Source organism: Lethenteron reissneri, chromosome 45 (genome assembly GCF_015708825.2).
Source record: "Lethenteron reissneri isolate LAM-NWPU_2019-01 chromosome 45, ASM1570882v1, whole genome shotgun sequence".
Taxonomy (NCBI): domain Eukaryota; kingdom Metazoa; phylum Chordata; class Hyperoartia; order Petromyzontiformes; family Petromyzontidae; genus Lethenteron; species Lethenteron reissneri.
In genome coordinates this window covers 2,982,000-3,116,215 of record NC_083823.1, presented here as the reverse complement: position 1 = coordinate 3,116,215, position 134,216 = coordinate 2,982,000, and the positions used below count along the sequence as shown (strand labels likewise).

Genomic DNA, 134,216 nt, shown 5'->3' with positions numbered 1-134,216 from the left:
AAAGTGCCCAGAAATGTGTGTTTGTGTTTTTTTTTGTTTCATTTTTTTTTTTAAACTTCATGCCACCGTGCTTTTTTCTGGTATCGTCCAAAGAAAGTGTAACACAAAAAGGGAAGAGATGTTTTGGCTTTCCCTGGAAGAACATTTACAACAACGGCCGCAGAATTGGCCACCACGGCGCTTGTGCCAGGCTAGGTGCACCTTGAGGCCACGTGAAGTGTCAAAGGCTTCCCGGCTGGCAGGAGGTTACGGGACAGACCCAGGTGCCGTGGGGTTTGACTGACTGAGATGCCTGGCACAGATGCACCACGCGCACACACACGCGTGCACGCGCAGGCATCTATATATGATTGCAAATGTATCGCAATTCAGATGTACATGAATCACAATCATACAAAGATCCCCCGTATAGCCTTGACAGACTGTTGGGGCAAGTACTGTTAGCAAGCGCCTTGAAGGCTGGCAAGGCACACGAGGGGGTGCGTGACCAGCACAATTCCCGGCCGCCTTTGTCTCCCTAGTGGCGGTATCTACGCATCGCACCAGGTACTCATTTGAGGCTGAGTCGACCGAGGGGAGGCCCGGGACCGGTTCAGATAATCGTCACTGGTGTTGGCCGTGAGCGGGAATCGAACTCGGGTCGCCAGGTTCATAGCGCAGCGTAGCGCTAACCACTACATCACCACACACACATGTACACACATACATAAAAAACACACACACATAGCCTCCACTATACTGTGCACACAGACACATTGACTGCGTTACTCTAACGGTATTACCAAGACGAGCACCTTCAATCCATATGTAATCCCGTTGTGAGAGGAGGGGGAAGAGAGTTAACTCAGCCCATCATCTCTCTGGGGTCGATACAATTAGCACCGTTTTGTGTGGTCGAAGGGAAAGTCAACTGGATCGACTTACCCCCTCTCCCGCCAGAGTAACGTGGAATTGCCACCGCTGGCTCATAGGCTGTGAGCAGGGAGATGATAAACCACGACGTGGTGCTCATTCGATTCGGAAATGACTCTCACACTTTTTAGAACGGGTGATTACTTTTTATCAATAATAATTCGGCAGAGGATTACAAAACGAAACTTGGCAAATGAAGGATTGGGCAGCTTTGGGTGACTGTGAGGCTGACTGCAGCAACGACAGGGGGCAATACACAGCGACCGTGATACGCATGCCACGGACAGATCACAGTGCTGTTAGAGCATCATCATTATTATCAACACATTCCTGCGGAGGGAGCTGGTAGGAACGTTGGGTTGCTCGGTCAATGGCCAGGGTCAACGGCGGCGTGGTGTATTCCGCAAATATGCCCGACTGTGAGGGCGGGCACAAGCCGGCGTGAGTAGGTTAAACGTTGAGTTTTATAAGGGCACCACGGGGTGACCAGCCCCTCCCCACCCAGCCCCACCCCTCCCACCCCCCACCCAGCCCCACCCTCCCCACCCAGCCCCTCCCCACCCAGCCCCTCCCCTCCCCACCCAGCCCTACCCTCCCCACCCAGCCCGTCCCCACCCTCCCCTCCCCACCCAGCCCCTCCCTGCACGACGGACGGACGGACACAATAATCCCCATGTGGGCTGGTGGTTCCTACCAGTATTAATTGTTATTCATTGTTACAATAGTTTTACCCAGGAAAAGCCTCAAGCGAGTGTCACGACTCTTTGGTTATGTAGGGAGGTTCCTGCCAATATGTGTTGATCCAAATTTAGCAGAAATTTAGACGTAATACTTATTTTGAACATTGGCCAATACCAGTTATATTTTGTATTTATTTTAGCTTTGGTAGGATATGCAAAAACCCCGTAAGGGGAACCCACGCAGAGCAAGGGTGGAGAACGTTCAAATCTCCCCACAAACAGGCGCCCAAGTCTGGGTGTCGAACCCAGACCCTCATTGCTGAGATGTACAAGTGCCACCCACCCTGCCACCCTATATTTTAATGAGACCCACCCCGACAAATCAAATCTATCAACTGATCTCTGCAGCGACCGGCACGGGGATTGGTTTGAAGAGCGGGAAGCTGTTTTTGGTTTGCGATAACAATTTTTTTAAATATTTTCGCCACTCGGAATCATTTTAATAAATATTGAATGCGTCATCGAGCCACAGATGTGACACGAGGCTAGATACAACAGGTCACCAAGATTACCATCGTCATCACCATCGCCATCAGCAGTGGCCATGGTCAATTCACTGCTGGACTAAAGGCCACCCGAAGCCTTCGACATTTCGGCGCGGTCTCGCGATTGACCGATCCGCCTGGCTCCTGCAGCGCGAGCCGCTTTCATTGCTCCGTCTCCGCGTCGGACGTGCCACCCACCGGAGCGCTCCATGACCCTCCCTCGGGTGGCATTCCGTCGTTGAGCGGCTCCCAGCAGCACAGGCCAAATCGTTCTCTTTCTAGCGACGGACCGCGTCTTCTCGACCACGTGACCTGCACAAGCGGGCTTCATCATTCTAGATTTGAAGCTTTCGTGACTGCAAGGATTCATACTCTTAGGTTTTTTCGGTAAAGTCACGTAGGTAAAACAATAAATAATAATAGAAATAATAGAAATAATCATTGAAATAAAACGTAATAATTTTTATTATTTTTATTATTTATTTTTACCTACGTGACTTTACCGAAAAAACCTAACAGTATGGGCTTCATCATCCTTTATCCACGCAATGTGCAAGAGATGAAACAACGCGTCGTGTCGCCCCAACAGACTGTTGGGGCAAGCGCTGTTAGCCGGTAGCACCTGTGAAACGCCGGCACGGCACGTGAAGGGGGTGGGGGGATAGCACCACGCCCGGTCGCCTTTGTCTCCCTAGCGGCGTCCTTAACCTGAGTTGTGTTCTCCAAGTCACGTGTTTCACTTCCTATCTCGCATCCTTTCGTGACCGGGTCGCTTCTGAAAAAGAGCCAACGAACTCACCAAGTAAAACAAATAAATAAACATTCCCTGCGCAGGTGGATAAACCCATCATCGCTTTGCGGCAAATTCAACAGCGGCTGCCCTATGGATAGACTCGCCCCCGCCATAGCAACGTGGAATTTGTGCACAGTGCGGTGAACAGCCTTGCGTCGATTCCGATTTGAGCAGAGAATTCACAGTTGACCTTTGACCTGTTGCCCAAGTGGTCACCGACGGAAGAAAAAAAACATTTACACTTCCGCTGGCAGCTCACAGGAGCACGTCAAACAAGACGAGACAACTCACGGTTTTGGAAATGACGGAGAAACGTGGAGGTCAGAAAGAGAGGAGACATCCATACGAAGACTTATCACGAAGCGGGCTGGGTGCTGTTTGTATCGCACTGCGAGGGTGATGATTCACTTGGGGCTGCTAGAATTGATGTGATGGTTTTGGTGGTGATGTAATGACATTGGTGGTGGTAATGGTGGTTGTGGCGTCAGTGGTGATCGTGATTATGGTGGTGGTTGTGGTGTTGGTGATGTTGGTAGTGGTGGTGGCGGTGTGAATGTGATTATTGTGGAGGTGGTTGTGGTGGTGGTTGTGTTGGTGGCGGTGTGATAGTGATTATTGTGGAGGTGGTTGTGGTGGTGGCAGTTTGTGATTATGGTGGAGGTGGTTGTAGTAGTTGTGGCGGCGGTGTGATTGTGATTGTGGTGGTGGTGGTTGTGGTGTTGGTGGTGGCGATGTGATAGTGATTGTGGTGGTGGTGGTTGTGGACTATGATCTGGTCATCGCGGGTGGTATCAGCGATGCCAGTGCTATCGCGTCGTGATGAAGGCACTCAAAGCGATTCTGATGCTCATGCTGCTGCTGATGCTGATGATGATGCTGATGATGATGCTGATGATGATTCCGGATTAGACACTCAAACACTCGTTGTTGTTGTAGACTTGGCAGAAAGGAAGAGTAGACCAAGTACCAGCCGCTGTGCAAGCCCCTGGAGTCGGTGGCTCCCGGATCTCTGGATGCGCTTAAGACGACGGTGGTGGTGGTGGTGGTTTTATGTGATACGCGCGCGTGTCTGTGTGTGTGTATGTGCGTGTGTCTGTGTGTGTGCGCGTGTCTGTGTGTGTGCGCGTGTCTGTGTGTGTGTATCTGTGTGTGTCTGTGTGTATGCGCGTGTATGTGTGTGTGTGTATCTGTGTGTGTATGTGTCTTTGTGTGTGCGTGTGTGTGTGTATCTGTGTATGTGTATGCGCGTGTATCGGTGTGTATGTGTGTGTGTCTGTGTGTGTGCGCGTGTCTGTGTGTGTGTATGTGTGTCTGTGCGTGTGTGTGTGTCTGTGTGTGTGTTTGTGTCTGGAGCGGTGGTGTCGCGGTTAGCGTGCCACGCTACGAACCCGGCGACCCGAGTTCGATTCCCGATCACACCCAACACCAGTGACGATTATCTGAACCTCCCCTAGGTCGGCTCAGCCTCAAACGAGTATCTGGTGCGGTGTGAAAACATCGCCACTAGGGAGACAAAGGCGGCCGGGCGTGGTGTTGGCCACCCACCCACCTCCTCGTGTGCCGTGTCGACCTTCATAGGTGCTCGCTAACAGCACTTGCCCCAACAGCCTGTGAAGGCTATACGGGGGATCTTTATCTTTGTATGTGTGTATGTGTGGCATGCTCGCACTTGCCCGGGTGTCACCGTCACGCTGCTCGCTCGTCCCGTGGGACGGCAGCGACGTCGTCGTTCCTCCTTCGAGGAAATTACGCAGCGCGAGGGCTGAAAAAAACACTAGGGGAGCATCCCCCCCCACACCCCCACCCCCTACACCACCACACTACACACCCCCCACACACCACCCACCCCCTTCACCACCACACTACACACCCCCCACACACCACCCACCCCCTACACCACCACACCACACACCCCCCACACACCAGAGGTCGCAAACGGGTTTTGATTCCTTACCCGTACCCGTACCCGGCCGCACCAGGGTCGCAAACGGCTACCCGTACCCGGCCGGGTACGGGTAGCCGGGTATCGGGTAGGGTACGGGTATCGGGTACCCGGTTGCGACCTCTGCCACACACGCCACCCCCTACACCGCCCACACCACACCGCACACACCCCCCACACAACCCCCCACACCACTACCTTCCCACACCACCCCCCCACACCCCCCCCACACACACACAACCCCCCCCCACACCACCCCCCAACCCCCACACCCCCCCCATCTACTACACCACCCCCCCACACCCCCCACACCAACACCCCCCCACCACTTCCCTCCCACCTCTGTGTTGGGGATGCCACCGAGAGCACGACAAAGGCACGTGGGGTCCACACGCACGGGCTCCATCGAGGTTAGAGGGGGGTGGGTGGGGGGCAGTGCTGCCGAGCAAGCGACGAGGGGGTCTCTGGTGGCTCTGTGTCGACTTTGTGTGCGAATAGTGAGAGGAGTGAGCGGTGGCTCTGTGGTTCGCGCACTCTGCTGCCACGTGAGCTGCTGTTGATGTCGTTGTTGTATATCACGTACCGCACTGGGCTGACTCACTACCTGCTGATGCAGTGTGCGGACATCGACGCTGGGGAGACAAAGGCGGCCGGGCGTGCTGCTGGCCACCCACCCACCTCCTCGTGTGCCGTGCCGGCTTTCGTAGGTGCTGCTCGCTAACAGCACTTGACTCAGCAGCCTGTTGAGGCTATACGGGGGTTCTTGATCTTGTTGCATGTGTGTGTGTGGTGTGTGTGTGTGTGGTGTGTGTGGTGTGGTGCGTGTGTGTGTGGTGCGTGTGTGTGCGGTGCGTGCGTGTGTGTGGTGCTTGTGAGTGTATGGAGTGTGTGGTCCTTGTGAGTGTATGGTGTGTGTGGTGCGTGTGTGGTGCGTGTGTGTGTGTGTGGTGTGTGTGGTGCGTGTATGTGTGTGGTGCGTGTGTGGTGCGTGTGTGTGGGGCGTGTGTGGTGCGTGTGTGTGGTGTGTGTGTGCGGTGTGTGTGGTGCGTGTGTGTGTGTGTGTTGCGTGTGTGTGTGGTGCGTGTGTGTGTGGTGTGTGTGTGTGGTGCGTGTGTGGTGTGTGTGTGTGCGTGTGTGTGTGGTGCGTGTGTGTGCGGTGCATGTGTGTGGTGCGTGTGTGTGGTGCATGTGTGTGTGGTGCGTGTGTGTGTGTGGTGCGTGTGTGTGTGTGGTGCGTATGTGTGTGTGGTACGTGTGTGTGTGTGGTGCGTGTGTGTGTGGTGTGTGTGTGGTGCGTGTGTGTGTGTGTGGTGCGTGTGTGTGTGGTGTGTGTGTGGTACGTGTGTGTGTGTGTGGTACGTGTGTGTGTGGTGTGTGTGTGTGTGGTACGTGTGTGTGGTGCGTGTGTGTGGTGCGTGTGTGGTGTGTGTGTGTGTGGTGCGTGTGTGTGTGGTGCATGTGTGTGTGTGCGTGTGTGTGTGTGGTTCGTGTGTGAGTGATTAAAAAGCAGAAATTCTCTTCCCAGAAATGAGAGAGGCTCTCCTCCCACACGCAGCCTCCGAGCGGGCGAGCCGTCGTTTGTTTTCACGACTTTCCTGGGAAAAAACATCTCCCACGCCTGTCGACTACAACCCAGACACCACACGCACACACACACGCGGCGGCATATCGAGCATCCCACGTGCAAACTTCCACGGAATCGAACGAGCAAAAAAACACGATTAATTACAAAATTGCATTTGCCAAACAAAACGAGACTTTGCCGCGCCGCGCACTTTCAGAAGTTTTCACGCGGAACGCCGTTTCGCAATTTGGGGGTGTGGGGATTTCGTGAGCGACTCCCAAATATCTAGAGCTGGACATTCCACGTTATCGTGGACTTGCCGGTCCATCCACGTGCATCTTGTCGCGTCTGCGTGCAGCATGTGCGCGCGTGCGTTCGGGGAGTGGTGGCGCTGGGGTTAGCGCACTGCGCTGCGAACACCCGCGGACACCGCGATCATTTGCCCAGCCGCGTTTGACATGATCGTCTCGGATGGCCAGGTGTATTCACTGCTGGATGACCTTCGTCCATCAGTGGATAGGCTGCTGCTGCTGCTGATGATGACGATGGGTGATCATGACGTCGGCGGTGATGATGATGATGAATACACACGCAGCTTGTTTGAACGACGTATCAGTTGGTTTCGCAAGGCACGATAACTCGAGTGAGTCATATTGATATCAACTTCACGTTGGTATCAACTTCACATTGATATAAACTTCACATTGATATCAACTTCACATTCATATCAGATTCTTCACATTCATATCAAATTCTTCACATTGATATCAACTTCACATTGATATCAAATTTTTCACATTCATATCAAATTCTTCACATTGATATCAATTTCTTCACATTGATATAAACGTTTTCACATTGATATCAACTTTACATTGATATCAACTTTACATTGATATCAACTTCACGTTGATATCAACTTTACATTGATATCAACTTCACATTGATATCAACTTCACGTTGATATAAAACTTCACAATTTTCTTTTTCTGCGCGGCATAAAAATTGACAACTCACAGAAACAGAAAAACCCCCATCACACGCAAAAAAAAATATATGTTTGAAATTCCGAGTATAAATCTCACAAACGACATCAACACAGCGTAAAGAAAATAATAACCGATTACGACTTTCATTTTAGTTTTCTGGGAAAAGTTACATATTCCTTAAAATACGCTCGCAAGCATTCCGTCAAAAGCGCATGTTGGAGTTGCAGGTCAAGGTGTGTGCCCGTTCGTAGAAAATGTAAACATTCCTGCGGAGGGAGCTGGTAGTAACGTTGGGTTGCTCGGTCAATGGCCAAGGTCAACGGCGGCGTGGTGTATTCCGCAAATATGTCCGACTGTGAGGGCGGGCACAAGCCGGCGTGAGTAGGTTAAACGTTGAGTTTTATAAGGGCACCACGGGGTGACCAGCCCCTCCCCACCCTCCCCTTCCCTCCCAGCCTCACCCTCCCCACCCAGCCCCTCCCCACCCTCCCCACCCAGCCCCTCCCTGCACGACGGACGGACGGACACAATAATCCCCTGTGGGCTGGTGTAACCAGGAGGTTACTACCAGTAAGAATAAAATGCGTCTTCAGGTTGCGCTAGGAACGTAAGCAAGACAAGGCATTGGATATGTTTACAATCCATTCTCTCTGTAGCGTTCTCCATTGGCTCGATTCGCCCCCCCCGGGGAAAATTTCCTTTTCCAGAATCTATTCATTGTCGTCAAATATTAAAGTGCAATTCATCGTCTTTATTTGGCCCGATTAAAATAAAAAAATATTAAATCATTAAGTCTAGTGTCGTTTAATTTCGCTTGTTTTTAAATATGCTCGCGTATCTACAAGGGTTTTTTTTAATACGTAACCCATTCTACCCTCGCAAAGTGGCAATGGCGTTTGGTGAGCCCCGATGGGATTTATTCCCGTCTCTTGGTTGAATAAAGGATCGTCCCTGACCTGAACAAACAAAACACACCACCCTCACAGGAGCACATCATCCGTAACATTTCCAATAATGACCGTCATCATAGCAGAGATAAAGGAGCCACTCAAGGTTGATTAATTAATGGTTGGAGGCTGAAATTGATACCATGCGGCCTTGGTAGGACGTAAATGTTATCGATGTTTTACATAGACAGCCACGGTGGCGAGATGTTAACTCCCTCGCCTGGTATGCAGGTGGTCGTGGGTTCACCCCGACCCTGACGCCTGCTGTATATTTGGAGTTTGCGTGTCTCTCTCTCTTATCATCTTCACGGTGTCTTGGAGATGTTTACGACCTCGCCTGGTACACAGGAGGTCGTGGGTACGACCCCGACCCTGACGCCTGTTGTATATTTGGAGTTTGCGTGTCTCTCTCTCTCTCTCCCTGTAGTCGCGTGATTTTGTTTGTGTCCGGGTCCTCTGGTTCTTCCTCTCCACATTTAGAATCAACGTCACGCGTTGAGACTATTTGGCTGCTATACATTTGCACGTGATAAGCCACTTCGTTGAGCTATCATTTGTGACCAGGTCTCTTCTAAAAAAGAGCTCCCATCGCTCAGTGGGCCTTGCCTGGTAAAAGAAAAAAAATGGTTTCGTTTAGTATAGTTCAGTTTATGAATAGTTGCCCCTGAGAAAGTATGAAGCAAGAGTCAGAAATGTACGTACAAACTCACTCGGATTAACAAAATACTGAATTACAGTTTACAGGGTGGCACAAAAGTTAGGACACATAGGGTTATTGTATTATCTTAACAAATAGCATAGGGGTTATTTATTCATAATCACCGTTTTTGGGTTAGATCGCGTTATTTATAAATGTGTCGTAACCCTCCACCACCCGACACGGCCAATCAGCAAAAAAGTGTCACGTTGACAAAAGACAAAATAGTTCACTGCTTTAGCCCACCGGTGTGTTGAAGCGTGAAACCACAACATTTACAATTTTTGAGTACGACGTTTCGCTGGTAATTGCATCCAGCATCATCGGGCAATTCAATTTGTCGGGTGGTGGAGGGTTACGACACATTTATAAATAACGCGATCTAAACCCAAAAACGTTGATTATGAATAATATTGGTCGCGAAAGCCTACGTGTTAAGCATAGGGGTTATTTAATTAATTTAAACAAATGCTCAAACTGATTTCCGGTATTAACATTCATGCACGACTTCTCTTTTGAAATGAATGAAAAACTTTTTTTTTAATTACAGCTGCCTTATTTAGCGCACATAATAAACGAATTGCAGTCGTTCGTCTTTCGTCAATTTTCTCACAATTTTTAAGTGCCATCTGGAAAGAAGGAATATTTTTTTTATATTAATAACAATAGATGCAGTATTAACTTAAGAAATCAACAATTTCAATGTTTCAATGCCATGTTACAATAACCATGCGTGTCCTCACTTTGGGGCCACCCTGCATGTCAAAAGTTTGCCGACACTTTGCATTCTGGGTACCCGTGATGCTGCGGGGTATCTGACTAAATCTTGATTTGAAGTTTTCGTGACTGCAGGAATCCACGCTCTTTGCTTCTTTCGGTAAAGTCACGTAGGTAGAAAATAAAATAAATCACGACGTTTCGGGCGCAACACAAGCGTCCGTCACCAGGTGAGAAAGCGTATGCTTGTGTTGCGCCCGAAACGTCGTGATTTATTTTATTTGATACCGATGGTGGAATCTCGACGTTTGGATCGGTGCCTGCCTGTCGGCGAAAACAACGACTTGCCACAAAGTGGTACTCGATTTACGTGCCATGGAGGAGGGATGATGGGCAGAGTTGGCCTCGGTCAGTCTTGGGCTCTGCCCATTGCACTAGTGGGGCCGGAGACTGCATTACACAACGCATATCTGAAACCTAGTTGCTGTACTGCAAAGTCACGTAGACACTTAACGAATCATATTCTTGGCTCTATCGGTAAAGTCACGTAGAAGGGAAATAATAAAATAATAAAACATAATAAAATAAAATTCTCACGACCTTTCGGCCACAACACTAGTAGCCGTGAGAAGTTATGTTTATTATTTTATTATTTCCCTTCTACGCGACTTTACCGAAACAACCAAGAATATGAATATCTGCAGTCACGAAAGCTTTAAATCGAAACTTAACGAATCGCATATCAACCTACGTTCTATATTTTGTACGCATTGTTATTTTTGCATGGTTTATATATGAAGTGCATATGCAGTGTATGTTGTGTGTATGTAGACGCATATTGTATTAACAAATTACGGTGTAAATGTTAAGTTCTTGCAGTGGTACAGAACTGTTTAGGGTGTCTCGCTGCTGCTGCATGAAGGCCTCTCCGTGCCGGTCTTGGGGGTTGTGTGTCCATACTTGACTGCTACCAGCGGTGTCAAGATCGGCCTCAGTGGAGGAGGCTCGTGAAGGACGCTACTGGGCAGTTGGAGGCAGTTGCCCTCCAACAACAACCGAGGGCGGAGGAGCGACGCTCACAACAACGAGCGGAGCGCCGGGTGGATAAAGCACAGCAAGTTGGTACGGTAGAGGGCACACGTGGTGCATCAGCCAGTCATCTCGGACATCTCAGTCAGTCGACCCGTGGCACCTGCTGGGTCTGCCCCGTGACCTCCTGCCAGCGGGCGTTCGACACTTCACGTGGCCTCAAGGTGCACATGGCCTGGCACAAGCGTCGTGGGGACGTCACCGCCACTTAGTGGCGAATGGCGGTTGTTGTTGTTGTGTCCATACTTCTCCTCGCTGGTCACCGCGGGTTGGCGGAGGAGCACAGCACAGGACTGGTTCAGATATGGACTTCTTTCGCACCGTACGTAACCAACCGTGCTAACCCGAGATGCGAGATATAACTCGTCACTGATGTTAGCCGTGGGCGGGAATCCAACCAGGTTTTGCTGGGTCGATAAGGCGGTACACAAAACCACTGCGCCACCACTCCACCAAAATACATGTGTATAAATAAAATGTAAAAAAAAAAATTGCGAAAACATTGTCAGCAAGTTTGAGATGATTAATATTTTCTCCTTTTGTGTTTACGCCTTTCATTTCTCCAGTGCAACGTTGGAGACATTTTTTATAAAAGTTTTTTTTATTTAGAAACGGCTGCGTTTGTCTCCCCATGGGCGATGTTTACACACTACACCAGGTACTCATTTGAGGCTGGATCGACCTAGGGGAGGCCCAGAACCGGTTCAATTATTTTCCGCAGTGTGAAAAAAACAACACACACACGTAACCGACAATACAATATAAAACATAATCCCCTTCAAAATGTTCTTGCTCTTACAAACACACCGCTTACCCAGACAGACAAAGATAAAGATCCCCCGTATAGCCTTAACAGACTGTAGGGGCAAGTGCTGTTAGCGAGCACCTATGAAGGCCGGAACGGTACACGAGGGGGTGGGTGGTCAGCACCACGCCCGGCCGTCTTTGTCTCCCCAGTGGCGATGTTTACACACCGCACCAGGTACTAATTTAAGGCTGAGTCGACCTAGGGGAGGCCCAGGACCGGTTCAGATAATCGTCACTGGTGTTGGCCGTGAGCGGGAATCGAACCCGGGTCGCCAGGTTCATAGCGCAGCGCAGCGCTAACCGCTACACTTGGCGTTTTACACGATGCGTGTACGAATCGAGACGGTCCACAACCTTCAGGGGAGTGGGCAGACGGTTAAAGTCCACATCCAACAACAGCGCGCTGAATGCAGTGTCGCAAATCATGTGGATGGGTTCAATAAGCGCGCAACTTGGAGGAGTGTCACCCGGCACGCACGAGCCACTGTCACGGATGAAGTCTGGAAGAGCTGCACGGAGTTCAAAATAAGAACTCGCATCGACGCAACGCCTTGTGAAAGAGCCAACGCAGAAGATCCCTGTGGGTTTGATCAGCGCCGAATTATCCCGGTAGCACAAGTAGCTACACGTGTAGTAGCTACACATGTAGTAGCTACACAGGTAGTAGCTACACAGGTAGTAGCTACACAGGTAGTAGCTACACGTGTAGTAGCTACACAGGTAGTAGCTACACATGTAGTAGCTACACAGGTAGTATCTACACAGGTAGTAGCTACACAGGTAGTAGCTACACAGGTAGTAGCTACACAGGTAGTAGTTACATGTGTAGTAGCTACACATGTAGTAGCTACACAGGTAGTAGCTACACAGGTAGTAGCTACAACATGTAGTAGCTACAACATGTAGTAGCTGTGTAGTAGCTACACAGGTAGTAGCTACACAAGTAGTAGCTACACATGTAGTAGCTACACATGTAGTAGCTACATATGCTACGGGCCCCGCACTTTCAAGGGCCCCGCGCTAAATGCTTTCAAGCTATCAATTCCGGTTCAGTGATTCTGCACTTGCTCTATTACTATAGTACTATACCGCCTTCAACTTTTACGAACGACTGGGTGTTTAAGGTTAGCGATCTGTCATATAAGCTGGCTGTATAGCAAATGAAAAAATACAATTATCTTACTATGCAAGTTAAACATTTATGCGTTTTAATATTTACGTGTTTTTATTTATTTATTTAGGGCTCCTTCATAACATCATACTACAGGCCCCGCACTAGCTTAGCCCGGCTCTGGGTTTGACCTTCCACGATGCTCAAAGGGTCCACCCTAAATCGCATCCGCTTGCACAAAGCATGGGCAGCTGATGCGGACACATACGCATGGAACAACAACAACAAACAAACAACAACAACAAATACCCAGTCTGCCACTGCGGTCGTCCGGAACAGAACGGACAACGTAAGAAAACCAAGCCATGTGTTTTTATATTGACAATATATGAGTACCAACACACGACGAACGCTGTTCCACGTATAACCTTTATAATTGCATGAGCGCGCTTGTTATTTTAAACCCCGGGAAGTTCCCGTTGACATGATGTAATTTATATGTGTGTGTGTGTAAAACTAAAAAAGCAGCCTTCCGTCAAGCCGGGCATGTTAGAGCTTGTTTCTGAGTCGCCGTGGATCTGAAGCTGCCAGATACGCACGCGTTCAAAGACGTTGCACCCCCCCCCCTTACCGCAACAGAATCGAGCGAAGCGATTCATTTATTGTAACAGCTTGGACTGGGTGGGGGGGGAGACGATGGGAGAGAATTCCACATTCGAACTAAAAACAATGAAAAAAAACGAAACCGTTTAAAAATTTGTACCAGGTAAGGCCCCACTGAACTATGTAGTTATTTTTCAGAAGCGACCTGGCCACAAATGATAGCTCAACAAAGTGGCTCGTCGTCGTGCAGACATCGCAGTCAATATTTGAAATGCGTGATGGTGATTCTAAATGTGGAGGGAAAAACCGGAGGACACGGAGAAAAAATCCACGCGACCACAGAGAGAGAGAGAGACACGCAAACTCCAAATATACAGCAGGTGCCAGGGTCGGGATCGAACCCAGGAATTCCTGCACACCAGGCGAGGTAGTGAACATCTCACCACGGGGAGAGAGAGAGAGACACGCAAACTCCAACTATACAATAGGTTTAAGGGTCGGGATCGAACCCAGGATCTCTTGCACACCAGGCGAGGTAGTGAACATCTCACCACGGGGAGAGAGAGAAGCGAGGTAGTGAACATCTCACCACGGGGAGAGAGAGAAGCGAGGTAGTGAACATCTCACCACGGGGAGAGAGAGAAGCGAGGTAGTGAACATCTCACCACGGCAGCGTCACATTCAGTGGAGCAATGCGAGCGAAGATGCAGACAGAGAAGTGAAGTGACTCGTTGCACGGTGAGTGTGGTGAGTGAGTGGGTGAGTGTGGTGAGTGAGTGAGCGGGTGAGTGTGGTGAGTGAGCAGGTGAATGTGGTGAGTGAGTGGGTGAGTGTGGTGAGTGAGTGTGGTGAGTGGGTGAGTGGGTGAGTGTGTGGTGAGTGAGTGGGTGAGTGTGGTGAGTGAGTGGGTGAGTGTGGTGAGTGTGGGTGAGTATGGTGAGTGAGTGGGTGAGTGTGGTGAGTGTGGTGAGTGAGTGTGGTGAGTGGGTGAGTGGGTGAGTGGTGGTGGTGAGTGGTGGTGATGTCACACATGTTGTGTTCTCTGTAGACACAGAGGGTGGTGGTGAGTGGTGGTCAGTGGTGAGTGGTGGTGGTGAGTGGTGGTGGTGTCACACGTGTTGTGTTCTCTGTAGACACAGAGGGTGGTGGTGGTGAGTGGTGGTGGTGAGGAGGTAGGGTGGTGGTGAGTGGTGGTGGTGAGGTAGGCGTTGGGGTGAACGTGGCGATGCGTAGGCGGGAGTGACCTTTTGTTGCAACCGACAACGACGGCCACTCTCTCACCAGACAGGGAAAGCCCCCTGCTCTATAAATACCGCGCCCCACACACACATACACACTCTCACTTAAACATACACACATACACACACTCTCACACATACACACACTCTCACACACATTCTCACTCACACATACACACACTCTCACTTAAACATACACACACTCTCACTTACACATACACACACTCTCACACATACACTCTCACTCACACATACACACACTCTCACACTTACACACATACACACACTCTCACTTACACACATACACACACTCTCACTTACACACATACACACACACTCACACACACTCTCACACACACATACACACATACACACACAAAGATCCCCCGTATAGCCTTAACAGACTGTAGGGGCAAGTGCTGTTAGCGAGCACCTATGAAGGCCAGAACGGTACACGAGGGGGTTGGGTGGCCAGCACCACGCCCGACCGCCTTTGTCTCCCCAGTGGCGATGTTTACACACCGCACCAGGTACTCATTTAAGGCTGAGTCGACCTAGGGGAGGCCCAAGACCGGTTCAGATAATCGTTACTGGTGTTAGCCGTGAGCGGGAATCGAACTCGGGTCGCCAGGTTCATAGCGCAGCGCGCTAACCACTACACCACCGCTCCCCACAACACACACACTCACTTACACACATACACACACTCTCACTTACACACATACACACACTCTCACTTACACACATACACACACACTCTCACTTACACACACTCTCACTCACACACACATACACACACTCTCACTTACACACACTCTCACACACACATACACACACTCTCACACATACACACACACTCACTTACACACTCTCACTGAAACATACAAAGATCCCCCGTATAGCCTGAACAGACTGTAGGGGCAAGTGCTGTTAGCGAGCACCTATGAAGGCCGGAACGGTACACGAGGGGGTGGGTGGCCAGCACCACGCCCGACCGCCTTTGTCTCCCTAGTGGCGATGTTTACACACCGCACCAGGTACTCATTTAAGGCTGAGTCGACCTAGGGGAGGCCCAGGACCGGTTCAGATAATCGTCACTGGTGTTAGCCGTGAGCGGGAATCGAACCCGGGTCGCCAGGTTCATAGCGCAGCGCGCTAACCGCTACACTACCGCTCCCCACCACTGAAACATACACAACAACAACAACCGCCATTCGCCACTAAGTGGCGGTGACGTCACCACGACGCTTGTGCCAGGCCAAGTGCACCTTGAGGCCACGTGAAGTGTCGAACGCCCGCTGACAGGAGGTCACGGGGCAGACCCAGGTGCCACGGGTCGACTGACTGAGATGTCCGAGATGACTGGCTGATGCACCACCTGTGCCCTCTACTGTACCAACTCGCTGTGCTTTAGCCACCCGGCGCTCCGCTCGTTGTTGTGAGCGTCGCTCCTCCGCCCTCCGTTGTTGTTGGAGGGCAACTGCCTCCAACTGCCCAGTAGCGTCCTTCACGAGCCTCCTCCACAGAGGCCGATCTTGACACCGCTGGTACCAGTCATCGGCAAGTCCACTCAGCTCCACGTCCTCCTGTACCACATCACTCCATCTCTTCTCCAGCCCGTGCCGCGCCCGTTTAGCCCCCTCGATCCGGCCGAACAAAAGCTGTTTAGGCATGCGGTGGCTGGGCATGCGGGCTACATGACCCAGCCAACGCAACCTTGCCTGCCGGAGAAGCTCACCGATTGGACTGTGACCAGATCTTTCGGAATCTGAGCTTCTCACACAATCCAGCCAGATTAACCCCGGGATGTAACGTAGGTAGGCCCTCCTGAATGTCTGTAACCGGCGCTGATGTTCCATTAGAGGGGTCCACGTTTCGCAAGCATAGATAAGTGAAGGGCATATATGACTGTGGCCGAGAAGACCCGGAGCTTTGTTTGGAGCGACAGGCCAGCTAGCTTCAACATAGCAGCGTTTCGTAGCCGGTAAAACAAAAATGCCGCTCGACTGATTCGGAGCGAGACATCCGCTGCCAAACCGGAGATGATGTCAGGGGAACTCCTTTCACTCCACAACTGCCCCATCACTCCTCGAAAGTTGAGCGAGTGTGGAATGTTTTGATGACACAAAGTACCCAGGTAGGTGCTTTGTTTCGGTGGAACTGATGATTTGACCCGACCCCTACGTGGCAAACTCCATGGAAGTCTCCATCTAGCAGTGGCTGATGAATGTTGGGGGGGGTCCCAGAATCAACCGCTACGGTTTTGGATGGACACACATTTAAAAAATATATAATTTAATTCGTCATTTGACATTCTAAACATGTCAACAAATATACGCTCTATCTTCAATACAAATGTATATTATCCGTGCGTTAGGTGAACTATTACAATCGCAGGATCGTGAGAGATGGTGGCAGCTCTGACGTGCCCTTGGTCCAGCAGTGTATTGAGCAAGGCTAACTTGCAACTGGTGATACACGCATCAGACAATCTGCTTTTACACATTCGGCAGTGGCACACGCCCGGAGGAGAATTTTCAATAACACGCTTAATTAACGCCAAGGCTACACAAGAGCACGCACACATATATAACACTGGTCAACGAAAAAAAACCATTTTTTTCTGGCCTGGACTTTTGCAGCTGTTTTAGACTAATTTCAGGGTGCTGATTCCAAATCTGATCACAGATTTTCTCTATCACATCTCATTTTTATGCTATCGGCATACTCCATTTTCATTGAATTAACCCGAAATTAACTCTGTCACTTATGATTGCAAGTTGTTGCGAGTCAGTGACTGCTTTAGCGTTAAAATATAGTGCTGTATTTTTAGGATAGTGTGTTTATAATATCATTTATGTAGATATCCACATTTATTTATTTTCTTCTACAGTTTTCATTGAAAATGCAATATTTTATATCTCAAAAACCTGACGTAATAGACAAAAACTGATGCCAGATTTGGAATCAGCACCCCAAAATTACCTTAAAACCGTTGGAATACCTTATGCCAGAAAAAGTGTGTTGACCAGTGTAATGTACACATTTTTAAATCCTTTATATTAAGTTCACTTGCTTGCTTGCTTACGACCGTGCAAATCTTTCGGTCGTTTTTTAACCCACTCCCGTGATCCAATCGAGCTGACATTTTGCGTGACAATGTATTTTCGTGAAAAATTGTTTCCAAAATTTTACACTTTTTAAGAAAAAATAAATAATATTTAATTACCAATTGCTTAATGGTGGCAGCCATTCATCTGACCCATAGGTGGCAGCCATCTCAAGCCAGATGACGAGAGGACTCTAGCCGCCACGCATATAAAGGATTTATAGTGAAAAACTTTGTTTTTACGGGTTAATTTTTATATATGTGATGAATGTGATGTGAAGAGGTGGGAATCCCCGACTGTGCTCGCCATGATGATGGTGGTCGTGGGGCGGTGCGTGGGTGGGTGGGCTGAGCGATTTGGTTCGCGCTGAGACTGCGTGGCTGTGACCACGGCCACTAATCTCGGACTGCTGCGACGAGGGCAACTTGCTGGTACTGATCAGAAGCAGCAGCAGCAACAGCAGCAGCCGCTGATTGTGTCACATTGAGGGTATTTTGCCCCTGACATTTAGGAATCGCCCTTTTCGTTTCTGGCTAACCCCAAACCTCCAACGCCAACCCTACGCTTACCGCACCAAAACAAAGATCCCCCCCCCACACACACCCACACACACACACCCGTTCTAGCCCTAATAACACTGTTTGGGGCAAATGCTGTTATCGAGCATCGCCTATATGAAGGCATGGCTGGTGCAGGTGGTTAGCGCACGGGACTTGCAACCCAGAAGGCCGTTGGTTCGATCTCCCACCGCGGCAGTTGAAACAATGGTACAGATTTCTGAAATAAAACTGTTTGGGGGCATAGCCTGTGAAGGCCGGCACGGCACACGAGGGGATTGGGTGGCCAGCACCGCGCCCGGCCGCCTTTGTCTCCCCAGTGGCGATGTTTGTTACGAATCGAACCGGGTACTCGTGCGAGACCGAGCGGACGTAGGGGAGGCCCAAATAATCGTCACCTGGTCTCGTTCGGAATATTTTAGGAGAGAAAAAAAACCACAACACTTTTAAAGGGCTTGCACATCCCGTGTTGTTGGTTTGCCTGTATGGTTTATCTGTCAGGGTCACACTGGTTCCGGACAGAGTTGGGACTGGACGGGCGCGGAGAAGTATGGCTCAAACGAACACCACGACGACATGGCAGGGGGGCCTTCATCCAGCAGTGGATTGGCAAAGAGTGGCCGTACTGTACGTAAACACAATTTTCGTAAATATTCTTACATTGAATATGCCGAATTCAATGAAAGACCAAATAATAATAATTTGATGCGTTAACAAAAACCGCGTAGACATTGTTGATGTAATTGAATGGGCCTCTATGTAAGCCCATGGATGGGTGGCTGTGTGAGTTTATGGGTTTTTGCGTAAATCTGCGAGTTTATATGTAAATATGTAAGTGCTTTGAAGAAGGGACATTGCCCGAAACGTCACCTGTGAAATAATTTTCCTTCCAAGGCCAGTGTCATTGACAATTGCGTTGCGTTATATGTAAATCTACATTGATTGGACTGAATCCATCAACTCACTACACTTGATAACCTGGTTTGATCACAGCTTAGTCTGTTATTCTAATTGATCTCTGTGGAAGTCTATGGGTCTCTGTGTAAGTCTGAGGGTCTTTTGTGTGCCAGTGGGTCTCTGTGTAAGTCTGTGGGTCTCTTCGTGAGTCAGTGGGTCTTTGTGAGTCTGTGGGTCTCTGTGTAAGTCTGTAGGTCTCCGTGTGAGTCAGTGGGTCTCCGTGTGAGTCAGTGGGTCTCCGTGTGAGTCAGTGGGTCTCCGCCTAAGTCTATGGGTCTCTGCGTAAGTCTGTGGGTCTCTGTAAGACTGTGGGTCTCTGTGTAAGTCTGTGGGTCTCTGTGTGAGTCTATGGGTTTCTGTGTAAGTCTGTGGGTCTCTGTGTAAGTCTGTGGGTCTCTGTGTAAGTCTATGGGTATCTGCATAAGTCTGTGGGTCTCTGCGTGAGTCTGTGGGTCTTTGCGTGAGTCTGTGGGTCTCTGCATGAGTCAGTGGGTCTTTGCGTGAGTCTGTGGGTCTCTGTGTGAGTCAGTGGGTCTCCGTGTGAGTCAGTGGGTCTCCGTGTGAGTCTTTGGGTTTCTAAGTCTGTGGGTCTCTGCGTAAGTCTTTGGGTCTCTGCGTAAGTCTGTGGGTCTCTGTGTCTCTGCGTAAGTCTGTGGGTCTCTGCGTCTCTGTGTCTCTGCGTAAGTCTCTGCGTCTCTGTGTCTTTGCGTAAGTCCATGTTAACTGGGCAGAGACCCTCAATTAGCCACAATCGAGAACCCGGTTTCTCCACGGTCGGGTCGCCCACCCACCACACCATCGCCCCGCATGTGACAACCGCACCACGGCAGGAGACATCACCGCACCACGGCAGGAGACATCACCGCACCACGGCAGGAGACATCACCGCACCACGGCAGGAGACATCACCGCACCACGGCAGGAGACATCACCGCACCACGGCAGGAGACATCACCGCACCACGGCAGGAGACATCACCGCACCACGGCAGGAGACATCACCGCACCACGGCAGGAGACATCACCGCACCACGGCAGGAGACATCACCGCACCACGGAAGGAGACATCACCGCACCACGGCAAAAGACATCACCGCACCACGGCAGGAGACATCACCGCACCACGGCAGGAGACATCACCGCAGCCCAAAGACCACAGATTGGCGTCGTCAACCTGTGCCACCAGAGCCGCAGGATGACGACCCCCTGGTCAATGCCAACGGGGTCGACGCAATTTTCAGAATCATAATCAGAATCTTCATTTTTTTCTGCAGAAATCTCCGTTGGGCTATGAAGCTCTTTCTTTCAGATTTGTCCAGTCAGGGGGCGGATCGGAAAGTTACAACTTCTGAGGTTTTTTTTTGGGTTAGGTCGCTTAAATATAAAAGTGTCGTTAAACACGCCAGCACCCGACACGGCCAATTAGTAAGGTTTGTCACGTAAACAGAACGTGCCAATTTGTTACGGGTACAGCACACCGCTTGTGTGTTGGAGAGTAAACCCACAACGTTTACAATTCGAGTACAGTGTTTCTCCAGTAATTACAACTAGCATCATCAGGCGACTGCCAGATTTGTTGAAACATCCTCCTGCTTCGTTCTCAAATAGAGGGATAGATGTGATGTCGTCACTTGTGAGCCGATCAGGTATGAAGGCTGGTGGCGGTTTAACGGCACTTTTCTAAATATGCGATATAACCCAAAAAAAAACCTCTATTATGGATATTATTGGTCGCGAAAGCCTACGTGTTAACAAAATTACAACAGTTTACACACGTAGCAGCAGGCTTTTGCGACCAATATTATGCATAATAAAGGTTTTCGGGTTGGATCGCGTAAGTATAAAGTGTCGTAAACCTCCACCACCCGACACAGCCAGTAAGGGTTGTCACGTAAACAGCGCGCCATTTAGTTACTAAATCAGCTCACCGGTGTGTTGGAGAGAATTTGGACTTACTTAACTGGCTTTGCCGGGTAGTGGAGGGTTTGACACATTTATACTAACCCAAAAAGCTTTATTAGAAAAGTTACAACTGCTTTATTTTTGTAAGATGCAGTGCTGCGCCTATGCGCGGTTTAAAAATTCCAACCACTTCCACTCTTTTAGATTTAAAGCTTTCGTGACTGCAGGGATTCATCTTCTTGGTTCTATAAAATTATAAAAATAAAACATTATTTTATTACTTCCCTTCTACGTGACTTTACCGAAAGAACCAAGAAGATCACTCCCACTCTCTCCAAAACCTCCACCTTTTGCTGAGCCTAGCTCCAAAAACCAACACCAACCAACCAACACCACCACCACCATCGTCCCGTAATCCCCTGCTCACAGAAAGAGCGTGCGATACCAGCCGAAGGCAAACCCCGGCAGCCGCAAGTGTGGGTGTCTTTATCTCTCGGCCGAATTTTTACCCCCCCCTGCCCGCCCTCTCCCCCTCTCAGCACTGAAATATCCACCGCAAAACCAGAGACCAACATCGCCACCCCCACCCCCCTCTGAGCCCCCCCCCCCCACCTCCTCCTGGGCTTTTTTGTTGTTGCTGCTACTGCTGCTGTTGTTGCCCTTTCAGTTGAATGTTGAAAATAGAAAAAAAAAGTTTTTTTTTTGGCTCGATTGCGCTTTGAGTCAGCGACTGTTGTTGTTGTTGTTGTTGCTGCTGCTGTTGCTGTTGTTGCTGTTGCTGTTGTTGTTGTTGCTGCTGCTATGCGCGTTGAACTTCGTACGCACCGTACGTACGTGGCCAACTGTGCCAATCGGAGGGTGTCTTTCTTAATCGAGATTCGTAAACGTTGCGGTTAGTTTTAACGGCAGGGTCGGTAAACACAACGTCTGGGTGAAAGGTGGGCCTAGGTTTTGGCCAATCTTGCCCATCGAACTCAACAAAGTTAAGTTAACATTTTTGAAATCGATTAGTCGTACAGCACCACGCGCTTCGTTAACAAATTGATAATTTCCTGCAATTTGTTCATGGACCCTCACCCCACACAGTGTTTACGAAGAGCTCTATAGCCACTACCACTGGGCACACGGTGGGAGGGGGTGGAGGGGTGGGCGTTCGGTGAGCAATGAACGTGAAGGTGAGCAGATGCTGGCTCAGAGGATTCATGATGGACGTGTGAGCGAGGCAATACTCTGGTGGCCACGGAGATCCAGTGAAGATTCTCCAGAATCCGGCGAAATTTTGAAATTGTGATCTGGGGTATGGAGACCTAACGGATTTATTTATTTTCATTTATTTTCTCTGCGATTATTTTTTCTTACGTGCAATTTTTTTCTCGTTATTATTCATTTTAAATTTTGCTTAGCAGCGGGTTTTTAATATGGAACCTTTATTGGCAGTATTAAAATATAACAATAGGTTTTACCCTTGCTGGCAATAACACAGGTGCCAAGATGTTAAAACACCATGCTCTGAAAATATATGACAATGCATATATTATCAGAGCATGTTGTTCGTTTGCATGTTCACCACAAGCACATGTGGTTAATGCAGACAGGATTCACTGAATAAGGATTCTGTCTGGTGTTTAAACATTTTGATACAACTGTTTTATTGCCAGAAAGGGTACAACCTATTGTTATGTTATAACGGAATTTTTTATTTTTTAATATGGAACCGGATAATTGATGTGCAGCGCTGTGGGATGCAATTGCATGAATGACTTTCGATTTAAAGCTTTCGTGACTGCAGGGATTCATCTTCTTGGTTCTTTCGGTAAAGTCACGTAGAAGGGAAATAATAAAATAATACAATTTTACCCGTAAAAACAAAGTTTTTCACTCTAAATCCTTTATATGCGTGGCGGCTAGAGTCCTCTCGTCCTCTGGCTTGAGATGGCTGCCACCTATGGGTCAGATGATTGTCTGCCAGCATTAAGCAATTGGTAATTAAATATTTTATAAAAATTCCCTAAACAGTGTAAAATTTTGGAGAACATTTTTCACGAAAATTAATTGTCTCGCACAACGAGTCTGTGTGGAAAATGTCAGCCCGATTGGATCACGGGAAGTGGGTTAAAAAACGACCGAAAGATTTGCACGGTCGTAAGCAAGCAAACAAGCGAACTTAATATAAAGGATTTAAAAAGAATACATAATAAAATACAATTATTATGTGTTAATGTTTAAATTTTATTATTTCCCTTCTACGTGACATTACCGAAAGAACCAAGAAGATGCGTGAATGCCACTATATAAAATTCAATTATTATTTTAATTCGGTATTTCAGTGACCACAATGGGTTTAAGTGACCCCTTTACTGGTGGCCACTCATTTCATCGGAATAAAAAAAACAATCGACTCAAGGGTGGCCGATTGGCTGAGAGGTCAGAGTTGCTAAGCCGGTCTCTGAGATGATGGTCCCAGCTTAGGCCACCAATGACTTCACAACAACAACAACCACCCCACTGAAATGTATTTTGCACTTTATTTGCATCAATTCCAGTACCGAGAATGAAAACTGTTGGTTTCTGCTCACGTGACATTTCCCTGTGCAGCAGGGCATGTGGGTAAGTGCTGCCCCCTAGTGTGTATACAAGTGGCCATGTGTGATCTCAGAAGCAGTTCTGTGAGATCTCCTTCCACGGACCGTTCTGCGAGCGGTTCGAATAATGGGCTCTCCGTCTTGTGACACGACGCGGATGAGTAGAAGCCGGTGAAAACCAGAAGTGGAAGAACAATATTCGACTCTTGAATTGAATCGCGACAATTCATCGAGTGTGGTTAGGCGTCATCATCCCCATTCCGGAATCGGCCTTTTACATCCACCATCGGGAACGTAAAACCAAACTGGTCTCTCATATTGCTAGAACACACAGAGGAGCAAATCCCATCGTCTGCTGCTGCTGGCGGATGGATTCCGTCGACACACTCACTGCACCCTCCGCTTGTGTACGTACGGTGCGAAAGAAGTTCAACATAAATAGACTCATAGTCACTCACCCACTCACAGTCACTCACCCACACACTCACCCACTCACTCACCTCACCGAACCCTCCGATGAGCACGCTTGGGTACGTACGGTGCGAAATAGGTTCAACATAAATAGACTCATAGTCACTCACCCACTCACAGTCACTCACCCACACACTCACCGCACCTTCCGGTTAGCACGGTTGACTACGTACGGTGCGAAAGAAGTTAAACATACATAGACTCATAGTCACTCACCCACTCAGTCACTCACCCACACACTCACCGCACCTTCCGATAGCACGGTTGGCTACGTACGATGCGAATGAAGTTCAATATACCTACGCACAAAGCACACGCAGCTGCTGCTGATCCACACAGCCCGCAAATAGTTCACACTTCTCCGTAGCGGTACTCTTGTTCATTCCAGTTTTATTTAAACGTTTTTATTTATTTAAAAAAAACCCGAAGACATTATTCGGTTTTGTCGGCTTTGCCGATCTCCCCCCTTAACCTCCCGATCAGCTTGCCTTCCCCCCCCACCGCCCCCCTCCCGTCCCCCTCGTTAATTGCCGTCGCAATTCTATTTACAATCGGCGAAGAACTCGTTAGCAAATGCTTAAGACGCCAACTAAGAACAACGGCAGATGCGATAAAGACAGCAGCAGCAGCAATAGTAATCACGACAACAATAATAATATATACAGTGACAAGAATGTCGACGGAATTGTCGGCACGAATTATTAACCATTGAAGTAAACGCGTTTTTTTTTTTATCATCAAACCCCGCCAAATGCTGCCTGGGGTTACGTTCTGGGGAGGCAAGTCGGGGCCTACAAGTGTCGGTGCCAACGGCGGAATGGTGCGACGTGATTTTAATCACCTTCCCAGCCGCGGCAAACGTCGACGTGGAGAGAGGGGTCATTCGAGCCGGTGTGTGGTTAATGCCACAGCGACCCAGCCATCTCTACAAAATGATTTAATTTGTACATGCATTCACCAAACACCTAGTTGCTTGCGGGAGAGTCAACTCAAGCCAACTCGAGCCCACTGGATTTGCCAGATTTCTAAAATTCAAGTTGAAAGGCAACCCGGGGTGATTTAAAACGCACGCAAAAAAGGTGTCGCCTCCATGATTTTTCCGGTGACTTGAATTATCGTGCGAGTTGGGCAGAGGTGGTTCCCAGAAATGCTTACGGGTAGTGACCGCATTGCTCACGATGTTAAATGTTAAAAATCAAACGTTCCCACCACCCACAACAATGTTTGATTGTCACAAGTTTGGCGACGAATTTCCCCTGCGCACGGATATTCTGACGGAGGGAATTGGGGCGCGGCTGCACGGCGAGACCGGCACGGAAAGTTCGAGCTCTTGGCCCAGCTCACGGCCCAACTCTTGACCCAATTCACAGCCAAACTCTCGGCCCAACTTAGGGCCCAACTCAACTCTCGAATGATCCATTGCCGAGCTCCCATCCGGGGTTAGGCCTCGTGGCTCTTTCTCACATTTCGCTTGCGTCGCAGCGTTTTCCGCGCCAATCGTCCAACCCGGAATTTCGCGCGTGGACGAATGTGACATTGCAATTTACGTTTCGTCGGAATTCAAAACATTGGAAATGCACTGCAAAAGAGTAACATTATAACAAGGGTACCATTTCACACGCAAGGAAAAACACAGTGAGCATTTGTACATACTCGCGCGCGCACGCACGCAGACACACACACAAATAAAATGCATCGTTACCTTTGACAAGATGTTCTCACCCGTCAAGGTTTATGGGCGACGTTAGGTGGGGGCAACTGTTAACAGTTGTTTGCAACAATTATTACGCTCATGTTGACATTGGCCGAGTGGCACAGGGCTCAGAGAGCTCGCGGTCGGGAAGTCGGACGTTCGAATCCTGGTTGAGGTCCGGCTCGACCCACCATCCCGCCGTGGTTGGTAAAACGAGTGGTACCAAATTTCGATTTAAAGCTTTCGTGACTGCAGGGATTCATCTTCTTGGTTCTTTCGGTAAAGTCACAGACCTGTTCTTCACCTGAGGACGGCTGCTTGCGTTGTGGCCGAAACGTCGTGAGAATTATTTTATTATGTTTTATTTTTATTATTTTATGATTTCCCTTCTACGTGACTTTACCGAAAGAACCAAGAAGACGAGTGGTACCACTTTGTGATTGTGCTAGGATAGACTAGCCTCCGGCATACCACTGTGGAATTTCCAACATTGGTTCAGGGCTACAAATGGACACGAGCGCTGATGCAACACTCGTTTGTTCGAGAAATGTTGAGCGATGTTTTAGGGAATGAGCTCTTCTGTGACCTGTGCTTTTGGTATGGAAAACTACGTGGGGAAATCAAACGAGACCCATACGACTGCTCTTCAAGACAAGTGTTAAATTAATGTTGGGTTATCGTACAAGCGTTTAAATACGGGTATTACTCTTACGTTTTTCTGCAACATAATCGCGTTCTACCTTTATCGAAAGACCGAGTATTCGATGCATACGGCAGCCTGCGACGTCTCGCGTAGACCTTAGCTCAAGGGCGCGGTTGGGCCACGGGCCGAGAGGCAAGGACTCAGCAGCGGTGGCCCACGGTAGCCAAACGTGGCCTTCCTGAACGGTTCAAAGATCGTGCTAAAAGAGGCGGCTCCCGGTGGCAAGTTCGGAGCGTTCAGCTGGCACTGCCGATATTCTGGGTTCATCCCAAGTTCTCAGGCGTAGCGAGTTGACGGACTGAGCCCCAGTCACCAATGGCTGCACATGATTAAAAAAAACCGTAACAATGAATTTGGTTTTGCACTTAGTTTGGCTAACTTCCAGCTGTGAGAATTAAACAAAGTATTGGTTCGACTGTCACCCGATGGACAATACTCTCAGAGGCCGCTTGAAAGGGACCTCAGTGGTAGCTCCGTGTTATCCGTTTCCACGGGCCGTTCTCCCACACGAGGGTGACCACTGGCTCCGCGAGAGACCTCAACGTATTCTACGTCTCGCGACGCGACACCGGATAGCACACCGTCGGGATAACACCGCGGGGGAAAAAGACGCAACAAAAACAATACGAATAAAAAAAACAACTCGCTGCACTCGAACAAAAACGGCCGACGGACGCGCGGCGAATTTTGCAGCAGACGCGCGAGCACAGCGTCATCTACAGGAGCGCTCGGTACAAAGCGGACGTTCGTAAAACCATTACGGTGGCCCGCGACCCACCTTCGCTCGAGGCGCGACGTAGCTCAGCGTTCTTCACTCATTATCAGAAGGGGGGGGGGAGGGAGGCGGCTCACTTTCGCCGATAAGACATCATCGGTGTGAGGGCCGCGACACGTTTAAAACCATTTGGGGCTTGACAGCACGATGATGATGGGGGAGGGGGTGGGGGTGTTTTCACACCGACAGAACCCAACGTGACCTAACGGCCCACTGAAGCCTCGCTTGAGTGACGACCTCGCGGGAGGAGTTGAATTTGATGCCGTGGTCATTAGCGCGCGGCGCTACGAACCCGCCGCCGCGGGCTGAGTTACATTCCCAGCCAGGGCCGACAAAGGTAGCGAGCGGTATATACGAACCGGTCCTCGGGTGCCCCCCTTCACCAACCGGCAGTAACCAGTATGGTGAAGTATGGTCAAGCAACCCCACCCCCCCGCCCCGCCTGATGCGGCGTGGGAAGCCCCTTCACCTGTCAACGGATTGACAAATGGGCTGCAAGTAATTTGAAAAAAATTACTTATGTTGGGCGAGGTGGGACTTTAGAATTTGCGTGAGTAAATGTTACGTGAAACCAGCAGTCAATCGGGCTTCGGGTACGGCAAAAGGGGGCAGAGCCAACGGCTCCCAAATGTGTTTTGTTCCTTTCCCCCCGTAGCAAATTACCCGTGCGACCGATTGCGTCGTACTCGATTTAACTCGTCGACCGACATCGCCGATTCATCACTGGGTCCCGTTGGGTCAAGCCGTGCGGGCGTAAAACGTCAATTGCAGCCGTCGCCCTCCAGCCAGACAAGTTGCCAAGTGGGCAAGATGTGCCAGTTGGGTTACCTGGCCCCGCCAGGCTGGTGGAGGGATACAGAGCTCATGTCGAGACCGCGCTAAGTCCTTTTTTAACGCAGCAAACGCGCCCCCCTGTAAAAAGTGCCACTTTAAGTGGAAAAAAACGTGACGCAAAACCCCCCACAAACAGTTCAATGATCGATAAAGTTTTGGCGACGCACGAGGCACTGCAACGCACAACACGGTGAGATGGCGGGACAAGTAACGGAGGGTACGCCGCTGCGTTACTGCTGCATCATCCCGCGTGCTGTGTCATTGCACCGCTCAGCTCAAGAAAGTAGTTCGTCACCGACCGCCGTAATAACGTCTCGAGGGCAGGCTCTCTAGAGATCTCTCTGGAGATGTTTTCTTCTGCCAGCAGTGTCGTGAGCACGCATTTGCAGGGCTTCACCTTTACCTTCTCTTAACCGAGAAACGAGGGCAAACTTTGCCGCACGGCGACTACTTAGGCCTGCCGCAGGTGCCTTACGATGTCTGCCGCTCAACGTCTTTGGGTGGTCCTTGGCCTCAGGTCGCCACCGTTCCGATGAAGAATCGTCACCAGAAACATCTCACCTTGCTCAACGGGTTATTCCCCGAGAAGGCGGTGGTAATTAAGGACAGTTCCGTGATTTCGGACGTACGTTTCGGACACTTTAAAGATGCGGGGCAATCATTAGTGTAATCACGTAGTGGCTTTTTTACACGGCCAAAGTGTGCGTCACCCAATCAGGCCTGAGACTAATTGCCTGTCCCCCCCTTTTCCTGATGGGAGTCGTAAAAATTGCGTGGTGCAGGCGGCCGGGTCCGGACCAACAAACCCTCTCACCCACGCCGAGACGCCGGTGCATTCCGCTTCGTGTCTGCGCGTCAAATCAGTGACATTCAATAAATAAGCCGTACTTTCTAATATCGGTCGACAATAAACCGTCAAAATTACCCCCGCGCGTGTTTTCCTCGGACGGTTTTGCCCGAGGATGCTGGGGGTGGCGAGTATTCTCGGTAAGCGTTTGCTCGCTTGCTGGGCAATGCCTTCCTCAAGCTGCGCATGGGGAGGACTGCAAGTCAAGCATGCGCAAGATTAAATAAAGATCGATGGCAACCCTACAAAAAAATTATCAAATGGTTCCAACTTTGTCGATAGACAGCCAGGCCTATTTTATCGTCTAGGCCAACAAGTCGTTCTCAATATTTCTGCAAATAATTTGCGCGGACCAACGTGCACCAATGACATATTGTTCATGTCTGCAACAGTTCAGCAGAGTGCATCCCACGGCCTTGCAGACCACCAGGGGTCCACGCACTATAGCTTGTATACCAACGTTGTTGGTCTGAGGCTTTGCTACGGAAATAATTTTAAGCCCATGGTCACATACCTTGAGTGAGTGCCACTGTAGCGTCCTCCATTGACATGGCTGGGTGATGCTTGCCATACTTTTTAAGGCAATTTAATGATGCGCGGTGCATTGTGACAGCCACGACTACAGCTACATCATGGTGCATTGTGGGAGATGGCACTACAGCGACATCATGGAGCACTGTGGCAGCTGCCGCTACAGCTACATCAGGATGCATTGTGGGAGATGGCACTGCAGCTGTATCATGGTGCGTTGTGCATTTGTGGGAACCAGCCACATCATGCCGATGGTGGTTGGTGCACGGTCGGGAAAATAACCTGTGGTGACGACACGCGATCAGGGAGATGGTTGGGCCGGAATTTAGAAAGTCAGTGGACGGATTCTTTCTATTTTTATTTACAGGCTTACAAACCGTCGCACTGCCCTGGATCGAAATCCCTTTCGCTAACAAAAAGTAATTACGCCATTGGAACCTCATTTGCCAGTAAAAAATATAATTGGTTTTTTATCCTTCTATCTGGCAACAAAACTGACACCTTTTTTACAAGGAGTCATGTTTACATAGACCACAATACCTGCAGTCATAATGCGCCTTTTGGCGTCATCTGGTCCAACCCATGTGAGACTAGGCTCTAAGGAAAGCTGTCTCGGGTGTGGACCAACCAACTTCAAGGACAGTGCACATTATCAGAGTTATGTTTTTTGTTTGCATTATGACTGCAGGTAGTGGTCTATGTAAACATGACTCCTTGTAAAAAAGGTGTCAGTTTTGTTGCCAGATAGAAGGGTAAAAAAACAAATATCAAAAAGTAATTAGTCGCCAACCCTCGTCGTTATTTTCGTTTGGGTCGCCTCCTACAACCCGACGCTCACCTCACTCCCCGCGGTCGCGCTCGACCGCGACAGGGCGCGCGTGCGGGGAGCCTTCCGAACTCCGCAGGGTTCGGCAACGTTTCATCGCGACACCGGCGTGAAGGCGGAGCCGGCCATTGAGAGAGTGGTGTGGGCGGGGCTGGGCGAGCGGCCGGGGTCGGTGTCCGGGGAGAGGGCGGCCAATGAGAGGGGAGCGTGAGCGGGACTGGGGGCGGGGCTGGGGGTGTCCACGTGTGGGGACGTGGCCGGGGACGGGCGGCAATCGCTGCTGCTGCAGGGCGACAGGCTGGAGGAAGAACAGAGGCAAAGCGATGAGCGCGAGCGACGCGCGATCACCCTCCCTCACCTCGCGACACGGTTCAGGACACACGGCGGTTCATAATGCACGGTGATTTGACGGTACAGCGTTTCATGCGAGACGCACGTTACGAAAATCGCGCGATGAACACGAATTCACGACCGCACGTGATTCATGGCGCACGAAACACGACGCGATAACCGATACACGTCATAGGTGGTACTAAGAGAACCTGCCCCTGCAGTTAACAAAGGCTACAAGAAGGACCCGTGTGTGTGTGTGTGAGCGTGCAAGTGAACTCTGACCTCTGGTTGAGCATGCTCGATGTGAAGTTGAACTCCAAGTCGCCGGTACCAAGAAAAAGGCGCTTGGAGGTGTGGTCCACTTCAAAGTCGGCTGTGGAACAACACACAGGTGCACGGAACAGCTCACAGGTGCGCGGAACAATGCACATGTGCGTGGAACAGCTCACAGGTGCGAGGAACAATGTGCGTGGAACAGCTCACAGGTGCGTGGAACAGCTCACAGGGTGCACGGAGCAACTCACAGAGTGCACGGAACAACTCACAGGGTGCACGGAACAACTCACAGGGTGCACGGAACAACTCACAGGGTGCACGGTACAACTCACAGGGTGCACAGAACAACTCACAGGGTGCATGGTACAACTCACAGGGTGCACGGAACAACTCACAGAGTGCACGGAACAACTCACAGGTTGCACGGAACAACTCACAGGTGCACGGAGCAACGCACAGAGTGCACGGAACAACTCACAGGGTGCACGGAACAACTCACAGGGTGCACGGAACAACTCACAGGGTGCACGGAACAACTCACAAGGTGCACGGAACAACTCACAGGTGCGCGGAACAACTCACAGGGTGCACGGAACAACTCACAAGTGCGCGGAACAACTCACAGGGTGCACGGAACAACGCACAGGGTGCACGGAACAACTCACAGAGTGCACGGAACAACTCACAGAGTGCACGGAACAACTCACAGGGTGCACGGTACAACCCAGCATCCTCCACCATCCACACTATGAGAGAAGAGCCCTTAGGCTACAGAGAGCCGATTAAGACTTTCCAGTTGCCGCTCGAAGCCGAACATTTTTTCCCCAACAGACAGCCGGGCGGCGGTGGTTTGTTGTGGTGCACGTGGCCGCCTGCGATCCAGCGCAGATGTTGTTGTGAAACTCCCTGTGGGCATCGAGGGGGCGTGTCGCCAGAAGGCAGTACAGCATGTGGCCTAATCGCCATCCGCTCCCATTTGTAAGGGGATAGAGTGGCTTGCACCCTGGCGCGAGTCGTGGGGTTTTTTTCCGGGTGCTCCGATTTTCTCACACACTTGTACAATAAACACGACTCGTCGTTAATCGGCTGAAAACATCTTGAAATAAAAAAAAACCCCAACGCAGGATCCGCGTGAACACGAGTCATACGACTCAAGTGTGGCTTTCCTGAATATCTAAGCAAGTAATTTGAAAAAGTAAATTAATAGAAGCCAAGCAGTTAAATAAGAAGCATGCTGCATACTGTCACCGTCTCTCCGTATCTCACCGCACTTCTGCATTTCTCCGTTTGTGCGCACTCCTGGCACCTCTCCGACTCCTCGTTTCTTGTTTTCTGTGCCCGAATGCTTTTGTCGACATCTTTCCTCTCTCTCTCTCTCCGTGTCTCTGGGCCTCTATTCTCTGTATTTGAATGCTCAATGCCCTCCCGTGTCGCTCCGTGTCCACCTCACTGTTTAAACGTCTCTCGCGGCGTCTCTTGTGTCTAATCGCTCCACGTCTCTCTACGTGCGCTGCCTCCTTAACTCTGTGTCATCCTTGTATTTCTCTCCGCGTTTTTCTGTCGACAGGAGGCACTGCGTCATGCGCTTTTCAGATGCACTTCTGCGGCCATCTGGAACGCTCTTCCTTCCGAAATGAAGGAAACCGCTTGAGCTATGCACTTTTAAATCTAGATTGAAAACTCATTTCTTCAGAACTGCTTTTTGTGTTTAGTTTGTTGTCCTCCGATTAGCACGGTTGGCTACGTACGGTGCGAAAGAAGTTCAACATGCCTACATACATACATAGATGACAACAGCATGCCATGTGTGGAAGTACTCAACGGGGCTCACCTTTCCTCTTGAGCGATCCGAGGGTGCTGGGGCGAATGTGGCTGATGGGACTTGCACTTCGTTTTCTGTTAAGAAACGAATAAGGCGCACACACACGCACGAGCGCAAGACCGCACGCACGCACTAGTAAGGCGTTTTATCGATTGCAGCGATAGAATGAGCTGAACCCCTCAAAACCAAGATGAAAACTCGCAACACAAACCCCTGAGTCATGGTAAACAAAGGCGTAGGTAGCAGAGGAATAAACTCGTCCTTTTGCATCGTGGGCTCAGGGTGGAGCAGTGGTGCAGCGGCCAGTGCGCTGAGCTATGAACCCGGCACACATCAGTTCGATTCCCGGCCATGGCTAACACCAGTGGCGAGTTATACCCAAACCCGTCCATGGCGCCTCCGTCCATTTTGACTAATCCGTACTGACCAGCGTGGTGCAGTATGGTCTAATAGAGCAAGACGATTAATTAACTGAGAAAAATTTGAACTGGACACTTTTTGTTATGGCACTATTACTCTGGTCCATTTAAATATGACGGCCACCCTGACTTCCTGCATCCCGAAAGCGAAAAACTCCCTAAGAACCAAGCACAAAGTGACGAGGCCGATGATCAGATGACCTCACCAAGCCCCGTCCATCACCTCCCGTACAGCGTCACACGTGGGAGCAGAGGCGAGACCTTTTTTGCCCCCACTCTCTTTTCATGTGACGCGATTAGTCGAGCAATCAAACACACTAATTTGGCAGTCATCGATTATCTAAACATTCAGGTATCCCAGGTCTGCAAACAACTGGCCCTCGACCTACAAGCGCGGAAAGGCAGATTGATGGGGGAAAAAAAAAGGGGTGGCTAATGAATGACGTACGTATGTATGTACGTTGAACTTCTGTCGCACCGTACGTAGCCAACCGTGCTAATCGGAGGTGCGATGAAATGAATCGTGGCCATGAAGGAGGGTGAGGCGAGGAGGAGTGGCGTTGGCTGCTTACGTGGTGAAGCGGCGAGGACTCGGAGCCCTGCTGGGGCTGACGGGCGCTTGCAGTGACGGCGAGTACAGTTGCTGGGAACACAGGCAGCGGGCGCTTTGCTCAGACGACACCCGCGACCATCACAAATGTTTCAAACACCCCAGTCAAAGTTCTCCGACACCCGCGCTCAACGTTGACGTTTAACGCTTTCACACTCAGCCATAACGAGTTGTCTATGCCGTTCGCCTGTAACGGGGCTTGTCTATAGCCGTACGTCTGTAAAGAAGATTCAATTCATTCTTCACCTCGGGACGGCTGCTTGCGTTGTGGCCGAAACGTCGTGAGAATTATTTTATTATGTTTTCTTTTTATTATTTTATTACTTCCCTTCTACGTGACTTTACCGAAAGAACCAAGAAGATGAATCCCTGCAGTCACGAAAGCTTTAAATCGAAATTCAACGTGTAACGTGAACCTGCGTTGCTATTAGGGGACTTAACCTGTTTAAAAATTGGCCGAATTGGTCAAAGAGTTGCCGAAATCGCAGAGATCAAAATTCAGAGCAAAAAGGATTTATTTTATTTTATATTTGCCAAACATTTTGGCCGGAGAGATAACCCCGTTGGCTTCCATACTGCGAATGAAATACTTCCACGACAAAACGCAGGTTGAAAAGTGTAACATCACCCTTGCATGTATGCACGGTTTTTTACAAATTGTTTTGGTGTAGACTTAATTATAAAATCGATTCATCGCTCAGCACTAACGTGATTTGGAATGCTTCGTTATAGTTTTCTGCAATTCATTTATGTTCTTTGAGCAATTTGTAAATCTATATATTATTTATATTAATTTATAACTTGCTTAACTTTTCTCTATCTTGCTCTGATACCGTTTTTTGTTGTATTTTTGTTGTTGATGTAACTTGCTGACCCATCCCTACTGGACACCTGTGATTAGCACGGTTGGCTACGTACGGTGCGAAAGAAGTTCAACATACACACATATGTACGTCGGTGAAAACGAGCATTGTAAAGCTCATCAGAGTCCTCCAGTCTAAATAAAGATTCTGATTTGCAGGCCCCACAGTGTTTAGGTACGACTCTAGCCGCAAACACTCGGTTTACCCAGTAGGCGTTCGGTTAGCAATGAACGTGAACGTGGTCGAACGGCTCAGAGGAGCCATACTGGCTGTGTGAGATATGATAATCTGGTACCACGAAAGATCATGGGTTTGAATCCGGGTTTTGGTGGCTCGTGATTAAACCAGGCTGTCAGGAGTTTTGAGTCTACAGTCTCAGCCCAGTCACCAATGACCGCACAATAAACCGTGACCACTTGATGTGAGACCTACGCTTCATTTGCCAAAGCAAGATTTTCTCCCAATAGGTGTAGATTTTAATTCATCACCCACGGCCTCACCTTGCCAATGCCACGGGTGGGTGACGGAGATGGCGATAGCGGGAAAAAGTCCGACCTGCGCTGGGTGATGGTTTTTTCCAGCTCGGGCAACGCTTCACTCTGAGCGGCAAAACACACGGGGCAATACGCTCAGCCACTCCCGAGCGATTTACCAAGTGACGCTGTGATCTCCCCACTATTGAGACGCTCCAGAAAGTTAAGACGCACATCCAAAACATATGCACCGTGTCAATAAAGTAACACAAGTCTGGTGACACACAGACACACACCGCACCCCCACCTCAAGTTTTGTTTTGAATATGGCGTGAAAAAAGTTTGCCTTCTAAAACAAAGAATATAACCTCTGCACAGTGGTTACATTATGGTGGCATTGAACAGGACAACCACCGTTTACTGCTAAGCCGGCCGCAAGTAATATCTCCTCATACGCGTGCCGGGTTTTCTCCGGACAATCCCGTTTCCTCCCACATGCCAAACAACCGTTAATGAAATTAGCCAAACTTCCCAACGAAAGACTTTCCTCAAAATAAGTCTTGAGACTTGGCGAGGGCTTGCACTGGCATCTTCTGGTGACCTCGCGGTCACCGACCTGCTTAGCTTTCCCGAGATCTCGCGCGAGTTTGTAGCAATCAGGGTGAGAATTGTTCACGGGAAATTCGTATTTTGTGTTTCCGTTTGCTTTTGTTCCGCACCAGGGAGAGATCTTCGCACGACTGGCTGATGTGCAGGGCGGCCCTGGTCTCCCTCTCATGTGCTGTTTCACGATTTATCAAGTCTGCTCCCTCCTCCTGTTCATGCGCACACGCACGCAAAAAAATCACCGTTAGAGTGGCTCACTCGCCGCTCGAGTATCAGCGGTGCCACTCATCTCTGCATTGCCGGCTCCCAGCTGGCGGTAGAAATATCCTCACCTGTTTAATCTGGTTGACACGACTGCTCATTACTCTGCCAGGTGACGGTGGCGTTGCCTGCAAATGCAAACGACAAACAAAGTGTAAGTCAACAACAACGGTGGAAAAACAAAACAGACTAAGGGGTTGGTTTCGGATTTAGTTTTCTCGTAGACCAGGGGTGGGGAACCTTGTTTCTGCCAAGGGCCATTTGGATATTTATAACATCATTCGCGGGCCATACAAAATTATCAACTTAAAAATTAGCCCGTTATATTTGGTCAAACATTTAATTAACTCACCCCTAATGCGATGGCTGGAACTGCTTCTCTTTGGCGAGGCGTGTGATGTTAGCTGGTATTGATGATGTTGCTACCGCAACTGCTTTTCCAGGTTTGCTCCTAGATTTATTAAATTTTGAGTCCCGCCTGCGGTTGCCTTGGTATGGCCAGACCAAATGATTTCGCGGGCCTTATACGGCCCGCCGGCCTGACATTCCCCACCCATGTCGTAGACTATGAACCCAGCAATTGTAGTTTGATTTCCTGGCATAACGAGTGTACGTGGCAAATGATATCTGTACGATCAAACAACTCTCATGAACGACAAGGTATTTTTTTCTTTAGGCCCAACATTGGATTTTATTTCATATTTTTTTATTTAAATGTCAGAAATGTTTACGACGTTAATTTTTTATGCACCGGTGTGAAGGAGGGGGGCTCTGCCTGTGACGATGGAGACAGTCTAAACACAAGTCTTCACTCGGGGTCTCACCGTTCCCTGTCGGCTCAGGAAGCCGCCGCTGTTTCTCCGGCTCTTTCCGTCGCTCGCCAGAGACAGTGGGCTCCCTTCTCTGCTGCGGAGAGGAGACGCGGGCATGAGCAAATAACAAAAACTGCCGTTCATCACTAAGTGGCGGGGGCGTCGCTTGGTGCACTTTGAGGCCACGGTGGACACGGAGGCCACGTGAAGTGTCGAAGGCCCGCTGGCAAGGAGGTCACGGAACAAACCCCGGTGCCTTGGGTTGACCGAGATGACTGGCAGATGAGCACACACACAAGCACGCCCGTGCTCACACACTGAAGCAAGCAAAATCATCACCATCGCTTGCATTTTTTTTCATTATCAAAACTATAATTGAACAGCCATCAAGTTCATCTTGTTGGACGAGGGCCTCCCAATGTCACGGTGGGTCATGGGGTTGAAGAAGTGGAAGTGGGGGGGGTGCCCTGGCCAATCCATTGCCGTGGCAATGGATTGGGGGGTGGGGGGGTGGAACTAACGTGATCAGATGCATGGCGATGCGGCTGCCCCCAACCACTGCATCACCGCTCCCACGAATTAGACACGTGTTTTTGTTGCTGCTGCTGCTGTTGTTGTTGTTGTATGCGTTACTTGTACCCGCACGTGCCTCGCTTACTCGAGCGAGGCAGCAAAAAAAAAGTAATTCCGTCTTCACTTTCGTGATTTTAACCGGCCTCGTCAATTCCACATTCCTTGCGACTGGGGTCACGTCCACCCACGTCGCCAAACTTTAACATCCCGTGTCTTGCTGGTTCTCGTCCTGGGCACGCTCTTGCAAACTCCACGTTAGCGTACCGGGACCAAGTACGTCTACAAAACGTGTCACGACACAGCGATTAGGTATCGATAACGTTATGGTCTCATCACCGCGCTGTTGGTAAACTCCACGTTAGCATGTCGGGAGCAAGTACATCTCAAATCAAAGAGGTTTTTGTTTTTTTTACCCGATGTTGTTGATCATTGGCGCGCTGTTGTATCGCCTCAATGCAGCCCCGTCCCCGAGGTCGGGATCCCCGGCGTCGCCTGGAGACTCCACCGCCTCCACCTCCATCTCCCCCGGCCGGGACATTCAAGCCGAGCCCGGCCACACTCCCCTACACTAGGCCCCAACACGGGCCTCAAGCCACATTTGCAAATTGAGTGTGAAAAATAAATCTTCTTAAAAAAATGTTTTTATTATTATTATTTTAATAATCTGCGAATTGTTGCAAACGATGTTAAATTCTCGCCGCGGCTGTGCGCAGTCAATCGCTGGGGTGGGCACGATAACCGGAGGATTCCATTTGAATGGGGTTCCACCAAGGCGCCGTTGGGCCGATGCGTGAATTAAAAAACGCGGGGTCGGTTCCGCGACGTTTGTCCAAACGCCAACCCGTAATTCGCGCGGTTCAATTTTTTTATTTGTCCAACAATTGGTGGCAGTAGGTGGGGGGGTAAGTTAAAATCTTACATTTGTTTACCAATACATACGTGACTATAAACTAAACATAGACGCAATGTGTTAATTCACCTTCACAATGAATACATACACGATGAAACCGATCGTATTTGCTTATGATTAATTAAAAATCGAGTGTACATCATTTATCTCCAATAAATACCCCCCCTGGATTGGTGGATGTTCACTTGGACGAGTCCAACTTTCCCGCGCAAATCCGGATCCGCCCACGTGTTCATTCGACTCGGCGCGCCGTGGGTGGATGCCCCGAGACTCCGAATCGACTCCACTTCGAGGCGTTTTGAACGTTGTACAAACGTTGTAAAAACGTTGCGCACGGACGTTGCTTCCCCGGGCCTTCTGGGGCGAGCAAGTTCCCCGCGTTCGGCGTTCGCCGCGCTATGTCGAGAATGGGCATCGCGCCGGAGAGGCAGTGGGTCATGGTTCTACCCGGTACCCGTTTAGTTTTGTTTGTTTTGGTTTTACGCAAAGTGCATTCGTTGCACTTCATTCGCCGTCTCGTTGTGCTGTGATGAAAGGCCATTGCCCGAAACATCGCCCTATTATATTTGCTAGTTAATGCCACACACACGTGTTCAATAGGCGAAACAAGTTTGTCTATTGAATACAAGTCGCATATTACAAATGTTCCCTTTAATGCCACACACTGGTCGGTGTTCGTTATGAATTTGTTGAGGTGCTTTATAATCTCATTGATATCTTTGTGCGCAGATGGCCCTTAAAGTCCAACTGTCAGTGGGAAAGTCATTGCGAGTGCATTGAATTACGTCCACGGCCGCTTTAATTCACCCATTGATTCGGCTCATGAAGAATTGAACTGCGTATCGTCATTTTCAGCTCGCCGGTGTGCTAAAATAGTAACTTAATTGGCACGTTTTGTTTACTTATTGCCTGTGTCGGGTGGTGGTTGGTTAACGACATTTAGATGTACGCGATCTAACCCGACGAAACACAACTTTCATATTCTTTGTTTTTTTCGGTAAAGTCACGTATAAAAATAAAATAATAAATTAAATAATAGCATACGACGTTTCGATTGCAACACAAGCAATCATCATCAGGTATAATGAAATATAATGAAATAGCGACATAGAATATAACCAGAAAACTATAGACAGACATATAAGCAGACATATCACAAAGATACATGTTGCTTATATGTCTGTCTATAGTTTTCTGGTTATATTCTATGTCGCTATTTCATTATATTTCATTATACCTGATATCTGTCTGCTTATATGTCTGTCTATAGTTTTCTGGTTATATTCTATGTCGCTATTTCATTATATTTCATTATACCTGATGATGATTGCTTGTGTTGCAATCGAAACGTCGTATGCTATTATTTAAATTTATTATTTTATTTTTATACGTGACTTTACCGAAAAAAACAGAATAATTCCTGCAGTCACGAAAGCTCCAAAATTAAGATTACAACTTTCATAATGAACCACATTCAGATAAGCCCCTCCCCCCTTAACTTGTATTTAAGGGCTTGTCTCTTGGAATTTTGCCTCACTTGATGCAGTAAATTTAGCTGTGACGGCCCCACCTGATGATGGAGACTTGTGTTGCCATCCGAAACGTCGTGATTTATTATTTTATTTCTATTATTACTTCTTTTAATTTAAAATTTATTTTTACCTACGTGACTTTACCGAAAAAACCTAAGAGTATGAATCCTTGCAGTCACGAAAGCTTCAAATACAGAATTTCATAAGGAATAAAAAGTTGGCCTAGAAAGCCTACGCGTTAAAGTGTACCGGTGACCGATTCGTGCATTCAAAAGGAGACTTCATTTTGTGACTTTGTAGGCGACAATTATCTTACCTACGCCTTGTTTGATCTCCCTGCCTATTGCACCCCATTCCCACGTCCCCCCCAATCCCGCTCAATGCAAGCCACGCGTTCTCTCGCTCTGCTGTATTTCATTCATAGCCCCCCTTTGAACCTGCGCGATTTTAAAAGGCAAAGAGATTCAACACGTAGGCCTTCGCAACCAATTTGGGTTCATCCAAAAAAAAAACTCTAATCCAAAAACCTGTATTATATACTTTGTGTTTAGTTAATTATCGATAGGTCCCGTATCTTGGAAGGTCGCATTTCAAGAATCGCATGGAAACGATGTTCAAGGCGCAGGCCCTGCAATTTCCCGCTCGCGCCACTGTTGGCGGAAGCCTCCTCCCACTAGAGGGAGCTCCCACAGTTACATTTCCCACCACTTCCACGGCTGACCGGCCGTCTTGGAAGAGGTGGGAGATCCCACACTTTTCCCCCACCGCATCCGATCTGCTTGAAACATTGCCCACAATTATTTTATTTTGAAATGGAGTGTAACTTGCTGGCCTGCTCCTGCTTCGTTTATCTGCTAACACGAGCTTCGATTGTCCCATGGGATTCCTCCGACAATCTAAATGACGATTCTGATTCTGGAATCGAACACGCGCTCTAAAGTCCAGTGTGTTAACCATTGCACCACGGCACAGCATGATGTAAGCAATGCAAATAAATAATTATTATTCTTTGGTTCTTTCGGTAAAGTCACGTATAAAGATCAAATAATAAATTAAATAATAGCATACGACGTTTCGATTGCAACACAAGCAATCATCATCAGGTATAATGAAATAGCGACATAAAATCTGACCAGAAAACTATAGACGGACATATAAGCAGACAGATATCACCAAGATACATAGAGAGAGCAACACAGGTACAGAGAGGGGTGATCGTCTCTGTGGGGTGGCCTTAAATAGACAGAATAATTCCTGCAGTCACGATAGCTCCAAAATTAAGATTCAATAATTATTCTCACCAAGCATTCGGGTACTTAAAAAAAATGTGAACACTTGCATGAGACTATCGTTTTTAATGGAAAAAAGAACGGATAATACACTGTAACATGATAACAAATGTATGTTAATAGCTTCAAAAAGTCTCCACTGAAAGCCTGAAATCTTCTCCAGGTGGTCTCCAGAGCTCGGAGGCCAATTTCTCGTGGTATTTTTGCAAATTCTTAGAAGTGTGAACATTTTTTTGGAGCACTCTCCCTGTATTATCACCAGCACTGGAGAGGCGAATGTTTGGTACTAGTCAGACCACCCCCTCGTGTGCCGTGCCGGCCTTTATAGGTGCTCGCGAACAGCACTTGCCCCAACAGTCTGTTCAGGCTGTACGGGGATCTTTGTCTTATATGTGGCTGTGTTTTACTCTAGAATGGTTCCTAAAGGAAGCTGAGAATTCCGACTGCGACCCACATTTCATCAAACTCCCGCACCCCAAAACAGGTTTGAATTCTGCAATGGCGTCAACAAGTGCATTGCAATTGCTCTTCACATTTAGCCTTATTCGTTTACACATTGACACAATAGTCAACATGCATCTGTTTGATTGTATAACTTAGTTGTAATTGTACTTTGGTGAGTGAATATAATCTACCCGTGCCGACCTTGAATGACTGTAAATTTATTATCGATCAACATTCATGTCTATTTCCCATCTGACACATCAGTTTTTTTTCCTTCCAAATTCCTACTTGCTTCATTGCTGCACTTAAATTTAATTTGTTTTGGTTTTTGTCAGTTTTGTGACCCAGATTGCCGTTGCAAATGAGACTCATCCTGTGGTCTTGAGCTCTCACCTGGATAAACAAAAATACACTTCAAGTTTCAAGTTTCATTTATTAGGTATAGCCCTGTGAGCCATTCGGCTCTTGAATCGGGTGCAACCGTAACAAACAAAAAACATGAACAAAAAACATCTTAAAGTGACTATGTGCAAACAGAAAATCCAAGAAAAGACAGCAAAATATTGCAGAAAAAATCACCGTACACCAACCCTGTGCAAAAATCCCAGTGGGATGCAAGTCAAACAACAACAACAACCACAAGACAACTTAGATTTAGGCCATCAGTCTAACTCTGTACTACAACAAACAAACATGGCCAAACCGAAAAACTTTTCAAAAATCACCAAAATAAAGCCATAAAAGCAATGAAACAGTGACAGTCACAGATTATGAGCCGGCTAGTGTCTATGCAGGCAGTTCATAATGTCAGAGGTACCAAACTCGCATCGCTCATAACCTCCCTCGCCCCCATTCGGTTTTGAATCGAGGAATTAGTCGTTGCAGGAATAAACCGAATTCTCAAGTCTAGTGAGCTGGTGGTCTAAGCCTTGGTTACGAATGACTGCACACACACAAAATCCATGCCGTGTTAAATTTAGCGTGTTACATAATTCAGATTATTCCAGCTTTGAGAATTAATAACGTAGGATTTGTATAACACTGGCTTCTAGTGGTCTAACAATGCAGTTATTAATTACATGATGTATATGTTTTACGTAGTTCCCCGCCGATTAATTTCAGTAATACACGGCGCCGTGTCAATAGTCCAAGAATCCACAATCGGAAGTCTCGCAGAGAAGTGTGCCCTGTGTGTAAGAGAACAGCCGACCGTAGTTATGTATTTTTTTACAGGATCCTTGCAAGTGAAGTTTGTAGACAGTAGGGGGTGCACTTTCCCCACACACACTACGCTGAGAGATTGTTGCATGGAAGTCAAACTGACCATTTGAGAGCTTCGATGTCGGCTAATACAATACAATTTTCATTTTTATAGCGTGTAAAGGTGACCGGGCGCTTCATAGAAAACAAAGTATTCAACAACAATTAAAGCATTAATCTGCATGCGCATGAAGTCCTGACTTGAACCGGTGCGGGTTCCGAACTGCGTGGAATTCAAGTGGAAGAGAACTCGAGGCACCTGGGGTTCAAAAGCCGAGAATGAGCGACCTACCGTGCAGTGCAAAACTAAATTTAATACGATCGGTTACAATGGCACCTCCGATTAGCACGGTTGGCTACGTACGCTGCGAAAGCAGTTGAGCATAAATACATACATGCGATCACGCGTGCAGTCGTTGCTGACCGAGTCTGACACCTTCAACTCACCGCACTTGGGAACCGGTTTAATCACTGGTGGCTGAACCCGGATTCGAACCCAGCTTCTCAGCAGTGCCGGGCTCGGTGACCTCTGACCTCTGAGCACACCGGGTCAGCACGATGAATCGCGATTCGTAATCTCGAATCCTGCGCGTGAACACTCGACGTTTCTCGGTCGGTGTGTGTTGAATCTAATGGCATCGTCTGATCTCTTGCAGCCACTAGTGGCCGCTACATTCACCGCAGTGTTTAACAATGCACGTGCACGTTTCTGCAACACTCTTTCAACGGTGCCTCTGACCTCGGATTTTTTGTTTACTCATTAATTCATGCGAACTACAGCACTTGAGCAAGTGGCTAGGTGAATAATTCATGCATCCTTAACGGGGATATTCCGTCGCGTATTCTTGACACAACTGAAACAACTTGGCAGAGGAATGTGCGCCGAGAGCGATTATTGAAGACAGGCTGGGATACAAAAAAAAAGAAAAGAGATTGCATTTAAAAATGAACGAGAGCAGGTTGAGGAGCGCTTTTGTAAAGTTGATATCGCCTATGAAAAGTTCCTGAAATAGAACGTGTTTAATCAATCAAAGTCGACTACCCGCCTAGCAGGCCGTGAGGGATAATTTGACCAAATTTTATACATTCTACAGTAGCGAAGAAATACCAATGCACGTTGCCGAATATGATGATTTCTTTTTACTTCTTAAAATAGTTTTGTCTCGCTTGCAAGGTTGGCCAGTGTGTCGATACTACAGGAGTGCGACCATACTATGGACAGAATCGCAAACCCACACAGACACTTAGGGACCCATACAGACAAAGACACAGTAAAGACAAGTCACAGTAGTACGACTACGGCCAGGCAACTCAAACTATGGACCCTACAGCAAACCACTGTCGTCTGCGCTCATCCAACGGATTAGGAACAGCAACAACTACACAAACCCTGTCTCTCCTGAATCCCTCTTGTGGCTAGCAGCAGACCTCGACATTGGCATTTAGCTCGTGAATACATTGCTGCCATCATACGCAAGAATGGGGTGCCATGGTGGCTAGGAGATGTTAACTACCTCACCTGGTATACAGGAGGTCGTGGGTTCGATCCCGACCCTAGCGCCTGCTGCTGTATATTTGGATTGAAGCTTTCGTGACTGCAGGAATCCATACTCTTTGGTTCTTTCTACCTATGTATATTTGGTGTTTGCGTGTTCCCCCCGTGGTCGCGTGGATTTTCCTTTGGGTCCTCCGGTTTTTCCCTCCACATTTAGAAACATGCCTTTAGAGTATTTGGCTGCTATACAATTGCACATGATAAGCCACTTCGTTGAGCTATCATTTATCGCCAGGTCACTTCTGAAAAAGAGCTGTATAGCTCAGTGGGCCTTACCTGATAAAATGAAAACATAGTTTAGATAGAATCGGCACGTATACTGGTCGGCGTGGGTTGAAACAACAGCGGGTTTTGTTTCACTGCCCTCTGCTGCCCACAACGCCTCCATTGCCTTCTGTAGATGGTGGTCACACATCCCAGCACTCATCCCAGGCGCCAAACCCTGCTCGTTTTGCGAGATCTGACGAGACTGGGCGCGTTTCGGTCTTACCCGCTCGCATCACAAGTGTAGGGGAAATTACTCGCGCTTTCAGGTGCACTTCTGCGGCTGTCTGGAACGCTCTTCCTTCCGTTATTAGGAAGCCGCTGGAGCAATGCACTTTTAAATGACCAAGATTTCAAACTCTTTAGAACTGATTTTTGTTTAAATGTTTTTGTCCTTCCCCCGCACCTCCGATTCACACGGTTGGCTACGTGCGATGTGAAAGAAGTTCTACATATTTACTCAAACACCCGCAAAACCCTTATCACAGGGGTCGGGAACCTTTTTGACTGGGAGAGCCATAAAAGCCAAATATTTCTAAATATATTTCATTGAGAGCCATATAGTATTTTTTACGTATAATAAATTAAATATGTCTTACTTTTAATGCGACTTCTGGTGCTGCGTGGTTTTGCTGATGGCCTTGTAGTCTGGTTCATACGTGGTGAGGTTGAGCTTCGTGCAGGCGTGACCCGTGAAATTTATCTTCAAAACTAATTTCTGTTTACTTTAAAATGACACAGTATTATTAAACAATATCACAAGTATTTTAAAATCGGTTCCAAACTGATTTTTATTTATTTTTTCAACTCAAAATTGTCTGGGAGCCATATGCCGTCACTGGAAGAGCCATATATGGCTCGCGAGCCATAGGTTCCCGACCGCTGCCTTATCAGGAACGCTGCTCCCGAAGCTATTTTGCTTATTGTTGCGAACACAAACTGACGTGCACACACAACGCCCACTCTCCTCCCCCCCCCCGACCCCTAGGTGAAGGAACGACCTTCCTCGTGGGTGCCGATGGTATGCACGGGGGCAAGGACAAGGGCAGGGCTTTGCTGGAGATGAGGGCATTGGCTGAAAAAGAACCCAGGTCTTGGCTGATTGGAGAGAGTGTGCAAGAAGGTACAGAGACAAAGATCCCCTGTATAGGCTTCAACAGACCAGAACGTGATGTAGTAGTAGGTTTTTACCCTTTAAACTGGTACAAAACTGACACCTGTATACAAGGCATCATGTTTGCAATAACCACAACACAAGTAGTCAAAATGCAAACAAAAAGAAACAACTCTGATAATGATAATACATTTTATTTTTGTTTGCATTTTGACTACTTGTGTTGTGGTTATTGCAAACATGGTGCCTTGTATAAAGGTGTCAGTTTTGTACCAGTTTATAGGGTAAAAACCTACTACTATATTTTGCCACTGGTAAAGGAGGTCTCATAGTGCAGAACGTGATGCTCGGTCGACCCACAACAGCGCGCCACTCAACACTACATCTGTCTCTCTCCTGGATTGAGATCATTTGGCCACTGATGTTGGCCGTGAGCGGGACATTGAACCACTGTGCCACCAACACCACCACCTCGCCCACTTACAAAGACAAAGGTCCCCCGTATAGCCTTTGGAGCAAGTCCTGTCTAGCGAGTAGCACCTATGAAGGCTGAGACGGCACTTGATTGGGTGGGTGGCCAGCATCGCGCCCATCTCTAGTTCTCCGATGTCTGCTTCTGTGGACTCCTCTTCACAGAGCCAGCAGTGAGCACTGTTGATGGACCGAGATGGGGTCGTCGAAAATATTGTTATAATGTCACTTATTTGCTTATTCAGGAGAGCATCACAGAGTCTCTAACTCATTTGGGGAAACTTCTGAAGTCACACAGTGAGTGGAACGATAAGAAGACTTAAAGCCAGATGGTGGTAGCCATGATGATGATGTAACTAACTGTCGGCCATACAGGACATGTCCACTACGTTACAAATTAAAGAATTAGAGCCAAAGTGTGGTGGTGATGGTGGGAATGGTGGGACTGGTGGGATTGATGAGATTGGTGGGAATAGTGGTGATGGTGGGACTGTTGGTGATTATGGTGGGATTGGTGGGACTGCATGAGTGGTTCACAGAGTGTTGGTTGAGAATAAGTTTTCCCCTTTTTTCTGGCAACAAAACAGCTATGTTGAGATGTCAAAACACCAAACTGAAACCTTTTACAAGGAATGATGTCTGCATTGACCGCAATGCTTGTGGTCAGAATGTAAAGCAATAACGTACTCTGATAACATATGAATCAGAATCAGAAAGGGTTTTATTCGCCATGAAAGTTCGCACAGATGCATTGTCCTTGAAACACCAGAGACAGCTTTCTTTTGAGCCTCGTCTCAAAACGGTGTTAGACCAGAGGACGCCTTTTGGCCTTTTGGCATCCTCTGGTCTAAACCTATTGTCATATTTTGGTACTGGCAAAGGAGGTCCCATGATGTCGAGCGTTGGCTGTTGACAGGACCAACAGCTGCAGGCAAGACCTAGCAAGGGGAAGGGAGCGATGGCACCGCGTGCTGGCTTCGACAGTGATGATGATTGTAGTCGCTGACCCTCACCATTTCCCACATTTTACCCCACCCACCACCACCACCCCACCCTCCTGATGGTGCAGATGGAAAGCTGGTGCTGTGTACCCGCGTCGATCCGCTCTTTCTCACGCTCCCGTACCTCCAACGGGCACACGCCAAGGTACGACGCGCGGTGTAAAGACAAAGATCCACCTTATAGAGCTAAAGGCTGCTGGGGCAAGTGCTGGTAGCAAGCACCTATGAAGGGCATCACGATGCACGAATGGGGAGGGCAGCACCACGTCCGGTAAACAGTCACAGACAGACGTACAAAAGCACCTTAGACAAAGACATAGATCCCCCGTATAGCCTTAACATACTGTTGGGGCAAGTGCTGTTAGCGAGTAGCACCTATGAAGGCCAGAACAGTACACCAGGGGGTCGCCGGCCAGCACCACGCCCGACCGCCTTTATCTTCCCAGTGGCGATGTTTTTACACACCGCACCAGGTACCACTTTGAGGCTGAGTCGACCTAGGGGAGGCACAGGACCTGTTCAGATAATAGTCACTGACGCTGGCCGTGAACGGGAATCGAACTCTGCTCGCCGAGCTCGTAGGTCAGCGCACTAATCCTCTACGCTACCGCTCCCTACAGAGGGACTCACAGAAACAGACAGAAAGCCACCCACAATGCTGAAGCCACATTTTCAATGGCAGTGCTGATTCAATGCCTCCCCGGCCCTGCGGATGCATTCGCCGCTTCCCCCCCCCCCCGCCTCCCGAGCCAGCCGCTCTCTCCTCCTTCGCCGCCGAGGCCCTACGAAGGTGCCGCTCGCGCAAATACGAGCGCCCAATTTCATTAGCGCCGCCGCCGCCGCCACCGGCACAAAAGGCAGCGCGCCTGGCGCTCCTCTTATTTATTTTATTTTACGAGCCCAAGTTTAAACAAAGCGGCGGTCGCTGGCGGAGATTCATTGCGCCGCTGACGCATTCCGCTATGGATTGCCGTGTAATTTCCGGCGCTGTGTCGCACGACTGCTGCCACTGCCGTCGTATATTTAATTGATCGTTGTGAACAGGAGTTGCGGCAGCGATTTTTCGTCTTCTCGCTTGTACGTGGGTCAGGATGTGTGCCGTATCCTGGATGTATCCCGTGGTGTATCGTGGTTGTGTGTCAGTGTGTGTGTGTGTGGGGAGCGGTGGTGTAGCGGTTAGCGCGTTGCGCTACGAACCCGGCGACCCGGGTTCGATTCCCGCTCACGGCCAACAGTGACGATTATCTGAACCGGTCCTGGGCCTCCCCTAGGTCGACTCAGCCTCGAATGAGTACCTGGTGCGGTGTGTAAACATCGTCACTGGGGAGACAAAGGCGGCCGGGCGTGGTGTTGGCCACCCACCCCCTCGTGTGCCGTGCCGGCCTTTATAGGTGCACGCTAACAGCACTTGCCCTTACAGTCTGTTCAGGCTATACGGGGGATCTTTGTTATCTCTGTGTGTGTTTGGAGCGGTAGTGTAGCGGTTAGCGCGCTGCCCTGTGACCCAAGCTCGATTCCTGCTCATGGCCAACACCGGTGACGATTATCTTAACTGGTCCTGGGCCTCCCCTAGGTCGACTCATCCTCAACTGATTACTTGGTACGGTGTGTAGTAAACATCGGCACTCGGGAGACAAAGGCGGCCGGGCATGGTGATGGCCCCTCACCCTCTCGTGTGCCGTGCCGGCCTTCATAGGTGCTACTCGCTAACAGCCCTTGCCTCAACAGTCTGTTTAAGGCTATAAGGGGGGGTCTTTGTGTGTGTAGGTGTGTCTGTGTATTATATTTGTGTGTAGAGTGGTAATGCAGGAGGTTCATGCACTGTGCTACGGACATGGCAACTTGAGTTTGATTCCTGACCATGGTTAACAGTGACGAGTGTCTGATCTTGGGCAGATTAGGATCATTGAATATGAGCTACGAGGAAAGTGTTCAATCGGTGCATATCGCTTGTTGTGGCGTGTGGATGAGAAACTCGGACGCTGACGCAGGAAATAGAACAGGAGCTGAAAAAGTGCCAAAAGCTTGGAGAGATGCTTGGGATTACACCGGGACTCCGCGAGAGGGCCGTGTGGAACGGAGAATAGACTGAAACTATAAACTAAACTTTTTATAGTAGTAGGTTTTTACCCTTTAAACTGGTACAAAAACTGACACCTTTATACAAGGCATCATGTTTGCAATAACCACAACACAAGCAGTCAAAATGCAAACAAAAAGAAACAACTCTGATAATGATAATGATATGCACTGTCCTTGAAGTTGATTGGTCCACACCCGAGACAGCTTTTCTTAGAGCCTAGTCTCCATTGGTGTTGGACCAGAGGACGCCAAAAAGCGTACTGCTCAAAGACAATGCACTATCAGAGTACTGAGAGCTCGGGTTGAGCATCTACATCATTAGACCTCCTTTGCCAGTACCAAAATATAATAAGAGGGTTTTTCCCCTTTTTTGTATTGTGGTTAATGCACACATGATTCCTTGTAAAAATGTTTCAGTGTTGTTGCCAGAAAAAAGGGGAAAAACCCTATTAGGATATTTTGATACTGCCAAAGGAGGTCTAATGATGTAGTTACTTAAAACGCATGTTTCTAAATGTGGGAGGGTGAAAACCGAAGGACCCGGAGAAAAATCCATGCGACCACGAGGATGAACATGCAAACTCCAAATAATATACGTGCGTCAGGGTCGGGATCGAGCCTACGACGTTCTGCATACCAGGCGAGGGAGTTAACATCTCGCCCACCGTGAATCTCGGGGACGATATTAAGAAACGGTAAACGGCCTTGGGCAGGACGCTTCCCCCGAGGGAATGGTGGCGGTTTCATTGAGACTGATCGAGAGAACACACTGAGGAAAACGAAGAGCGCCGTGGAGATGGAGCAATGAAATCGGTGTTCAGGATGCGAAATGGATTTTTTGGTATTGCGGGACCAATGCAGGTTTGGGAGGACTTCATCTAGCAGCGGATGGAACTCAACCGATGGCAGTGATGGATTTTTGATTTAAAGCTTTCGTGACTGCAGGGATTCATCTTCTTTCGGTAAAGTCACGTAGAAGGGAAATAATAAAATAATAAAAATAAAACATAATAAAATAATTCTTTACGACGTTTCGACCACAACGCAAGCAGCCGTCCTCAGGTGAAAACCAGGTCCGTCGAGGCGACAGAGTCTGAATGGCGACAGAGTCTGAATGGCTCTGTCGCCTCGACGGACCTGGTTTTCACCTGAGGACGGCTGCTTGCGTTGTGGCCGAAACGTCGTGAGAATTATTTTATGTTTTATTTTTATTATTTTATTACTTCCCTTCTACGTGACTTTACCGAAAGAACCAAGAAGGCAGTGATGGAGTTACAATTTGGCTGCTCTTGTCGATGTGCTTGAATTTAATTGCAAAACAAGCCATACTTCTCCGGATATAATTCTGCAGTGTCTGCAACAACAGCAACAAAGACGATTGCATTGCAGCCAGAGGCCACAATCACCGCAACCCCCCCCCCCCGTCCCGTCCCCCACCCACCTTCTTGTGCTAACCGCCCGTCAACGTTGAGTAATGTATTCTCTCTCCGCGCCGTTTGACGTGCGTCAGTGACGCCAACCAGCAAGCGCTTGTCATCCCAGCTGTGTTTGAACCTTGGGTGATTCATGTCCCTAATTGCCCTTTTATTCCTTTTCCATTTAATCACCATTGCCCTGACAGCCAGGATTTTGCCCCGTGTCCTCCGATGAGTGTTTGTCCTTCTCATGGCCGCCCGTGCGATAACGAGGTCAGCTTTTAAAAAGGACGCTGTCCGCTTAAATGTTGTGTCCGAATCCGGGGTTCGGACACCTTTGGTTAAAACTGAGTTCTCGAATGTAGCGAAGTTGATGGTCTCGGCCTGGTCACCAATGATTGCACGTACCTTGCCTACATTTCCAGACCTGAGAATTGAAAATAGCAATTTGACTCGTCATGTGACGAATATTGCCCTGCGACAGGGGTGGGTGAGAAAGTGCTCCTGCACCTCATTATGTGCGTCAGGAGGTCACGTGACGTGACCTCAGAGGTAGCTCCATAATATCCACTTCCGCAGGCTGTTGTCGAACACAAAGTTTTGCACTGTTCCTGCTAGGGATCTGAATGTATCATTTGTCTCACGACGCAATGTCTATAGCACAATCGGAATGAAACTGGGGGGAAATGCTAAATAGTTGCTGTCATGGAAGATTAAATTATAAAATAAAAATACCTTGACCCAATGAAGGTGTGCCCTTCCTGGTACAAACATTCGGCTGGTGGTGGTAAGGAGTCGGGATGGTGAGAGGGTGTGTCGAGGGGAAAGCTGAGGCGAGTTGAGCTTGCTGTGCCTGAGGTAGTGCTCCAGATAATCTGTGTGTTGGCCATTTTTTACTAATTAAAAAAAAAACGTTGAATTATATTTTGATTTAAAGCTTTCGTGACTGCAGGGATTCATATTCTTGGTTCTTTCGGTAAAGTCACGTAGAAGGAAATAAAATAAAAACATAAAATAAATGTTTTTATTATTATGAACCTGAATTATGTTTGACATTTTGGAAAATTATGCCCAATAATACGCCTGGCAATTTTGCTGCACAACTTGAGTTGGCATGGCGGGGGAAAAAAAGCGACGCATACGTGGTGTGATGGAGCAGTCACATGATCTTCGGAGTCCGATCTTGTGTCCCGCTCAACAACAGGATGTACGTGTCCAGTAAACATGATACATTGGCTCAACGTTGCACCAACGTTTGGCTGATATTGTCCCAACCAAACGCCAACGTTCATGTTTACTGGATGTAGTGCAGTGTCCGTGTCATTTTGGATACAAAAACATTTTCGAAAGATTCTCATCGAGAGACGTTTTTTTTAGGTTTTTCGATTTATTTTAATTGTGAGGATACCTTTTCTGTACCGTGGTTTGGAAGTGGCTTTGCGGTTGAAATGCAAGGACGCGAGATAATGCGTACAACCTTGGGCAATGAAGACTGCACAGGATTTATCACAGTCGCCTTTCAACTCAAAATAATCATTGTCTTCAGCGAGAATACAAAATGCATGCAAACGAAAACACCTGACGATTTTTAAGGGAAGGTTGCATTTTACGTCATGAAAATACATTTTGCGCAAATATCGTTAACATCAGAGGGTAAATTACTTAGACCCGAAGCCTTATGTGCGGCGCAGACCAGCGTTACGCTTTCTGTGTGCGTCTGCTCATGACGCATGGGGAGCATCGGTCAGTCACTGCGGTCTGTTAACGCACGGCACAAGGGTCGGTCACATGACCTCGTGCCACCAATCGTTCTCCGCTTGAGATACCTCAAAGTGCACCTAGCTTGGCGTAGGCATTGCGGTAATGGCATTGCCAATTCGTGGAGGATGGTGGCTGCTGCTGTTGCTGCGTCTAAATCTTTTATGTTGGCGTCTGTGTGTCCTGTGTCACTGTGCGTGTGCAATGGGGAGCGGTAGTGTAGCGGTTAGCGCGCTGCGTTACGAACCCAGTGACCCGATTATTTGAACCGGTCCCCGGCCTCCCCTAGGTAGACTCAGCCTGAAATGAGTACCTAGCGTGGTGTCTAACATTGCCACTGGGGAGACAAAGGTGGTGGGGCATGGTGCTGGCCACCCACCCCCCCCCCTCATGTACCGTGCAAGCCTTCATAGGTGCTCGCTTACAGCACTTACCCCAACAGTCTATTCAGGCTATGTGGGGGATATTTGTTATTTTTTTTCTTTGAGCATGCGGGAGAGTGTTTGCCTATGTGTGTGCATGCGGGCGATTGTTTGTGTGAGCGCATGTGTATAAGAGTGGGGAGCGGTGGTGTAGCGGTTAGCGCGTTGCGCTACGAACCCGGCGACCCGGGTTCGATTCCCGCTCACGGCCAACAGTGACGATTATCTGAACCGGTCCTGGGCCTCCCCTAGGTCGACTCAGCCTCGAATGAGTACCTGGTGCGGTGTGTAAACATCGTCACTGGGGAGACAAAGGCGGCCGGGCGTGGTGTTGGCCACCCACCCCCTCGTGTGCCGTGCCGGCCTTTATAGGTGCACGCTAACAGCACTTGCCCCTACAGTCTGTTAAGGCTATACGGGGGATCTTTGTCTTTATCTTTGTTTTGTACAAGAGAGAGTGTGTGTTTGTGTGGTTTGTTTGCGGTTGTTTCTGTGTGTGTGTTTGTGGGTTCCTTGGGTTCAACTCCAGACAATGGACAACATAAGTGGCAGGTTTGATATCTGAACCTGCTCAGGGCCTCCCCTAGGTCGACTCAACCTTAAATCAGTGCCTGGTGTGGTGTGTTCACACCAGATCTGGGGATACAAACGTGACGAGGCGTGGTGCTGGCCACATCACCCCTTCGTGTGCTGTGACAGCCTGAATAGGGGCTTATGAACGGCACCTGCCCTGTGTGTTTACGCATGTAAGTATACGTTTGTGTGTGTGTGTGGGGAGCGGTAGTGCAGCGGTAACGCGCTGCACTACGAACCTGTCGACCCGAGTTCGATTGCCGCTCACGGCCAACACCCAGTGACGATTATCTGAACCGGTCCTGGACCTCCCTTACGTCGACTCAGCCTCAAATTAGTACTTGGTGCAGGGGTGTGTAAACATTGACGCTGGGGAGAATGAAGGCGACTTGGTGCGGTGTAGGCCACCCCACCCCCTCGTGTGCTGTGCCAAGGCCTTAACAGGGGCTCGCTTATAGCACTTGCCCCAACATCCTGTTAAGGCTATTCGGGGGATCTTTGTGTGCACGTGTAAGTGCACGTTGATGTGCGAGCGTGTCGCTCATTTGAGTGTCTTACTCATTGCCTCTTGAGGATGCGGTTTTTAATTCGAAATCGGAAATGCAAAATTGTAATCCATGCTATGTTTAAAATTCCATTTTAAATGCCATATGCGCGTCCCCCTCGCGGCCGTCGTTCACCATTTTATTGCGGATTGCCGACTGGATTTCCATTGCACATCCCTTTGTGTGTTGATTCGCCATGTTTATAAACACAATGTCCCCGCTTTTGATCGATACAACCCCTGGTTAAAGCCCTCCCCCCCCCCCCTGCCATATTACTTGCCGCTTTGCCTGGTCGCCATGGATAATGAGCTATGTGGTTTAATGGGCCTTACCCAAAATAAACTAACTGGACCCCCCCCCCCCTCTCTCTCTCCTCCCCTACAGGGCAAGTTTGAGCCTTTGAGTCAGATCGTAATGGATCAAGATTTCCCGGCTTGCTCCTTTTTGGCCGAGTGCGTGGGCGTTCGCTCCAAACTTCACGCGGTTGCCGATGAGAAAGGTACTTCTAGATTTGAAGCTTTCGTGACTGCAAGGATTCATACTCTTAGTTTTTTCGGTAAAGTCACGTAGGTAAAAAATGAAATTAAAATCAATAAAAATAAAATAATAAAAATCACGACCTCACTTGATACAGCAAATCTGGCTGTGACGGTCCCACCTGATGACGGAGACTTGTGTTGCCTCCGAAACGTCGTGATTTTTATTTTTTTATTTTTATTATTATTTTATTATTCTTTTATTTTTATTTCATTTTGTACCTACGTGACTTTACCGAAAAAACTAAGAGGATGAGAAAGATGACTTGACCACACCCACCCATCTCTCCCTCCCCCCACCCCCCTCTTCGACTTCTCCCCCACAAATATCTCTTGGGGTGGTCCCCCGCGTTCGTCTTGTCAGTTTGTGTGTTCCATCAAACGCTGTTCCGCAACCGTTACAAGTGACCTCGCCTTATTGTTTGGGTCTTCCGGTAAAGTGACTTTACCGAAAGACCCAAAGAATATGAATTCCTGCAGTCACAAAAGCCAAGATTCAACCTCGCCTTCCATAAGAGGTTTTCTGGGTTCAAAACGAGCGTTGTCGCGGAGAATACAGATGGCAAAGTGAATGAGCAGGCAAATGCGCCTTCTGCACTTATCCGTCTCTCTCCACGTTACAGATTTTTGTTCTTGCCCAACCCATCATCCGCAAGGCTTTCCGGGAGGGTGCATATTTTCAGCAGCATCGTTTCAAAACAAGCATACTCTCCTCCCGTTCGAAATGCTCACTCATCCCTGTTGTGTGTTTTTATTTTTTTCACTTCAGGAAATGCAGATCAGAAATTTTACAAATACAGCCAAGACAAGACATTGGCCTGGCTGGAGAAAAAGGTGAGAGAAACCTCTCAAATGAAATGGACCTTCATTCTGCCTGTGCATGTGTACCCCGGTTGAGAAACTCAGCGGTCCAGGATGAAGTCCCCTGCTCAAGTGCACGTGGGGCATTGCCCTGAAGCTAGCAGTGTAATTCTACATTCCTATGGCACGGGTCGATCTCCGTATGGGATGGCCACTGTTTACTTCCCAGTTGTTGTGGCAAAGGTGTGTGCTCGCAACGTCGTCAGTAGTAGAGAGACAAAGGCGTTGGTTGGGAGTGGACCCACAGCGCCAGCCTTAATAGGCGCTCGCTAACAGCACTTTCCCCAACGGTCTGTGTGGCATACCCAAGGGCTCCCTCTTTGTGTATCTTGTGACGAGATGTTAACTACCTCGCCTGGTATACAGAAGGTTGTGGGTTCGATCTTGACCCTGACGTCTGTGTATTTGGGGTTTGCGTGTTCTCCCGCTGGTCGCGTGGATTTTTCTCCGGGTCCTCCAGTTTTTCCTCCACGTTTCGAATCACTATCACGCTTGAAGAGTATTTGGCTGCTATAAATGTTCACCTGATGAGCCATTGCGTTGGGCTATCATTTGTTATAGTCAGGTACCTTTTGAAAAAGAGCTAGATATCTCAGTGAGCCTCACCTGGTAAAATAAAAAAAATAGTTCAATGGTGATTAATAGATGCCCCACTAAAATTATTTGGAGAAATTACGGAGAAAACATTTTCATTCAGAGCCAATTTGAAATGTCTCCCACCATCTCAATAAATAAACTTATTCAATCCATAATGCTCTCCTCGAAGATAAGGGAGCCATCGCTTTCACAACATCCACTCACCCGTCGTGAAGGCGATTGCTTCAATCATGGACACGTAACTGAAAAACTGTTTTTATTTTACCAGGTAAGGCTCACTGAGCTATTTAGCTCTTTCATGAGAAGCGACCTCGTTATCTCAAATGATAGCCTAACAAAGTGGCTTGTCGCGTCAAAATTTACAGCGACCGAAAATTCTAAACTCTAAACGCACTTTTAGCATTGGTTCGGGTCGGCCTGGCGCTGCTTAATGAGACTGTGTTTGTCGAAAACGGCCCAGGACTTGATTCAGTTTAATCAATGCTGAAAATAACGCAACTCCCAGAAGGCCGTGTAGGTGATGGGTTGTGTTTCAAAAAGAATGATGTGCAGGGGAGAGATGAGAATGTTATTGAGCTTAGAGGGTTATTAGAAATGAGTGGGGTCTCTATAATTGTATCACCCTGTACAGTACATGTATGTACACGTGTGTGTGTGTATATATGTGCGTCTATATATACCAGCTCGGCCTTAAAATAGTTTCTGGCGCGGTGCGTCAGCACCAGCACCGGGGAGACAAAAGCTGTCGGGCATGAAACTATTCATAACCCAGGGTGGTAAGATGCCAATTACCATGCCTGGTATACATGAGGTCATGGGTTCGATCGCCACCCAGACGCCTGTATTTGGAGTTTGCATGTTCTCCCTGTGGTCGTTTGGATTTTAGTTTAAATAAGTATAACCCGTAAAAAACAAGTTTTTCACTCTAAATCCTTTATATGCGTGGCGGCTAGAGTCCTCTCGTTCTCTGGCTTGAGATGGCTGCCACCTATGGGTCAGATGAGTGTCTGCAGTATTAAACAATTGGTGATTAAATATTTAATTTGTTTTCCCTAAACAGTGTAAAATTTTGGAAATTTTTTTTCACGAACATTAATTGTCTCGCACAACGAGTCTGTGTGCAAAATGTCAGCTCGATTGGATCACGGGAAGTGGGTTAAAAAACGACCGAAAGGTTTGCACGGTCGTAAGCAAGCAAGCAAGCACGCAAGCGAACTTAATATAAAGGATTTAAAAAGAACCCCTCCCACCATGCCAACCTTAATAGGCACTCGCTAACAGCGCTTGCCCGTCAAAGCCTCTACGGGGGAAACCTTTACATGGCTGCAAGCGGTGGCGCAAGCGATGAGCCCACTGCGCTGCGGCGCTGGCCGCCCGGGTTCGAACCCTGCCCACGGCTAACGTCAGTTTCGATTATCTAAACCGGTCCTGCACCTGCGGGTTTCGTAACGTGGCACGGAAGGGGGGGGGGGGTCCTTTGTACGACCGGCGCCACCACGATATTTACATAACGGCTCGCCGCCGCCGCCGCTAATTCTCTCCACCTGTTGCGTGCGCCCGACCGCAAGCGCGAGGCTTGTGTTTTTTTTTTTTGCGACGTCCAGAGAGAATTAAAAAAACCGACCGATGAATTAAACATTTTATTTTTTTGTGAGCGGGCGGGTTAGCTGGTGGTGGGAGGTGGGGCGGGCGTGGAGTGAGGTGGGGGGGGTGTGCAGGCGGTGATGCCATCTGTCCGCGGCTGGATAATGCGCTGCCTGGCAACCGTGTCGTCACGGCAACCGTAGCTTGGAAACGGCCGCATCACCGCCGCTGCTGGGTTTCGCCCGCTACCTACCGCCCCCCCGCCTCCCTCCCTCCCCTCTCTCCACAGGAGGATGACTGCGGGAGACGCCATGCAGCCTCTCCTGGTTAATGTGGTCCTTTGTGGCTAGGAGCAGGGGCGCCGTGTGTGTGTGCAGTGTGTAGGTGTGCGTGTGTGTAGGTCCTTTGTGGCTTGGAGCAGGCGCGTGCGTGCGTGTGTGTGCAGTGTGTAGGTGTGTGTGTGTGCAGTGTGTAGGTGTGCGTGTGTGTAGGTCCTTTGTGGCTAGGAGCAGGCGCGTGCGTGTGCATGCATGTGTTTGCATGTACCGTGTATGTATGTACCGTGTATGTATGTTGAACTTCTTTCGCACCGTACGTAGCCAACCATGCTAATCAGAGGTGCGAAGACCGTGCCGGCCTTCATAGGTGCTCGCTAACAGCACTTGCCCCAACAGTCTGTTAAGGCTATACGGGCGGTCATTGTCTTTGTTGTGTGTGTGTGTGGGAGCGCTAGTGGAGCGGTTAGTGCGCTGCATTATGCTGTGAACCCAGCGGCACAAGTTTAATGCCTAATCACAGCCAACATCGATTACAAATATCTGAACCGGTCCTGGGCCTCCCCTAAGTCGACTCATCCTCAATTGAGTACTTGATGCGGTTTGTAAACATCGTCACTAGAGAGACAAAGGTGGCCGGGTGTGGTGCTGGCCACCCACCACCACCTGTCTTGTGCCGGGTTTAATAGGTGCTCGCTTACAGCCCTTGCCCCAACAGGCTATACAGGGGATCTTTATGGTGGGTGAGCAGTAACACAGCGGTGAGCGCACTTTATCCCATCCGTGGCTCACATCAGCGATGGTGATCTGAACGTGTCCTGGCCTTGCCCTCGGTTGCCTTGAATGTGGTGTGCACAACATCAGCACTGGGGAGACAAAGGTGGCCGGGCATGGGTGCTCTAAACACCACACCCTGCATACGCCGTGCCGCGCCGGCCTTAACACGTGCTCGCTAAAGGCACTGGCCCCAACAGCCGGTATGGCCATCGGGGCGGTGGGGGGGGCTCCTCTGCACCTTGGACAAATAAAATACTCTCATCTGTTGACATATTGGTACAATAGTCACCCCGTATCTGTTTAACGCTTCTGTACCTTAATTATATCGTTATCTTGCGCCCCAGACGACTTACTGCAGGGGACTGTTTGTGCCAGCGTTGTCTCGACGTCTTGCGGGACGCCGTCGTTTTTGCCCCGATTTCTATTCGCCTTCTTGGTTCTTTCGGTAAAGTCACGTAGAAGGGAAGTAATAAAATAATAAAAAGAAAACATAATAAAATAAGTATTATATTATTTTATTATGTTTAATTTTATTATTTTATTATTTCCCTTCTACGTGACTTTACCGAAAGAACCAAGAAGATGAATCCCTGCAGTCACGAAAGCTTTAAATCGAAATTCTATTCACCTCTTTGCTTGTGCCTCGTGTCTTTTGCGTTTGTCATTATCGGGTGACCCAGGTCGCTCATACCCGGTCTATTGAGTAGCCCCCCCCCCCCACACGTGGTTTAACAACACTAAGTTGACCTAAACTTGACCTTTGTGCACGTTACATCAACCCAGGTGGCAAGGGTGGTTAAAGCGCTCAAGGAGAAAAGCATCGCGGTGGGAGCCGGAGTTAAATCTGCGCTGTTCATCCGTACAGACACCAGCGGCGCTTCCTCCGAAGGTGCATGTTGTTGTGTTGTTGTGTCTGTGTGTGTTAGTGGGGAGCGGTGGTGTCGCGGTGAGCGCGCTGTGCTACGAACCCAGCCGCCCGAGTTCCATTCCCCCTCGTGGCCAACAACGGTGACGATTATCTGAACCGGTCCTGGGCTTCCCCTAGGTCGACTCGGCCTCAATTGAGTACCTGGTGCAGTGTGTAAACATCGCCACTGGGGAGACAAAGGTGACCGGGCGTGGTGCTGGCCACTCACCCACCTCCTTTTCTGTGCCTGCCTTCATCGGTGCAACTCGCTTACTACATGACTTGCCCGAACAGTCTGTTGAGGCTAAACGGGTGATTTTTGTCTTTGTTACCATTCCCACCCACGACCAATAACGGGCAAATATTTATTTTAACTTCGCACCGTACATGGCCAACCGTGGCAATCGGAGGTTGCGGGGTGGGGGGGGAAGGACAATAAACAGAACACAAAAAAAGCATTTCTCGCAAAATTCGTTTTCAATCGAGATGATTTTACGAGTGCACAGCTCCAGCGGCTTCCTAACATCGCAAGAAAAGAGCGGTCCAGACGGCCGCGGAGGCTCATACGTCGGTGAGCTCCGCAACATGGGTCGTACTCTTCGGGGTGTTGGTGATCCCATCTGCGGTAAAACATTGATGAGGGGGTTTCCCTTGACTCCGGCCCAGAGTATGCGCAACCAATTGACCAATTTGTCCACCTCTACTCGATGGGGGGGTGGCGATTGGGGGGGGGGGGGGTCGCGCAAGGGTGAGAATTTCTCATTAAATGCTCGCGGTGCCGGGCCTGGCCCAGCACAGCGACGATTTCGTCCTTCGGCATCCACACGCTCGTCAAAAACCGTTGCAAGAATATTCCAGGGTGTTGTTTTTATTATAATTATTTTTGTTATTTTTTGAAGCCATGCGTCTCGTGCATAATCTTTGGGCGCAGCTTTCGAATGTGTTTGTTGCCCTCATTTCGCGAGAAACTCTCGCCTGTCTCGTCACGGTGTAGCGAAACGGGTTTTGTGAACGTCAGGGGCCAGAACAAGAGACGCGTGAAAATGCCGCCCACGTCACATGGCAGAGTGGACACGCGCAGAGGCCCCGTCCCGTCTCGTTCTGCCTCTCTCTCTGTCTCTCTCTCCGCGCCGATCTCTCACTCCGATGCCCCTTATCGTTTCCTTTTCAACCTTGGCGCTCAATTTGTATCCCGCCGCTCACTCCACATTGGAAATAATTCTGGCCCGAGATAAAAAAAAATTCCCTCCCGGTCTTGTCTTTGTCCGTTTCCTTTAATGGCTGTCCATCTGTCTGTTGCTGATTATCTTTCTCCGTTCTGACTGTGTCTTGTTGGTCTCGTAGTGTTTCTGTGTCTTGCCATCCAACTGTCCGTATCACTGTTCATCTGTTTATCTGTATTTTTGGCTGTCCATGCATATGTTCATTATTCCCTCCATCAGTGCCTATCTGTCCGTCTGTCCATCCGCGATTACATCTGTGCCTTGTCCGCCCGCCCGCCCGCACATTTTTCATCTTGTCTACCCGTTTTTTCCATCCGTCGTCTGCCTGTCTGCCACTGCATCCTCCTGCGCCGGTCGCTCATCACTTTCTCTTCCCCCGTACACACGCACACTGCGCACTTCCCCTCCTCCGACACTCGCCAAACACTTCCACTTTAAATTCATCTCCCGTTGCACCGTGCCGCCGCCACCGCTGCTGCCTCGTTCGTGCGTGGGTGAGTGCGTGTGTGAATGCGTGGGTGCTTGGGTGAGTGCGTGAGTGAGTGGGTGCGTGTGCGTGGGTGCGTGAGTGTGTGCGTGGGTGAATGCGTGGGTGTGTGAGTGAGTGTGTGTGCGTGCGTGAGTGCGTGCGTGAGTGTGTGAATGCGTGGGTGAGCGTGGGTGAGTGCGTGTGTGTGTGCGTGAGTGCATGGGTGAGTGAGTGTGGGTGAGTGCGTGGGTGAGTGTGTGTGCGTGCGTGTGTGTGTGGGTGAGTGCGTGAGTGCGTGCGTGAGCGAGTGTTTATGTGAATGCGTGGGTGCGTGCGTGCGTGGGTGAGTGTGGGTGAGTGTGTGTCTGAGTGTGTGAGTGTGTGAGTGCGTGAGTGTGTGAGTGCGTGTGTGTGTGTGTGGGTGAGTGCGTGCGTGCGTGAGTGTGTGAATGCGTGGGTGAGTGTGTGCGTGAGTGTGTGTTTATGTGAATGCGTGGGTGCGTGCGTGGGTGCGAGTGAGTGCGTGTGAGTGCGTGAGTGTGTGTGAGTGCGTGTGTGGGTGAGTGTGTGAGTGCGTGAGTGTGTGCGTGCGTGCGTGGGTGAGTGTGTGTGTATGAGTGCGTGGGTGGGTCGCCGCCGCCAATCGCTCAGGTGACTCATCCCCCTGCGGCGGCGGCGGCGGCGGTGGCGGCGGTGGCGGTGCTGGCGCCGCTAAAGGGCGGGCGGAGCGCGACGGGCCCTGCGAGTGGGCGTACGGAATCGTACGCGCTGTGGGCGAATCGGACGTACGGACGTGGAGGGGTGGGGAGGAGCAGAACGAGCGAAGCCTACGGGGTCGGCACGGCCAGTACCCGACGTGGTGGCGTCACTCCCGTGCCGCCGTCTCCTCCTTTTCCTGTGCTGGATCCAGCAGCAGCTGCTCCGATCGCAGTTTGCTCAACACAGTGTGGCCTTAGGTCTTCTCTTCCCCTAGATCACCAACCTCTAGGTTGCACTCCAATGCCGGGCTTGGTGATTTGGCCTCCTCTTCCATGACCTCCTCCTCTTCCTGACCTGCAAGTTTCTTACCCTATCCTCCTCCACCCTGAGCGTGTGTCCAACCCATCACAACCTCTTCCTCAATTAAATATGAACAAATTCATGAAGACAACATTTTTTATTTTCTCAAAGATCAACTTAGACCAACAAGCCATCTTTTCAATTGAGTCCTGCATTGGGATATTTGGCCAGATTAGCCTACTTTATCTACTGCCAGCTCCTAGCAAATTGCAGGTTTCCCTCACTCTATGCGGGTAATCTATTTATAAGTGGTTTGAATTCGCTCTTACACGCAGCTATGCAGCCGCACGTGGGAAACCATTGTGTACCGTATGTGTAATGTGTGTGCTGTGTGTGTATTGTGTGTGTGCTGTATTTGTGTAATGTGTGTATTGTGGGTGTGTTGTTTATGTACTGTGTGCGTGTACTGTGGGTGTTCAAGGGGCATGATTACTGCGTGAACTGCACGCACACGGCACTGCCAACCACGGTGTGATGATGGTGGTGATGATGATGGTGGTGATGATGGTGGTGATGATGGTGGTGGTGGTGATGATGGTGGTGATGATGGTGGTGGTGATGATGATGATGATGGTGGTGGTGGTGATGATGGTGGTGATGATGGTGGTGGTGATGATGATGGTGGTGATGATGATGGTGGTGATGATGATGATGGTGGTGATGATGGTGGTGATGATGATGGTGGTGATGATGATGGTGGTGATGATGATGGTGGTGATGGTGGTGATGGTGGTGATGATGATGGTGGTGATGATGGTGGTGATGATGGTGATGATGATGATGGTGGTGATGATGATGGTGGTGATGATGGTGATGATGATGGTGGTGATGATGCCACGGTGCGGCCTTCGAGCCTCCAGACCGAGCGTGAATCCACTTTGCCGTCCTTACAACCCCACGGCAAATAGTTTGGGAGCGTCCCACTGAGCATCTGGCCCCGCTATATCATTTCCTTCTCTGAGGCTGCAGTGCCATTGACGAATGCGCCAAGCGCTTGCAGCTGCTGTCGTTGTTTGTGTTTGCTGCCTTAGTTCGATTCCCGCTTACGGCTGACACCGGCGACGATTATCTGAACCGGTCCTGGGCCTCCTCCCCTAGGTCGACTCGGCCTCAAATGAGTACCTGGTGCGATGTGCAACCATCGCCACTGGGGATAAAAAGGCGGCCGGGCGTAGTGCTGGCCACCCACCTCCTCGTGTGCCGTGCCGCCCTTCATAGGTGCTGCTCGCTAACAGCACTTGCCCCTACAGTCTGTTGAGGCTACACTGGGGATCTTTGTCTTCGCACCACTGCCAACGTAGCAGCAGCATCATAATCCACTCGCAGTCCAGAGCGTCGCCATCGCCTAAAGGGAGGGGGGGTTTGGAGTTCAAATCCATTAACCCCGGTCGCCCTCCACGTTGAGGGTGGAGGAGGATAGGGTAAGCACCTTGCAGGTTGACCAGCACTGGAGTGCAACCCAGAGGTTGGTGATCGAGGGTGAAGAGAAGACCTAAAGCCGCCACCCTATGGTGGCGAGGAAACTGCGATCGGAGCAGCTTCTGGATCCGGCACCGGGAAGGAGGAGACGGCACGGGAGCGACGCCACGACGCGCAGTACTGGCCGTGCCGACCCCATAGACTTCATTCTTTACGCTCCACCCCCCCCTCCCCCCCTCTGTTTCCGCGGCCTGACAAACACCGACCCAGCCTCCGCCAGCAAACCACGCGGCAGCGCGCCGGAGCCCCCGCAAGGCCCTGCGGCGGTTAGCGTGGGAGTCGGCCAACTTGTGTGTCAAGAACACGCAAATTGGAGAATTGGGCCACGGCAAATTTTTCGCGTTCTGGGAATGGCGGCGCGCGCGCGCCCCCCCCTTCATCCCGTCCTCGTAATGACACCGGGCAGGGTGAGGATTCGATGTAGGCCTCGTGATGGTGATCGTTTTGGTGGTGGAGATGGTGGTGGTCGAGGTGGGGGGATAATGTTCTTGCAAAATTGTGGTAATCCTGTTGCAAATGAAATTTCATGATGGCGATTTTTCTGGTGCTGATGATGATGATGATTTTGCTGCTCCCACTTTCGATGTTTTTTTACGTTGCTGCCGCTGATGGTGGTGATGCTGCTGCTGATGGCTGTGATGATTATTACTTAGATTTTCCTTACACTGCGACTAATGTTGTTGCTGCTGATGGTGACAAAGATGATGATGCTGTTACCGTTGCCACTCCTGCTTTTCATGATGATGACGGACTCGATGACAAGTGTTTGCTCATGTGCCGTGCAGGCCTTGACAGGGTGCTACTTGCTAACAGCACTTACCCCGTAAGTATGTTGAGGCTATAAGGGGGATCTTTGTCTTTGTCCGCAGAAGAGTACATGCGCTACGCCCACGGCCTCATCTCCGAGTACCTGGACACTGAATTGAGTTCTCGTTTGCAAGAACACTTGGGGTGAGACATCCGCTATATACACACTCACCGGCCTGTACTGGTGGCTAAATACCCGATCTTCTTCGTACCGCTGATGTTGATGTAGAGCAACAACTATCGAGGTGGTGGTTGAGCCAGATGATTGCGTCGGGAGAAGCGGAGTGGTTACTTTGTGCGTCTGAAAAAAAAAATTCCTCCAGTATGAATAAATATGATGATTTCGAATCGGGTTCAATTCTCAAGCACGGCTAGCATCGGTGGCGATCCGTAATAGAGATTTTGTTTTTGGATTGGATCACCTAAATATAATTGTGTCGTTAAACCCGCCGCCACCCGACACAGCCAATTGTTAAGGTTCGTCACGAAATAAAAACGAGCCAATTCGTTACGAGTTCAGCGCACAGGTGTGATGGAGAGTAAACCCACGATATTTAAAATTCGAAATCTGCTGTTGTCTGTTTAGAGTTTGCATGTCTCTCTCTCATCCTCATCACGGTGTAGTGTGTAGTAGTAGCGTGTAGTGTATAGTGTAGTGTATAGTGCAGTGTATAGTGTAGTGTATAGTGTAGTGTATAATAGTGTATAGTGTAGTGTATAGTGCAGTGTATAGTGTAGTGTATAGTAGTGTGTAGTGTATAGTGTAGTGTATAGTAGTGTGTAGTGTAGTGTATAGTGTAGTGTATAGTGTAGTGTATAGTGTAGTGTACTGTAGTGTACTGTAGTGTATAGTGTAGTATATAGTGTAGTATATAGTGTAGTGTAGTGTTTAGTAGTGTGTAGTGTAGTGTATAGTGTAGTATACTACTTCAGCCCACCGGTGTGTTGGAGAGTAAATCCACAACATTTACAATTTTGAGTGCCGTGACGTTTCTTGGATAATATTTGTTGCCACAGCCTCCTACGCGTTGTGTCGGTGGTGATGATCAGTACCAGCTCTGGGCCATGCCCTTCCTGTATCATCTCTGGCCTTTTAAAACAACAGCCTGGATTCCGGGGGTGGGGCGCCGGGAAAATCATTCTCGGCCGGCGCGTGGAAACTCCACGAGCCCCCCATTGCTGACTCAATGGTGGTCTCTGGTGGTCTCAGGGTGACTCAGGGTGACTCAGGTGGTCTCAGGTGGTCTCTGGTGGTCTCAGGTGGTCTCAGGTGGTCTCAAGAGGTCTCAGGTGGTCTCAGGTGGTCTCAAGAGGTCTCAAGATGTCTCAAGAGGTCTCAAGAGGTCTCAGGTGGTCACAGGTGGTCTCAGGTGGTCTCAGGTGGTCTCAGGTGGTCTCAGGTGGTCTCAGGTGGTCTCAAGAGGTCTCAAGAGGTCTCAAGAGGTCTCAGGTGGTCTCAGGTGGTCTCTGGTGGTCTCTGGTGGTCTCTGGTGGTCTCTGGTGGTCTCAAGAGGTCTCAGGTGGTCTCAGGTGGTCTCTGGTGGTCTCTGGTGGACTGATGAAGCGACAGTCACCTGGCTCATAATTCGAGGACTGCCTGTAGCAAGAATGACAATAACCACATTTCCCCCAACAGCCTGCGGGGACTATGTGGTGGATTAATGTCGTTGTGCGTGGCGTGCTTGCGTGTGTGTTGCAGAATCTCTGACGTGTCGCTCGTCGCGGAGGGAGAGCACCAGGCCTCCAAGGTGATTCCTACGGTCGCACGGCAACATTTGCGTGTCCCTGTGGTCAAGGCTACAGACTCCCAATTCCAGAGGTCGTCGCGAGTTGAAGTTCTGGTTGTCGGGCGGTCAACTCGGCCCGTTGTCGTGATTCAAACGGGGCCGATAAAACGAACACTGTGGGTCTTTATATTCTTGGTTATTTCGGTAAAGTCACGTAGAAGGGAATTAATAAAATAATATTAATATAAAACAATAAAAAATTATCACGACGTTTCGACTGCAACACAAGCAATCGTCATCAGGTGTGAAATCCACAGAATTTGTATTGTTTTATATTTATATTATTATTTCCCTTCTACTTTACCGAAAGAACCAAGAATATGAAACCCTGCAGTCACGAAAGCTTTAAATCAAAATTTAACTGTGGTCTTTGTCTACTTCACCATCTGCTTGGTGTATTTTTATATATTTTTGTTCAAAATACTTTCCAATTATTGCTTCCGCAAGGACAGATAGCATCGCTCTGTGTAAAGGACGCACTGCTCGGCACGACAGCGAATATGGAAAAATACACTGGCACGCACGTAAGCACTCGCCTATGCACACTCGCAAACACGCACGTACGCACAAACGTACGTACAAGCGTGCGCGCAAACACACGCGCACAAGCATACGGGCACGCGCTCACAAACACGCGCCAGCATGAACAGAAATAGACCGTTATCGCATCTGCGGGCTTCGTTGCACCAACCTGTCCGTGTGCGTGGTGACTCAAGTGGTCAGCAGCGCACACTGCTCTACGAACAACGGCGATCCCGGTTCCATTCCCGCTCACCGCCTATAACGGTGGCGAGTATCCGAACTGGTCCTCGGACTCCCCTAGAGTACCTTGTGCAGTGTGTAAACATCAACACTGGGGAGACAAAGATGGCCGGGCATGACGTTGGCCATCCACCCCCTCGTGCACCGTCCTGCCCTTCCCTTCATGTGCACTCGATAACAGCACTTGCCCCAACGATCTGTTGAAGGCTATATGGGGGATCTTCGTCTTTTGTGCGTGTTCGTGGGGAGCGTTGGCGCAAACGGCGCAACGCACTCCGAACACGTCGAGCCGAGCTTGGTTACCAGCCACGGCTATCGTCCGTGGGTGATTGACCTTCGAACCGGGCCTCCCCTGCGTCGAGTCAACACCGAGTCACGAGCCGCAACGTTCATTTCGGTCCCTGAAGAAGCTTCCGGCGTGCGGAGCACGAAACGTTGACGAACACCACGGAAGTGACAAAGCTAAACAGCCGTGAAAACAAACCCACGGCACTATTACTAACGTCATCCTTATTTTGGTGAGCTTTTTGTTTTTGTTTCACAGCTCGCGCTCGGGCCGATGTATTCCCGAGCCGCGCCAACTCAGACGACACATTCGCGGCGTGACACCTGAGATAGCGAAGCTCAAAAAATAAATACATGGGGCCCCGTCGGAAAGCGATAAAATAGTTTGAATGTTTGCGACGAGTGCATGTCCGGGGACACGGCGCTTTGCAACGTGCGGAGTGCGCGACCGCGCTCGTGCGATCCGGCGCTTTAGAGGCATCGACGATGTGCCGTCGTAGATGTGCCGTTTCCCAAAAACGCTCCGCTGGGTGGGCTGCGAGGTGACCAGGAGGTGGCGGTACAGCAAGCGGGTTCCCAGCCGAGCCGGCTACCGCTCGGGTGTTTTCCAGAGTTGGGGTGTGTGCGTTTCTCAGAATAGTGGATTACCAGCGCGTGCACGCGTGCGTGCGTGTGCGTTCGTGCCGGAGAGAATTCCGTGCTTCTGTCAAGAAAGGGGCCATCCATTTAGTAGGTAACGCAAATATCCTATTGAACGGCCGATATTTAATCCACGCAAAAACGATCAAGGAATAATAATATTAACGTGTTTAAGCAAACATAGTCCACCGCCGGACTATCTAACCCATTTGAAGGCCAATGTAGACACATTATTATCGAGGCTTCACCCCCCCCCGCCCCCCCGTTTCCTGTACGTACGCACATTGTCAGTAGACCCCCCATACGCAAGCGTACGCGTTTTGGTTAACCCCCCTCCATGCGTACGTACTCAATGTACGGCCCCAAAGACATTGCACCTCTGATGGGACCAATAATGTGCAGAGGTACTAATAATTCCTCATTTCACCCTCCTGTGTAGAAGGACAAAATGGTCTTGAGACCTTTTCGGTGAGGCAGGAAGGACATTTATTTAATGTCCGTGCCGGACTCGTGGACGCTGGCCCACACAAAACGCGCCACCCAAAGCTGTGCACTGTCCACGATGATGAGCTGTTGCTACGGAGACCGGGAGGTCGTTGATCGGCGGCGTTGGTCGTGGTTTTTTGTCGTCGAGCTTCGTTGGACCCCGTGCAGCGCTGTGCCCCTGTTCACAGTGAGGCTCGCAGGGGTGCATGCTGGGGGAAAAAAACACAAATGATCAGAGGTGTGACATTGGCAATTTAAAGAAAGTAAATGGGCCCTGGCGCTACCTCACTGTGTGCTGCAAAGAAGGGCCTTGGACCCGAGGCGACATTCAAGATTGAAAACTGATCACTTTTAGAACTGCCTTTTTGTCTTCAGTTGTGCTTCTTTCGCACGTCCGATTAGCACGGCTGGCTAAGTACGGCGGTGCGAAGTGAGTTTACCGTACGTAATTACGTACCCACTGCTGGACCGTCGGCTAGGAGCTACCCAAATTGGCCGTCGCCATTTCCCCGCGGTCTCTCAGCGAGGCGGCGGCGGTCCGCGAGCTGACGTCAGCACCATGCAGCACCGAACGAGCGCGTTCCCCCGCTCTCTTTGCAGAAGCGGAAGCGATCGGACCTGCGGGTCGAGGCGGCCGAAGACTACTCCAAGGGCTCGGATGGCGCGGGGAAAGCGGCCAAGGTGAGGGGAGCGAGGGGGGCCACGGCGCCCAGAGAGACCGCCTTGCCGATCGCACCGCCGGCGATCCCTTCGGTTGCAGATTGCAAGCTCGCGCGTCGTCGTTGGCGATCGGTGGCGAGCGGGTGGGTTGGCGGGTGAGTTCTGTTGCGTTGGTGAGTGGCGGAAGACCGGGTTTGTGGTGAGCGCCGCTTGCCGGCGAGTGAAATGCTTTGCCTGTCATTGACGGCCGTTGAGCGGCGCGGTGAGTTTTGTTGAGAGTGCTACGGAGCATTGCCGAGTGGTTGAGTGCGTCCCGAGTTGGTGAGTGGAGAAGGCTGGTGAGCGGCAATCGTTGTCCCTGTCGCTAGTGTTGGAGAGTTATTGGTGAGTTCTGGTGAGCGATGATTGTTGGTTAGTGGTCAGTGCTCGTGAGTATTGGTGAGCGGTGAGTGATGGAGCGGTGAGTTTGGGTCGGCCTGCATTTGTTCATCGCTCGCCACTGATGTTTGTTAGCCATGGCTGGGAATCCAACTCGGGTCATTGGGTTCCTGAGTGCTAACCGCTGCACTACTGCTCCCCACAGTCACACACAAAGACAAAGATATCTCCCCCCTTATAGCCTGAACAGACTGTAGGAGCAAGTGCTGTTAGCGAGTAGCACCTATGAAGGCCGGCACGGCACACGAGGGGGTGAATCGCTAACACCGCCCTCAGTAGTCTTTGTCTCCCTAGTGGCGATGTGTACGCACTGCACCGAGTACTCACTTGAGGTTGAGTCGACCTAGGGGAGGCCCAGGACCAGTTCAGATAATCGTCACCGGCGAATCGAAGCCGGGTTGCCGGGTTCGTGGTGCAGCGCGCTAACCGCTACACCACCGCTCCCCATATACACACACAAAGACACACAACGCTCAAAACACGCAAAACAGACAAAAAGACAAATCATTCCCACCGATAAACAACCCATGGCAATTTTCACCGAACCACCACCACCACTCTCTGGGTCTCTTCAACGGACAGCCGCTGTTGGCTTCTCTAAAGCCGGTACCGACTTTATGAACCCTGGGTGCAGAGATGTTAACTCCCTCACCTGGTATGCAGGAGGTTTGTGGTTTCGATCCTGAGCCCGACGTCTGTATATTTAGAGTTTGCATGTCTCTTCTCCGGGTGCTCCGGTTTCTCCCTCCACATTTAGAAACAACGTCACGCGTTTAGAGTATTTGGCTGCTGTAAATGTCCACATGATGATAAGCCTTACATCTAGTAAAAGAAATAAAAAAATCGTGTTTTTTTTGTTGTTGTTTAGTAAATCGAGCCAGGTCAACCGGTGATTTGCACTCACAACCTTATGCCCAATCAATTTTCTCCGTCACTGTTTCTAAGACTTATTTATTTATGATTTTGTAATTTTTTTGTAATTTCAGTAACCCCGGGTCACTCTTCCAAACGAGACTCCTATCCCCACCCGGAATCAGAATATTGAATCACACTGGAGGAATCAGATGAGCTATGAAGCTCTTTTAAAACAGATGTCCAGTAGGGGCCGTCAGAACGTTACAGCAGACAATGTAAAAGCACAATAGGAGTACAAAGTCTAGCAAAGTTAAACAAATCATTTAAATATATACAAATAAAACTGCATTTTTTTTTATTTTACCAGGTAAAGGTGCACTGAGGTATCAACGTATTTCTCCGAAGTGAACCTGGCCACAAATGATCGCTCGACACAAGTTGTCTGATCGCGTGGCAAACTTCATGGCAGCCAAAATCATCTAAAGGAGTCGTCTCAAACGAGTCGTCGCCCCGGCTAAACAAATGAAATGAAACTTGAACTTGAACCATCACCACCATCACCACCACCATCACCACCATCATCACCATCACCACCATCGGACGCTCGCTCGCCCGCCCGCCGTGCCACCTGGCGGGATGAGACGATAGCGGGGACACACGAGCAGGAACGTGAGTAGGCGATCCGGTGAATTAATTCATCGGCTTTGCCGTTCCCCGGCGAGCGATTCTGCGACGCCGCTGCGGAGTTGGCGAGGGGCACGTTTGAATGTTTAACGGGCAAACGACCCGCGGCGAACTCCGTCGCCGCTCGCTCCGCTCGTGCGTATGGACGACGGTGAACTCGGTGGCCGATGGAAACGATGTTTGTGCTCGTCGGGCGAGACGAAGGCCGCTGCCAATAGCGGGGAAAAGCCAAGCGGCCTCCAGAGAGGGAGAGAGAGAGAGGACGACCCGGAGAGAGAGAGAGAGGACGACTCGGGGAGGGAGGGCGACTCGTGGAGGACGATTTGGAGAGAGAGAGGATGACTCCGAGGGAGAGAGAGGACGACTCAGGGAGAGAGAGAGGACGACTCGGAGAGGTTGATTTGGAGAGAGAGAGGACGACTCAGGGAGAGCGAGAGGACGACTCGGGAGAGAGAGGACGACTCGGGGAGGGAGGGCGACTCGGAGAGGACGATTTGGAGAGAGAGAGGACGACTCAGGGAGAGAGAGGACGACTCGGAGAGGGTGGGAGACTTGGGAGAGAGGGAGGGAGACTTGGGAGAGAGAGAGGACGACTCGGGGAGAGCGAGAGGTCGACTTGGAGGTGCCAGTAGGAGGAACCACAGACGAGGAGTGGCAACAGCAGCAGCAGCAACAGCAGCCGCAACAGCAGCAGTAACAGCAGCAGCAGCAACAGCAGCCGCAACAGCAGCAGTAACAGCAGCAACAGCAGCAGCAGCAGTGGCGAGGTGGAGCTGGCGTCAATTTCCCCCCTCCAAGCTCCATCGGACCGGGTCATCAAGGCCTGCGTGAAATCCCACGCTGAAACTCAGCAAATATTCCCGCCCCGCCCGTCGATCGGTGAACCAAGTCGTTCGCCGACTTGGAGATAATAGCAAGTAGGCAGAGCTCGCATCCGCTTGCGCACCCGAGTTCGACTCCCGTTCACGGCCAACATCGGTGACGAATATCTGAACCGGTCCAGGGCCCCACACCCCTAAGTCAACCCGGCCGCAAATCGGCACCCGGTGCCAGGCTCGCTCGTGAAAAAACAGCTACACGGCAGCTCGGTTGGGGCCCGTACCCCGGGGTAAAATAAATCGTAGGAGGAGGAAGAGGGAGGGGGGGGTGGGTGACGAAGACCGACCTCGCCAGCGCTGTCTGGGAGTTGAACGAGACCTCGGCGGCTGATCCAATAACACTGGTCAACACAAAAATTCTCTATAACACCGGTCAACAAAAAAAAAACATTTTTTTCTGGCCTGGACTTTTGCAGCTGTTTTAGACTAATTTCAGGGTGCTGATTCCAAATCTCATCTCAGATTTGCTCTATCACATCTCATTTTTATGCTATCGGCATACCCCATTTTCATTGATTTTGCCCGAAATTAACTCTGTCACTTATGATTGCAAGTTGTTGTTGCGAGTCAGTGACTGCTTTAGTGTTAAAATATGGTGCTGTATTTTAGGATAGTGTGTTTATAATATAATTTTATGTAGATATCCACATTTAATAAATATTTTTCTTCTGCAGTTTTTATTGAAAATGCAATATTTGATTTCTCAAAAGCCTGATGTGATAGACAAAAACTGATGACAAATTTGGAATCGGCACCCCAGAATTACCTTAAAACCGTTGGAATACCTTATGCCAGAAAAAGTGTGTTGACCAATGTAATAAGCCGGCGGCATCTGGACGTTGCCTCCCTCCCTCCCCTTTTCGGCGTGGGCACGTGAGGCGCGTTTAGCCGTGGGGGGGGGACGGGGGGGGGGTGCTGTTGTCAGTGTCGGCCGACAGCTTGGGCGGAATGATGGCAATCGGACGCTCGCGTCAAAGTAATCAGGGGTCCCTGCGGTCGTGTTTGCCGAACTCTGCTCCAATTAGGAGCACAAGTGGTGGGGGGGCCGTGCGTGTGTGTGTGCGTAGCGGTGGTAACCCGATTATTTGAACCGGTCCTGGGCCTCCCCTAGGTCGACTCGGCATCGCATGAGTACCTGGTGCGGTGTGTAAAACATGGCCACCCACCCCGTCGCGCCCCGTGCCGGCCTTCATAGGTGCTCGCTAACCGCACTTGCCCCCACAGTCTGTCAAGGCTATACGGGGGATCTTTGTATGTGTGTTGAACTTCTTTCGGACCCGACGTAGCCAACCGTGCTAAACGGAGGCGCGTGCGCGCGTCCGTTTACCCATTCAACGAGGTCGCGCGTTCCCATCACGCATTGATGAGACGCAAGGACATTGATGCATGTTTAACGCGTTGACCGCTCTCCCCCGTCCCATGCAGCCAGCCCCGCTCGCCACACCGCTCCGAGGCGGGCCTCACCTTTTACAATCGTGAGCTCGTCCTCGGCAGTAGGAACAACAACGACGATGATGATGATGATGAATATATGAATGTGTCGAGGCGGAGAAACATCGGATCCGCCGATGAAACGCGACACGCACCGCTCTTCTCGCTCGAGAGTCAAGAGCCCCGCTCGTTTGCAAGTCAAAACGAGCGGCATTGTCATTGTTTTAATTTGCATCCCCGCAACCACTCTTGGGCTTGGTCCAGGTTAGAAGGTTATAGGTGCGTGTGTCCTGTGTGCGTGTGTCTGTGTGCGTGTGTCCTGTGTCTGTGTGAGTGTCTGTTTGCGTGTGTCTGTGCGTGTGTCCTGTGTGCGTGTGTCTGTGTGCGTGTGTCTGTTTGCGTGTGTCCTGTGTCTGTGTGAGTGTCTGTTTGCGTGTGTCTGTGCGTGTGTCCTGTGTGTGTGTGTCTGTGTGCGTGTGTCCTGTGTCTGTGTGAGTGTCTGTTTGCGTGTGTCTGTGCGTGTGTCCTGTGTGCGTGTGTCCTGTGTGCGTGCATCCTGTGTGCGTGTCTGTCTGTGTGCGTGTGTCCTGTGAGCGTGTCTGTGTGCGTGTGTCCTGTGTGCGTGTGTCTGTGTGCGTGTGTCCTGTGTCTGTGTGAGTGTCTGTTTGCGTGTGTCTGTGCGTGTGTCCTGTGTGCGTGTGTCCTGTGTGCGTGTGTCCTGTGTGCGTGTCTGTCTGTGTGCGTGTGTCCTGTGAGCGTGTCTGTGTGCGTGTGTCTGTGTGTGTGTGTGTCTGTGTGCGTGTGTCCTGTGTCTGTGTGAGTGTCTGTTTGCGTGTGTCTGTGCGTGTGTCCTGTGTGCGTGTGTCCTGTGTGCGTGTCTGTCTGTGTGCGTGTGTCCTGTGAGCGTGTCTGTGTGCGTGTGTCTTGTTAACGCTGTGTGCGTGTGTCCTGTGTCTGTGTGAGTGTCTGTTTGCGTGTGTCTGTGCGTGTGTCCTGTGTGCGTGTGTCCTGTGTGCGTGTGTCCTGTGTGCGTGTCTGTCTGTGCGCGTGTGTCCTGTGAGCGTGTCTGTGTGCGTGTGTCTGTGTGTGTGTGTGTCTGTGTGCGTGTGTCCTGTGTCTGTGTGAGTGTCTGTTTGCGTGTGTCTGTGCGTGTGTCCTGTGTGCGTGTGTCCTGTGTGCGTGTCTGTCTGTGTGCGTGTGTCCTGTGAGCGTGTCTGTGTGCGTGTGTCTGTGTGTGTGTGTGTCTGTGTGCGTGTGTCCTGTGTCTGTGTGAGTGTCTATTTGCGTGTCTGTGCGTGTGTCCTGTGTGCGTGTGTCCTGTGTGCGTGTGTCCTGTGTGCGTGTCTGTCTGTGTGCGTGTGTCCTGTGAGCGTGTCTGTGTGCGTGTGTCTGTGTGTGTGTGTGTCTGTGTGCGTGTGTCCTGTGTCTGTGTGAGTGTCTGTTTGCGTGTGTCTGTGCGTGTGTCCTGTGTGCGTGTGTCCTGTGTGCGTGTGTCCTGTGTGCGTGTCTGTCTGTGTGCGTGTGTCCTGTGAGCGTGTCTGTGTGCGTGTGTCTGTGTGTGTGTGTGTCTGCGTGTGTTTGTGTGCGTGTGTCCTGTGTGCGTGTGTCCTGTGTGCGTGTGTCCTGTGTGCGTGTGTCTGTGTGCATGTGTCTGTGTGTGTGCGTGGGACGTGGGGAGCGGTAGCGCAGTGGTTTGCGCGCTCTGCTAGGAACCCTGGCGGCCCGAGTTCGATTCCTGCTCACGGTGAATACCAACACCGGTAACGATTATCTGAACCTGTCCCGGGCCTCCCCTAGGTCGACTCGGCCTCAAATGAGTACCCTGTGTGGTGTATAGTAAACATCGCCACTCGGGAGACGAAGGCGGCCGGGCGTGGTGCTGTCCACCCACCCCCACGTCTGCCGTGCCGGCCTTCATAGGGCAATTATCCTCATTGCTAGCAATACTATCGGCATCGACAGCAATAATAATTTTTGACATCATCATCAGCGTTTTAATCAGCAGTCAACAGCAGAAATATACTCAGAAGCAGGCGCACCGTCATCAGCTGCAGTAGGAGTCCGAGCATCATCATCATCATCATCAAAAAAACCATCATCATGACCCCAGTGCGTGTAAACGCCAACACTAGGGAGACAAAGGCAGCCGGGCATGATGTGTAGTACTCGTCACACTTCCCATCTGTGCACCCTGCTGACCATAATAGCTGTTCGTTGCACTTGCCAGTGTAGGTTACACGGGGGATCTTTATCTTTTGTGTGTGTGTGTGTGTGATGTTGTATGTCTGTGCGTTCGTATGTGATGTTGCTATGCGATGATGCTGTTGCGGCGATGTATACGCGATGGCGCTGTGCGTGTGTTTGTCTGATGTTGGTGTAACCGCGTGTGACGTTGGTGACGTGGGGAGCGGTAGTGCGGCGGTTGGCTCGTCGATTCTCGCTCATGGCCACCAACGCCACTGACAATTATCTGAACCGGCGCGGGGCCTCCCATAAGTCGGCTCGGCCTCAAATGAGGGAGCCAAAGGCGGCCGGGCGTGGTGCAGCCCTTGCCCCAACAGTCCAGTGTTCGTCACTAATTTTCACCGCCGATAAGACATCATCAATGGGAGGTTGTCGCCACACATTTGAAACCATCGGGGGTTTGACAGCAGCGCGATGATGATGATGACGGTGTCTTGTTTTTAAATCCTTTATATTAAGTTCACTTGCGCGCTTGCTTGCTTACGACCGTGCAAATCTTTCGGTCGTTTTTTTACCCACTTCCCGTGATCCAATCGAGCTGACATTTTGCACACAGACTCGTTGTGCGTGACAATTAATTTTCTTGAAATTTTTTTTTCAAAATTTGACACTTTTTAGGAATTTTTTTTTATATGTAATTACCAATTGCTTAATGGTGGCAAGCAATCATCTGACCCATAGGTGGCAGCCATCTCAAGCCAGAGGACGAGAGGACTCTAGCCGCCACGCATATAAAGGATTTATAGTGAAAAACTTTGTTTTTACGGGTTAATTTTTTACTTCTTGTGTATTGTCAGCGGCCGTACTAAAGGCCACTCGCGGGCCTTGCGATCAAGAACCACTGGTGTAGGTTATCGGGGAGGATCTTTGTGCGAGACGCTGATGTACTGCTGTGCGCTGTATCTGCGTGTGCAGCCTGGAAAACAGACCACAGCACAGAGAGCCTTGGCCAAGGTGGACCGCAGCGGGATGAAATCCATTTCCAGCTTCTTCACAGCCAAAGGAGAAAAGAAATCCTGAGCCTCTGCAGGAGAAACCCTTACCGGATGACCTCCTGAGCCAACCGGTCAAACCATCATCTACGTCCGAGTTGAGACCACTCGAAAAGTGCCTGGCCCACTTGCCTGCTAGGTTAGTGGCCAAGTCCCTGATTAAACTATCGCCACTGAACCATGGTGGAGTGACTGCCTGAGACATTGCTTGAACCATCTGCTGATACCCCTTTCCACGCCACGTGCTAAGTTCCCATCTTTACCCCCTGACACCAACTCCTGAACGTCAACAGTCGGTGGCTGACCCTGTGGCTAAACCCGCCTGGTTAGTCGGTGGCTAAGCCAACTGGCTGTCGATTGACGGCAGAAACTCAACACATTCATCATTGACACAGTGGCCCTTACAAGAACATAGTGGGTGACGTGTTGAGCAATAGCCATTGCCAAAACCGTTAGCTATTATATAGATATATTTTTTTGCTGTTAAGGCCACACTGTCATTGACGATCGTGTTGAGTTTTGTTGTTGTTTGTGCTTGAGCACCACCGCCAACGCACAGTGCCGGATTATCCGAGTGGCACAAGTAGCTACACACGATGCTACGGGCCCCGCACTTTCAAGGCCCCCGCGCTAAATGCTTTCAAGCTATCAATTCCGGTTCAGTGATTCTGCACTTGCTCTATTACTATAGTACTATGCCACCTTCAACTTTTACGAACGACTGGGTGTTTAAGGTTAGCGATGTGTCGTATTATCTGGCTGTATAGCAAATGAAAAAATACAATAACTTTACTATGCAAGTTAAAAAAATTGTGTTTGAATATTTGTGTTTTTTTTATTTAGGGCCCCTTTATAACATCATGCTACAGGCCCCGCACTCGCTTAATCCGGCACTGCCAACGCAGCAGCAGCAGCAGCATCACCGCCAAATATTTGTTGAATTCATGAGCTCGGCCACCTGAGCACACTTCCACATCGCACAGACCACACATTAAACCAGCGTCTGAGCCACCCGTGTCGACCGCTGCTAACCCATCGACCTGCAACGGGATCACTCGCGACCTGAAACCAGTCCATCGCCAGCTTCGATCAACCTCCCGGCTAAACGCGCCGCCTGAACCTCGTGAGCTTCAAAGGCAACGGGGCTGTTGAACCCCGCGGACCAAACCGCAGCAGCACAAGCCACCATCCGGCCAAGCCACTAGGGATAGATTTAAAATCTGCATTCACGGACAGACGCGAGCGCGTGCGGTGGGTGTGGTGTGTGTGTGTGTGCGGTGTGTATGTGGGTGTGCGGTGTATGCGGTGTGTGGTTGTGCGGTGTATGCGGTGTGTGGTTGTGTGTGCGGTGTGGGTGTGTGCGGTGTGGGTGTGTGTGCGGTGTGTGTGGGTGTGTGTGCGGTGGGTGTGTGGGTGTGCGGTGTTTCACTGGGGAGCAGGAGTGTCGCGGTTAGCGCGCTGCGCTACGAACCCGGGGACCCAAGTTTGATTCCCGCTCACGACCAACGCCAGTGACGGTTATCTAAACCGAGCCTGGGCCTCCTCCCCTAGGTCGACTCAGCATCAAATGAGTACCCGGTGTGGTGTGTAAACATCGCCACTCGGGAGACAAAGGCGGCCGGGCGTGGTGCTGGCCACCCACCCCCTCGTGTGCCGTGCTGGCCTTCGGTGGTGCTACTCGCTAGGAGCAGTTGCCTGTGAACAGTCTGTTACAGGCTACACGGGGGATCTTTGCGTGCCTGTGTGTGTGTGCGTGCGTGAGCTGCTACCGTGGCGAAAAGCAATAAAGTTATCCTGACGCCCACGGCTGCCCCAGCCCTTCATTTGTACACAGCGCGGCGCGTGAAGGCGAGCGCTGTGCCTCCCCTAGGTCGACTCGGCCCAATGTGTACGCCGTGTCAAATGCCGCCGCTGCCGCCAGCCACCCCCTCGCTGCTCAGCTCCGACCGCAATTAATAGGTGCTCGCTAACAACACAGGGTTTGTGTGTGCATGGGGAGCGGTGGCGCAGCGGTTAGCGTGCTGCGCTACGAGCCCGGCGTTTCCCCGACTGCGATTCCCGGTTACGATTGTCTTAATCGGTCCTGGGCCTCCCCTAGGTCTACTCGGCCTCAAATGAGTACCTGGTGCGGTGTGTCAACATCGCCACTGGTGCTGCTCGCACCCACCCCCTCGTGTGCCTGCTGCGGCCTTCACAGTTTTATTGAAGGAACCTGCACCAGTGAGATCGAACCAACGACCCCCTGGGGGTTGCAAGTCCAGTGCGCTGACCACTGCAGCAGCCCTGCCAGCATGTGCGTGCGCGTTATACATAATTGCCTTATCTTTTCTAAAAATAATTACTGCACACTTTACCCCATTAAAGCCTTGCCTGTGTGCCTGCTTATCTGGACCAGATTAGCTTTTTTTCACGCACGCAAAGATAAAGGTCCCCCGTGTAGCTCGTGCATGCTGTTGGGGCAAGTGCGCTTAGCGAGCACCCGTGGTGTAGCCAGAACCGCGCCCCCCACCCGCCTTTGTCTTCCGCGCGTTGATGTTTATACGCTACACCAGGGTGCACGTTACGGCTGAGTCGACCTAGAGGAGTGGGGAGGCCTATGCTCGGTGCAAATGTTCGCCACTTAAGTGGCGGTGACGTCACCACGGCGTTTGTGCCAGGCTAGGTGTACCAACGACACGAGGCGAAGATCCTCCGTAAAGTCTTGAACAGATCTCGGGGCAAGTCCTGTTTGCGAGCGGCACCTGTTCAAGCCAGCACGGCACACGAGGGTTGCGGGTGGCCACGCCCGGCCGCCTTTGTCTCCCCACCGCTCATGTTAAACCACGCACCGCGCCGGGCACGCGCTCATTTGAGGCCGAGTCGACCTAGGGGAGGCCCAGAACCGGTCCGGATAATCGTCACCGGTGCCCGTGAGCGGGAACCGAATTTCGGGGTTTGGCAGCGCGGCGCGCTAACCGCTGCGCCACCGTTCCTCGATGTCAAGGTGGGACGCGATGACGTCATTGGCCGCGTATTCGTACCTGCGGTTGTCATTCGCCCTAAGTGCTCGCTGCCGATGCACGGAGGCGCGCTTGCGTTTTCGTTCACGGCAAAATCTTATTTGGCGCCGAGTGGATTTGCATTGTCGGGTTGCATTGCGGGGCGGGGGGCATAGGGTGACGTTGGGTTCCAGACACAGGCGGGGGAACGTCTGGCCGACGTTCAAGAGTCCGAGTTGGAGAGTCGTGGACCAAACAAACAAAACGCGAAATGTAAATTCGCGGGTTTTTGCCGTGGCACCATCGCCGATGTCACGGGGTTGCTGCTGCTGCTGTTGTTGTTGTTGATGATTAATGATTTGTTATTCACAGCAATATCGTTTGGGACAAATGCTCCGAATGGAAACGCCTCTGAATGCAGTCCTTGCTTGCAGGGGCAGAGGCAAATGCACAGGCCCTGCAATGGCTCGCTCACGCCACTGCTGGCAGAAGGCCCACCGCTAAAATGTTATCTTAGACAGATTTACGTCGCCCCTTATTCCACGGCGCTTTACAGCAACTCTAAAATTGTGCGTAAGATGATAGCGGTTTAAATAAAGAGTGGGTTTATTGTTTACAGCTGCGGTGGTGACACAGAACAGGTGGGAGTGGTTATGGAGTGGTTGGGGTAGTGATGGGGGTTGTGATGGGGATTGGGATCGTGATAGGGGTTGGGGTAGTGATGGGGGTTGGGGTAGTGATAGGGGTTGGGGTAGTGATAGGGGTTGGGGTGGTGATAGGGGTTGGGGTAGTGATGGGGGTTGGGGTTGTGATAGGGATGGGGTAGTGATAGGGGTTGGGGTAGTGATAGGGGTTGGGGTAGTGGTGGAGGTTGGGGTAGTGACAGGGTTGGGGTAGTGATAGGGGTTGGGGTAGTGATGGGGGTTGTGGTAGTGATGGGGGTTGGTGTAGTGATAGGGGTTGGGGTAGTGATAGGGGTTGGGGTAGTGATGGGGGTTGGGGTAGTGATGGGGGTTGGGGTAGTGATGGGGGTTAGGGTAGTGATAGGGGTTGGGGTAGTGATGGGGGTTGGGGTAGTGATAGGGGTTGGGGTAGTGATGGGGGTTGGGATAGTGATAGTGATTGGGGTAGTGTTAGGGGTTGGGGTAGTGATAGGGGTTGGGGTAGTGATAGGGGTTGGGTAGTGATAGGGGTTGGGGTAGTGATAGGGGTTGGGGTAGTGATAGAGGTTGGGTAGTGATAGGGGTTGGGGTAGTGATAGGGGTTGGGGTAGTGATAGGGTTGGGTAGTGAGAGGGGTTGGGGTAGTGATAGTGGTAGGTTGGGTACATGCAAGTCATTGGTCATTGGTGATGAGACCATCAGCTCTACCGCTGGGAATCTAGTTTACTCATTGGTTCTTTCGGTAAAGTCACGTTTCTGCGTGACTTTACCGAAAGAACCAAAGAGTAATTTCTGCAGTCACGAAAGCTTCAAATCAAATCTGGTTTCGTCATGGGCGACTGAAACTTGGAATCAAACCCAGGCCCTTAGTAGTGCTGGAGCCAAATCAGTGTCGTTTTACCCCAAGTCTGTCTATTCCGATTGTGTTATCATTGCCATGGGGTGAGATGAACGATATATTCTGGGAAAGTGCTGTCAGCGAGTGGCAACAACAACAACCGCCATTCGCCACTAAATGGCGGTGACATCACCACGACGCTTGTGCCAGGCTATGCGCACGTTGAGGCCACGTGAAGTGTCGAATGCCCGTTGTCAGGTGGTCACGGGACAGACCCAGTTGCCACGAGTCGACTGACTGAGATGACTGGCTGATGCACCACCTGTGCCCCCTACTGTGCCAACTTGCTGTGCTTTAGCGACCCGGTGCTCCGCTCGTTGTTGTGAGCGTCGCTCCTCTGCCCTCCGTTGTTGTTGGAGGGCGATTGCCTCCAACTGCCCAGTAGCGTCCTTCACGAGCCTCCAGTCATCGGAAAGTCCACTCAGCTCCACATCCTCCTGTACCACATAACTCCATCTCTGCTCTAGCCCGTGCCGCGCCCGTTTAGCCCCCTCTATCCAGACGAACAAAAGTTGTTTAGGAATGCGGTAGCTGAGCATGCGGGCTACATGACCCAGCCAACGCAGCCTTGCCTGCCGGGGGAGCTCACCGATGGGCCTTTGCCCAGATATTTCAAGGATTTGTGAGCTTCTCACACAATCCAGCCTGGTTAAACCCAGGATGGATCGTAGGCAGGCCAGCCTAAATGTTTCTAACCAGTGAAGATGTTCCATTAGGGGGGTCCACGTTTGGCAAGCGTAGAGAAGGGAGGGAATGACCGTGGCCGAGAAGACCTGAAGCTTCGTGCGGAGCGACTGACCAGGTAGCTTCCACACAACGTTACGCAACAGATGAAAAATAATGCCGCTCGACTGATTCGGAGTGAGACCTCTGCTGTCAAACCAGAGCCGGTCATGAGCACACTGACCAGCTATGGGAAACTCCACTCTCTCCACAACTGCCCCAACACCAATTGGGAGTTGTGGGGGTGTAGTGTCCGATGGTACAAAATACCCAGGCAGGTGCTTAGTTTTGGTGGGGCTGATGGTAAGGCCCCACCTCTTCGTGGCATGCTCCAGTCTCAGCCACAGCGTCTCCAACTCCTCTGAATGAGCAGCTATTACCAAATCATTGGCATACATAACGTGGTTGACCAATAGGGAGCCATCCCTTGACCGCACCCGGGCATCGATCAGCCTCCCATTTAATCTGTACCAGGTGGAAATGCCTCCGGTACAGCCATCAAAGGCTTCACGAACTATGTGGTCGAAAAAGATTTTAAAGAATGTGGGAGCCAGAGGACATCCCGGTCGCACTCCAAGGTGAACAGGAAATGGCTCCGACTCCCGGCCACGTAGTTTTACCCGGGCTCGCGCACCATTATGAAGGTCCTTAATGATCGTGAGCAGAGGGTCAAGGACTCCGAAAGGACGAAGATGGACAAAATATGGCATCTGTGCAGGACCGCCCTTTCCTGAAACCGCATTGGGGCTCTGCAAGCCTCTCCTCAGCGTGCCTGGCACACTGAGGAGTGAGATGCCCCTGTAGTTGTTCCAGTCTGTGCGGTCCCCCTTCTTGAAGAGGGGGACCACCAGGGTATCCTTCCAATCCTGTGGAACCCGTCCAGTGGTCCAGACTGTTGTTATGATGTCATGTAGGGTCGTCTGTGCATAAACGGCACCCTCCCTCAGCATTTTGCTTGGGAGATCATCTCTGCCCGGTGCCTTTCCTGGTCTCAGACTCTGGATCGTCTTCAGTACTTCCTCAGCAGATGGTACCTCAGCCAGCCACTCACAAGGGGTGACTTCCAATATTTGAGACACCGCAGCTTCAGCAGGGTCATCCCCACTTTGTCCCACGATGTTTTCCAGGCTGAGGGATTTCTTCTCCCCCAGGCTCTCACAGAAATGCTTAGCAAATCTGCAAGCCTGTTCCTGATGGTAATAGGTGTGGCGCTGCAGGTTACTTTTTTGATGGAGTTAAATAGCGATTAGTGATCGCGGGCCATTGAGGCAGACTCCATCTCTTCAGCAACCTGCGACCACCACCCATCCTTGCAGCGCCTCACGGCTCTCCGAACCTCCGAGCGAAGGCAATAAGCCGCCTCATTCTCAGAAGTGGGATGATGTAGACGATGAGAGTGGGCCTGTCGCTTTTTCTCAGCTATCCTGAACACCTCCTTTGTCAGTCAGGGTCTCTGAGGAGGTCTGGACCGTGTACCCAAAGCAGCCATTGCAGTTGCATGAGCCACAGTCCCAAACCTCGCCCATTTCCCCTCGGCATCTGGAGGAGTGGGGGACGATGCCAACCCAAGCCGCAAGCGATGATGAAATTCTCGCTTGCAACTTTCATCAGCTAGCTGTGACCAGGCCACTTTTGTTTTGAATTGGGTCCTGGGTGTACACCCACCACCGGAGTGGAAGAATGGCAGGCGCATCTTACAGATGACAAGTCGATGGTCAGTGGGCAGATCAGCTCTACGGTAGATCCTGGTGTCAAGGACATGGACCCGCATCCGTTGTTCCGTCGCTATGTAGTCCAGTAAATGTTCTTGCTTGGACCCGGCATGCATCCATGATGTGGTGTGGATGCGCCGATGCCGGAACAGCGTGTTGGTAATGGCAAGCCCATGGGCTGCACAAAAATCTAGCAGCCTCCTACTGTTGTTATTGAGCTGATCTGGCCCATGCCTTCCAATCACTCCAGACCAGGTGCCAGTAATCATGCCCAACTCGGGCATTGAAGTCACCCAACAAGATTACTCTATCTCGAGGGGCCACTTTAGCTAGCACCTGTGACAGGAGGTCATAGAAGGCATCTGACTCATCGGCCTTTGTTGCATCCCTCCACGGATGTTTGTCTTCGGTGGGGGCATAAGTAGCCACGACCACCACTCCTCGCCTCTGGTTGATGAGAACGCGAGCCCAAAGTAGCCTGGGGCTTACCGCTTCCAACACCTCACCGCTACGCTCCCACGCCCCCTTCATTATTTTGTTCAGAAGAAGAGACACTCCGAGTAGAGGACTGTCCACCCCTCATGGTAGCAGGAGCCAGAGCCGGTCCAGCGGACTTCCTGAATACCACTGAGATCCAGGCGGTATTGGTCCAGCTGCCAACAGAGGAGTGGCAGCCTCTCCTCCGCTGTGAGCATTTTAACATTCCACGTGGCCACCCGCAGTGTTTTTGTTGTTTCTGGAGGAGCCCCGAGGGTAAGGATTCAGTCTCCTGGCTCCGCCAAATGGGGTTTGGCCAGGATACGTCATAGACGCCTGTCCCTCTGGGGCCTCCGGCACAATCTTAATTAGATATTTTAGACGCGGTTTTGTGGTAATTAATTGAAAGGTGGAGGGGTTACCAGCCCCTAGCACCCATCCAGAGCCCCCATTTGGCCGCTGTGGTAGTCACAGACGCCATGAGGGGAATGGCCCATCTAAATTGCCCCCCCCCCTACGGCACTGCCCACTACAGCATTGCCGTCCGGCACCAACGAGAAGGTAGGGGGTTTTTTGCCGGACAAGCAGCACCTATGAAGACCGGCACGGCACACGAGGGAGTGGGTGGCCAGCCCACCACACCCGGCCGCCTTTGTCTCTGTCGCGGTGACGTTTTGTACATCGCACCACCAGGTACTCACTAGAGGCCGAGTCGACCTAGAGGAAGCCCAGGACCGGTTCATAAAATCGTCTCTTGAGTGTTGCCACTCGCACGGACGTTCACCACGATGTGTGTCACGCGATCACGGCACCCTCGGTCACTCGTTCACTGTCGCTGACACACAAAGACAAAGATACCCCGTATAGCCCGACTAGAATGTTGGGGCAAGTGCTGTTAGCGAGCACCTACACACACACACGTACACACACGTGTTAACCCTCTCACGTAATAACGACTCGCATACTCATCCTCGCACGTGATCACCCGCTCAATAAATGGCACACGTACAGCCGCTTGCACTGTTACAACAACAGCGATTGTGCCAGGCTAGGTGCGCTTTGAGGCCACGTGAGGTGTCGAAAGCTCGCTGCTGGCAGGAGGTCACGGGACGGACTCCAGGTGCCATGAATTTGTTGAATGAAATGCGTCAGCCGTGCTTTATCCGCCCGGCACACCGCTCGTTGTTGTGAGCGTCGCCTCTCTTGCTCTCCGCTGTTTCTGGATTGTCGACTGCCTCCCAACTGCCCCCCCGCCCCGCCCCCCCCCCCCGTAGCGTCCTTCACGAGCCTCTTACACGTTTAGCTGTTGCACGCACCCAAATTCCCGCGCGCATTCCGTTTAATTCGCACACTCACTGACTCACCCTCTCGCCCGCTCACACTGCCACTCGCTCGCACTCGCTCGCTCGCCCACGCGCAGTCACGCGCATCAACCCCGTGCGCCGACGCGCTCATTTAAGGCCGAGTCGACCTAGGCGACACCCGGCACAGTTTTCATGGCACCGCTCGCAAAAAAAGGCGTCCCTCTGCTGCCCGCAGCACAAGATGTCGATGCAAGCTCACACCGTGTTGCCTTTTCCACCTCGTCGCTCTGCTCATCACCTCCCACCCCATCTCACCTCATCATCTCCTCTCATCCCACCCCCCCTCCCCCCAAAGACAAAGATCCCCCGTATAGCCTTACCGTACTTCATGGGGCAAGTGCGGTTAGCGAATAGCACCTATGAAGGCCGGCACGGCAAACGAGGGGGGTTGGGTGGCCAGCACCCCACCCGGCCGCCTTTGTCTCTCCCTCGATGCGATGTTTACACACCACACCAGCTACTCATTTGGGGCTGAGTCTACCTAGGGGAGGCCCCAGGACCAATTAAAATAGCCGTAACCGACGTTGTCCCGAGGGGAGGAAGCCCAGGGCCGGTTCAAGTATCCGCCACTGTTATTCATCGTGAGCGGGGTTCGAACCCCGGCGGTGGTCAGGTGGTTCGTGGCACGGTGCGCTAACCACACGCGCCACCGCTCCTCCGCCACACCTCCCTCACCATTCGTTCTCTCTCCCCAGCCCCCACCCTCATCCCGAGCTCATCCCTCACGCCCCCTCCTCCCCCCCACCACTCACCTCGCTTCGTCTCCCCTGGAGACGGAGCCAAAAAAGCGGAGCGAGCGTCACCTCCTCGGGTCTGACGTCAATGAAGGAACGAGTATAAAAGCGGCGGGAGATTCGCTCTCTGTTCGCTGAAGCTCTCCCGTGACCGCTCGCTCGCTCTCTCTCTTCACACACCACACACACACACAGCTGCGTGTGTGTGTGTGCGTATAGCGTAACACATTGCTCTGTCGGGAGCGGCGCGATCGTGCGGGCGAAGAAACGGCGGCTTGTGCGCAGAGGACGGACGGACGGACGCCTTCAATAGAGAAGTGGGGGGGGGGTCTCTTTGCGGTCGCTGTCCCTGGTGCTGAAACAACACGGGCGAAAGGTACAGGGCGATGTTGTTGTTGTTGTTTGTTTGTTTGAGGCTCTTCGTCATAAGCGATGTGTGCTGCAACACGCAGCCAGCCGCTGGGCCATCATGATGGGTAATATAATTAAAGTGTTGTGTGCTTTGTCAACTGTTTTTCGCTGATATCCAAGGCTGTGTTGGGTGGCGAGTGGGTGCCGTGTGGATGGATTTTCTTGTGTGTGTTTACTGTGGCTATGTTTGTCGCTATGTATACCTGTCTGTGATTGTGTGTGTGTCTTTGTGTGTGCTCCTGGGGAGCGGTGGTGTAGTGGTTAGCGCTACGCTGCGCTATGAACCTGGCGACCCGAGTTCGATTCCCGCTCACGGCCAACACCAGTGACGATTATCTGAAACGGTCCTGGGCCTCCCCTAGGTCGACTCAGCCTTAAATGAGTACCTAGTGCGGTGTGTAAGCATCGCCACTGGGGAGACAAAGACGGTCGGGCGTGGTGCTGGCCACCCACCCCCTCGTGTACCGTTCCGGCCTTCATAGGTGCTCGCTAACAGCACTTGCCCCTACAGTCTGTTAAGGCTATACGGGGGATCTTTATCTTTTATCCTGTATGTTGTGCGTGTGTCTTTAGCACTCTCGCTAGGGAAACAAAGGTGGCCGGGTGTGGTGCTGGCCACCCATTCTCTCGTATACCGCGCCGGCCTTCATAGGTGTAGTGTGTAGCGGTAGTGTAGTGGTTAGCGCGCTGCGTCTCTGAAGCAATTGGACCTGAGTTCGATTCCCGCTCGCGGCCAATATCGGTTGACGAATATCCGAACCGGTCCTGGGCCTCCCATTGTAGGTCGATTCAGTCGTAAGCGTGCATCTGCTGCGCTGTGTAAACATCGGCGCTGGGGAGATCATCACTATACAACTCACTCGGGTTCCGAGATTAACATTAATAGCTCCTTTAATCATAAAGGTTGTCCCGTACACAATGCTGCTGCTTCTGTTTGTCTCAGCGGTTTGTTTTATCAAAGCAACTCGATATTTATCAGGGTTTACCACAACAAGCTGCATGTTATCGTCAATTCCACTGCACGGTATTAGCGCTGCACGGCAACGCTGTATGTTAATCCAGCATTGTCAAGATGTATGCGGGGAGATTTAAAATGCGTTCACGGGCATAGCATTTTAATCTTAAATACACGGAACACATTTTCGTACCGTCATATGTTATCAACGGGTATATTACATTTTTAAAAATAAAATTTACAGAGTCAATACGCTTGCCTCCCTACACTTGAATAAATACGGCATCAGCGTTCATATTTTTCACAGGAATTGCATGCAACTGGTGTGCGCATAACACGGTTGCTGAATACGAAATAGGTTAACTCTGAAGTCGTTTTTGCTCGTGCCGTATGGTTTAACTTTGTGTTTAAATTCGTCCAAATGTTCATACTGGAAGGACCATTGCCGAGAAACGTCTTTTACCTTTAACAAAAATGAATAAATAAATAGTCTGTTATCTTTCTCCAGATAAAGCCAACGGCGCTATATGCGGCTCTAGTTCAGAAGCGATCTGACCACAAATGACATAGCTCAAAGAAGTGGCTCGTCACGTGGAGAATTATCGCAGACAAATAATATAATCTATCAAGGCCACGGCGTTATTGACCAGTGCGTTGTTTTGCTTTGTTACAGGGGCTTAGTTCAGATACATTCTGAACCATTATTACATCGGGTTTAAAAAAAAAAATCTGTGGGTTAAAAAATATTATTTCTATCAATTGTTGACAACATTTGTACCAGTGGAATATGATTAGTCGCCATCTCTGTACAGCTTAAAGACTTGTGTGTGGGGGGGGATGGGGGGGGAGCGGTGGCGCAGTGGTTAGCGCGCTGCGCTATCGTCACTAGGAAGACAAAGGCGGCCGGATGCGTGTGTGTGTGTGCTCGTCATACGACCCCCATCGTGTGCTGAGCCGGCCTTCATAGGTGCTCGCTAACAGCACGCACTTGCCCCAGCAGTCCGTTAAAGGCTACACGGGGGATCTTTGTCTATGTGTGTGCGTGCGCATGGCTACATCCATGTGTGCGTTCATATGCACGTGTTTTCGCACGCCTATACGCGTCACACCTATCAACGTGTGTGTGTGTGCATCGTTCGTATGAGTGTGTGTGCGTGCGGGTGTTTAATAGGCGCTCGCAAACAGCGCTTTCCCCCTAATCTATAATGCAGCACGGAGGATCGCATGTGTGTGCGCGTGAGACACGCGCGGACCGGGTCTTGTTCTGACCACGAACCCCTCTCGTATAATAATGATAATACAAGTCTCGATAACCCAAAAATATGTGCTCGCAGACAGGAATTTTCCACAACAGCCCGTTGATAGCAATGTTCGAGACACGCACACAAAATAATAAAACACTCGCTGATTTCTAAAGAGAGCGGATCGCATTCCCTTATTAGGAGATGCTATAAATAAGTCAGCATTTGCGTCACGTTGACGTCATTACTGCAATCTCCCAGCAGAGAGGCCATATGAGTTAGATTCCTGGCCATTCATTCATGAAAATATATCGTGTGTACTCATTGATGGGGGGGAAAAAAGACGAGTTCAATCAATTCATTGATACATTTCTGGACTCGATCAAATTTCTCGACTCAGTCATACGATGCTATCCGATTCGTGTCGAATAATTAATGATAATAATGAATTAAATTAAATTCAATATTCATTCAAAGCAGAATGTTAGTGATTGATTCGATAAATTAAATATTCATTTTAATGAATATATATTTTTTAATGTATTAGAAACACAAATTGATAGGAATCTTAAATAATTTCGGTCATATTAACTTTAATTTAGACCAATATAAAACAAAAATCTCTGACGCAGTCCGCAAAATATTCCGTTAATGAATTAGCACTTAACAAATATTTATTTATTTATTCTCAATCTATAAATCAGTCGACTAATTGTATTTAAAACGCACCGTGACGTCAACTGTCCGCAAGTAATTAATTGAAATCTAACCAATATAAAATAATTTAATCTGCTAAATTAATAAATTATTCAACACATTGATGATCACGACGGTGAATGGAAGCTTTCAATTGAGCAGGTGCTATTCAGTGGATGATGCTGCTGCTGCTGATGATGCTTAATCGATTACGTAACGTAGCCTTAATTCTAGATTTGAAGCTTTCGTGACTGCAAGGATTCATATTCTTAGGTTTTTTCGTTAAAGTCACGTAGGTAAAAAATTTAAATTGAAATTAATAAAAGTAAAATAAAAATCACGACGTTTCGGAGGCAACACAAGCTTCCGTCTTCAGGTGGAACCGTCACAGCCCGACAGCTGTATCATTTGTTTTACCTACGTGACTTTACCGAAAAAAACCGAAGAATAACTTAGCCTTCTACACACACGGCGATCCATTTATAGATAACCTACTAATTCCCCATGGACTCGTTCTTGTTAACCTCACCTGACGTAATCATCGGAGGCTGTACGCATGGCACGAGACGTGTCCGGGCGAAGGGTTAACAGATGCGACGAGTCCATTGAGATTGATGGTGTTCATTTCTCTTGAGGATTTATCCCAATCAACTTAGTGGGGTATCTATAAATGGACCACCCAGTGTGTGTTATAAATAAGTGGGGGGCGGTGGTGTAGCGGTTAGCGCGCTGCGCTATGAACCCAGCGACCCGAGTTCGATTCTCGCTCACGGCCAACACCAGTGACGATTATCTGAACCAGCCCTGGGCCTCCCCTAGGTCGACTCGGCATCAAATGAGTACCTGGTGCCGTGTGTAAACATCGCAACTGGGGAGACAAAGGCGGCCGGGTGTGGTGTTACCCACCCACTCGTGTGCAGTGCTGGCCTGCATAGGTGCTCGCTAACAGCACTTGTCCCTACAGTCTGTTACAGGCTACACGGGGGATCTTTGTCTTTGTTTAATAAATTGGTTAACCGAGGCCCGAGCTGGTTCACCACCCTCCGCGTTGTGAATGATCGTAATCATTTCCATTCACGAATCGATTATTCTCATAACCTATTGATTCACTGGCACCTATAGGGGCGCCACGGTGGCGAGATTGAACTCAATCATAGCAATGAGACGAAACAATCGAGAGGCACATTACAATACAAACTAGAGAGACAATACAAACGAGACATACAAACTAGACAGACAATACAAACTAGAGAAACGAGACAGACAATACAAACGAGACAGACAATACAAACGAGACAGAATACAAACGAGACAGACAATACAAACTAGAGAGACAATACAAACGAGACAGACACTACCAACGAGACAGACACTACAAACGAGACAGACAATACACACGAGACAATACAAACGAGACAGACAATACAAACGAGACAGACAATACAAACGAGACAGACAATACAAACCAGACAGACAATACAAACGAGACAATACAAACGAGACAGACAATACAAACGAGACAGACAATACAAACGAGACAGACAATACAAACGAGACAGACAATACAAACAAGACAGACAATACAAACAAGACAGACTGTACAACAGAAGACAAAAGAAGAGGGAAAAGTTTATTCACCAATCGAACAAAAACCTGAATCGACTGCCAATCATTAGTTTCCAAGTTCATAGATCATTCCTTCCGGGGCTCAATAAAACTGGTACAACTTTTGACTTGAAGCTTTCGTGACTGCAGGGATTCATATTCTTGGTTCTTTACTGAAAGAACCAAGAATATGGTCCAACTTTGTGATGCATCAACAAGTAGGCGTGTTTCAGGGTATGTCCGTCACACAATTTTGACGACATGATTCGTCATTTAGATTTTCAAATAACTTAGTTTTTGTTTGCGATTAATATAATTTCTACGTGGTGTGAATTTGGAACACATACCGCTGTACACGAATTACACTATTCAATGGAATAATCGATTCAACGCAACTCAACTTAATTTGGAGCTTTCGTGACTGCAGGAATTACTCTTTGGTTCTTTCGGTAAAGTCACGTAGAAAGATAAAATAATAAATTAAATACTAGCATACGACGTTTCGATTGCAACACAAGCAATCATCATCAGGTACAAATGAAATAGAAATACAAATCTAGTATACCCTACAGGGTGTTGACTGTTATGTTATCCGACTCTCTGTTGTATTACATTACATTTCTAAGTATACTAGATTTGTGTTTCTATTTCATTTATACCTGATGATGATTGCTTGTGTTGCAATCGAAACGTCGTATGCTAGTATTTAATTTATTATTTTCTCTTTATACGTGACTTTACCGAAAGAACCAAAGAGTAACTCAACTCAACTTTATTTTACCAGGTAAGGCTCACTGATGGCTTGTTTTCAGAAGCGACCTGGCCACAAATGATTGCTCAACGAAGTGGCATATCACGTGGCAATTGCAATATTAGCCAAATGCTCTAAAAGCGTGATGTTGATTCTAAACGTGGGGGGGGGGGGGGGAAACTTGGAGGACCCGGAGAAAAATCCACGCGACCACGGGGAGAGAGAGAAACGCAAACTCCAAATACACAGCAGCAGGCGTCAGGGTCGAGATAGAACCCACGACCTCCTGTGTACCAGGCGAGGTAGTTAACATCTCCTAGCCACCGTGATGATGATGAGAAAGAGAGAGACACGCAAACTCCAAATACAGAGCAGGCGTCAGGGTCGGGATAGAACCCACGACCTCCTGTATACCAGGCGAGGTTGTCAACATCTCGCCATCAATTATTTGGTGATGGCGCTTGTGCCGCTGCGTTGGAAGTTGTGCAAAAGCAGAGCCAACAACAACAACAACTCAACAATGTTCATCAATAACAACACTGCATTGCCTTGAAAGTAAACATGTATAATAGGCGACGTTTCGGGCAACGGCCCTTCTTCATAGCAAACTGATAGGCCAGTGTGACAGACTGCAGTTATTGACACCAATGAGGCCTACTGGGAATTAGATGTTGACATTTGTTTCTGGTGGAGCACGTTGAATTTCCACCACACTGACAGTCCCAGCAAAGGGACATTGAGACGTCACCTTTGACCTTTGACATCGCCTGCGGAATGGGGTCAGCTCATTCCACGTGAAATTGGCCAAGATCATCCCGACGTGGCACGACCCCTTGCGTCTTGAGACTCACCGAGACCCGCGGGGACAATTTCCGCGCGGCGCTTTCTTTGATGACTTTTCTTGCGGCTCTTGAGAGTTTGAGGTGTTTGCCTTTTGTTTACCGAATTCGAAAAGAATGCATCCTCTTGTTATTTTGGTTGCATCGAAGTCCAGTTCACCATGGGAGTCCAGTTTACCATGGGAGTCCAGTTTACCATGTTAGTCCGGTTTACCATGGAAGTTCAGTTTACCATGGAAGTTCAGTTTACCATGGGAGTCCAGTTTACCATGTTAGTCCGGTTTACCATGGAAGTTCAGTTTACCATGGAAGTTCAGTTTACCATAGGAGTCCAGTTTATCATGGAAGTTCAGTTTACCATGGAAGTTCAGTTTACCATGGAAGTTCAGTTTACCATGGGAGTCCAGTTTACCATGGAAGTCCAGTTTACCATGAGAGTCCAGTTTACCATGGGAGTCTAGTTTACCATGAGAGTCCAGTTTATCATGGAAGTCCAGTTTACCATGGAAGTCCAGTTTACCATGGGAGTCCAGTTTACCATGGGAGTCTAGTTTACCATGGGAGTCCAGTTTATCATGGAAGTCCAGTTTACCATGGAAGTCCAGTTTACCATGGAAGTTCAGTTTACCATGGGAGTCCAGTTTACCATGGAAGTCCAGTTTACCATGGGAGTCCAGTTTACCATGGGAGTCTAGTTTACCATGGGAGTCCAGTTTACCATGGGAGTCCAGTTTACCATGGAAGTTTAGTTTACCATGGAAGTTCAGTTTACCATGGGAGTCTAGTTTACCATGGGAGTCCAGTTTACCGTGGGAGTTCAGTTTGCCATGGGAGTTCAGTTTACCATGGGAGTCTAGTTTACCATGGGAGTCCAGTTTACCATGTTAGTCCGGTTTACCATGGAAGTTCAGTTTACCATGGAAGTTCAGTTTACCATGAGAGTCTAGTTTACCATGGAAGTTCAGTTTACCATGGAAGTTCAGTTTACCATGTTAGTCCGGTTTACCATGGTAGTCCGGTTTACCATGGAAGTTCAGTTTACCATGGAAGTTCAGTTTACCATGGGAGTCCAGTTTACCATGTTAGTCCGGTTTACCATGGAAGTTCAGTTTACCATGGAAGTTCAGTTTACCATGGGAGTCCAGTTTACCATGTTAGTCCGGTTTACCATGGAAGTTCAGTTTACCATGGGAGTCCAGTTTACCATGGGAGTCCAGTTTACCATGGAAGTCCAGTTTACCATGTTAGTCCGGTTTACCATGGAAGTTCAGTTTACCATGGGAGTCCAGTTTATCATGGAAGTTCAGTTTACCATGGAAGTTCAGTTTACCATGGGAGTCCAGTTTACCATGGAAGTTCAGTTTACCATGGGAGTCTAGTTTACCATGGGAGTCCAGTTTACCATGGAAGTTCAGTTTACCATAGGAGTCTAGTTTACCATGGAAGTCCAATTTACCATAGGAGTCCAGTTTACCATGGAAGTTCAGTTTACCATGGGAGTCCAGTTTACCATGGAAGTCCATTTTACCATGGGAGTCCGGTTTACATGGAAGTCGAGTTCACCATGGAAGTCCAGTTCACCATGGAGGTCCAGTTTACCATGGCGGCTCTTTAAGGACCGCTTGGTGACAGTTATTTGTTGAGGACCATCACCGTCTCGAATTCACCACCACACTGCATAGCGGCTCTTGAAATATTGCTGGGTTTATTTGTTATTTTTTTTACCGAAATCTTAAAAAAAAAAAATCGTGCCTCTGCTTGTCCGTCGCCCCCCTCTCTCCCTTCCCCCACCTTGCCACGCGTCGTTCTGATGGACCCCTGTTGTTGTGCGCGTGTCTCTGCCACAGCCATGCCCTCTGAGACGATGCCCTCCTCATCCGCCGCCGCGTGGTGGCACTGCGTGGCCTGCGTCGTTGCCCTTCTGGCCACGTGCGTCTCAAGCATCCCACTCACGTCACCCCAGGCTCACAAGTACTTCCACCCGCAACAACAACAACAACAGCAGCAACAACAACAACAGCTGCTGTCCATGACAGCCGCGCAACCGCTAGCGTACGCCTCGGTCTCCACCACCCACCGGGCCGGCTCCCTGGATGAGCCTTCGTCCAGAAGTTTGTCCGAGGAGGAGCTCCTCAAGACGCTGAGCGCTTTGCAGGCGCTGGAAGAAGAAGGCGAGGTGCTCGCCTACCTCGCCAGCCTCCGCTCCGGCTCGCGGGGCCGCCAGGCGCAGCGCGAGGTCGCCACCTCCGAGTCCATGCTCGAGTCTCTGCTGCTCGAGGCTCTGGCCAGGAGAGACCAGGGACTGCAGACTCGGCAGGTGGAACAGGAGGAGGACGAGAAGCAGCAGCAGCAGGAGGATGATGATGATGAGGAGGAGGAGGTGGTGAGGGAGATGCTGGCAGGCCAGCCACGGAGGATGCCTCGCCACGGCAGAATCTTCTCGCCGCTCTACAGCCAGAAGAGCCGCTCGGACGGGCTCGGTGTTGAGAACGGAGATGACGATATCGACGACGATGGTGGTGAGGAGGAGGACATTGGTGGTGGAGCTGCTGCGACCGGCAACGCTGGCTACGGTGACGATGGCGCGGTGGAGGAGGAACTGGAGGAGAATCGAGCGGCGCGCTGGAGATCTGGCGGCAACAACGAGGAGGACGAGGAGGACGAGGAGCGTGAAGCCAACGGCGGCGAGGAGGAGGAGGAGGACGAGGAGGCGGGAGAGGCGCGGGATCTACTCCAACTTCTGGAGGCGCTCCAGGGTCGCGGCACGAGGCAGAGCGAGGGCCGTGGAGGAGGAGGAGGAGTGGGCCGGCAGGCGAGCGAAGCGGCGGGAGCGGAGGACGTGAGGTCCGTGGCCGTGATGGAGGCGCGTCGCCGCAACGACAAAGCGGTCGGCCAGAGGCCGCGCTTGCTGAAGCAGCAGCAGCAGCAACAACAGCAGCAGCTGGACAGGGAAGATGAAGAGGCTTTGGATCAGGCTGCCAATCTGCTGCTGCACTTCGCCCTGCAAGCCGGAGAGAAGGAGAACTCAGCGCCTCCTCCTCGGTCCCGTGGTCCCAACGCTGCACCGCGCCCGAGGCCTCCGTATCCTGGCCAGGCCCGAGGGGAACGGCCTCCGATGTCCAAGGGGCGCGTGGAGGGAAGGCACCGCCCGAGACCTGCTCACGACGGGGACCAGGAGGAGCAGGAGGATGAGGAGCGCACAGCGGAACTGGAGAACCTCGTGAAGCTGCTGCTGCTACAAGAGGCTGAAGGAGAAGGCCGTGATGGTGGTGGTGGTGCTGGTGACGACGACGATGCTGATGCTGATGATGGTGGTGGTGCTGTTGAGAAGCAGCAGCAGCAGAGGCAGAGAGGAGATGGTCAGGGTCGGAGTAAAGCGACCGGCAAGGGCGTTGGGTCGTCAGCTCGCACCGCCGCCTGGCAGGAGGCACCTGCTCAAGGACGCCACGGGCCCAAGGATCACAAGCGCGGTGGGGCGATGGACGAGGAAGGCGACGCGGCAGCGGCGGAGGAGGTTGAGGAGGTTGAGGAGGAGCAGGGCTTGGATCGGGCAGCGAAGTCTCGGCAGTCGGCGAAGGAGGGGGAGGAGGAGAGAGGTGATGGAGAGGGAGGGAGGTCGGAGGAGGAGCACGCGGCTGAAGAGGAGAAACGGGACAACGAGATCCTCCACGAGCTGCTGCAGTACCTCAAGCTGGACGAGGAAGGTCGACTCGAGGAGAGTCAACCTCCTCCACCACCTCCTCCTCCTCCTCCACATCGGCTCGACGCTCCTCGTTCGGCGGACGACGACGCTCGAATCGTTGAAGAACTTTCAAAGTTCATCATCGACGACGGTGGTGACGACGACGACGATGACGACGACGACGATGTAGAAGACACGGTGGAGGTGGAAGACCTCGAGGAGGAGGATGATGGCGACGACGACGACGACGATGATGATGGCGATCGCCGCAAGCGAGTCTCGCCCTCGTATCGCCAGCAGAAGGGCCACGGCCCCAGCGTGGAGCCGCGTCTGGACCTGGAGGGCCTCCTAGTGGAGCTCCTCCAGGGGGCCGCGCGCGTTAAAGGGGACGGGGCGGGCGAAGTTTCTCGCTACGCGTCGGCGCCATCGTAGGGAGCCGGCGATCGCGAACGAATCGATGAATAAAGGCATTTGACATATAACCTCGCAATGTAAACGTGACGATGATAAGTTCTGATGGTCGTGGGAGTCTGTGGGTGGGCGGTCGGGTGGGGTGAGGGGGGCTTTGGTTGCTCCGATAGAGACTTCTTCTTGTCGCCCACTTGGATAGGAGGGACGTCTCGCTCATCCTCCTATGCAATTGTGGGAACAGGGAGGTCTATGGATGGGACCCCATTTCTTTTTGTTTTGTATCACTGGCGATGACACGGTTGCTGCACAGATGTCGCCACCAATTCTTAGAGTACGGTATATATACATACAGTACAGGCATGCACATACAAAGATAAAGACAAAGGTCCCCCCACCCTCCATATTGTCGTAACAGGCTGTCGGGGCAAGTGTTGTTTGCGAGAACCCATCAAGGCATACGTACCTACCAAAAGACAAAGTCCCATATATACATACGTTCTCATCGGCTAACTCTGGCGCACACAAACCGGGCAACACACACACACGCGAAAAAACACGCTCGCGCCTAACAGCGGGGACGTGCAGAAAACGAGCTCGTTCGAGACTCGAAAAAAACCCATCGCGACCTCCTTCTTAGCTGCGGCATTACTCCTCGAAGCCACTGGGTGGCGAGCGGCAGTAGACCTCAAAATTGGAATTTAGCGCACAAAGACAAAGCTCTCCTGTGTAGGCTGAACAGACTGTCGGGGCAAGTGCGGCTAGCGAGCGCCTATGAAGGCCGGCACGGCGCGCGAGGGGGGTGGGTGGCCAGCAACCACGCCCGACCGCCTTTGTCTCCCCAGTGGCGATGATGTTAATCAGACTCGGGTCGCCAGGTTCGTAGCGCGCCACGCGGCTCCACACATCTCACACACCACTCTCTCAAGCCTGTCATAACAGAATGATAGATACATCTCTAGAGCATTCCGGGTGTACTTCCATCTAGCCCCCCCCTCCTCCTCCATCCCCCTCCGCCCCCTCCCCGAATTTCGGAGATTAAATCGATAACAGCTCCGAGGAAACAATCGATAAAACGACAACGACGTAAATTGTTTCACTTGAGATCACAAGGACAGGCGCTGTCGAATCTGTCCATCACCTGCCGTGGAAGTTTGTCGACCACACGCGCACACAACAAAGACAAAGACAAAGATCCCCCGTGTAGCCTGTAACAGACTGTAGGGGCAAGTGCTGTTAGCGAGCACCTATGAAGGCCGGCACGGCACACGAGGGAGGTGGGTGGCCGGCCCCCTTTGTCTCCCTAGTGGCGATGTTTACACACCGCTCCAGGTACTCATTTGAGGCTGAGTCGACCTAGGGGCGGCCCAGGACCGGTTCAGATAATCATCACTGGTGGTGTTGGCCGTGAGCGGGAATCGAACTCGGGTCGCCGGGTTTGTAGAGCAGCGCGCTAACTGCTACACCACCGCTCCTCACACACACACACACGCGTACACACACACAGACACACGTACACATGCAGACACACGTACACACACACGCGTACACACAGACACACGTACACACGTACACACACACGCGTACACACACACATGTACACACACACAAACGTACACACAAACGTACACACACACACGTACACACAGACACACGTACACACACACGGACACACACACAAACGTACACACACACGGACACACACACAAACGTACACACAAACGTACACACACAAACGTACACACACACAGACACACATGTTAGCGTCGTCAGTCACCATCTCTGCTCTATCCACTGCTGGACGCACACTACACTACACGCACAACAAAGACAAAGGTCCCCCGTATAGCCTTCAACACGCTGCTGGAGGCAAGTGCTGTGAGCGAGCGCCTACGAAGGGCGGCACGGCGCGCGCGAATGGGGTGGTGGTTGGGTTGTGGCCAACAGCACGACCCGGCCGCCTTTGTCTCCCCACGGCTGATGTTAACAGCACACCAGGTAATCATCATTTAAGGCTGAGTAGATCTAGGGGAGAGCCGGGCTCGGTTCAGATATTCGACACTGATGTTAGCCGTGAGCGGATAATCGAATTTATGTCCGCCCGGGTTTCGTAGCGCAGTTCACGAGCAAACTCCCCTGCCGCTCCCCACAAGACAAAGATCCCCCGTATAGCCTTAGCGGACTCTCGGGGCAAGTGCGATTAGCGAGTAGCACCTATGAAGGTGACTGCTCCCCTACAGACAGACACACACAATATACACACAAGTGCACTATACAAAACACAGCTGTGCGTACACACGGACACGAATGTACACACACATCAGCTCATCGCATCCCCGGCGTGTTCGCTCCTTTGACTGCCACTCCTTCGCTAGTCTCGTGGTATCCGGACATCTTCTTCCATGGCGAGAGGGACGCCACTGTGGCGAGGAGATGTTGACTACCTCGCCTGGTATACAGGGGGGAGGGGGGGGGGGGTCGTGGGTTCGATCCCGACCCTGACGCCTGCTGTATATTTGGAGTTTGCGTCTCTCTCTCATCATCACGGTGGCTGTGAGATGTTGACTACCTCGCCTGGCATACAGGAAGGGGGGGGGGGGGGTCGTGTGTTCGATCCCGACCCTGACGCCTGCTGTATATTTGGAGTTTGCGTCTCTCTCTCATCATCACGGTGGCTGTGAGATGTTGACTACCTCGCCTGGTATACGGGGGGGGGGGGGGGTTCGTGGGTTCGATCTCGACCCTGACGCCTGCTGTATATTTGGAGTTTGCGTCTCTCTCTTCATCACGGTGGCTAGGAGATGTTGACTACTTCGCCTGGTGTATAGGAAGTCGCGGGTTCGATCTCGACCCTGACGCCTGCTGCTGTATATTTGGAGTCTGCGTGTCTCGCGTGACGATGATCCACTTCCTTGAGCTGTCGTTTGGAGCCGAGCCGCTTCTGAAAAAGAGCCACACAGCTGAGTTGGGGGCCTTACCTTGGTAAAATACACAAAACACACAAGAAGTGAAACAGACGGATTTGTTCTGGAATCCACGTGCTCCCCCCCCATCTCTTTCTGGACCGTGTCTCTCATGTGGAATTGCCTAACAAGCACAAGACTAAGATCCCCCGTGTAGCCTTGACAGACTCTAGGGGCAAGTGCTGTTAGCGAGAATCTATGAAGGCCGGCACGGATCCACGAGGGGGTGGGTGGCCAGCACCACGCCCGGCCGCATTCGTCTCCCCAGTCGCGATGTTTACACACCGCACCAGGTACTCAATTGAGGCTGAGTCAACCTGGGGGAGGCCCAGGACCGGTGTTCGCCGTGAGCGCGAATCGATCACGGCACTTGCCCCAACAGACAACAGACACACACACACACCGACACACACACCGACACACACTCTCACACACACACACACACACTTTCACACACTCTCTCACACACAGACTCTTACACACACTCACACACACACTCTCACACACACTCACACACACTCATAAACACACTCTTACACACACACTCACTCACACGCTCACACACACTCTCACTCACACATACACTCACACACTCTCTTACACTCTCACACACACTCACACACTCTTAAACACACACTCTCACTCACACGCTCACACACACTCTCTCACACACTCTCACACACACACACTCTCACACACTCTCACACACTCTCACTCACACTCTCACACACAGTCTCACACACACTCTCCACGCTTCTATGCACACTTCTCAGCTTTCGTTCCGTCATGTGTCTGTAGCCGCGTCTCTGCTCCGTCGCACGTCATCGTGGGGCCACGTGCGACGATTTGAAGCCTCCTCCATCCCGTGGGTCCGTGGGGATCCTCGGCCGCTCTGTCGACGTTCCGAACCCAGTCCCGTCCGCATGGCTACGAAGCGAGAAGATCACGTGATTATTTTGAGGGTTACATTTTCCTTTCAAGACATCCCGATATTCATTGTGAAAACGGAATGTTATCGTTTAAAAAGTGCCTGTTGTGGTTGTATAAGTATATAATGGTCTGTTAACGTGAACATGTGTGTGTGTGTGTATGCACATGAGACAGTACAGGATACGGAATTGTCCGGATTATAAGACGCAACCCCAAACCGCGTGCCGTGTGTGAATAAAGTACCTGAGATCCTGTCTCACACACACAAAGACAAAGATCCCCCCCCCACCGTGTAGCCTTCACAGACTGTTGGGGTAAGTGCTGTTTGCGAGCAGCACCTATGAAGGCCGCCACGGGATACGAGGGGGTGGGTGGCCAGCACCACGCCCGACCGCCTCTGTCTCGCTCATTTGAGGCCGAGTAGACCTAGGGGAGGCCCAGGACCGGTTCAGATAATCGTCACTGGTGTTGGCCGTGAGCGGGAATCGAACTCGGGTCACTGGGTTCGTAGCGTGACGTGCTAACCGCTACACACTCTCACACACACTCACACTCTTACACACACTCACACACTCACACTCTTACACACACTCACACACTCACACACTCTCACTCACACACTCACACACACTCTCACACATACACTCACACACACACTCACACACTCACACACACACTCACACATTCTCACTCACACACTCACACACACACTCTCACTCACACTCTCACACACACACTCACACACTCTCACTCACACACTCACACACACTCTCACACACACTCTCACACACACACTCACACACTCACACACTCACACACACACTCACACATTCTCACTCACACACTCACACACACACTCACACACTCTCACACACTCACACACTCTCACACACACACTCTCACTCACACACACTCACACACCCTCTCACACACACTCTCACTCACACACACTCACACACTCTCACTCACACACTCTCACTCTCACACACACACTCTCACACACACACTCTCACACACACTCACTCACACACTGTCACACACACACTCTGACTCACTCACACACTCTCACTCACACTCTCTCACTCTCACACACACACTCTCACACACACACTCTCACTCACACACTCTCACTCACACACTCTCACACACACTCTCACACACACACATATACCAACCGGATCATTAGACACAGCATTCCTTGCTTTTAAATACACAGCAGGGGATAGGCGGAGAGGGAGTGGGTCTTATAATCTGGAAAATACGTAACATGTAATTTTGTATTACACAGTATTTTATGATATCCATCACTGGCACAACGGCTTGTGTGATGATGGTGATGATGATGATGGTGATGATGGTGATGATGGTGATGATGATGATGGTGATGATGGTGATGATGGTGATGATGGTGATGATGATGTACGTATGTGTGGTGAACTTCTTTCGCACCGTACGCAGCCCACCGTGCTAATCGGAGGCAGGAGTGCGCACCACGGCAGGGAGGATAGGTCGCCAGGATCCACGCAGACTTTCAATGGCTCCATTTGTGACTTTCACAAATTCGCTCGATCCAAAATTGTGTACAGTGTTTCCTCGCCTCACGCGAGCAGATTTAGCATATTGTTGTATAAACTTCGTTGAATAAATAATCACATTTTGTTTTGTCCCGCCAGCCTATTTTTTTAAATTTGGTTCGCTGTCGATCCACCTCTGGACGAGGGCCTCTTTCCACGCCGTGTCGCTCCTGGGAGGTGATTTGATAATGTCGGTGACCATACTTCACCACGCAGGCGAATGCGGCTGTCATCCCAGTCTGGAAGAACTCTCCGTCTGGCTCCTCACTCCACTCACAGCTCACAGCTCAGGTCGCGTGCTCGCCACACAGACAGCCGCTGTCCCCCCCCCCCCGTGAGTGATTCTGAAGCTGGGGAGACACGTGGGGAGACACGTGGGGTGGCACTGGGAACTCGGTGCGGTGAGCGTGGTGGGGTTCGTCCAGATTTCACGCGGATTTTCTCCCGATTTGTTTTAAAATCCAGATTTCTCTGCAGTAGCTGTCAATCTTCTCCCCATTGCTTTGGGGCGAGCTTGTCACGTGCACCCTGTTGGCTTTCACTGAACAACGCAGACATCACGAGCCCAAGCGCCGAAACGAAGAACGGCAGAATCAATCTACCGCTATGAAATGTTTCGAATGTTTCTAAAACACACGTGGTGGTGGGTGTCCATTTTTTTTTTGGAGAAAAAAAAACGATCGTCAAACCATTCTTGTTGTATCGCTGTACTTTGTGGAAGTCTACAAAAGTTTGGGATCACTCCAGCCAGTGATGGGTTCTGGCCCACTGGGAGGCCCCATTCCTCCCCCTCCCCCCCGCCCCACCTCGATATGTAAACTCACAGCGGGACGACAAGAGGTGTAAACGAGAGACGTGGCGAGGTGAGAGAGGTTCGACACAGACGTAGATTAGCCTGAGATGTTAGTGGCATGGGAAACGCTGGTATAACGCGTGTGGAGTCAGACTTCAGGGAGACAACGTGGGATGATGAGAGAGTTTCGACATCTTGTTGTAGCTGTTAGGATTTAAATATGAGCTGGTATATTAAGTTAACTCATGTATATTTTTGTTATACATCTGCGGGTAACCCCCACCTTTACCAACTTGGGGGGGCGCTCTGCTTTTGCTTGGTGTTTTGTAAGCCAGCATTCACGGCCAGCAGATAAGCCTAACACACATGTAACATACATGTGTATGTCATTGCTTTTACAGACTAGAACGGTACCGGTTCATGCTGTACGACGGTTCAACTATAAATCATCTGTGCGTCGTGAGTCCAAAAATAAAATCGTAGACATTGTTTTCGCGAATTTGATAAATGTATTTGTTTTAATAGAAAAAAAACCCATCCGAGTGCATCATTTAAGTAGCCTTAGTGGAACCAGTATATAAATATATATTTTCTGCTGCAAATAAAAAAAAACACAAAAAAAATAAAGCAACCCCTTTGCCTGTTTCAGCTGTCCTACTGTGGTTAGCCCGTTCGCCGCTGTTGTATCCGTGTATATAGTCTGTGTAAGATGTTGATTGAATAAAGATTGTCATCTATACTTCGGTTATTCGGTTCTGAGTATTTGTTGCAGTGCGACGGGGCTGTCCAATGTCCGGTGGAAACGAGGTCAGAGTGCGTGGTGGGTTGACTGATCTTCCATTCCAGTTTAAAGGGTACAAACCTATTACTATATTTTGCCACTGGTAAAGGAGGTCTCATAGTGTAAATGCTTACCCCGAGCTCTCAATACTCTGATAGTGCGCTGTCTTTGAGTTGTACGCCTTTTGGCGTCATCTGGTCCAACACCAATGGAGACTAGGCTCTAAGAAAAGCTGTCTCGGGTGTGGACCAATCAACTTCAAGGACAGTGCATATTATTATCATTATCAGAGTTGTTTCTTTTTGTTTGCATTTGACTGCTTGTGTTGTGGTTATTGCAAACATGATGCCTTGTATAAAGGTGTCAGTTTTGTACCAGTTGAAAGGGTGAAAACCTACTACTACTGATCTTCCATTCTCCGCCAGCTTCACAGCAGAGCTGATATTCAACTAAAACTGAACTAAAACATAGTAATAGGTTTTTACCCTTTCAACTGGTTCAAAAACTGACACCTTTATACAAGGCATCATGTTTGCAATAACCACAACACAAGCAGTCAAAATTCAAACAAAACAGAAACAACTCTGATGATGATAATGATATGCACTGTCCTTGAAGTTGATTGGTCCACACCCGAGACAGCTTTTCTTAGAGCCTAGTCTTCATTGGTGTTGGACCAGATGACGCCAAAAGGGTGCACACAACCGCTTGAAGTTAAGCCCTCGCTAAGCCAAATCTGATTGAACGGACAACGCGAACTATAACAACAGCTTTTAGCCCTTCTGGCAATAATAGCAGTTGTGTCAAGATGTTAAAACACCAAACATAATCCTTATTCAATGAATCATGTGTCTGCATTAAGCACACGCGCTTGTGGTGAACATACCAACAAAAAACATACTCTGGTAATATATGATGCGTTGTCTTTGACACTGATTGGTCCACACCAGAGACAGCTTTCTTTTGAGCCTCGTCTCAAACGGTGTTAGACCAGAGAACGCCAAAAGGCGAACAACACGAATACAATTGTAACTGTGCTGCTCACAGCCAAACGCGAGGAGTTTAGATTTGAAGCTTTCGTGACTGCAATGATTCATACTCTTAGTTCTTTCGGTAAAGTCACGTAGGTAAAAAATGAAATAAAAATTAATAAAAATAAAAACAATAAAATCACGACGTTTCGGAGGCAACACAAGTCTCCGTCATCTGGCTGTGACGTTCCCACCTGATGACGGAGACTTGTGTTGCCTCCGAAACGTCGTGAATTTATTGTTTTATTTTTATTAATTTTAATTTCATTTTTTAGCTACGTGACTTTACCGAAAGAACTAAGAGTATGCGAGGAGTTGAATAAACATCAGTGCTGCACTGCCCCCTGGTGGATATTAATTCTGAGAATTCATTACAGCCACTTTTACCATTTTTTTTGTATTGCTTATTTAGATTTCTTAACCTAAGAGCCATACTGAGTCGTCTCAAGACTCGTTTTTTTCTTGACAGGCTTTCACAGTGGGGGGTCAGGCGATGATGTTTCCGCCTGTAATCCCAATTCAGTAATTTGCAGGGACATTTTCAGCATTGTCGGTGGGTTTTTTTTAGCTTTCGCGACCAATATCACCCATGATGCCGATTTTTTTTTTGGGGGGGGGGAGTTAGATCTCGTAAATATATAAATGTGTCGTTAAACCCGCCACCACCCGACACAGCCTAATTAGTTAAGGTTTGTCACGTGTACAGAACATGCAAATTCGTTACGAGTACAGCACACCCGTGTGTTGGAGAGCAAATCCACAACATTTACAAATCTGGCTGTCGCCTGATGAAGCTGGTTGTAATTACTGGCGAAACGTCGTACTCAAATTGTAAATGTTGTGGCTTTGCTCTCCAACACACCGGTTACTGCTGTACTAGTATAATACACTATACACTACACTATACACTACACTATACACTACACTATACACTACACACTAGTGCTGTACTAGTGACGAATTGGCCACGTTCTGTTTACGTGACAACTAGTTGGCCGTGTCGGGTGGTGGCGGGTTTAACGACACATTCATATAAAGTGTGCTTAAAACTGTTTTTAACGTTCCTGAGAATTTGCAACAATACCAGGAGACCACCTGGAGCAGATTCCAGGCACGTGTTGTTACGGTCAGTGCTGGTTGGTCAATGGGGAGGGGGAGGGGGGCGACGTACGGCGCGAAAGAAGTCCAACAATACATATACGTATACGTTGAAATGGCGGGTAGCGAAAATCAGAATCAGAAAGGGTTTCATTCGCCATGAAAGTTCGCACAGACAAGGAATTTACTTTGGCCGGAAGGTGCATACATTCACCATATAGGAATCTTAAATCTTAAATAAGTGGTGTACAAGTCTAACTATATTAAAGGTACAAGTCTAACTAATACTAAGGCGCTAAAGTATGTAAAAATTGAATAAAATAAAATATAAAATATACAATAGCTATAATATACAATATAAAATTACAAAAATGCAAATAGGGTAACATAGTTCAAATATGGCAGGGTGTCAAATGTAACAGTGACAGCATTTGTTGTTGTTGACAACATGATCCTAATACAATTGTCACATCTTACGCACGTAAAGTAATCTTCGTGAAATAGCGGGGAAACACGGGAGCGATATAATCGCATCGCCTTGTGAAACACGTGATCACAAAGTTACGGGAAACCGATATTGTGATCGTGAACACATCGCAGAATCGTATCGTGAAGGGGCAAACAACATCGCGGTCGCTAAACTCAGTACCGCTTTGTAGGCAGTCGACAGGAATTGCCCAATTGAAGGATTGCCATAAGAATGTGGAATGTGGAATGGTCGGCGTGGTTAGTACGCGGGCGATAGCAAGACGCGTCCAGCAGGTGGGGCTATGCCATTTATACAAATATCCTCCGTGTAGCCTTGTTGGGGGCAAGGGCCGCCCATAAATGACGTCACGCGATTTTGAACGATTTTTGACCCCTCCCCCCCTCGTCACACAGCGTCACAAAAAGTCAGACCCCCCCTACCTAAAATATGACGTCACAAAGCTCTGCCCCCCACCCCCCCCCCAAAAAAATAAAACATGCTTGAAATCGCTTTAAACACTTGTCATTGTAGTGCGTATTTAATGTGGCGCTGCACTCTGATGTTGTAGGAGAAAACATTTATTACAAAGTCTATTTAATTAAGTAGAACGTGTTGTCTATGTTTATTTAAAGTTGCGCATTTTGATGTGACGTCACATTTCTCACCCCCCCCCCCCTCGTCACACATGTCTGACCCCTCCCCCCAGGTGCGTGACGTCATTTATGGGCGGCCCCCAAGTGCTGTTAGCGAGCTCCTATGAAGGTCGGCGCCTAACACGAGGGGGTGGGTGGCCGCGCCCTACCGCCTTTGTCTCCCCAATGGCGATTTTGACACACCGCACCAAGTGCTCATTTGAGTCTGAGTCGACCTAGGGGAGGCCCAAGACCGATTCAAATAATCGTCACCGGTGTTGGCCGTGAGCGGGAATCGAACTCGAGTCGCCGGGTTCGTAGCGAAACGCGCTAACCGCTGCGCCACCGCTCCGCCACCGCTCCTCACTTTCTCAGTGAACGGACACTGCACCACCGATGTTTCTTCTTCCAAGCATTTAACAACAACAATAACAACAACAACAACTGAACACCACATTAGTGAATACCGTAAACCGTTGAAAGGAAACGTGAATCATGGGCGAGGCAACGTCGGGAACGAACGATGCCTGAACGCGCCCCTTGCGGGTATCCGCGATGTGAACTCGGTGTGCATGAACCCACAGCATCATCGCCGGTGAGACAAAGACGGCCGTGGTGGTGCTACCCCCCCTCGCCCCCCCTCGCCCCCCCTCGCCCCTCCACCGCCATCCCATCCCCCCACCACCCCCACCCCGCTCCGCTTGTCTTAATAGGTGCTCGCGAACAGCACTTGCCCCAACACTCTAAGTAGGCTACATTGCCATACCTTTGCCTGGACAGGTAACAAGGGCGCGGTGTCCAGGTGAGGCGCGCAATGACTCACCACCCCTCCACGCCCGGCTATTTGATCATCGGTCGCCATCGATCCAGGGTCGATTCAGGGTTCGATAATTGTTTTATACGACGAGTCTCGCACCTTCCGTGTGCGTCGCTTTCTCTCTCAAGGACTCGGACTCTTTGCGGGCACTGGAGGAATCCGATGAGCTATGAAGAGCTTTTTTGAGAGACATCCAGTCGCTAATGTTAGCAGTGAACGCACTGCGATATGAACCCCGAGATCCCCAGTCACGGCGAACATCAGTGGCGAGTGGCTATCTGAACCCCCCTCCCCCCACCCCACACTCCTTCACCAACGCACAATGCCAGCGTGGTGAAGTCTGGTCAAAAATCTTCCGTGACCCACACCAGGTGCTCATACATCAGTGGACTGTGCCCAATGGCGAATAAAAAAAATGACAAAAATTATCTTCTTGGTTTTGTCGGTAAAGTCACGTAGAAGGGAGATAATAAAATAATAAAACGAAAACATAATAAAATAATACAATTCTCACGACGTTTCGGCCACAACGCAAGCAGCCGTCCTCAGGTGAAGAACAGGTCTGTCGGAAAGACAGCGTCTGAATGAACACCACCAGGCTTGGCAGCGTATATTTAAGCTGGGTTAGGGGAGGAAGAGCGCCTTGACAAAGGAATTTGTGTCAAAAACTATTCAACTGTTCGGTCCCACTGAGCTACGTAGATTTTTTTTCAGAAGCTACCTGGTCACCACGACTGATAGCCAAACGAAGTGGCTTTCCATCATCACGTGGAAATGTATAGCGGTCCAAATACTCTGAACGCGTTGATGTTGATTCTAAATGTGGACGGGGGGAGGGGGGAAACAACGGAGGACCCGGAGAAAAATCAACGCGACCACAGGAAGAGAGAGAGACACACACATACAAACTCCAAATATACAGCAGCAGGCGTCAGGGTTGGGATCGGGATCGAACCCACGACCTCCTGTGTACCGGGTACATGATACTCCGACTGATGCTCCTGCTGTTGTTGAGTGACTCATGCAGCCAGCTATGGCTGCAGAGTTTGGTGGTACATATTGTTTATGTCGTTTATTGTGAAAATTCGGTCACAGTTCCTATGATCACTGTTACATTGCTTTTATGGCTTTATTTTGGTGATTTTCGAAAAGATTTTTGGTTTGGCCATGTTTGTTTCTTGTAGTACAGAGTTAGACTAATGGCCTTAATCTAAGTTGTCTTGTGGTTGTTGTTGTTTGACTTGCATCCCACTGGGATTGTTGCACACAGCGTTGGTGTACGGTGCTTTTTCTGCCATATTTTGCTGTCTTTTCTTGGATTTTCTGTTTGCACTTAGTCACTTTAAGATGTTTTCTTGTTCATGTTTTTTTGTTGCGGTTGCACCCGATTCAAGAGCCGAATGGCTCACAGGGCTATACCTAATACATGAACTTGAACTTGCACCGGGCGAAGGAGTTAACATCTCCCCACCGACATCTCCCCCATCATCCAGCAGTAGATCGATCAGGGTTGATGACGACGACGACGGGAACGAGCTGTCGTAGACTCAATCATCGACTCGGTGCACGCAGCGCGAGCCTACGCATCGCTTTGGAGCGAGGAACTCGAAGCTTAATTTGAAACGCCTCGCGTATGACATTCAATTTGTAAAGGCATCGCCTAAAACACATTAACATCCCAGTTCTAACTCAGGGTTGTGACTCAAAGAGTCAACGCATTGCAGAATGGTTGGTGAAGCTACATTCATTTAAGTTCAAACAATTGTGTGTGCGTGTGTGTGTTGGTGCTCGCTAACAGAACTTGCCCCAACAGTCTGTTAAAGCTTACACGGGAGGTCTTTGTCTTTGTGTTGGGCGTATCGTGGGAACCTGCGCTACAAACCCGGCGACTACGATCTGAACGGGTCCTGGGCCTTCCCTCGGTTCGACCGCCACGAGGAAGACAAAGGCGGCCGAGCGTGGTGCTGGCCACCCCCTCGTGCGCCGTGCGGGCCTTCATAGCTGCTACTCGCGAATAGCCTTTTCCACGAAGTATGTGAAGGCTATAGGGAGGGAGGGGAGGCATCTTTGTCCATGCGTGTGTATAACCCAGCAGCGTCGTGATTAGCGCACTGCGCGCTACTAACCCGGTGATCCGAGTTCTATTCCCGGTCCACAGCACGACAGCAGCGGCGGCGAACATTTGGATCAGACTTGGGTGTCCACAATGTCCACTCCGCCTTAAATTGAGTCGCTGGAGAGGACGCACAAACAATCAGCACTGGGGAGACAAAGGCGGCCGGGCGATGGTGTTTTGCCAACCCCCTCGTGTGTCTTCACAGGTAATGTTTGTCGTCTGCGAGGTTCTTACTCGCCCCGACTGAACATCTGCTTGATAGCGCATCGGATTCCTCCTCGGGTATCAATAAATATTCTGATTCTGGTAGGTGCTCGTCGAAAACGATTGCCCCAAACTGTGTGCTCAAGGCCATACGGGGCATCGATGTCTGTTGTGTATCGGGATCTTTGTATGAAAAGCGCCTTACAAATGTAGATTATTATTATTACACTATTATTATTACGACGACGACGGCCAAACCGCACCCTCTCGTGCGCGCCACGATGGCCTTCAGAAAAGTTGCTGCTCCTCGCTCAAGAGACCACTCCCTAAGCACGGGCGTAGCCGCAGTTTAACATTACAATGCCATTTTATATTTGACGTACATTTACACGGGTGTAGAGCAATAATGACGGGGGAGCGTTCGATGCGCTATGAACCCAGCCACGGCGAGAGAGTTCGGCTTAAGTATCGGAGTGATGCCCGTAACCTGCGTTACCCTGGTCATTCACCGTTCCCTTCAGCAAGCTGTGCTTTGACCAGCGTGGTGAAGTATGGTCATATCGCCTCCATCGACCGACGTGGCGTGGTCGGAGCGACGCCCTAATCCAGCAGTGGATTGACAAAGGCCAACGAAGACGAGTGTGAATTCATGACATAATTGCGATAGCCGCTTTGTTAGACTGACACGGGGAATTTGCAGAGTACCGTTTGTATCGGCAACGATGTTTCTAGAAGAGGGAAATGCAGGATTGTGAAAGTCTTGCGAGGTGTGACTGAGTTTGCGTTTTATTGCAAGCCGATGTATGGTGTCTGTGTACGTCACAGTATGTTGATCACGTGGTGGCGTGTACGTCACAGTTTGTTGATCACGTGGTGTCGTGTGTTCGTGACAGTTTGTTGATCACGTGGTGTCTGTGTTCGTGACAGTTTGTTGATCACGTGGTGTCTGTGTTCGTGACAGTTTGTTGATCACGTGGTGGCGTGTGTACGTCACAGTTTGTTGATCACGTGGTGTCGTGTGTTCGTGACAGTTTGTTGATCACGTGGTGGCGTGTGTACGTCACAGTTTGTTGATCACGTGGTGTCGTGTGTTCGTCACAGTTTGTTGATCACGTGGTGGCGTGTGTTCGTCACAGTTTGTTGATCACGTGGTGGCGTGTGTTCGTCACAGTTTGTTGATCACGTGGTGTCGTGTGTTCGTCACAGTTTGTTGATCACGTGGTGGCGTGTGTACGTCACAGTTTGTTGATCACGTGGTGGCGTGTGTTCGTCACAGTTTGTTGATCACGTGGTGTCTGTGTTCGTGACAGTTTGTTGATCACGTGGTGTCTGTGTTCGTGACAGTTTGTTGATCACGTGGTGTCTGTGTTCGTCACAGTTTGTTGATCACGTGGTGGCGTGTGTTCGTCACAGTTTGTTGATCACGTGGTGTCTGTGTTCGTCACAGTTTGTTGATCACGTGGTGTCTGTGTTCGTCACAGTTTGTTGATCACGTGGTGTCTGTGTTCGTGACAGTTTGTTGATCACGTGGTGTCTGTGTTCGTCACAGTTTGTTGATCACGTGGTGGCGTGTGTTCGTGACAGTTTGTTGATCACGTGGTGTCTGTGTTCGTGACAGTTTGTTGAGCACGTGGTGGCGTGTGTTGATGACAGTTTGTTGATCACGTGGTGTCTGTGTTCGTCACAGTTTGTTGATCACGTGGTGTCTGTGTTCGTGACAGTTTGTTGATCACGTGGTGGCGCGTGTTCGTGACAGTTTGTTGATCACGTGGTGGCGTGTGTTGATGACAGATTGTTGATCACGTGGTGACGTGTGTTCGTCACAGTTTGTTGATCCACGTGGTGGCGTGTGTTCGTCACAGTTTGTTGATCACGTGGTGTCGTGTGTTCGTCACAGTTGCTCAGCACAGGACACAAGCCCATCCCACTCCCCCACATATGCCAAGCAGAGCGAGAACCGTCAGCACCGTCACGCGTACTCAGGTATCATCCTCGCATCGCCCGCTTCAGGCTGGGCTATCAAACAAAGGCGGTGGCCACCACAACACGTGCTTTCAGTGTGCGCTTCTGCGGCCGTCTGGAACGCTCTTCCTTACGATATTAGAAAGCCACTGGAGCTATGCACTTTTAAATCGTCTAGATTCAAAAACTAATTTCTTCAGAACTGCTTTTTCGTGTTTAGTTTGTTGTCCTTCCTCTGCACGTCCGATTTCCCCATCCATTCTTTCCGTGACTCTACTCAGCACCTCAGATTTGCACGGTTGGCTACGTACGGTGCGAAAGAAGCTCAACATACATGCATACATACATACATGGTGGCAACCGGCCGAGTCCATCTCTCGGTGAGTAATACCTGTAACGCGAAACTGAGGAGCCAGGGCAGCATGCCTCGGGGCGCATTAGCCATTACTCAAAAATGAAATCTATAACCCATTGTGTTGAGTTTATAAATAAGACGCGAGAGAGACTGAGCTTTTGGGATGGAGGCATTGTGTGTATGGGGGGGTTAACGAGAGACGGGAGAGAATAATTATGAGATTAGCTAAAGGCATTCACTGTTGTCGCTTTGTCGAGGACGTGAAACGAACACAATGCAAGTCCATGTCACGTTTAGACTCTCGAAATGCGAGCATAGTCCACTTGTGTGTATACCTGTGTGTGTGTACCTGTGTGTGTGTGTACCTGTGTGTGTGTACCTGTGTGTGTGTACCTGTGTGTGTGTAGGTGTGCCCATGTGTGTGTGTGTGTGTGCGGTGCATCGGCCAGCCGTCTCAGTCAGTCGACCCGTGGCACCTGGGTGTGCCCCGTGACCTCCTGCCAGCGGGCGTTAGACACTTCACGTGGCCTCAACGTGCACCTAGCCTGGCACAAGCGCCGTGGTGACGTCGCCGCCACTTGATGACGAATGGCGGTTGTTGTTGTTGTTGTTGCGGTGTATGCGCGCGTGCGTGGGTGTCCGGTGTGTTTGGGGAGCGGTGGTCACGAGTGGTTAGTGCACTACACTGCCAATCCAGTTTCTTGAGCTCGATTCTGGGCCAAATGAATTGCCTGATGCAGTTGGCAGGCATCAGTACTGGGGAGACAAAGGCGTCAGGGTGTGACCTCACTACCGCCTCGTGCCTTTCTTTCGACGCATGATGATACAGGACCATGAATCTGCGATGAGTAAGATGCTAGGAATGTCAGGGCAGTGTAGTGTAGTTGTGTATGCACGTGATTCTAGATTTGAAGCTTTCGTGACTGCAAGGATTCATATTCTTAGGTTTTTTTGGTAAAGTCACGTAGGTAAAAAATAAAAATAAAAATTAATAAAAGTTAAATAAAAAATAAAAATCACTTACTTGATGCAGCAGTCGTGCTGTGACGGTTCCACCTGAAGACGGAAGCTTGTGTTGCCTCCGAAACGTCGTGATTTGTATGTTATTTTTATTTAACTTTAATTAATTTTCATTTTAAATTTTTACCTACGTGACTTTACCGAAAAAACCTAAGAATGTGTATGCACGGACTCTGAGGTGCAGGGGGGGGGGGGGGGGGGGGAGAACAACACACTAAACACCAACAACAGTTCTAACGAAACGGGTTTTCAATCCAGATTATTTACAAGCGCACCGCTCCAGTGGCTTCCTAACATGGGAAGGAAGAGCGTTCCAGACGGCCACAGGAGCGCATCTGAAAGTGCTCGATGCGGTGACCATCACCGCCTTTGTTCGATGGCCCAGCAGCCAAAAGCCGCTGCCGCCACTGTTGCTGCTGCTGCTGCTGCTGCCGCCACTGCTGCTGCTGCTGCTGCCGCTGCTGCAGCTGCTGCTGCTGCTGCCGCTGCTGCTGCTGCAGCTGCTGCTGCTGCTGCTGCTGCTGCTGCCGCTGCTGCAGCTGCTGCCGCTGCTGCTGCTGCTGCTGCTGCTGCAGCTGCTGCTGCTGCTGCTGCTGCTGCTGCTGCTGCTGCTGCTGCTGCTGCTGCTGCTGCAGCTGCTGCTGCTGCTGCTGCTGCTGCCGCTGCTGCTGCTGCTGCTGCTGCTGCTGCTGCTGCTGCAGCTGCTGCTGCTGCCGCCGCTGCTGCTGCTGCTGCTGCCGCCGCTGCTGCTGCTGCTGCTGCCGCCGCTGCTGCTGCTGCAGCTGCTGCTGCTGCCGCTGCTGCTACTACGAGGATGACGACCGGAGTTCGCGTGATGATGGTTTATGTCCCTTGACGAGATCAACTTGTAAGTTCAACGTAGAACTTGGTGGGAAAGTCTCGTAGACATAATCAGGAGGAGTGGGCAGTGGTGGGAGGGGCGCGTGGAGTGCAGAGAGATAGTGATGGGTGGGACGCGTGGTGGGCACAGTAGAGAGATAGTGATGGGTGGGACGCGTGGTGGGCACAGAAGAGAGATAGTGATGGGTGGGACGCGTGGTGTGCACAGCAGATAGATAGTGATGAGTGGGACGCGTGGTGGGCACAGTAGAGAGAGAGTGATGGGTGGGACGCGTGGTGTGCAGAGTAGAGAGATAGTGATGGGTGGGACGCGTGGTGTGCACAGTAGAGAGAGAGAGAGTGATGAGTGGGACGCGTGGTGGGCACAGTAGAGAGATAGTGATGGGTGGGACGCGTGGTGTGCACAGTAGATAGATAGTGATGGGTGGGACGCGTGGTGTGCACAGAAGAGAGATAGTGATGGGTGGGACGCGTGGTGGGCACAGTAGACAGATAGTGATGGGTGGGATGCGTGGTGTGCACAGCAGAGAGATAGTGATGGGTGGGACGCGTGGTGGGCACAGTAGACAGATAGTGATGGGTGGGATGCGTGGTGTGCACAGTAGAGAGATAGTGATGGGTGGGACACGTGGTGTGCACAGCAGAGAGATAGTGATGAGTGGGACGCATGGTGTGCACAGTAGAGAGATAGTGATGGGTGGGACGCGTGGTGTGCAGAGTAGAGAGAGAGTGATGGGTGGGACGCGTGGTGTGCAGAGTAGAGAGAGAGTGATGGGTGGGACGCGTGGTGTGCACAGTAGAGAGAGAGTGATGGGTGGGACGCGTGGTGTGCAGAGTAGAGAGAGAGTGATGGGTGGGACGCGTGGTGTGCAGAGTAGAGAGAGAGTGATGGGTGGGACGCGTGGTGTGCACAGTAGAGAGAGAGAGAGAGTGATGAGTGGGACGCGTGGTGTGCACAGCAGAGAGAGAGTGATGGGTGGGACGCGTGGTGTGCACAGTAGAGAGATAGTGATGGGTGGGACACGTGGTGGGCACAGTAGAGAGATAGTGATGGGTGGGACGCGTGGTGTGCACAGTAGAGAGAGAGAGAGAGTGATGAGTGGGACGCGTGGTGTGCACAGCAGAGAGAGAGTGATGAGTGGGACGCGTGGTGTGCACAGTAGAGAGATAGTGATGGGTGGGACGCGTGGTGTGCACAGCACAGAGATAGTGATGGGTGGGACGCGTGGTGGGCACAGTAGAGAGAGAGTGATGGGTGGGACGCGTGGTGTGCAGAGTAGAGAGAGAGTGATGGGTGGGACGCGTGGTGGGCACAGTAGAGAGATAGTGATGGGTGGGACGCGTGGTTTGCGGGGTGGAGGGGGAGTGCAGGTCACCGAGACGGGCGTTAGAGTTCCACTCAGAGTTCAGTGACCGAGGGGAAGGCCCAGGGCTGAATCGTTCACCGGCTCTGCCTGGCGTCAACAAACCCAGCAAACATTTCAGCTCGTTACGTGTCTGCTCAAGTCTACCAGCCACAGTGACCCTTTGCCACGAGACACGAATCTCTGGGGAGACCTCAAGGGTGGCGATTAAATTTCAATTTAAAGCTTTCGTGACTGCAGGGATTCATCTTATTGGTTCTTTCGGTAAAGTCACGTAGAAGGGAAATAATAAAATAATAAAAATTGAAATATAAATTAAAACGTAATATTTTATATTTTTGTTATTAATATTATTTAATTATTTCCCTTCTACGTGACTTTACCGAAAGAACCAAGAAGGGTGGCGATTACTTCGGGAGCGAACCTTGACGATTACGGTAGCGAAGCATCGCGTGTAGGAGTGGAGATGTCGTCTGTAGAATATCGGTCTCTGAAGGATGCACTTACCGTGCATCAAAGGGAAGATTTAAAGCCTTAATGGTGGTGGAGGAGAAAATCTGTTTTTAAATCCTTTATATTAAGTTCACTTGCTTGCTTGCTTGCTTACGATCGTGCAAATCTTTCGGTCGTTTTTTTACCCACTTCCCGTGATCCAATCGAGCTGACATTTTGCACACAGACTCGTTGTGCGTGACAATTTATTTTCGTGAAATTTTTCCCCCCAAAATTTTACACTTTTTAGGAAAAAAATAATTATATTTAATTACCAATTGCTTAATGGTTGGCAGGCAATCATCTGACCCATAGGTGGCAGCCATCTCAAGCCAGAGGACGAGAGGACTCTAGCCGCCACGCATATAAAGGATTTATAGTGAAAAACTTAGTTTTTACGGGTAAATTTTTTGCGGGTTTGTGTTTGTGGAGTCTCAAATCTGCATCAGGAAGGGCGCAATGGCGAGGTGCTACGGCACGTGACCCAAGTTCACGCGATTCGCCTCCGCAAGTATCTCCGCGAACAAAAGTAGTCCGGCCACGGAAAGTTCATGCGTGGAAAAAAAAAAACCCTCCCTCGGTGTCTCGTTTCCAAAGCTCGAAGAGGGCGAAATTCACGCCGTCCTGAGCCGCCGTGCGTCTCGTTTGTGTTGTTGTTGATGAGCTTCCATCTAAACCCTTGAGGTGAATATTTGGAACGAGACTGATGTCGTTGCTTTTATATTGGCCTTCATCGCTTGCTTTTCAGAGACTGCCCCAAGTCTAAATGGACACGGCGTTGTCGTGACGTGCGCCGATTTTGTGGGCATATGAACGCCGTTCTGGCATACGCTGGTGAGACCAATATTAGTCCGGCTGCATTTGCTCAAACAAGCAAACTCTGGGACTGATTTTGACTTTTTTCCGTCTCATCATCATTCAGGCTTGTTACTATTTAAACTAACCTCCAATTTCATCATGGGACCTCCTCTGCCAGTACCAAAATATACTAATAGGGTTTTCCCCCTTTTTTCTGGCAACAAAACTGACACCTTTTGCAAGGAATCATGCTTACATTAACCACAATACTTGCAGTCAAATGCAAACAAAAAACAATACTCTGATAATTTATGCATTGTCTTTGAAACTGATTGGTCCACACCAGAGACAGCTTTCTTTGGAGCCTAGTCTCATATGGTGTTCGACCAGATGATTTGACTGCAAGTATTGTGGTTAATGTAAGCATGATTCCTTGCAAAAGGTGTCAGTTTTGTTGCCAGAAAAAAGGGGGAAAACCCTATTAGTATAACCTACAATTGTTTTTTATTTCACCAGGTAAGGCTCACTGAGCTGTATAGCTCCTTTTCAGAAGCGACCTGGCCACAAATGATAGCTCAACGAAGTGGCTCATCACGTGGAAATTTACAGCAGCAAAATATTTTTAAACGCGTGACGTTGATTCTAACTGTGGAGGGAGAAACCGGACGACCCGGAGACAAATCCACGCGACCACGTGATGAACGCGTGATGAACACGTGATGAACACACAAACTCCAAATATACAACAGCAGGCGTCAGAGTTGGGATCGAACTAACGACCTCCTGTATACCAGGCGAGGTAGTTAACATCTCCTAGCCACCGTGGCGCCCCAATGTTAACAAACGCTGCTGGGTCACTGCATATAATTGGCAAGAATACTCCATTCAAATTATCTGACTCCGTTCACCGCAAAAGGCAATACTGCAAACAAGCACATACAATATTGAACCAAGTTCTCTTTATACAGTGGCTTTCGTTTATATTGCTCCACAGCAAACCATAATAAGTGTATCTAGAACAGCTGCATACTCAACGATTAACACATACAAAAAATATCACTTACGTAAGATGTGTAAATTGAATGCGTAATATTAATAATACACAGTAGTGCATTCTTTTTTGTTATATTGCAAAATAAGGAAAATGTAATTGGAATTCCTGTTGTTAATAATGCCGTTTTGAAATGCCACATGCGAGTTCCTCTCACTTAGTGTCATGCATAATGTTAGTTTGGATTGCTTACGAGATTTCCATTGCACGCAGTCCTGGTCGTTGCTTATTCTAGGTATTGTTTATTTGTATAATGTTCGTAAAATGTACCCGCTTTTGTCCTGTATGTGTGTTATGTTGAACTTCTTAGCGAGCCACACTCATCGGAGCTTCGGGGGAAGGACAACAAACTAAACTTGAAGAGCAGTTCTCAAGAAATGAGTCTTCAATCTCAACCCTCCCTGCCTATGTCACGTACTGGCCACCGTCATACCAACCGTGCGATGCTGTCCCTATAAACCCTCCCTCCCCATGTCACGTACTGGCCACCGTCATACCAGCCGTGCGATGCTGCCCCTATAAACCCTCCCTCCCCATGTCACGTACTGGCCACCGTCATACCAACCGTGCGATGCTGCCCCTATAAACCCTCCCTCCCCATGTCACGTACTGGCCACCGTCATACCAGCCGTGCGATGCTGCCCCTATAAACCCTCCCTCCCCATGTCACGTACTTGCCACCGTCATACCAGCCGTGCGATGCTGCCCCTATAAACCCTCCCTCCCCATGTCACGTGCTGGCCACCATCATACCAGCCGTGCTATGCTGCCCCTATAAACCCTCCCTCCCCACTGTGACGTGCTGGCTACCGTCATACCAGCCTTGCTATGCTGCCCCTATAAACCCTCCCTCCCCATGTGACGTGCTGGCTACCGTCATACCAGCCTTGCTATGCTGCCCCTATAAACCCTCCCTCCCCATGTGACGTGCTGGCTACCGTCATACCAGCCGTGCGATGCTGCCCCTGCAAACCCTCCCTCCCCATGTGACGTGCTGGCTACCGTCATACCAGCCTTGCTATGCTGCCCCTATAAACCCTCCCTCCCCATGTGACGTGCTGGCTACCGTCATACCAGCCGTGCGATGCTGCCCCTGCAAACCCTCCCTCCCCATGTGACGTGCTGGCTACCGTCATACCAGCCGTGCGATGCTGCCCCTGCAAACCCTCCCTCCCCATGTGACGTGCTGGCTACCGTCATACCAGCCGTGCGATGCTGCCCCTATAAACCCTCCCTCCCCATGTCACGTGCTGGCTACCATCATACCAACCGTGCTATGCTGCCCCTGTAAACCCTCCCTCCTCATGTCACGTGCTGGCTACCATCATACCAGCCGTACTATGCAGCCCCTGTCAACCCTCCCTCCCCATGTCACGTGCTGGCTACCATCATACCAACCGTGCTATGCTGCCCCTGTAAACCCTCCCTCCTCATGTCACGTGCTGGCTACCATCATACCAGCCGTACTATGCAGCCCCTGTCAACCCTCCCTCCCCATGTCACGTGCTGGCTACCATCATACCAACCGTGCTATGCTGCCCCTGTCAACCCTCCCTCCCCATGTCACGTGCTGGCTACCATCATACCAACCGTGCTATGCAGCCCCTGTAAACCCTCCCTCCCCATGTCACGCGCTGGCCGCTTTGGCCGTGTCGCCAGACAACAAGAGGCGTCTTGGCTGAGTCAGCCCTCACACGGCTCCCATTCCCATTGTTTCATTCTACCGGAGGAATCCGATGAGTCGCAAAACTCCCGTGTCAAAGATGTGCAGTAAGGGGAGAGTCAGGACGTGACGCCCCCCCCCCCCCCCCCCTGATCTCTGTCCGATCGACAGCAATATCGTCAATTCGAGTTCCTTATCATCGGGGGGCGGGGGGCTGGGGGACCGTTCGTGGGCAAATTACTCGGAGGCCTGACCAAGCCCCGTGCGTATTCTTGGTTCTTGCTCTCCGCCTGATGAAGGCCGCTTGTGTTGCGATCGAAACGTCGTGGTTTTTTAGCTTACATTTTTTTATTTGTAATAAACATTTTTTATATATATAAAATTTATTTTCTTATTTTTTTTACTTTTATTTTCCATCTACGTGACTTTACCGAAAGATGCAAGCACATGAATTCCTGCAGTCACGAAAGTTTAAAGCCCCTTGCGGCTCGCTGCCTCTGAACGCTGATCGAGGATCTTGCGCTCCGCTTGAAGAAGGCGGCTCCCCTCCTGTCAGAGGTCGCAAACGGGTTTTGATTCCTTACCCGTACCCATACCCGGCCGCACCAGGGTCGCAAATGGGTACCCGTACCCGTACCCGGCTGGGTACGGGTACCCGTTCCATACCCGTACCCGTACCCTACCCGAAATGAGTGACAAACAGTGACTCACCAGTGACTCACGGCCTACCCGTACCCGTACCCGGCCACACCAGGGTCGCAAACGGGTACCCGTACCCGGCCGGGTACGGGTACCCGTCCCCTACTCGTACCCGTACCCTACCCGAAATGAGTGACAAACGGTGACTCACCAGTGACTCACGGCCTACCCGTACCCGGCCGCACCAGAGTCGCAAGCGGGTACCCGTACCCCCGTACCCGGCTGGGTACGGGTAGCCGGGTATCGGGTAGGGTACGGGTATCGGGTGCCCGATTGCGACCTCTGCCTCCTGTGCCCGACTCTGCTGCACAATTTCAAATGAGGTGGCAACTTCACGGAGCCGGACTCATTGCGGAGAGCGTGCCCCCTTGTGGGAGGAGTCTGGCATACTGGAAATGATGCTGGTAGGAGCCACCTGGTTCCACCAGCCCACAGGGGATTATTGTGTCCGTCCGTCCGTCGTGAATTTTTAAATGGGAGGGGTGGGGCTGGGTGGAAAGAGGAGGGTGGGGAGGGGCTGGGTGGGGAGAGTGGGGAGGGGCTGAGTGGTGAGGGTGGGGCTGGGTGGGGGTGGGAGGAATAGGGCATGGGTGGAGAGGGGAGAGTGGGGAGGGAGGGGCTGGGTGGGGAGGGTGGGGAGGGGCTGGGTGGGGGGTGGGAGGGGTGGGGCTGGGTGGGGAGGGGCTGGTCACCCCGTGGTGCCCTTATAAAACTCAACGTTTAACCTACTCACGCCGGCTTGTGCCCGCCCTCACAGTCGGGCATATTTGCGGAATACACCACGCCGCCGTTGACCCTGGCCATTGACCGAGCAACCCAACGTTCCTACCAGCTCCCTCCGCAGGAATGTGTTTATTCAATGCGTTACGACTGTTTAATTAGATTTACACGCAATACCTAGGGCGTGTAATGTATACTTCGAAGCAGATAAACAAATACAGCAATAACAACAGATTATCTGGAGAGTGTAAAGATTACTTAAAACGCCGTTTAATGTTCGTCACTTGACCATCATCGTGAAGCAAAATGTGTAAGGCCGCTTTGTGAACCCACGCCCAAGAGGTGTGATTGTCACGGGGCGTGAAATGCTCACGGGGCGTTTTGTAAATTAAACTCGAGGCGAGAGACCTTAGCAAACGACGTGGGTGAGAGCGGAATTTAAGCTTGCGGGTTCCCCTAAAAACCTATTAAAACTACTCAACTATTTTTGTTAAATGATTATTTTACAATGTAAGGCCCACTGAGCGATAGAGCTCTATTTCAGAAGCGACCTGGCCACAACTGATAGCGCAACGAATAATAATCATTCAAATGTTTCATGCGCGTTCCATGCTAGGATCCCAATGCGTAATGCACGGAAAGCAGAGAACAGAACCAGGAGCAAGCGAGCAAACTAAGGAGGGAAGTATACTCTTAGGTTTTTTCGGTAAAGTCACGTAGGAAAAAATAAATAATAAATAATAAAAATAATAGAAACATTTATAGAAAAATAATAATAATTCACGACGTTTCGGAGGCAACACAAGCTTCCGTCTTCAGGTGGAACCGTCACAGCACGATTGCTGTATCAAGTAAAGAGAAATCCCAAGAGACCCGACCTTGTATATATACTGGTTAAGGGGGGGGGGGAGCCAGGATGGGCCGCGGGAGAGGAGTTATGTTTCAACCTCCATCGCTCCAGGGTGGATTAAAATCAACTGCAAGATTTTCACGAGCAAGTCTTCGAACGGATAGACCGTCCCTCGCCACCGCCCCCACCCCAACCCCCCACAGCCACAACCACCGCCACGGCAACGTGGAATTTCCACCAAAACAAAGCAATGTTCGCCGTCCTGGAAGTCCGTTCGGGCGGAGGGATGAACCAACCGCGGCCCCTTTTGATTTCTCTCCCCTAACTAGCGGACGGGCTCCTAATCACGCGCTCGTCTGCAAAGTGGCTTGACCACCAGCGCTCCACGATCCGCCTGTTGACGACACAGCCACGTGGCGAGACGCGTGTCTGGGGAGAGAAGCGAGCTCGGATTGGCAGCACAGACGATTTTTGTCTCTCTTCTTTCTCTTTCTCTCTTCTCAAGATGCTGCAAGGTGACACTGACGGCTGCTCTGTGCTGCTTCCAGTGTTCAGGGGCCTGCTCAAGGCGCGGCTCCGGCTGGAGCACGCCATGTACCACACACGTGTCGGTGATGCGCAGCGCGTCTTCTTCTCTGTGTCTCTGTCTCTCGCTGTGTCTCTGTCTCTCTCTGTGTCTCTGTCTCTCTCTGTGTGTCTCTGTCTCTCTCTGTGTCTCTGTCTCTCTCTGTGTCTCTGTCTCTCTCTGCTCAAGACGCGGCTCCGGCTGGAGCACGCCATGTACCACACACGTGTTGGTGATGTGTACGTCTTCTTCGAACGCTGGGGAGCCAGACAAGCCCCTCTCTGTACCAGCGTGGACGGCACCCTCGTGTTCACCTTCTGAAGCGCTCGCTCGTCGCCGTGGCGTGCGCGATGACCACCACCACCACCACGTGGCTTTTCTTTCGTGTTGTGCGCGGTGCTTTTAGCGCCACGGCGCGTGGATTTATAGCGATTATTTGTGTTGCTGGTGACTGTTTATTTCATATCGGAATCGCCTCCAGTGCTGTTGCTGCTGGCGGCAATAAAAGTTGTTTAAAAGTCAAAGTCTCTTCTCTCTTTTTTTTGTGTGTCTCTCTCTCTCTTTCTTTTTGCGGGGGGCTGTCGCAAAAGTTCAATGCCTAAACAGGGCGTTTCTCACAAAGGAGTAGCCACACTTTTTGGAATTCGCCGCCGTTGATGACACGTTGCATTTACTGTAATTGCCGCGTTTAAGGGGCAGAAAAGAGAAAGAGAGAGAAAAAAAGAGACACAGGGTGTCAAAGTCGTACTCGTCGGATGAGATATTTGCTAAAGTGACGGCTGAGCAACGTGGCACTCAAGCCCGGTGATGAACTCTGGGGCTGCTTTGATGTGGGTCAACAGTTTGAATCCCCCCCTCCCCGTAGGGTTTGCCCAAATAAAAACAAGGTAACGACTTCTATATGTCGTTGAGAGAGATAAATACGATAACGGAAGCAGCGGCTGGGGGGGGGAGACGGACTGCGTGACCAAGAATCGAGACATTTAATGTCCCGGGAAGATTTGTTTACAGATGTCACAGGAGCGGTGACGAAAATACATAACGAATCTAGGACCAGGTGCTTAGCTTAATTCTAACCAAAGTCTGCGGCGATGGCGTGCACAAGATCAGGATGATGTGTGCAGCAGTCTGTAAGTAAATAAACGCGTGACAAAACATAGCTACGGGGTTTTTTTTTCATCATTAAAAAATGAACCCGTAAAAACAAAGTTTTTCACTATAAATCCTTTATATGCGTGGCATCGGTTTTATTGTATTATTCATTTGTTTTTCTTGAGTAAGAGTTTCATTTTTACCACATTGGTATTTTAAATAAAATATGAAAAAAAAATCCTAAAAAGTGGAAAATTTTGGAAAAGTTTTTTTCACGAAAATAAATTGTCACGCACAACGAGTCTGTGTGCAAAATGTCAGCTCGATTGGATCACGGGAAGTGGGTTAAAAAACGACCGAAAGATTTGCACGGTCGTAAGCGCGCAAGCAAGCAAGTGAACTTAATATAAAGGATTTAAAAAATAACTTTTAAGTGAACAATTTTTTAGAGCCATATATGTGTGCCGGGCTTTTGTCAATCCACTGCTGGACGAAGCCTCTTCGCACCGTGAGGTCATACGGCTGCTTGTTTGACCATACCTCCCCACTGGCATTCGCTGTGGCCGAGATGTGAACTTAGGTCTTAGCACAGTGCGCTAACCACTGCGTCACTACTCCACATGGTCACAGTTTATATCGTGCTGTAATCCCATGATGACGACAATGATAATGGTGACCATTGACGATGACGTTGACTGATGCCGATGATGATGAAGATGATGACGACGATGATGATCATGATGACGATTATGACGATTATGACGACGATGATGACGACGACGATGACGACAATGATAATGGTGACCATTGCCGATGACGTTGACTGATGCCGATTATGACGAAGATGATGACGACGATGACGATCATGATGATGACGATCATGATGATGACGATTATGATGATGACGACGACGATGATGACAACAATGATGATGATGACAAAGATCGATTCCAATGTAGCTGACTTACTGCGAGAAGAACACTTTACACTTCTTTAGGAAAAGCTGATGGATTGTGTTTGTATGCACAGAGGCTCTTTACACGTTTGCGTGCTTGGTTTGAAACTCACATTGTTTCCGGCTACCCGGCGCTACGATAGCATTTTTGTTGTTGTTGTTGTTGTCATCGTTTGCAGATTTTTTAAAATTATTTTTTGAGAACTTACTGCAACCGCCAGACAGGATAATAATCATTAGAAGAAGCAGAAGCAGAGGAAGGAGACACGGGAGTGGAGCCGTGTGTAGGCTTGAAGCTCTGAAGGGTGCCAAATGGCCAAGGGGGCAATTTTTTGTTGTCGTAGCGCGGTGAAGACGACACCGAGACGCGAGTTTGAAATGTTTTGAGGTGTGTTGCTCAAACCCCAAACACCAAGAAAAAAATGTAATTACAGCGGAGTGTGTCTGACGCTGCGTTGTCACAATCAACAAACCCGCAATGACATTGCCGCAGCGGTGGAGCGATATTGCTGCACAACTGGACATCTGTGAAAAAGAGAAGAACTTTCTAGCTCATCGGATTCCTCCAATATAAGTAAAGTCACGTAGGTAAAAAAAATGAAATTAAAATTAATTTTAAAAAATTGTAATTTTTTTTTTTACCTCCGTGACTTTACCGAAAGAACTAAGTGTATGAATCATTGCAGTCACGAAAGCTTCAAATCTAGAATATAAGTAACGTCTGTGTGACTTCCTCCTTCTCCTCTGATGTCTTTGCCGGCGTGGAAAAGCGGACCAGCCACCCTTCCGCAGCTGGCCTCTAGACATCCCTTCAGTTGAGGTTCTTCTGCCAGCAGTGTGCGTCGGCAAGAAATTGCGGGGCTGCACCCTTGCCTGTGTATCCCGTGCTCGTCGGCATACCGGGCGGCTGTGTTTGCGGCAAGCGGTAATTGTGTTGCCGTGCTGCGAGGCACGCTTTTATTTTCTCTCGCCTCTAAGCTGCGATCAGAAGGTTGCAAGTTCAAATCCTGGTCGGGGGTTACAGAACGGTCTTCTCTAAAAAACACTGGGCAGGCGTTGTTGTGCCTGGGTCGTAAGCCAGGGCTCGACACAAAGGAACCCACAGACTAATATGGGAGCTACAGACTAATATGGGACCCACAGACGAATATGGGACCCACAGACTAATATGGGAGCCACAGACTAATATGGGATCCACAGACTAATATGGGAGCTACAGACTAATATGGGACCCACAGGCTAATATGGAAGCCACAGACTAATATGGGACCCACAGACTAATATGGGACCCACAGACTAATATGGGTCCCACAGACGAATATGGGACCCACAGACTAATATGGGACCCACAGACTAATATGGGATCCACAGACTAATATGGGATCCACAGACTAATATGGGACCCACAGACGAATATGGGACCCACAGACTAATATGGGATCCACAGACTAATATGGGACCCACAGACTAATATGGGAACCACAGACTGATATGGGACCCACAGACTAATATGGGACACACAGACTAATACGGGACCCACAGACTAATATGGGACCCAAAGACTAATATGGGACCCACAGACTAATATGGGAGCCACAGACTAATATGGGAGGGAACCATAGACTAATATGGGACCCACAGACTAATATGGGAGGGAACCATAGACTAATATGGGACCCACAGACACATATGGGAGGGAACCATAGACTAATATGGGACCCACAGACTAATATGGGAGGGAACCATAGACTAATATGGGACCCACAGACTAATATGGGAGGGAACCATAGACTAATATGGGACCCACAGACTAATATGGGAGGGAACCATAGACTAATATGGGACCCACAGACTAATATGGGACCCACAGACTAATATGGGACCCACAGACTAAAATGGGAGGGAACCATAGACTAATATAGACTTTAAAATGTGCCCATATTGACGACCATCGACGATGTTTTCCGTTCACCCACCAATAAATAAGAGACCCCCCCCCTTTCTCGTCCCTCTCAGATCTGGCAACAAATCTTGGCGCGTCATCTGTTACCCCCTCCCCCCCCCCCAAACTAAAAAAACTTTTCAAAAACGCCTCCCTCCCAACCAAAATCGTTCCCAGCCACTACTGCGGCGAAAGGTCACGCACGCAACTCACGCCACCACCGCTCCTGATCTGCCTGCGAGGCAGTCGACAAAACAAGAATCACCGTGTTCCATCTCGCCCACAGTGAGGGCCAGATTAAACTTTGACCTTTGGAGAGGCTTTTGTCGTCTTTATTTCTTTCGCTCTCTTTTTTTTTTACGATCAGTGGAAACAAGAAGATGCTCGGTGTATTCGGCACTTTGCTTCGTTCATCATTTCGTAAAAATGTTTTTTTTTAAACCGGCTTTATGTAAAAACCCCCACCTCTCGCTCACTCTCTCGGTCACTCTCTCGGTCACTCTCTCGGTCACTCTCTCACTCACTCACTCGCTCTCTCTCTCGCTCACTCTCTCGCTCACTCTCTCGCTCACTCTCTCGCTCACTCTCTCGGTCACTCTCTCGCTCTCTCTCTCTCCTCCCCCTCCTCGAGTAGCGTCCCCGTTTTTGTTGCTTTATTGGGTTTTTTTGTTTTTTAGGAGGAGGAGGTGGGGGTGGAGGGGAGAGCTCGTGGTCGAAAACGCACGAATTGTATTCATTAATGTTTAGTTTCACACAAATTTGCATCTCGCAAACGTCGAGGGAACGACGTGAAAGTGAGACGAGGGTTGCCAGGCGGAGGAGTCCACGCCAAAACATTCCCAAGCTCTGCAGTCCTCTAATAAAAATATATTTTTAAAAAATCTATTCTATGACAAGCTTTGTGTTTTTGTGTGTGCTTCACGACTCAAACTTGCAGCCAAGGTGGAGGTGACTCTGTGGCACAATTGAATGTCATTTCGTGGTCAAGTGCGGTCAGGCATTCACATCAGCCGGGTCACTCCGGGCCTGCGACCTGGAGAGAAACATTCCCCCACCCACCATTGGAACCGCATTTGCCAGAAGAAAAAATATGATAATTGTTTTTTTACCCTTTTATCTGGCAACAATCATATTTTATCATATTTTTTCTTCTGGCAAATGAGGTTCCAATGGTATAAATGCTTACCCCGAGCTCTCATACTCTGATGGTGCATTGTCTTTGAGTTGTGCGCCTTTTGGCGTCATCTGGTCCAACACCATGTGAGACTAGGCTCTAAGGAAAGCTGTCTCGGGTGTGGACCAATCAACTTCAAGGACAGTGCATACATTATCAGAGTTATGTTTTTTGTTTGCATTACGACTGCAGGTATTGTGGTCTATGCAAACATGACTCCTTGTAAAAAAGGTGTCAGTTTTGTTGCCAGATAAAAGGGTAAAAAAACAATTATAATTCCCCTACCCGTCAAACGGTGGCTAGGAGATGTTAACTACCTCGCCTGCTATGCAGGAGGTCGTGGATTCGATCCCAACCCTGAAGCCTGCTGTATAATTGGAGTTTGCGTGTCTCTCTCTCTCTTATCATATCCACGGTGGCTAGGAGATGTTAACTACCTCGCCTAGTACACAGGAGGTCGTGGATTCGATCCCGACCCTGAAGCCTGCTGTATAATTGGAGTTTGCGTGTCTCTCTCTCTCTCTTATCATATCCACGGTTGCTTGGAGATGTTAACTACCTCGCCTGTAACGCAGGAGGTCGTGGATTCGATCCCGACCCTGAAGCCTGCTGTATAATTGGAGTTTGCGTGTATCTCATCATTATCACGGTGGCTTCTAGATGTTAACTACCTCGCCTGCTATGCAGGAGGTCGTGGATTCGATCCCAACCCTGAAGCCTGCTGTATAATTGGAGTTTGCGTGTCTCTCTCTCCCTTATCATCTCCACAGTGGCTAGGAGATGTTAACTACCTCGCCTGGTGTACAGGAGGTCGTGGATTCGATCCCGACCCTGAAGCCCGCTCTATATTTGGAGTTTGCGTGTCTCTCTGCGGGTGTCGCGTGGATTTTCTCAAGGTCCTCCGGGTTTCCCCCTCCACATTTCGCATCAACGTCACGTGTTCAGAGTATTTGTCTGCTATAAATATCGACGCGATAAGCCACTTCGTTGACCTATCATTTGTTACGGCCGGGTCACTTCTGAAAAAGAGCCATACACAGCTCAGTGGGATTTGCCTTGTGAAATAGAAGGAGCTTAGTTTTAAACCGCATCCAGTCGACCTCTCGCAGGGGCTACGGTGCTACGCCTACCTGCTCAAGTCTGTCAGCGAACCAGAAAATATTAATCCAGATATTATACCCTGACCGATCTTTGGTGGGGCTAGGACTTTACACACAGCCCTGTACACTCTGTGCGTGAGTCTATAGAGTTGTGTGTGAGTCTATAGGGCTGTGTGTGAGTCTATAGGGTTGTGTGTGAGTCCATAGGGCTATGTGTAAGTATATAGGGCTGTGTGTGAGTCTATATAGTGTTGTGTCTGTCTCTATAGGGCTGTGTGTGAGTCTATATGGCTGTGTGTGAGTCTATAAGTCTTTGTGTGAGTCTATAGGGCTGTCTGTGAGTCTATAAGTCTGTGTGTGAGTCTCTATAGGTCTGTGTGTGAGTCTCTATAGGACTGTGTGTGAGTCTATAAGTCTGTGTGTGAGTCTATAGGTCTATGTGTGAGTCTATAGGTCTGTGTGTAAGTCTATATGTCTGTGTGTGAGTCTATAGGTCTGTGTGTAAGTCTATAGGGCTGTGTGTGAGTCTATAAGTCTGTGTGTGAGTCTATAGGTCTATGTGTGAGTCTATAGGTCTGTGTGTAAGTCTATATGTCTGTGTGTGAGTCTATAAGTCTGTGTGTGAGTCTATAAGTCTGTGTGTGAGTCTATAAGTCTGTGTGTGAGTCTATAGGGCTGTGTGTGAGTCTATAAGTCTGTGTGTGAGTCTATAAGTCTGTGTGTGAGTCTATAAGTCTGTGTGTGAGTCTATAGGGCTGTGTGTGAGTCTATAAGTATGTGTGTGAGTCAATGTGCGGACAGTGGGCGTGATTAGAGAAGGGGCGCAGACGATGCACGGAGACGAGCTTCACCGCAATGAACGGGAGCCCGTGTCTGCTCAGGAGGAGAATCAACAAAACGCACGCGTATTCCGTAGACACATTCCCAGGTGCTGCCAAGCGGGGCCTTGGCGCTTCAGTTCGCGTTCTTTCTTTTGATTTGGAGCCCCGCTGTGGCTCCTGCGATTGCTACCTGATTAAACACTTCCCCGTAATTCATTTGTGCGACACGGGATACTTTTGTCGTAGTAATAATAAAAATAACTCTGCAATCCTCCTCCCCCGCCTCCCCCCCCGCCTCCATCCTCCCTCCTGCTCATGTTCACAGCCACGAGGTTGTAGAATTAAGAAAGGTTTTGTTAGCAGGAGAGTTGTGGTTCGGAGATGCGTGCGTGCACGTGTGTGTGTGTGTGGGGAGCGGTGGTGCAGCGGTGAGCGCTGCGCAATGAGTGTGTGTAAGAGTGTGTGTGTGAGAGTGTGTGTGTGAGAGTGTGTGTGTGAGAGAGTGTGTGTGTGTGAGAGTGTGTGTGTGTGAGAGTGTGTGTGTGTGAAAGTGTGAGAGTGTGTGAGTGAGTGTGAGAGTGTGTGTGTGTAAGAGTGTGTATGTGAGTCCGGCAAAACAACCTCCTCGCGGTGCCGGACGGGCAACACTGTCGTGGGCAGTGCTGTGGGGGGAGGGCCAATGCCCATTGGCCTCTCCCCTCATGGCGTCTGTGACCACCACAGTGGCTAAACGGGGGCTCTGGACGGGTGTGAGGGGCTGGTAACCCCTCCACCTTCAATTAACCACCACTAAACCACGAATTAAACATAAACCTGTAACAAATAAGCTTGTGCCGGAGGCCCCGAGGGGTCAGGCTTTTATGACGTCTCCTGGCCAAACCCCATTTGGCGGAGCCAGGAGATTGAATTTTCACCCTCGGGGCTCCTCCAGAAACAACAAAAAACCATTGCGGATGGCCACGTGGAATGTTCGAACGCTCACTGCGGAGGAGAGGCTGCCACTCCTCTGTCGGGAGCTGGACCGGTACCGCCTGGATCTCTGTGGCATTCAGGAGGTCCGGTGGACCGGTTCTGGCTCCTGCCACCATGAGGGGTGGACAGTCCTCTGCCAAACAACAGGGTGTGGCTCTTCTTCTGAACAAAAGAATGAAGGGGGCGTGGGAGCGTGGCGGTGAGGTGTGGGAAGCTGTAAGCCCCAGGATACTTTGGGCTCGCCTTCCCATCAACCAGAGGCGAGGAGTGGTGGTCGTGGTTACTTATGCCCCCACCGAAGACGAACATCCGTGGAGGGATGCAGGCAAAGCCGATGAGTCAGACTCTTTCTATGACCTCCTGTCACAGGTGCTGGCTAAAGTGGCCACTCGGGACAGAGTCATCTTGTTGGGTGACTTCAATGCCCGAGTTGGTCATGATGCTGGTACCTGGTCTGGAGTGATTGGAAGACATGGGCCAGATCAGCTCAATAATAACGGTAGGAGGCTGCTAGATTTTTGTGCAGCCCATGGGCTTGTAATTACCAACACGCTCTTCCGGCATCGGCGCATCCACACAACATCATGGATACATGCCGGGTCCAAGCAAGAACATCTGCTGGACTACATAGTGACGGACCAGCGGATGCAAACCCTATGTCCTTGACACCAGGACCTACCGTGGAGCTGATCTGTCCTCTGACCATCGACTAGTCATCTGTAAGATGCGCCTGCCTTTCTTCCACTCCGGTGGTGGGTGTACACCCAGGATACCATTCCAACCAAAAGTGGCCTGGTCTCAGTTAGCTGATGAAAGTTGCAAGCGAGAATTTCATCATCGCTTGCAGATGGGGTTGGCATCGTCCCCCACTCCACCTGATGTCGAGGGGAAATGGGCGAGGTTTAAGACTGTGACTCATGCAGCTGCAATGGCTGCTTTGGGTACGCGGTCCAGACCTCCCCAGAAACCCTGGCTGACAGAGGAGGTGTTCAGGTTAATTGAGAAAAAGCGTCAGGCCCACTCTCATCGCCTACAGCATCCCACGTCAGAGAATGAGGAGGTTTACCGCAGCCTTCGCTCGGAAGTTCGGAGAGCCGTAAGGCGCTGTAAGGATGGGTGGTGGTCGCGGGTTGCTGAGGAGATGGAGTCTGCCTCAGTGGCCCGTGATCACAAATCACTATTTAACTCCATCAAAAAAGTAACCTGCAACGCCACACCTATTACCATCATTAGAGGAAAAAACGGTGATCCAATCTCCGACCCCCAGGAACAGGTTTGCAGATTTGCTGAGCATTTCTGTGAGGTCCTGGAGGAGGGAAATTCTCTCAGCCAGGAAAACATCATGGCACAAAGTGGTGATAACCCTGCTGAGGCTGCGGTGCCTCAAATATTGGAAGAGGTCACCCCCTGTGAGTGGCTGGCTGAGGTGCCAGCTGTTGAGGAAGTACTGAGGGCGATCCGGAGTCTGAGACCAGGGAAGGCATCGGGCAGAGATGATCTCCCAAGCGAAATGCTGAGGGAGGGTGGCGTTTGTGCACAGACTGCCCTATATGACATCATAACAACAGTCTGGACCACTGGACGGGTTCCGCAGGACTGGAAGGATGCCCTGGTGGTTCCCCTCTTTAAGAAGGGGGACCGTACCGACTGTAACAACTACAGGGGCATCTCACTCCTCAGTGTGCCGGGTAAGGTCCTGGCAAGGATTATTCAACATCGCCTTGCTAGGCACGCTGAGGAGAGGCTTGCGGAGCCCCAATGCGGTTTCAGGAAAGGGCGGTCCTGCACAGATGCCATATTTTCTGTCCGTCTGCTACAGCAGAGGTGTAGGGAATTCCAAAAAGACCTACATCTCTGCTTTATTGACCTGGTCAAGGCCTATGATACCATCAGTAGGACTGGGCTCTGGGTTGTTCTTCATGCTTTTGGAGTCCCTGACCCTCTGCTCACGATCATTAAGGACCTTCATGATGGTGAGCGGGCCCGGGTAAAACTACGTGGCCGGGAGTCGGAGCCTTTCCCTGTACACCTTGGGGTGCGACAGGGATGTCCTCTGGCTCCCACATTATTTAACATCTATTTTGACCGCGTAGTTCGTGAAGCCTTCAATAGCTGTACCGGGGGAATTTCCATTTGGTACAGATATAATGGGAGGCTGATCGACGCCCGGGTGCGATCAAGGGATGGCTCCCTATTGGTCAACCACGTTATGTATGCCGATGATTTGGTAATAGCTGCTCATTCAGAAGAGGAGTTGGAGGCGCTGCTGCTGAGACTGGAGCGTGCCACTAAGAGGTGGGGCCTTACCATCAGCCCCACCAAAACTAAGCACCTGCCTGGGTATTTTGTACCATCGGTCACTCCACCCCCACAACTCCCAATTGGTGATGGGGCAGTTGTGGAGAGAGTGGAGAGTTTCCCATACCTGGGCAGTGTGCTTATGACCGGCTCCAGTCTATCAGCAGAGGTCTCACTCCGAATCAGTCGAGCGGCAATATCTTTTCATCGGTTGCGTAACGCTGTGTGGAAGCTACCTGGTCTGTCGCTCCGCACGAAGCTTCAGGTCTTCTCGGCCACGGTCATTCCCTCCCTTCTCTACGCTTGCGAGACGTGGACCCCCCTGGTGGAGCATCTTCGCCGGTTGGAAACATTTAGGCTGGCCTGCCTACGATCCATCCTGGGTTTAACCAGGCTGGATTGTGTGAGGAGCTCACAAATCCTTGAAAGATCTGGGCAAAGTCCCATCAGTGAGCTCCTCCGGCAGGCAAGGCTGCGTTGGCTGGGTCATGTAGCCCGCATGCCCAGCCACCGCATGCCTAAACAGCTTTTGTTCGGCCGGATCGAGGGGGCTAGACGGGCGCGGCACGGGCTGGAGAAGAGATGGAGTGATGTGGTACAGGAGGACATGGAGCTGAGTGGACTTGCCGATGACTGGTACCAGCGGTGTCAAGATCGGCCTCAGTGGAGGAGGCTCGTGAAGGACGCTACTGGGCAGTTGGAGGCAGTCGCCCTCCAACAACAACGGAGGGCGGAGGAGCGACGCTCACAACAACGAGCGGAGCGCCGGGTGGCTAAAGCACAGCAAGTTGGCACAGTAGGGGGCACAGGTGGTGCATCAGCCAGTCATCTCGGTTATCTCGGTCAGTCGACCCGTGGCACCTGGGTCTGCCCCGTGACCTCCTGCCAGCGGGCTTTCGACACTTCACGTGGCCTCAAGGTGCACTTGGCCTGGCACAAGCATCGTGGTGACGTCACCGCCACTTAGTGGCGAATGGCGGTTGTTGTTGTTGTTGTATGTGAGTGTGTGTGAGTGAGAGTGTGTGAGTGAGTGTGTGAGTGTGTGTGAGTGAGTGTGTGACTCTGTGAGTGTGAGTGTGTGAGTGTGTGTGTGAGACTG

At 50.2% G+C, this 134,216-nt stretch overlaps 3 protein-coding genes and 1 long non-coding RNA gene across 6 annotated transcripts; 3 read left to right on the top strand and 1 right to left on the bottom strand.

The window, feature by feature from the left end:
• The first annotated feature begins 14,992 nt into the window (after positions 1-14,992).
• LOC133353881 (uncharacterized) lies at positions 14,993-20,227 on the top strand. Its single transcript, XR_009756487.1, has 3 exons — positions 14,993-16,771; positions 18,803-18,928; positions 20,089-20,227. It is a non-coding gene; the product is annotated as an uncharacterized LOC133353881 (long non-coding RNA).
• Positions 20,228-24,697: 4,470 nt separating this feature from the next.
• On the bottom strand, positions 24,698-38,240 carry LOC133353856 (P2R1A-PPP2R2A-interacting phosphatase regulator 1-like). Of its 3 annotated transcripts, none has more exons than XM_061570305.1 (9): positions 37,883-38,240; positions 36,909-36,990; positions 36,156-36,212; positions 35,937-36,032; positions 35,245-35,343; positions 33,844-33,914; positions 32,862-32,926; positions 31,037-31,127; positions 24,698-30,719 (listed from the first exon to the last, which is right to left on the bottom strand). In XM_061570305.1, the coding sequence occupies exons 1-9, from the start codon at positions 38,005-38,007 to the stop codon at positions 30,515-30,517; spliced, it is 891 nt and encodes a 296-aa protein (XP_061426289.1). In that variant the 5' UTR covers positions 38,008-38,240; the 3' UTR covers positions 24,698-30,514. The 3 variants fall into 3 exon arrangements, with proteins under 3 accessions (XP_061426289.1, XP_061426291.1, XP_061426290.1); XM_061570307.1 differs by having other exon boundaries at positions 33,847-33,914; XM_061570306.1 differs by having other exon boundaries at positions 36,909-36,987.
• A 368-nt stretch (positions 38,241-38,608) lies between these two features.
• RNASEH2B (ribonuclease H2 subunit B) lies at positions 38,609-78,748 on the top strand. Its single transcript, XM_061570547.1, has 11 exons — positions 38,609-38,829; positions 41,613-41,684; positions 45,712-45,846; positions 47,378-47,454; positions 54,489-54,603; positions 55,410-55,474; positions 59,518-59,623; positions 64,741-64,822; positions 66,378-66,426; positions 69,238-69,318; positions 76,743-78,748. The coding sequence occupies exons 1-11, from the start codon at positions 38,778-38,780 to the stop codon at positions 76,845-76,847; spliced, it is 939 nt and encodes a 312-aa protein (XP_061426531.1). The 5' UTR covers positions 38,609-38,777; the 3' UTR covers positions 76,848-78,748.
• A 7,739-nt stretch (positions 78,749-86,487) lies between these two features.
• LOC133353985 (glutamic acid-rich protein-like) lies at positions 86,488-103,954 on the top strand. The gene is made up of 2 exons (XM_061570546.1): positions 86,488-86,743; positions 94,713-103,954. Exon 2 carries the CDS (start codon positions 94,715-94,717, stop codon positions 96,977-96,979), a length of 2,265 nt encoding a protein of 754 aa, XP_061426530.1. The 5' UTR covers positions 86,488-86,743; positions 94,713-94,714; the 3' UTR covers positions 96,980-103,954.
• The last annotated feature ends 30,262 nt before the right edge of the window (positions 103,955-134,216 follow it).

Excerpts from the sequence above, each read along its gene's own strand:
- LOC133353856 (XM_061570305.1), bottom strand. The coding sequence starts at position 38,007 with ATGTCCCGGCCGGGGGAGATGGAGGTGGAGGCGGTGGAGTCTCCAGGC. Across the intron at positions 33,915-35,244 it reads CCACCCGTGGCATTGGCAAG|CAACTGTACTCGCCGTCACT; the intron begins GTGAGGCCGTGG and ends CTGTGTTCCCAG. Across the intron at positions 31,128-32,861 it reads CGGATCGCTCAAGAGGAAAG|CCGACTTTGAAGTGGACCAC; the intron begins GTGAGCCCCGTT and ends GTTGTTCCACAG.
- RNASEH2B (XM_061570547.1), top strand. The coding sequence starts at position 38,778 with ATGTCGAGAATGGGCATCGCGCCGGAGAGGCAGTGGGTCATGGTTCTA. Across the intron at positions 66,427-69,237 it reads GAGAGCACCAGGCCTCCAAG|AAGCGGAAGCGATCGGACCT; the intron begins GTGATTCCTACG and ends CTCTCTTTGCAG. Across the intron at positions 69,319-76,742 it reads GCGCGGGGAAAGCGGCCAAG|CCTGGAAAACAGACCACAGC; the intron begins GTGAGGGGAGCG and ends CTGCGTGTGCAG.
- LOC133353985 (XM_061570546.1), top strand. The coding sequence starts at position 94,715 with ATGCCCTCTGAGACGATGCCCTCCTCATCCGCCGCCGCGTGGTGGCAC.